Below are 121,896 nucleotides of genomic sequence, written 5' to 3'. Positions count from 1 at the left end.
AGGTAGAAAAATCGATTTAACTTCCCTTTATTACCTTTGATATGAAACTTTTTGTATTTATGTTTATATATTTTTAATCATATTTATTTTCATCCTAATTTCTATTTATCTTATCTACTCATAAAAATGTAATTAGCTTATGCTATTATCTTACTACTGTCTATAACCTACTGATTATTCACTATCATATTTTCTAATGTTCCTAAGGCCTTATATCTGAGTAATAAATATATATACATATAAAAATGTATGTTATTTAATATATGATAAAAGCACATTTTGCTGTCATTCAGAAACTATAATTAGGCCATAGTTTTAAAACTTAAATTGCATATGTCAGGGTTGACTGAAAAACTGAGAAATTCTGTATCCCATGAATAAAGTCAAAAATAAATAATTTTACTTATATATTTTAATAGATCTGAAAAACAGTTTTGTTGAATCACAGTTTTGGTTAATTTTACTATAAAAGGTCAGTTATTTTTATTTTTTATTTTTTTTGAGGAAGATAGCCCTGAGCTAACTGCTGCCAATCCTCCTCTTTTTGCTGAGGAAGACTGGCCCTGATCTAACATCCATGCCCATCTTCCTCTACTTCATATGTGGGATGCCTACCACAGTAGGGCAGGCCACGTGGTGCCATGTCAGCACCCAGGATCTGAACCAGCGAACCCCAGGGCACCAAAGTGGAATGTGGGCACTTAACTGCTGTGCCACCGGGATGACCTCATAGGTCAGTTATTTTTAAAACAAAAAAGTAAAGCATATTGTCACAATATAATATAGTCTAATATTTAAATAGTCATGATCTCCATGTTTCTCTCAGAAGAAGTCTACTGAGAACTTATCTGTAATGTGAATTATTCATTTTATTTTTGTTAAACACTTTCAGAAACTTTGTTGAAGGTTGGTTCTTGAATTATTGTACCGTACTTACTGACTTAGTAAGAACCAAAATGTTAAGATTTGTGCTAAGACACAAGGTTAATTCATTTGACAAATATTGATTAGGGGCATACAATCTACCAGGAATTATTCAGATACTGGAATATTGAGGGTTCTGGTAAGTGTAAGTGATAGAAGCCAAGATAACTAAGAGTGTGCTGTGAACTAATCTTCCCCTCTTTCTTAAGAACCCAAAACAGACAGGTAGATAATGTCACAGAAAGTTTTATTGAAGCAAGTCTCCTCCATATCCTACTCTGAACTCATAACAACTCCTAGAAGAGGCAGGCTACCCTTTGAGGGTGGAGAAAAGATATTGTCAAACACAACTTTAAAGAAACATGCTCAGGACATTCAAATGGTCAACAGGTGCATGAAAAGACGTTTGTCATCACTAATCATCAGGGAAATGCAAATCAAAACCACAATGAGATATCACCACACCTGTTAGAATGGCTATCATCAAGAAGAGAAGAGATAACAACTGTTGGTGAAGATATGGAGAAAAGGGAACACTTGTACTCTGTTGATAGGAATGTCAATTGGTTCATTCACTAAGGAAAACAATAAAGAGATTCCTCAAAAAATTAAGAAATAGAACTAAAAGATTATCCATCAATCCTACTTCTGAATATATACCCAAAGGAGAGGAAAATAGGATATCATAAATATATATGCACTCCCATGTTTATTGCACCATTATTTGCAATAGCTGAAATATGGAATCACTGTAAGCACCCATCAATGGATGAATGGATAAAGAAGAAGTGATACACACACACACACACACACACACACACAATGCATTATTATTCTGCTATGAAAAAGAAGGAAATCCTTCCATTTGAGACAACATTGAAAGACTTTGAGTACATTATACTAAGAGAGAGAACACACACAGAGAAAGATAAACCCTATATGATATCACTTATATGTGGAATCTAAAAAAGCTAAACTTGTAAAAACAAAGAGGAAAATAGTGGATACCAGGGCCTTGGTTGTGGGGGAATATGAGAGAAGTTGTTTAAGGGTACAAATTTGCAACTAGTAGTAAATACGTCCTAGAGATCTAATGAAAAGTACAGTGACTATAGACAATAATATTGCCTTATAATATTCAAACTTAAGAGATTAGATCTTAATTATTCCAAACACATATTAGACATGATAATTATGTGATGTGATAGAGGTGCTAATTATCACTACAAATGCAATAATATCACAATATATAAACATACCAAATCAACATGTTGTAGAATTTAATTTAACACTTGTATATCAAATATATTTTGATTTAAATTTTGTTTTTATTTTGAAAACAGACACAAGCTGAATATCAAAAAACAAAAGGATAAGAAATTAATGGTGAGTTGCCCCCAATTGTAATTGTAAAATAAAAGTAAATGAAATGCAATGACATCATCATCATGGCAGAGTAAGTTATTCTCTTTGTCTTTCCTTAAGTTACAATCCATTGGAATACCATAGACCAACAGAAGATCCCCTACACAGCATCACAGGAAAAATAACAGATCCACACCTATATACAACTGAAGGCAGGTGGCCTGGACCCACAGGAGGCAATGGAACCAGAGTAGCAACACCCTCCTCCTCCCTTGGTATCAGTAATCCAGGGAACGGACCCCAGGATGGAAAGTGTAGGATCTCAAATACAATAAGAAGCAGATCAAAACCAAAGTAATCAAAGCTATACCCAATTAAGAATGGTAGTACTATCACAAGTGCCCCAGCAGAGACTTAACTCACCAAATACTGTGAATAACTACAGTAACATGGTACAAGAGAATGAGAAGGAAAACTCTCCAGAAACCAAATTTGAAGTCACAGAAGAATATAATCTAACTGAAAGAGAATTCACAATAGCTCTTCCACAGTAAATCAATGAGTTACAAGAAAACTCAGAAATATCGTTCAATGAGCTCAGGATTAAAAAAACAAACAAAAAACAAACAAATGTTGGAGATGAAGAACACAATTATGAGATTAAAAATAAGTAAGAAAGCATTAAAGATAGAGCAGAACATATGGAGGGGAGAATTAGTGACCTCAAAGATAGAAACTTAGAATTGATTCAGGTGGAGGAAGAGAGAGAATGAAGATTTTAAAAAGTGAAGAAATTCTTCAAGAAATATCTGACTCAATTAGGAAAAGTAACATAAGGATAATAGATATCCCAGGAGGAGAAGAGAGGGGAAAAGGAGAAGAGAGCTTATTCAAAAGAACAGTAGCTGAGATCTTCACAAACCTGAGGAAGTAACTGGACTTACAATTACTTGAAACCAATAGAACTCCTAATTACATCAAGGCAAAAAGATCTTAGCCAAGGCATATAATACCAAAGCTGTCAAAATTCAATGACAAAGAAAAAATATTAAGGGCCACAAGACAGACGAAAATAACCTACAAAGGAATATTTATCAGGCTTTCAGCAAATTTACAAGTAGAAATCCTACAGGCTAGGAAAGAGTGGAATGATATATAATACTGAAATACTGAAAAATACTGAAAGACAAAAACTATCTGCCAAGAATACTCTATCCAGCAAAATTATCCTTCAGATATGATAGGAAAATAAAAATTTCCCAAACAAGATCTGAGGGAGTTCATCATCACTAGGCCTATTGTAGAAGAAATGATGAAAGGGACCCTCCTACCTGAAACGAAAAGGAAAAATTATACAAAGCTTTGTGAAAAGAGATAAATAGAGAGAAAGAATCAAAATATTGCAGTTCTATATCAGAATAGGTTTGTATAAACAATTATAACACAAAAAATAAAGGGAAAGAAAGCATCAAAAAACAACTATTGATACTTCAATTTGGTCACAAACTCACAACACAGAAAAGAATAACTCATGACAAAAAAAAAACATAGGAAGGTAAGAGGAAAAGGGCTGAATCTGCATAGGCTAATAGAGATAAGAGGCTATCAGAAAAAGTACTAGCTCAATTATGAGATCTTTTATACAAATCTCATGGTAACCACAAAACAAAAAATCAGAGTCACAATTCAGAAATAAAGAGGAAACTGAGAAAAACATCACAGAAAAGCACCAAACTGAAACGGCAGAGAGAAATACAAGTAAAAAGAAACAACTTAAACATAAAACAACCAGAAAACAAAAACAAAAGATAAAATGACAGCAGTAAGCCCTCATAAAGCAATAATCCTTCTAAATGAAAATGAATTGATTCACCAATGAAAAAATGCAGAGTGGCTGGATGGATTACAAAAGAAGACCCAACAATATGGTGTCTCCAGGAAACACATCTCAGCTCTAAAGACAAACATAGACTCAGTGTGAAGGGATGGAAGATGATACGCCAAACAAATGGCAAGCAAAATAAAGTGGACAGAGTCATTCTTATATCAGACAAAACAAACATCAAGACAAAAAATATAACAAAAGACAAAGATTGGGATAATATAATGATAAAAGGGACATTCCACCAAGAATACATAACACTTATTAACATAAATGCACTTAACGAAGGAGCACCAAAGTACATAAAGCAACTGCTAACAGTCTGAAAGGGAGAACTTGACAGCAACACAGTAATGGTAGAGGATCTTAACACTCCACTTATTTCATTGGATAGGTCATCCAGACAGAAAGTCAACAAGGAAACAATGGCCTCAAATGAAACTCTAGGTCATATGGACTTAATAGATTTATATAGAACATCCCATTCAAAAACAGCAGAATACACATTTTTCTCAAGTGCATATGGAATATTCTCAAAGATAGACCATATGTTGGAAAACAAAGCAAGCCTCAGTGACTTTAAGAAGAATTAAATTGTATCAAAAGACTTTTCTGACGACAATGCTATGAAATTAGAAATCAAGTACAAAAAAGGCCAGAAGTCACAAATATGTGGAAACAAGCAACATGCTACTGAATAACTGTTGAATCAATGAAGAAATCAAAAAATACCTCAGGAGAAATGACAGTAAAACACAGTGTACCAAACCTTATGGGATGCTGTGAAAGCAATACTAAGAGGGAAGTTTACATAACTACAAGCTTATTTCAAGAAACATGAAAAATATAAAATAAATAATTTCAAACTATACCTAAAAGAACTAGGAAACGAACAAATGAAACCCAAAGTCAGTAGAAGGAAGGAAATAATAAAAATCAGAGCAGAAATAAATGAAATAGAGACTAAAAAATCAATAGAAAGGATCAATGAAACTAAGATCTGGTTCTTGGAAAAGTTAAACAGAATTAATAAACCCTTATCCAGACTCAGTAAGGAAAATAGACAGAAGGCTCAAATAAATAAAATCAGAAATAAAAGTGGAGAAATTCCAATGGACACCACAGAAATACAGATTATAAGAGAATACTATGAAAAGCTGTATGCCCACAAAACTGGGTAATCTAGAAGAAAGGAATATATTCTTAGAAACATGCAGCCTCCTAAAACTGAATAAAGAAGAAATAGAGAATCTGAATAGAGCAATCACAAATAAAGAGATTGAAACAGTAATAAAAAATCTCCCAAGGAACAAAAGTCCAAGACAAGGAAGTTTTACTGGTGAATTCTACCAAACATTGAAACAAGATTTAATACCTATCCTCAAACTCTTCCAAAAACTTGAAGAAGACAGGCTGTATCCTAGCTCATTTTATGAGGCCAAAATTATTCTGATTCCAAAATCAGACAAGGAAAACGAAAAAGGGAACATTACAGGCCAATATTGCTGATGAACATAGATGCAAATCTCCTGAACAAATGTTAGCAAATCAAATACAACAATACATTGGAAGGATCATACACCACTATCAAGTGAGATTTATTCCAGGGACACAGGGATGGGTCAACATCTGAAAATCAATTAATGTGATACACCATATAAACAAAGAAGAACAAGAATCACATGATCATCTCAGTAGATGCAGAGATAGCATTTGACAAGATTCAAAATACATTTATAATAAAAAAAAACTATGAATAAAATGGGTATAGAAGGAAAATAACTCAACATACTAAAGGCCATATATGACATACCCATAGCTAGCACCATAGTTAATGGTGAAAAACTCAAAGCTATTTCTCAGAGGACAGTAACAGGAAAAGGATGTGCACTCTTGCCACTCATTCAACATATTAATGGAAGTTTTGGCCAGAGCAATTAGGTAAGAAAAAATAATAAAAAACGTCCAAATTGGAGAGCAAGGTGCAAAACTGTCATTATTTGCTGATGACATAAATCAATATATAGAAAATCCTAGCAAATCCACCAAGAATCTATAAAAAACAATCAACAAATACAATAAAGTTGCAGGGCAAAACATCAACATAGAAAAATCAGTCACATTTCAATATGCTAACAGTGAACTGTCAGAAAGAAAAATCAAGACTACAATAGCAATAAAATATCTAGGAATAAATTTAACCCAGGAAGTAAAAGACCAATACGCTGAAAACTATAAGACATTATTGAAAGAAATCAAAGAAGATATAAAGAAATGGAAAGATATTCCATGTACTTTCAGTGGAAGAGTAAACATAGTAAAAATATCCATATTACCTAAAGCAATCTACAAATTCATTGCAATTCCAATCAGAAACCCAATGACACTCCTCATGGGAATAGAGTAAATAATCCTAAAATCTATATTGAACAAGAAAGGACCCTAAATAGCCAATGCAATCGTAAGAAAAAAGAACAAAGTCAGAAGTATCACACTCACTGAATTCAAAATGTATTGCAAAGCTAGTAATCAAAAGAGCATGGTATTGGCACAAAAACAGATACACAGATCAATGGAAGAGAATTGAGGGCCCAGAAATAAAACCACACAACTATGGACAGCTAATCTTCAACAAAGGAGTAAAGAATGTGCAATGGAGAACATAAAGTCTCTTCAATGAATTGCATTGGAAAAGCTGGACAACAAAATGCAAAGGAATGTAAGCAGGCCATCATATTACACCATATCCAAACATTAACTCAAAATGGATTAAAGGCTTCAATACAAGACCTAAAACCATAAAAGTCCTAGAGGAAAATATAGGCAGTAAGCTCTTTGAAATCGGTATTAGCAGTGCCTTTTTGAATACCATGTCTACTCAGGCAAAGGAGACAAAAGCAAGAATAAACAGATGGGACTGATCAGACTGAAAAACTGCATTGCAAAGAAATTACCAACAAAAGGAAAATATAACTCACCAACTGGGAGAAAATATTTGCAAATCATGTATGAGACAAGAGGGTAATATGCAAAATATATAAAAGAACGCATACAACTCAACAACAAAAATACAAACAAGCTAATCAAATAATGTGCAGAGGATATGAACGGACATTTTTTTCAAAGAGGATATATGGATGACCAACAGGTATATGAAATGATGTTCAATATCACTAATCATAAGGGAAATGCAAATCAAAACTACAATAAGATATCACCTTACTCCTGTCAGACTATCTATAATTACCAAGACAAAAATAACAAATGTTGGAGAGGATGTGGAGAAAAGGGAACCTCATACATTGCGAGTGGAAATGCAAACTGGTACAGTCATTATGGAAAACAGTATAGAGATTTCTCAAATAATTAAAAATAGAAATACCATATGATCCAACTAGTCCAATCCCGGGTATATATCCAAAGAACATAAGAACACTAATTCAAAAAGATATATGCACCCATATGTTCATTGCAGCATTATACACAAAAGCCAAGACATAGAAGCAACCTAAGTGCCCATGAGTGGATGAATGGATAAAGAAGATGCAGCATATATACACAATGGAACACTACTCAGCTATTAAAGAAGATGAAATTTTACCATTTGCGACAAGATGGATGGACCTTGACTATATCATGTAAGCAAAAAGTCAGACAGAGAAAGTCAAATATCATAAGGTTTCACTCATAAGTGGAAGATGCAAGCAGTAACAACAATAAACAAACACAGGGAAATACAGATTAGATCAGCTGTTACCAAAGGGGATGGGTTGTGGGGCAAGGGGTGAAAAGAGTAAAAGGGCACATGAGTACAATGACAAATGGTAACTATTCTTTGGGGGGTGAACATGATGTAGTCTACATATAATTTGAAATGTAATGATGTATACCTGAAATTGATATAATGTTCTAAATCAGCATTACCTCAAAAAAAATATAAATAACAAGCCAAAAATAAGAATTCAATGAAACTCTAAGAATAATATGTAAATGTAATGACATGTTTTGTACCAGTTTGTTCAAGTCAGAGCAATCTCGAAAGTCAACATTCAGTGTTGCTACACATCTTTTTTTTAACCTGACCACAACTTTCTCTCCTACTTCACACAGCAAAAACTGTTCAGAGTTGAGAACCTTGCTTGTACCACCATCTATCTCCTTTCCTGGCCCTTGAAGTTTGCTGGAAATATCAGCATTAGAGTAACACAAACCATTCTACTTCATCTATAATATCACCCCAAAAAACCATAAATCTCTAAGACATAAAATGTTGAACAAAATGATAGGAAAGAAAGTATATCAATTTTCCATATTTGCTCTTTGTCTTTGCAATACTGAATATTCAGTAATTCTGTTATTATGACGAGCTGTCACATGTATTCTCACACCAAATAGTTTCAGATGTTTGAGATATGAAAAATGATTTGGTAGTGTGATCCCATTGGCTATGTGAACCAAGGGTAAATTTTCCAGATTGGATGGGGGAGAAAAAGGGAGAGTTGAGTCCCACAATATCAGAAATTGCTATTGGCTGTGACATGGATTTTGAATATCATCTCCCATCAGAAATCCCCACTGGACACTATGTGCAAAAAATTAACTCATCAGATTCATAAATAAACGGCATTGAAGGGACAAGATCCTTCCATTCCTTTTATGATTCAAATCACCTCCTCCTTCCTTAGACTATAGGTGGTATAGACTAGGATGTAATCAAAAATTTATTAGATGATTAGCATTGAAAGAGGCCTTAGACAAACACTAGCTAGGTAAGATTGGTCTTTGCAGTAGGCACAACCAGACCAATTGCACAGGATTGTTTCTGTCCAAAGTCACATCCTTGCTCTTTGTTCCTTCCTATTCTGGTCAGAAACACAAAACAAACATTGGTCACTTCTGTGTCTTAGTCATGCTGCTGCATCAAAATATTTGAGTGACAAAGTTTCTATATCCAAGAGGACCTCTGTCTGTTACCTTTCCTTTCATGTCAGAGTCCTGCAATTGGGCAGGGTTCAATCTCAGAAACTAAAGGAAGCAACAAGTTTTTAAACCTGATGTTTCATAAATGATGGAAAGATTGATATATAAATAAATGATCAATCTACTCCTCATGTAAGCTGATGTTCATGAACTTCTAGGACTTAAAGATATTGTGTTTGCATGGCATTGAGTCACCTATTGGTCCATTTTGGCATATTATTTGTGTCAAATTAAGTCTTCTTTTTCCAAAGGCAGTATGAATTTTGTTATAGTGCATTCTTGTGCATATTATTGTGGGTTAAGGTGATTCTGATAGGATAAATATGTCAAAAATCTCATAATCTGTGACCTCAGCAACCTCTTCAAGGCGTCTTTGATTTCTTTGTTCCTCAGACTATAAATCAAGGGATTCAACATGGGAATCACCACAGTGTAGAAGACTGATGCAAATCTGTCAAAGCTGGAGGAACCGCCAGAGCTGGAACTCAAGTAGACGAAGATACTTGAGGAATAGAAGAGGGTCACTGCTGTCAGGTGAGAAGCACAGGTGTTGAAAGCCTTGGACCTGCCTTTAGCTGAAGTGATCTTCATAATGGAGATGACAATACAGCCATAAGATATCATGATAATTGAGACATTTATTATCCCAAAGATCACTATTAATACCGCAGTCATGAGTTGTACAAAGAAAGTGTCAGTGCAGGACAGGACTAACAGTTGTGGCATGTCACAGAAGAAGTGGTTGATGACATTAGGCCCACAGAATTGGACCTGAAGCATGGCACACAATTGGGATATAGAACCAGAGAATCCTGCCATATAGGACCCAAGCACCATTTGAACACACAGAGTGGGTGACATGATGGATGAATAGAGAAGTGGGTTACAAATGGCAGCATATCGATCATAAGCCATGGCTGTCATGAGACAAGACTCACTCAGTCCCATGGTTGAAAAGATGAAGTATTGAACAGCACAACCCACAAGGGTGATGGTTTGCTGCTCCTGGAAAAAGTTGGAGAGCATCTTGGGGACTGTGGAGGTCACGTAGCAGATATCAATGAAGGACAGATTATGGAGGAAGAAGTACATGGGTGTGTGGAGATGGAAATCCATCCTTATTAAGATGATGAGACACAGGTTCCAAATCAGAGTCATAATGTACACCAACAGGAATACAACGAAGAGCACTGCTCTGATTCTGGGGAAATCTGAGAATCCCAAGAGGAGGAAATGGGTGATAGCTGTAATATTTCCTCCTTGAGTCATTGGCTTGGTGCTCCTAAAATGAGAAAAGAGTCAAAAGAATGCATTACTGACTCACGTGAAATGACAACATTATAATTCTCACATCTGCCATTTTCTTCCCTTCACTGAGCACTGAAAAATGGAAAACGCTTTACCGTCCTAGAAGAAAGACTACAGTTTCCATCTAATTGTCAAATAGGACCTTCTCAGTGTTTCACGTTCCCAATTACCTGATGAGGTCTCAGAAAAATTAAAAGACATATTTTAAAAATATTAAATATTTATTAAATTAAATATTTAATATAGGACCCCAGAACCATCTGAACACACAGAGTGGGTGACATGATGGATGAATAGAGAAGTGGGTTACAAATGGCAGCATATCAATCATAAACCATGGCTGTCATGAAACAAGACTCACTCAGTCCCACATTTGGAAGGGTGAAGTATTGAACAGCACAACCCACAAGGGTGATAGTTTGCTACTCCTGGAAGAAGTTGGAGAGTATCTTGGGGGCTGTGAAGGTCACGTAGCAGATATCAATGAAGGACACATTATGGAGGAAGAAGTACATGGGTATGTGGAGATGAAATATTAAATATCTTAAAAATTTTCTAAAAAGCAATAGAAGCTCTATGATTATATGAGAGAGATCATTGTAAAACTGTAAGAATTTATAGGAATTTTGAAAATTCAATACATAACTGCTGCTTAATAATAGTGAGGTAAAACTGTCATCATTCCAGAATAAACTTGAAATAGCTCTTCTCTCCAAGATCTCATCTAGGTAGATTTTTAAAATTTTCTTCTTTTACACATAAGAAAAATTACACTGTTTATAATAACTTCTCAAACTTTTTACAAATATATTTAACACAACACCTTCAACATGGCCTGGAAAATTATATCATAATTTATAATCCTGATATTTTCTTGGGGGATAGCATGTATGCCCAATAAAGTTATGAAGTAAGTCCTCTTAGGGAAGTCTTCATATGAACTATTCCTAAGGGAGGCTGGTACAAATATTAGCCCCAACTACTGTATCAATTGTAGGATATTTTGCATCTTAGGAAACAGCATAGTACTGTGGTTAAGGGTTCAGACTTTAGAGTTTTTATTCTGAATGACGTCATCAAGATGGCAAAATAGGTCATTCACTTTGTCACTCTTGCCAGAAAAAACTAGCAACTACTCGTAACAACACATCATTTTGAAAATCCTAGAACACGGGGATGAGGCTGAAATATCCCCATGGGCCACAGAGAATGAGAAGAATCCTGTTAGAAAGTTAGAGGAACAGCTACACTCTGACTCCATGGTCCCTCCCCCTGCCAGCACTGATACCAAAGCCAGATAAGGACATTAGAAGAAAAGAAAACTGCAGGTCAATGTCCTTGACCTGTTGAATACAGATTCTAAATTTTCAAAAAAAAATCCTAACAAACAGAATTCAGCAGCATACTAAAAGGATCATACTCCACTATCAAGTAGGATTCATTCTGAGGATGCACAGATGGTTTAGTATACAAAAATTAACAAAAGTGATAGTCACGTTAATAAAATGAAATATAAAAATCATATAATTCTCCATAGATGCACAAAAAGCATTTGACAAAATTCAACATACATTCCTGATAAAAATTCTCAATAAATTAGGCATAAAAGGAACTAAATTGAACTTCATAAAGGCCATATTTAACAAAGTGACATCTAACATCATACTCAATGGTAAATGGTTGTAAGATTTTTTTCTAAGACCAGGAAGAAGACAAAGATGGCCATTCTCTTCATTCCTAAAACATGACAATAAGTCCTAGCCAACACAATAAAGTCAAAATAATAATAATAGTAAAGCCTCATAAATGGAAATAAAAGATTGAAATTGTGTCTATTTGCAGATGACATGATTTTACGTATAGAAAATCCTAAAATCTTCACTAAAAACTGTTAGATCTAATCAAATAATTCACTAAAGTCCTGGGATACAAAATAAGCATTCTATATACTAACACAAATTGTCTGAAAAAGACATAAAAAACCAATCCCATTTACAATAGCATCAAAAACAATAAGATGTGTAGAAAAAAATTAAACAGGAAGGTGAAAGATCTCTTCACTGAATACTATAAGTCACTGACCAAAGAAATTGAAAAAGGTGCAAGTAAATTGAAAAGTATCCCATGTACATGGATTGGAAGAATTAATATTATTAAAAAGTCTATGCTACACAAATCTGCCAATAGACTCAATGCAATCTCTATCAAAATTCCAATGGCATTTTTCACAGAAATAGAACAAACAATCCTAAAATCCCTGTAGAACCACAAAAGACTTTGTATAGACAAAGCAATCCTGAGAAAGAAGAATAAAGCTGGCAAATGTTTCAAACTATGTTACAAAGCCATAGAAATAAAAACAGTATGCCACTGGCATAGAAACAGACACAAAGACCAATGGAACAGGATCAAGACCCCAGAAATAAAACTGTGTGTATATGGTCAACTAACATTTGACAAGAGAGCCTAAAATACTCAATGGAAAAAAACAGTTTCTTCAATAAACGATGATGGGAAAATTGGATATTCACATGCAAAAGAATGAAACTAGACCCTGATCTTACATCACTCACAAAAATAAACTCAAAATGAATGAAGACTTAAGTGTAAGACCTGTAATCATAAGACTCCTTGAGGAAAACATAGGGAAAAAACTTCTGAACATGGATTGGAAATGATGTTTTGGATATCACACCTAAAGCACAAGCGAAATTAAATAATTAAATAAATAAATACATAAGATGGATTATATCAAACTAACAGGCTTCTGCACAGCAAAGAAAATGATAAGCAAAATGAAAAGGTAACCAACAGAATAGCAGAAAATATTAGCACATCACATCTCTGATAAGGAGTTAATATCTAAAATATATAGGAACACATACAACTCCGTAGCAAGAAAATACATAATCCAATTCAAATTTTTCATAGGACCTGAATAGATATTTTTCCAAAGAAGACATATAAAATGCCAACAGGTACATAAATATGTGCTCAACATCATAATCATCAGGGAATTGCAAATCAAAATCGCAGTGAGATACCAACTCACAACTGTTAGAATGGCTATAATCAAAAAGGAGACAACAACTCCTGGCCAGAATGTGGAGAAAAGGGAAACGTGCACTGCTATGAGAATTTAAATTGGTATAGTGACTATGGAAAACAGTATAGAGTTTTTTCAAAAAATTAAAAATAGACCTACCATATGATCCAGCAATTCCATATCTTGGAGATATATATATATATATATACAAAGGAAATGGTATCACTGCCCCTAAAACAAACCTGATCCCAATGTTCATTGCAGGATTATTTATTATAGCCAGAGTATTGAAACAATCTAAGCAACCACCAACAGATAAATGGATAAAAAGTCAAATATATTTATAAATATAAATAACACATGTATAAATAACATAAATAATAGGATGTATCATAAAGGAATATTGTTCAGGCATAAAAAAGAAGGATATCCTGGAATTTGTGACAATATGGATAGACCATCAGGATATTATGCTAAGTAAGATCAATCAGACAGAGAAAGGCAAGCACATTATGGTCTCACTGTATGTGGAATCTAAAACGAAACAAACTCATAGAAACAAAGATCAGATTTGTGGTGGCCAGAGGCAAGGAGTGGAAGGTAGGGGAATTGGGTGAAGGTGGTCAGAAAGTAAAACATTTCCAGTTATAAGGTAAATAAGATCTGTGAATATAATGTACAGCATGATGAGTATAGTTAACAATACTGTATCATATATTTAAAAGTTGCTAAGAGACTAGATCTCAAAAGTTCTCATCACAAGGAAGAATACTGTAATTATGTGAGGTGATGAAGATTAATCTTACTGTGGTAATCATTTTATTATATATATATATAGTAAATTATGTTGTACACCTTGAACTTATACAATGTTGTATATCAACCGTATGTCAATACAAATGGAAAAAAATAATTTTAGTTTTGATACTCTCTCATGCTCTGAACTTACCCTGGTGGTTTTAACACACTAGAAATGATTTACTCATAACAAAGTGAGGACAAGAGCCCCTTAACTGTAAGGTTAATGGGAGGGTTTTATGAGGAAATTCATGACACTGCTCAGCACACAATCCAGGACACATTAATTGTTCAATAGATGTTGGCTATTACTATCATTGATTACTTACAGATAACTATGAATGACAGCTGTACCTGTAAAAAGGAATGCCAGGGGTGCTAGAATTTATGGGTTAACTTGGGGAAATTCCTGAGACATCATCAGCTCTGTAGACAGCTAGGCATCATTACTTCTGGGCAGGTGTAGATTCAGACCTAGCATCCAGACAAATCAAACCACCTGAAGTCGTAAAGACACAAATCACAGAAATGATCTTCTGTTTAGTTTGCTTCAGTTCATGCACACTTGAGTCAACAGATAACCAGCATCAAGCTATGATGAGCATTGATGTCGAGAAAGAGTCAAAGCAACTGTTTCAATTCCCAAATACAACAAAAGTATATTTCATATGTTTGTTGATACATTCAGTGTGTTATAGCTCACTAATAGATTCATAGCAGATAACAACAACTGGCTATGTTCCATATCCAAAGTGATCTTCCTTGAGTTGAAAGAGTAAATCAATATTAATGACCAAGAAAATTTTGAAAAAAGATTAATAATTAAAAAGACTTGGAGATTCAGACTTTAAAAAATAATATAAACATTAACAATTCCTTATTCTTGTAAAAATAGACATGTCAAAAGAAGAAATAGAATTTAACAAGTAAATTTTAACATTGGTAAGAATTTAACATACGATATAGGTAGTATTTTAAACTGATAGAAAAAGGATAATCTCTGCCCGAAGTGATCGCTTAAACCTGGCTCACTATCAGTAAAAAGCATTAGAGGGATTAATAGATATGCATTTATATAATCTTAGGATGGGAAAGAAATTTCTAAACTATAACATGAAGCCAGAAACTATGAGAAAAAATATGATATAACAATTTAAACTTGGCTATGGGTGAAAAACCTACTTATATAAATACAATTGATAAACTGTAAATTTGGGATAATAGAATCATCTATAATATAATGAGACAATATCTATAAAGTTTAACACATTGTAGATATCAAGCAGTTAATTTTGCACATTCCACTTTGGTGGCCTGGGGTTTGCTGGTTTGGTTCCCAGGTGCAGACATGGGACCACTCATCAAGCCATGCTGAGGCAGCTGCCCCACATATAAAGTACAGGAAGATGGGGACGGATGTTAGCTCAGGGCCAGTCTTTCTCAGCAAAAAAGAGGTGGATTGGCAGCAGATGTTAGCTCAGGGCTAATCTTCCTCAAAAAAAATAAAATAAAAATTTTAGAAAAGGCAGTGGACTGTATAAAGTTGGGAAACACAGACAAGCATATTTTATCTTAGTTAATCCTGAAATTCAGCAAGCTATTATTTTGATTCAGTGCTCAATTATTAATATCTACAATGTGTTAGCCTTTATACATATTGTCTCATTATATTATAGATGATTCTATTATTTACAGGTGAAAACCAGAAATTAACAGCGTTTGAGATCATACACTTAGGAAATTGAGAACCAGTACTCAACATCCATGCCTGACAGTTTAGTTTAGAAATTATTCTTTTCACTGTATACCATAGAATTTGGGTAAGGTGAAAGAAAACCTGAAGAAGAGATATAAGTGCAGGGTGTGGAAGTGAGAAAGAGGGGAGAGTTGAAGAATGAATGAGATTGAGGACCATAACCCATGCTTCATGTACTTCCTCTTCCTACTAGAGGAATCACACAGCAATTGAGATAGCATAGAATTCACTGTTTTCTATAAATCTTGCTCTCTGACCTTGACCCAGATCCTCCAGGAAGACAAGCTTCTTGCCAAAGGTTGAAATTGCTTATTTCTTTTCCAAAGGAATTTTACAACTGGACCCTATTACACTCCAAGATGTGTGATTTTGGCCATGAAATTGGCTGTCCACTCAGAGCCAAAGAGATGCGCATATCTGGAGTCCTCTTAAATATGTTATTAGGACAGAGGTGAAAGGAGAAAAGACAATTACAGGGAGAAAACTCTCCATGCACTTGCTCTCTTGAGACATAGAGTTCTTTTCCTGATAATTTCATGTCCCACTTTCTCATGTCCCTTCTGATTCAATTCCCCACTTCCCCATGGTCCTATTATGATCTCATGATTATAGCTTTTCTTTTAATACAGTTGGAGTCACTGAAGTTGGAAAGCACCTAGAGATCATCTAGTCCAATACCGTGAATTTCCTGGTGAGGATCTGAAGCCAGTGGAGCTAAGAGATTTCCCCAAGATGACACATCTGGTTGATGATACAGCCTGATAACAATAAATTAGATATGTAGACACTTACTTGTTTACAGAGTACTTTCATTTTACGTACACTTTCTCAAATAGCTGACCTAAATCAATCATCACAGCAGCAATGTGAGGCAGATAGGGCTGATTTCCTATGCACAAGTGAGGAAAACAAGTCAATAAGGAATACAGTAGAACTTATTTATTACAAAATCATAACTTATCATGGTTACAACCATGGGCATTGATATCAGCCAATCTGGTTTGAATGCCAGTTTTCCACTAGCTGATTGTGTGAACTTCAGCAAATTAAGCTCTTCAAGCCTCAGAATTTTCACCTATAAAATAAGGCTGATAGTAGTAGCTCCTTGATAGAGTAGTTTGTCATACAGAGAATCAAATTAGTTAAATGCTTATAAAGCACTGAGACTGTGTAGCACACAGTATGCCTTCTATTAATAGGTTTAATTTTGTGTTCTAAATTGGAGTTCTTTTCCACATATTATGCTGCATTACTGGGAAGAAGGCATCAAGATTGAGGTGTAGGTGGACTCTAAACTCCCCCCCTCCCATGGACACAACAAATTTACAACTACTCTTGGAACAATTACCTCTTGGAGATCACTGAAAAGTGAATAAAAAGAAGACTGGCAACAAGGGACAGTGCTGGCAGAGCTAGAAGAGGTAGAAATTCCTTACTGGAGAGAAAAAAAGCCACCTTCAAGCTATGACACTTCTCAGCTGGGAGGGAATGATCCTAAGGTACGAAGCCATTTCTGGAGGATTGGGCTGTCTGAGTAGGGGAAGATTACTGCCATAAGCAACTTTTAGATTCAACACAAATGAGATAGGTGTCATAATTTTTGGCTTTGCTGGCTATTAACTACAATAAGGAATACCCCCCAAAAGCTATCAGACATAAGGGGAACAAAAGCCTACTCTTAAAGAGCCCATGTGAAAATTTACCCATTTGGGAAAGCAACCTAAAATCACCAGAAAGAAAAGTGTACAGTCCTTTGGTGAAAAGAGAATCACTTGATAGGCTCTGGGTGGATCTCGCTGAGAAGTGAGACATCCACAGGGACTGAGACATTGGCAGTGGGCATTATTATGATCTAGTACAGGCAAGCTGACACAGAAGCTGCCAAATGCCATTGGAATTCTTCCTCTGGCCTGCCAGCACAGGGGTCTGTGCCCCCCCCCCAGAGCACTGATTTAATCCAGTTCAGCCAGGACAGACAGCGTGCCCTTGGGACTGGCACCATCTAACAGCAAACCCTTGGACAACTTGTGGTTCCACAGATGTGGGGTGCTTGGAACCTCTGCTGCCAGGTGAGTGGGTCTATCTCTGTGGGGCAGGGCATGCATGAGGAGCAGGTCTGCATTGGCAGAGTGTGTGGAGCCTCTGCAGTGATGCAACTGTGTCCACTTAAGTGGGTGGGGGCATGCGCACATGGCAAGACTGTGTTGATGATGTATGTGGCCCTGTGGGTGGTGGGTTTTGTCAGCTGCAGCAGACTTGTGCTTATCAAACAACCACATAGGGGATCGGCCCCATCTTCCAAAGCCTGAATAAATTGGATGCTCCCATGCCTGGGGCTGGCCCAACTCAGCTGCAATCCTGAGAGAGCTGGCAATAGCCTTGCAAGTCATAGGCCCATAGCTGTTGTCAGTCCCTCAGTCTAGCAACCAGCCACACAAGGGGAACTACTCACTTAACAGAAAAAGTGCAATAGGGACATGATATGAGACCTTTCAATCAACTGTTCTGGGGCTCCCCACACTTGATAAACTGACTAAGGTGACCATAGCAGCAACATGAAACTGAACCTTACAACCAGCCAGCCAGGGGGACAGCCTAGCCTCCCCAGGCACCTGCAGCAAGAGCAACCCTGCCACAACAGAACACATGTAGCCCCCACAGGGGACACTCCTGAAACATTTGGAACTAGTCACAAGAGGGAAAAAGACTGATGGACCTCAAGGCATCTCTTAAATAAAGCCGCCTGTCTAAGATTGGGAGATGTAGGTGACCTACCTAATACACAGATATAAGCACAGAGAAAGAAGCAAAATGAGGAGACAAAGGAATATGTTCCAAATAAGGGAAAAGGACAAAACCCAGAAAAAGAGCTAAATGAAACAGACATAAACAATCTACCTGACAAAGAGTACAAACTAATAGTCATAAGGGTGCTCACTGATCTTGGGAGAAGAAGGGATGAACTCAGTGAGAACTTCAACAAAGAATTGGAAAATATAAAAAATAATCAATCAGATGTGAAGAATACAATACTGGAAATGAAAAATTCATTAGAGGGACTCAATAGCAGAGTAGGTGATACATAAGAATAGATCAATGAGCTGGGTGAAAGAGTAGAGAAAATCACTCGAGCTGAACATAAAAGAAAAAAAGAATTAAAAAGAACTAGGACAGTCTAAGGGACCTCTGGGACAACATCAAGCACACTAATATCCATATTATATTTGTCCCAGAAGGAGAAGAGAAAGAAAAAGTGGGAGAAAATCTATTTGAAAAAATTATAGCTGAAAACTTTCCTAACCTAAGGAAAGAAATAGACATCCAGGTACAGGAAGCACAGAGAACACCAAACAAGGTAAACTGAAAGAGGTCCACACCAAGGCACATTATAATTAAAATGTTAAGAATTAAAGATAAAGAGACAGTCCTAAAAGCTGCAAGAGAAAGACAACAAGTTACATACAAAGGAAACCACATAAGACTATTGGCTTACTTCTCAGCAGAAATTTTACAGGAGTCAAATCACTTGTAATGGCAAATATACAATAGAGATAGCAGATCAATGAAAAGGACATAAGACAAAAGTACTACAGTTATCTATTTCCATGATGAGGGTAACAGATACACATGCAAAAAGAAAAGAGATTAGGATGTCAAAAACATAAAATATGGGAAGAGAGGAAGAAAAGAGTAGCATTTTCAGCAAGAGGTCAAACTAAAGGGTTCATCAACTTAATATAGATTGCTATTTACATAGGTTACTGTATGTGAACCTCATCATAATCACAAACCAGAAACCTATAATAAATACACAAAAAAGAGAGAAAGGAACTGAAACATAATGCTCAAGAAAGACATTGAACCACAGGGGAAGATTCAAGAGAAGAAGAAAGGAACAGAGACAAACAATTAAAACATTCAGAAAAAAAGTTAGAAAATGGCAATAAGTACACTCTTATCAATAGATACATTAAATATTCATAAGCTAAATGTTCTAATAAAAAGGCATAAGGTGGCCAACTGAACAAAAAAAAGAAGATCTATATATATGCTACACACAAGAGACACACTTCAGACCTAAAGACACTCACAAGCTGAAAGTGAAAGGATGGAAAAAGAATCTCCATGCAATGACAATGAAAAGAAGGCTGTGGTAGAAATATTTGTATCAGAAAAAAATGGACTGTAAAACAAAACTCTTAACAAGAGGCAAAGAAGGGCACTGCATAATCACAAAAGGAACAATCCAATAAGATGATATAACACTTCTAATTATCTATTCACCCAACATCGAAACACCTAAATACATAAAGCCATTATTAACAGACATAAAAGGAGAAATAGGCAATAACATAATAATAGCAAGGGACTGTAACACTCCACTTAACACTCCACCAATGGGTATATCATCCAAACAGAAGATCAATAAGGAAACATTAGCCTTAAATGACATGTTAGACCAGATGGACTTAGTAGATATATATAGAACATTCCAAACAAAAGCTGCAGAATACACATTCTTCTCAAATGCACATGAAACATTCTCCTGGGTAGATCACATATTAAGCCACAAAACAAGTCTCAATAAATTTAAGAAGACCGAAATTACACAAAGCATCTTCTCTGGCCACAATTGTATGAAACTAGAAATCAACTACAGAATGCAAATCGGAAGAGCCACAAATATGTGGAGATTAAACAAAAGGTTACTGAACAATGATTAGGTCAATGAAGAAATCAAAGGAGAGATCAAAAAATACCTGGAGAGAAATGAAAATGAAAATAGGACATGCCAAAATTCATGGGATACAGCAAAAGTGGTTCTAACAGGGAAGTTTACAACAATACAGGCCTACCTCAACAAACAAGAAGAATCTCAAATAAACAATCTAACAGTATACTTAAAGGAACTGCAAAAAGAAGAATGAACCAAGCCCCAAATCAGCAGAAGAAAGGAAAGAATGAAAATCACAGCAGAAACAAATCAAATAGAGACAACAAAAACAATAGAAAAAACTGATGTAACCAAGAGCTGTTTCTTTGAAAAGATAAATAAAATGGACAAAACTTTAGAAAGACTCAACAAGATAAAAAAGACAGAAGGCTCAAATAAAAAAAATCAGAAGTAAAAGAGGAGAAATTGCAATGGACACCTCAGAAATACAAAAGATTATAAGAGAATACTATGAAAAGCTATATGCCAATAAATTGGATAATCTAGAAGAAATGGACAAATTCTCAGAATCATACAACCTTCCAAAATGTAATCAAGAAAAAATAGAAATTTGAATAGACTAATCACCAGTAAGGAGATCAAAACAGTAATCAAAAACCTCCCCAAAAACAAAAGACCAAGACTATATGGCTTCCCTAGTGAATTTGACCACTCAATGAAGATTTAATACCTAGTCTTCTCAAACTCTTCCAAAAAAGTCAAGAGGAATGAAAGCTTCCTAACTCATTCTGGAAGCCAATATTATCCTGATAACAAAACAAGACAAGGACAACACGGAAAAGCAAAATTACAGGCCAGTATCACTGATGAATATTGATGCAAAAATATTCAATAAAATGCCAGCAAATTGAATACAATTCATCAAAAAGACCAAGTGGGATTTATTCCAGGGATGCAGGGATGGTTCAACCTCCACAAATCAATCAATGTGATACACCATATAGACAAAAGGAAGAATAAAAACCATATGATTATCTCAATAGGTACAGAGAAAGGATTTGACAAGATACAGCATCTATTTATGATAAAAATTCTAAATAAAATGGGTATAGAAGGAAAGTATCTCAACATCATAAAGGCCATATATGAAAATCTCACAGCTAATATAATTCTCAATGCAGAAAAACTGAAAACTATTCCTCTAAGAACAGGAACCAGAGAAGGATGCCCACTTTTGCCACTTTCATTTAACATAGCAGTTGAAGTTCTAGCCAGTGCAATCAGGCAAGAAACAGAAATAAAATGGATGCAAATTGGAAAGAAAGAAGTGAAACTGTCACTATTTTCACATGACATTATTTTATATATAGAAAACCCTAAATAATTGCACAAAAAACTTTAGAAACAATAAATGAATACACTAAAGTTGCAGAATACAAAATCAACATACAAAAATCAGTTGGGTTTCTATACATTAACAACCAAGTAGCATAAAGAGAAATTAAGAATGCAATCCCATTTACAAGTGCAACAAAAAGAATAAAATACCTAGGAATAAACTTAACCAAAGAGGTGAAAGACTTGTAGACTGAAAACTATAAAATATTGTTGAAAGAAATAGGACACAAAGAAATGGAAAGATATTCCATGCTCTTGGATTGGAAGAATTAATGTAGTTAAAATGTCTATACTTCCTAAAGCAGTATACAGATCAATGCAATTCCTATCAAAGTTCCAAAGACATTTTAAACAGAAAAAGAACAAAGAATCCTGAAATTTATATGGAACAAAAAAGACTCCAAACAGCCAGAGGAATCCTGAGAAAAAGGAAAAAACCTGGAAGTATCACACTCTCTGTTTTCAAAATATGCTACAAAGCTATAGTAACCAAAACAGCATGGTACTGGCACAAAAACAGACACACACATCAATGCAACAGAATCGAGAACTCAGAAATAAACCCACACGTCTACGGGCTGGCCCCTATGAGCAGCTAATTTTTCACAAGGGGACCAAAAACATACAATGGAGAAAGGAAAGTCTCTTCAATAAGTGGTGTTTGGAAAACTGGACAGCCACATGCAAAAGAATGAAAATAGACCACTATCTTACACCATACACAAAAATTAACTCTAAATGGATTAAAGATTTGAATGTAAGATCTGGAACCATTAAACTTCTAGAATAAAAGATAGGCAATACACTCTTTGACATTGGTCTTAGCAGCATATTTTCAAGTACCATGTCTTACCAGGCAAGGGAAACAATAAACAGATGGGACTACATCAAACTAAAAAGCTTCTGCACAGCAGAAGAAATCATCAACAAGATGAAAAGACAACCTAATAATTGGGAGAATATGTTTGCAAGCCATATATCTGATAAGGGGTTAATATCCAAAATATATAAAGAACTCATGCATCTCAACAACAAAAAAATCCAACAACCCAATTAAAAAATGGGCAAAAAATCTGAACAGACATTTCTGCAAATAAGTTATACAGATAGCCAACAGGCACATGAAAAGATATTCAACATCACTAATTATCAGGGAAATACAAATCAAAACTACAACAAGGTATCACCTCATACCTGTCAGAATGGCTATATTTAACAAGACAGGAAATAGCAAGTGTTGGAGAGGATTTGGAGAAAAGGAAACTCTCAAACATTGCTGGTGAGAGTGCAAACTGGTGCAGCCACTATGGAAAAAAGTATGTAGATTCCTCAAAAAATCATGATCTCGTAATTACAGCTTTTCTTTTATAAAACTTGGAGTCATTTGAACAGCAATGGACCTAGAGATCATCTAGTCCAATAACATCAACTTCCAGGTGACTACCCAAAGCCAGTGAAGCTAAGAGATTTGCCCAATATGACACACCTGGGTGCTAATATGGCATGATAGCAATAAATTAGATATGTGGACCCTTCCCTGTTTACAAACCACTTCTATTTTAGATACATACATTTCCTCAACCACCTGACCTGAATCAATTATCACAGCAATCCTATGAGGTCAACATGGCATGATTCCATGTGCATAAGTGAGGAAATTGAAGCAATAAGAATCCAATAAAACTAATTTATGGCACAGCCACGTATCATTGTAGTTAATACCATGGGCATTGGTATTAGCCAGTATGGGTAGAATTCCAGGTTTCCAAATGCTGTTTGTGTGAACTTGAGCAAATTAAACTCTTTAAATCTCTTTGTTATCACCTTTAAAGTGGTGTCGACAGTAGTAGTTGTTTCACAGATAGATTTTCATACAGTGAATCGAATTATATAATGATTACAAAGCTCTTATAAGAGTGTGAAGTACAGAGAATGCCTTCTATTAACAGTAGATTTAATTTATGTGTTCTGAATTGGAGTTCTTTCCAACATATTATGCTGCATTACTAATCCTTTATTAAAAATATCTACTTAAGTTGATTCCTGAAAACTTTTTTTTTCTTGTTTTTTGTATTTTTTTTAAGATGGAAACATCTACCCTGCCATTACTAGGGATACAGCAATGCTTTAGGAAGGTCCCAATCACGGTTTGATCTACTTCAGGCAATTTTAATTTTAGAGAGAAAGGCATGGATGTGGCAATGAGTTAATTTGATTTAACACTTTCTATTTGGTTTGGAGTCATATGTTCCCCCTGATAAAAAACTGTATAGAATCTGCATACCACTGGCAAGCAATGGTAGTCATGTCTCTGGTCAGTAATAACCCATCTGTGTTCCACAAATCATGCTTTGTGAAACTCAAGATGGATTGTTGCTATGCTGGGAAGAATATAGCAGACGTCAATATGCCTAAAGGTTCTACCTGTAAAACGGGGACAATTTCTCATCTGCTAGCTTTTCATTGTAATTGAGCCAAATCACACCTATGCAATGTAACTATATGAAGTATAAAATGCTGTATAAACACTAATGTAATATGTAAGTAAATTAGTCCATAAACTCTTGCCTGAAAAATATCTCTTTTCAAATTTTCCTGAAATTCTCCTGGTTGTGCTCTGGCTTTCCATGGTACCCCCCGACATTAGCTGGCTCTGCTGCACCCTGGTAAAACTTAAGGCCTTGTAATCCCTGGGACTTTCAGATCTATGGGCTTCCGACGCTGCCTCCCAAGACACATCACACCAGCCTTAATTTCTGAGGTCTCTTGGAAGCTACCATGGAGCATGTCCCAGGCCACCTATGCCCAGAAATTGATGACTTTGATTTCTTTCCAGCCTCTGAGAATCTCCCCAAATCTTAACCTCAAAAGTGTGCCTTCTTTCTACCATTATGTTTTCCCATCTCTTTTTCACAATTCACTACACAAGGAGTCTCGAGGAGTAAGTTGGAGGAAATAACAATGTTATTTTTAAATATGCCACACCAGTCTTTCCCCTCTCCTTGCCTCTTGTCTCCTCCCCTCCCATCTCCTTTCCTCTACTTCCTTTCTCATTCTCATTATCTCTTTCTGTCTTTGTACTTTTGTTTCTATCTCTCTCTTTTTGTGTCTCTCCCTGTCACACACTCTTTCTCTTTCTCTCACTTTCTCTATTCATGAATAAGACGATAAAGTATACATTAGTAAATTATTTTCAATTTAACATATTTAATTTTGCACATCATTTTATTTTTATTCAAATATATATGAATGCTTAATATTTGAAAATAAATAAAAGACATTTTAAAAATCCTAGAGAAAAGAAGCACCTATGTGTCTTTTTATGTTCTTGGCATTTCTCTACACATACTATCTATCAAAACCTGTATTCACAAAACAGAGAGTTTTATCTAAGTGAGTCTAATCATGGAAAAAGGCTTTGTAAACTGAATTCAGTGTTTATGATGTTGCCTCAAACAGATCACATGGTCATAGTAGCTAAACATAATGGCACCAGGAATCAAGAAAACCAGATTTTAATTTCTGCTTTTTACATAGATATTCTTGTGACATACAAAAGGTCACTTAAATATTCTAAACCCTGTCTTCATTATAGGGGAAATAATACCTGCACAAATATTGTTCCTAGTGAAGTAAATTTTTTGTCCTCTTTGCCATCCTCTTGACAGCCGCTTTGATCTCCTTGCTACTCAGACTATAGATAAGAGGATTTGACATGGGGATAAGGGTAGGATAGAATACTCACAGTACCTTGTCCTGCTTTTCAGAGTGTCTAGGGCTAGGATGCAGGTACACAGAGAAGCCTGTGCCGTAGGAGACTGTTACACCTGCCAGATGGGAGGCAAAGGTATTGAAGGCCTTGGCAATAGATTTTATGGAGGATATTTTCAGGATGGAAGCTGCAATGGGTGGAAACCATGGATTAAGAGGATAAAGAGAAAAGAACCAAGGGCAGTAAAACAACTAGCAGAATATCAGTCTTTTGGATGATGAAAGGATTGGAGTGAGGCAAGGAAATAATTTGAGCTCTATCACAGAAGAAATGTGGAATTTTATTGAGTCCACAGTAGTAGATATGAAAGCTAGGGACTGTTTGAACTAAGCTACTAGGGAAAGCACTGCCATAGGCCCCAGGAACCATCTTCTGACAAAGGCCAGAATCTATGATAGCTGAGTACTGCAGAGGCCTACTGATAGCAACATATCTGTCATAGGTCATCATGGTTAAGGAGAAGGACTCAGTGAGACATATCCAGCACCCAGTAAAATACTGGGTGGCACAAACAATGAAGGAAATCATTTTTTCACCCTTTAAGACGTCTCAAAGCATCCTTGGTTTGGTGGAAGAAGAATAGCAGATATCTATAAATGACAGGAAACCGAGAATAAAGTACATAGATGTGCGCAGGTGGGAGTCCATCCTGATTAGGATGATGAGACCCAGGTTCCAGAGGAGGGTCACAAGGTAGATCCCCAAGAAGACTGGAAAGAGGGTAAGCTGCAGGCCTTTTTCATCTGAGAGTCCCAGGAGAACAAGCAGCCACAGAGGTGTGATTTCTCTTTCCTTCCGTCTTCCTACTTGGTGACATTTGCTAAGGAAATGGATTCATTCTCAAAAAACAAAAATCTATACTCTTCATTTCTTCGCAGTCATGCATCTGACTAAATATACATCTTAAGTCGTCAAAGTTGATTTAATCTGTGTCTTCTACCTAGAATCACCAACCTTAACTGAAAAATGTTCTTGCATAAATACTACCATTCTCTTTGGGGAAAAAAGAGAGTAAATGGACATCATTAGTACCTCGTCTCCTAAAGTCTTAATTTCATGTTTTCCCATTCCAATTTTACAAATATATGAGAATTTGAAATTGACTAAATTAGGAAAATGCTGTCATCTCTCTATAGAGTGAAACAGAATGATTCTGATACAGCACAGCTCTGAAATTAATTCGGTGCTTGAATAAGTCCATGCTGAACCTTATAGTTAAATGAGGATGGTGAAGCAAGTTCTTTTATAATCCCCTTGGGAACTAGTATTCAATTAATCTGTAACCAGGGAAGTTGGACAATTCTGTAACTTCCTTTCTACCTTCATAAAGTCAGGACAGATTTGAGAATAATGTAATGAGTTGGTGGTAAGAGTCACACACCAAGAAGTAGCTTGGAAATCCATGTGACTTAAATTGATGACTCTAGGAAGGCCCCTGAGAAGTTAGATAAGACCAGGTTGTAGGAGACAATATGCCCCCATCCATACAGGTACAGATTTTTCTTTCCTCAACTCAGAGATATTTATGAGTTAAACTGCTTGTGACAGTGATTCTTGATCTTATTTTGGCAAGTGATAATTTCAAAAATGATGGAAATTCTGGAACCCCTACCCAGCAAACTGCAATGACTTACCACCTTCGCATATGGTTTTACTGGATTCTCAATCAAACACAAGTCTATTCGTGGTTCCCAGGTTGAAGACTTCTCCTACAAAGTAGAGTGGCTTGATCTCATAAAGGAGTTAGGATGCTTAGGCAATGAATACGGACATTAGGAAAATGAGGCAAAATTTCTGAAAGTCTTTCTCTTTTTCTTCTTTGGAGCCAGTCCAGAGAAGGCAAGGACTAAGACTTCATGCCAAATGCTAAATAACCAAAAGAATATTTTTGCATCAGGCACTATGTGCCCTCTTTAAGACGCAACAGCTGTTGTCTCTCCAGATAATTATTAGAACATCTAGCAACACAGCACATTTTAATTCAGATGAATTCAATATAGAGATAAACCCATGGGAGGCTGTGAAAGGTCAAAAATAGATGTTAAATATTTCCTGGAAGTTGTGTACATGGGTGAAATTAGAAGTCTTCGAGGTTTCCCGGGAGAAAGGCTGTGACATTAACAGAATAAGCTATGTCTATGAACTATAAATATTTGTCAGCATTAGACATCTGGGAATATCTTCCTTCTCCACAATTATTTCCCAGCCTCCTAGTTCCAAAAATTAATGAAAGAGAAAATGCCCATAGAAGCATAAAGTTATTTCCTGAGGGGTAACATAGAAGGGTTTATTTCTCAAAATCACATCAATCATTGCTTCATGGTGCACTGTTTTGAGAAAAAAATTTGAAGGAAAGAAGAGATTATATAGAAAAGAAAATCAAGATGTTTTCCTTCAGCATGGAAGGAGAAATGATAGCAGAATATGTAATTACCAACCCATACATAGTTGTGGTTCTTTCCACAGGGATAATGAGTGGAGGGAGAATTTCATGAGAATACAGCAGAAAATTGCATTCTTCTTCATCATCACCATCACCATCTTAACCAACAGTCATAACAAAAAGGTTATTAGGGTAGCTACAATACATACTGTTCTTCTACTTCTACTCATGGACACATTCACAGCTTCCTCTAATGTCCATTCATTCAATATGGTAACCTTAAGCCTCACATGCTGTCTCCTAAACACAGATAATACTCAGAAAACTGCCTCTATATTTGTATTATATCCTTCAGGAAACTCAATTAGATGTGTGCCGAAACTTCTTCCTCTACTTTCCACATTACTGAAACATCTATTATTTATATTTCTCTGCTGTATTTTGTTTAATTTTTACAGATCTCTCTTCCAGTAAATTCATTCTATCATAAGTTGTGCAAATTGCCTGTTTAAGTGATCCATTCAACTTCAAAATTCAACCATAATATTTTGTTTTCTCTCTAGAGGTACCATTTTCTTCGTTGCCCAAATGGTCAGCTTTTTTTTTTTTTTAAAGATTGGCGCCTGAGGTAACATCTGTTGCCAATCTTATTTTTTTTATTTTTTTTCTTCTTCTTCTCCCCAAAGCCCCCCAGTACATAGCTGAATATTCCAGTTGTGAGTACCTCTGGTTGTGCCAGGTGGGATGCTGCCTCAGCATGGCCTGATGAGCAGTGCCATGTCTGCGTCCAGGATCCAAACCAGTGAAACCCCAGGCCACCGAAGCACAGCACATGAACTTAGCCACTTGGACATGAGGCCGGCCCCCAAATCGTCAGCTTTGATAGCTTCTTATTCTTTCATCATACTTTCCATAATATCTTTTATTTAAACGTTTGAAATGTACTTATTTAAATTATTTTCTAATAATAGAAATACATAGTTTTGCATGCCTCATTCTATAGTTGGATGTCATTGCTGACTCTACCTCAGGTGCCCTGCTTATTTGTATGTTTAGTGATTTTTATATCTTAGGTTCACTTTTCTTTGAAATTTATCTGTGGGAATCATTGATGCTTGGATTTAAAATGTATTCCTTTAGATATGATTTATGTTACTTCTGTCAAATACTTTGAAGTATTTTGACTTGTTATTTTGGGGGTAACAATCATTATAATATCTAGACAGCATATTTCCGTAAGTAGATAGATGAGATTAAAATGATCAAATAAAAGGAGTGGCACCAGCATTTTAGCAGAGAAAGACATTCCCTGTTTTTGTAACAACGAATTGTAACAGTGAATTGGGTATCCATCCACAAACAAAAGTACCTTTGTGAATTATGGTATCCAGCATCATACACCAAGGGACACAGGAGGAATCTTGCCAACCTATGCATACAGTAATAGGCAGACAGACCTCAGTATAGGCTACAGAGCCAGCAGGATCCAGAGAGATATTCCTAACCTATCTTGGCCACAGTCAAGTAAAGCCTGAAGAGTGCTGACTTTGGCAGACAACCATGAATGAGAGAGACTTTGTGGAAGCCTAGCTAACTGAATTTATATGTTCTTTTTGTACTCTGCAATTTTACAGGTGAAAACAGAATTTAACAGAGTTCAAAAACACATCTTTAAGAAATTGCAGAACTAGAACTCAACGTCTGCCCTTCATCCCACAGTAATTACTGACATTTTAGATTAGAGATTATTCTTTTCACTGAAGGTCAGAGAATTTGAGTGAGGATAAAGAGAATCTGAGGAAGAGCCCTAAGTGGAGGGAATGGAAGTGAGAAAGAGGGAAGAGTTAAAGAGTGGTAAATACTGAAGACCATAAACTTTGCTCCACTTAGGGCCTATTGGAAGAATCACATGGATATTGAGAAAGCACAGACCACTGTTTTCTATAAATCTTGCCCTATCCTTTGCTCAGACCCTTCAGGGATAAATACTTCTTGCCAAAGATTGAAATTTCTTAATTCTTTTTCAGAGGATTTTTCCAAGTCTTCCTTTTACACTCCAAGAAGGATGCTTTTGGCCATGAAGTTGTCTGTCCACTCACACCCAGACAGATACCCACAACTGAGGATCCTCTTAAATGTGTTGTTAAGGCAGAGGTGGAAGGATAAAGGACAATTAGAGGAAGAAAATTCTCCAGGTTCTGTAGTCATTGTTGTCATGGAGTATTTTCCCTGCTAATTTCACACCCGACTTTACCATGTCCTTTCTTATTCAATTTCCCACTTCCCCATGGTCCCATTATAATCTCATGATTATATCTTTTCCTTTTATAAACTTGGAGTCATTTGAGCTGGAAAGGAGCTAGAGATTATTTTTAAGACGAGGAACTTGAAGCCAGTGGGGCTAAAATAATTGTCAAAGATGACAAAGCTGACTGGTAATATAGCTTGATAACAACAAATTAGATATGTGGGCACTTCCCTGTTTACAAAGCACTTTCACTTTAGATAAATACATACATACATCTTCTTAAATCCCTGATCTGAATCAATCATCACATGCCTCCCTGTGAGGCAGCTATGGTCTGATTTCCTATGTGGCTAGGGCCGCAGGCTCTCATTGCCAGTGCTGGTGTGTGTGCTGGTGGTGTCCTCTGAAACCTCTATTCAGGGCATCCCACTTCTGCCTGGGATATTCACACCTTTGATGTTGCCCCCACTGCTGGAAATACTAGCAATAAAATAATTTCAAAAAATTATTTTCAATTTTCACATGTAAAATTTTAATGACTATTTTATTCTATCCTTGCTGAAATATAAATAAATGCATATCAATTAAAAATAAACTTTAAAAAATAGAATAAGTGAAGAAAGAATCATCTGTGTGGCTTCCAAGATTCTTGTCATTTCCCTACGTATAACATCCATCAGAACCTCTGTTCTCAAAACGTAGAGTTTTATCTACCTGAGTGTAATCAAAGACACAGGGTTTTTAAACTAAATTCAATGGTGATGACACTGTTTTAGACAGATAACTTGGTTGTGGCAGCTAAACATTACGACACCAGGAATCAAGGATGCAGGTTTTAACCCCTGCTCTCTACCTAGCTATCTTATGACCTACAAAAGGCCACTTGCATCTTCTTACCTTGTCTTCCTTAAGAGGAAATAACAGCTGCACAAATATTATTCCTAGTCAGGTAAATATGTTAGCCACTTTAACACTCTCTGAGGGCCTCTTTGTCCTCCTTGTTCCTCAGATTATTGATAAGAAGATTTAACATGGGGATAAAGATAACACAGAACACTGACAGCACCTTGTCCTTCTTGTTGTAGTGGCCAGAGTTTGGAAGTAGATATACAGAGAGGCTTGTGTCTTAGAATAGTCTCATAACTGCCAGGTGGGAGGCATGGGTATTGAAGGTCATGGCATTACCTTTGACAGAAGATATTTTCAGGATGGAAGCTACTATAAAAACCTACAATAAGATGATAACTAGGAAATAAAAACCTAACAAAAACACATATCAGAAAAAGAATCAAGTGGCCGAGGAAGGAATTGGAACAAGACAAGGTAATAATCTGGGCTGTGTCACAGAAGAAATCTAGAATGATAGTGGACCCACAGTATTAGAGAAGAAAGCAAGTGACTGTTTGAAGTAAACTATCAAGGAAACCACTCCCATAGGCCCCAGCAACCATCTTCTGACAGAAGTAAGGAGCGATGATGGCTGAGTACTGCAGAGGCCTACTTATAGCAACATATCTGTCATAGCTCATCATGGTTAAGGAGAAGGACTCAGTGAGACATATCCAGCACCCAGTAAAATACTGGGTGGCACAAACAATGAAGGAAATCATTTTTTCACCCTTTAAGACGTCTCAAAGCATCCTTGGTTTGGTGGAAGAAGAATAGCAGATATCTATAAATGACAGGAAACCGAGAATAAAGTATATAGATGTGCGCAGGTGGGAGTCCATCCTGATTAGGATGATGAGACCCAGGTTCCAGAGGAGGGTCACAAGGTAGATCCCCAAGAAGACTGGAAAGAGGGTAATCAATGTTTCTCATGTACAATCAGCAACCTTAACTGAAAAAATCCTCTATGATTAATATTGCCATTCTCTTTGGAAACAGAATGAGCAATAGGCATCATTAGTACATTATCCCCTAAAATATCTTAATTTCCTGTTTTCCCATTCCAGAGTTTACACATATATGAGAATTGGAAATAGACTACATTAGGAAAATAGTGCCATTTCTCAATATGGTGAAAAAGAATGATTCTTCTAAGGTTTGGCTCTGATATAAATTCAGTGCTTGAGGAAGTCCCCAAATCATGCTGGACCTCATATGCAAGATGAGATTGGTGAAGTAGGTACTCTTTGAAATCTCCTTGGGAACTAATATTCCATTAATCTCTAATGAGGGAAGGTGGACAATTCTGTAACTCTCTTTCTACTTTCATAAACCCTGGATAAATATAGGAGCAATGTAATGGGATCATGGGAAGAGTTACACACCCAGAGCAGCTTGGAAATGGATATGACTTACCCAAGTTAATGACACTAGGAAGGCTCCTGAGAAGTTAGAAAAGACAGGGTTGTAATAACCATTATGCTCTCTTCGTTAAAAGGGAAGATTCTTTTTTTTTTGAGGAAGATTAGCCCTGAGCTAACTACCGCCAATCCTCCTCTTTTTGCTGAAGAAAACTGGCCCTTAGCTAACACCCATGCCCATCTTCCTCTATACATGGGACGCCTACCACAGCATGGCTTTTGCCAAGTGGTGCCATGTCCACACCCGGGATTGAGCTGGCGAACGCCGGGCCACCGAGGAGCAGAACGTGTGAACTTAACCACTGCGCCACCAGGCTGGCCCCAGGTGCAGATTCTTATTTCCTCAAATCAGATATTCTTACGAGTTAAATTTTCTAGGACAATGATCCTTGATCTTATTTGTGTCAATGATACTTTAGAAATCTTTTGGAAACTCTGGACCTTCTACCAAGGAAACTGGAACCACTTACCGCCTTTCTATATGGTTTTATCGGATTCTCAATCACTGTCAATTCTATTCATAGTTCCTAGGCTAAAGAATTCTCCTATAAAGTGGAGTGACTTGAAATCAAGTAAGGGTTAGGATGTTTAGGCAATGCACATGGAGATTAGAAAGCTGAGGCAAGATTTCTGGAAGTTCTTTCTCTTTTTATCACTGGAGCTAGTCTAGGGAAGGAAAACACTAAGTATTCAGGACAAATCATAAATAACCAAAATAATATTTTGCATCTGGCACTGTATGACATCTGTAAGATACTAAAGCTGTCACCTCTTCAGGTGGTCATTAGATCATCTCCCAACACAAAAACATTTTGTTCAGATGAACTCAAATAAGAAAGTAAATCATGAAATGCTATGAAAGGTAGAAACTAAATGCCAAATGTAGTCTAGGAGTTGTCTATATGAATAAAAGTGAAGTCTTGGAGATTTCCCAGAGAAAGGCTGTGACATTACTGAAATAAACTGTGTCTATGAACTACAAATATTTGTCAGCATTAGCCCTCCAGAGTGTCTTCCTTTTCCTCAACCATTTCTAGCCTCCTAGGTCCAAAAGAAAGAATAAAAATGGAAAATCCCTTTAGAAGCATAAAGCTATAGCCAGAGAAGTAGGTAGAAGGGTGCAATTCCCAAAATCATATCTAGACTACTCAGCCAGGTAATACATGCTGAACAGCAAGGGGTATTGAAGGGTCATAGTTCCTGCTGTCTGCACTCAGGATTTCAGCAGAAAGTTTACTCGTATGCCTCTAGGAGTACTAAAACCACACCTCTCCACACTCTGAAGCTGGATCCTTGGTACTTGTCTGAGGGCACAGTGAGAGTAAATCTGGTAAACTGAGTGCTCTGAGCAAAACAGACCAGGATCTGTGGGCAAGGGAGAAATCACAAACATGAGCTGTAGTGCCGCATTCTGGAAAAAGGAAAAGACATTTTAGCTAGCAGATCTGGTTTCTGGTAAGAACCAGAGAAAATGCAATAGCTTACGAATACTGCCAGAAGAGAGAGCAAGAAGAGTTGAGTATGTGTACCCACATAAAGGCAGAGACATTCCCAGCTATAACCCTACTAACAATAGTATACTCCATCTAAAGGGAACTAGTAAAGGTTTAAGGAGATGTCTGTCTCTTCAAATGCTGAAGCAGCAATACAAACCTGTAAGAAACATCAAATATTAAGAAAACATTCCTCACCTAAAAATAACAAGAATTCTCCAAGAACCAAGTTGAAAGGCAAAGAATTATGTGATCTAGCCGATAAAGAGTTTAAAACAGCCATTTCAAAAACACTTAATGAACTACAAGAAAAGTCAGAAAAAAAATTCAATGAGATCAGGGAAAAAAGAACACAACGAGATATTTACCAAAGAGATAGAAATTATAGAAAAGAACCAAATAGAAATTCCAGAGCTAAAGAATTCAATGAATGAAATGAACAATGCAATAGAGAGCATCCTCAGTAGAGTAGAGCCAATGGAAGACAGATGAGTGAGCTAGAGGACAGGAAGTTTGAAATAACCCAGTGAGAGCCAACCAAAGAAAAAAGAATGAAAAAGAACAAAGATAACCTACATTATCTATGGGTTAATTGAAGCTCAGAAGGAAAATAGATGGAGAAGGGGGAACAAAATGTATTTGTTTTGAGGAAGATTAGCCCTGAGCTAACTGCTGTCAATCCTCCTCTTTTTGCTGAGGAAGCCTGGCCCTGAGCTAACATCCACACCCATCTTCCTCTACTTTATATGTGGGACGCCTACCACAGCGTGGCTTGCCAAGTGGTGCCATGTCCGCACCGGGGATCCAAACTGGCCAACCCCGGGCTGCCGAAGTGGAATGTGGGCACTTAACTGCTGCGCTACTGGTCCAGCCCTGCAAAATGTATTTAATGAATAATCCTGAGAACTTCCAAAACCTGAGGAGATATTTAAACATCCAACTTCATAAAGCTAACAGATCATCCTATTATATCATGCCAAAGCACCTTCTCCATACACTTTATATTAAAAATGTCAAAAACAAAGAAAATGAGAATACTAGAAATAATCAAGGTCAAAAGATTATATCCTACAAATGAATCCCCTTTAAGCTTTCAGCAATTTTCTCAGCAGACATTCTACAAGCCAGGAGAGAGTGAATGACATGTTCATTGTTGAAGGATAAAATGGCCAGCCAAGAATACTCTCTCTCACAAAGTTGTACTTCAAATATGAAAGAGAAATAAAGACTTTCCTAGAAACACAAAAGCTGAGGTTGTTCATCACCACAAGACCTGCCTGGCAGGAAATACTAAAAGGAGTTATTTAAGCTGAAAGAAAAAGACACTAATCAGGGACATGAAAACATACGAAAGTATAGAAAAGAGTGATAAAGGTAAATATACAGTTACATATAACAACCCCTAATTCTGTAATAGCATGGTGTGTTAATCACTTCACTATAGTATAAAAGTGAAAAGTGAAGAGTATTAAAAATAATTATAGCTACTATAATTTGTTCAAGAATATACAATATACAATATAAAGGTAAAAAATTACATAAAAATATAAAAGATGAGAGTAAAACAGTACAGTTTTTTTTATGAGGATGATTCACCCTGAGCTAACATCTGTTGCCAATCTTCCTCTTTTGTTGTTTGAGGAAGATTAGCCCTAAGGTAATATCTATGCCAATATTCCTACATTCTGCCCGACATTCAGGGCACTGAGGCAGAGCATGATGAACTTAACCACTATACCAGGGTGCTGGCCCCAAAAGGGGACAGCTTTTGTAGACAATTGAAGTTAAGCTGGTATCAGCATAAAATGGACTGTTTCTCTATGAGATGTTTATGCAAACCTCATGGTAACCACAAAGCAAAAATTGAGAGTAGATTCAAAAAGTGGAAGAAAGAGGAAACAGAGCATACCACCTCAAAAAATCACCATTGTACAAATGTAGGCAGAAACAGATGAAAAAAGAAAGAAGGGAATTAAAAGACAACCAGAAAGCAGTGAATAAGATGGCATTAGAAAGTTCTCGTGAATGAGTAATCACTGTAAATGTAAATGGATTGAATTCAGCAACAAAAGGCAGAGGACTGGGGATGCATAGAAAAACAAGACCCAACTATATGCCACCTACAAGAGTGAACATAAGTTCAAAGTAAAGGAATGGAAAAGATATTCCATGCAAGTAGAAACAAGAACAAAGCAGACATTTTATATCAGACAAAATAGACATTAAGCAAAATATGGAAATAGGAGACAAAGAAGTTCATTATATAATGATAATGGGGTCAATTCATAAGAAGATATAATAAGTGTAAATATAAAAACACCAAAAATCAGAGCACATAAATATATTAAGCAAATACTCACAGATCTGAAGGGAGAAATAGGTAACAATACAATAACCGTAAGGACTTTAATAGTCCACTTTCAGCAATGGATATATCATCCAGACAGAAAATTAACAAGGAAATGTTGGACTTGAAACATACATTAGACCAAATGGACCTAACAGACATTTATGGAACACTGCCTTCAATAGCAGTAGAATACACATTCTCCTCAAGAGTAAACAAAAATTTCCAGGATAGATTATACAACAGGACACAGAAGATTCTTACAAAATTTAAGATCAAAATAATACAAAGTACCTGTTTTGACAAAATAGGTGAAACTAGAAATCCACAAGAGGAAAGCTGGAAAACCCAAAAATATGTGGAAACTAAACAACACACTCCTGAACAACAAATGAGTCAAATCAGAAATCAAAGGAGAAAAGAACAAATTAAGCTCAAAATGAGTAGAAGGAAGGAAATAACAAAGATCAGAGCAGAAATAAATGAAATGGAGAGCAGAAAAACAATAGAAAAAAATCGACAAAGAGCTGGGTTTTTTGAAAAGATAAACAAAACTGACAAACCTTCAGCTAGACTAAGAATAAAAGTTAGAAGACTCAACTAAATGAAACCAGAAATGAAAGAGGAGACATCACAAGTGATAGTACAGAAATATATAAGATCATAAGAGACTACTATGAGGGATAATATGCCAACAAATTGAATAATCTAGGAGAAATGAATGATTTACTCAAAATACACGTCCTATTAAGACTGAATCAGGGGCAGATGTCATCAAGATGGCGGCATAGGCAGACTCTGAACTCATCTCCTCCCATGGACAGAACCAGGTTACAATCATTTTTGGAAAAATTACCCTGGATAGAAAACTGAAAACTGGATAAAAAGAACCCTCACAACAAGGGACAGTCCTGACTAAGGCAGAAGGGGCAGAAATTCCTGCTGGAGAGGAAAAAAGCCACCTTCAGAAGCAGCAGAGTTTCTCATCCAGCCAGGCAGAAGCCACCCTAAGGTAGGCAGCCCTCCCTGGAAGAGTGATGTCTGGAGCAGGGGCCTGATACTGCTATAAGCATCCTTCAGACTCAGCACAACTGAGATGAGGGTCTTACTATCTGGCTTTGCCAGATATTAACTGCCGCAGGGAATACCCCCAGAAAAGCTATTGGATGAAAGCTGAAAAGACCCAGGTCTTAAAGGGCCCATGCACAAACTCACTCTTCTCAGCAACCTAAAATCACCAGAGAGAAGGGTGACAGACCTTTGGTGAAAAGAGACTCACCTGGTGGGCTCTGGAGGCATCTCAGTGAGAGGAGAAATCTCTCCAGATACTGAGACATTAGTGGTGGCCATTGTTGTCACCTATAAGTATCAGAGATACTTAAGAGTTAAATTATCTAAGGCCATGATCCATGATATTCTTTGGGTCAGTGATACTTTTGAAATCTCTTGTAAACTTTGGGACCTCTTCCCAGCAAAATGCAACCGCTTTCCACCTTCACGAATGGCTTATTGGATTCTTAATCACCCGCAATTCTATTCATGGTTCCTAGATTCAAGATTTATCCTACAAAATAGAGTGACTTGAACTCATGTAAGTGTTAAGACGCTTAGGCAATGGACATGGGGATTATGAAACTGAGGCTGCATTTCTGGAAGTTCTCTCTCTTTTTCTCATTGGGGCCAGTCCAAGGAAGACAATCACTAAATCTTCAAGACAAAGGGTAAATAACCAAAGCAATATTTTTGCATCAGGCATTGTGTCTCCTCTTCTAGATGCAATAGCTGTCATCTCTTCAAATGGTTGTTACAACATCTCCCAACACAAACACTTTTTCATTCAGATGAACTCAAACTAAAAAAAATATCCTTGGAAGCCATGAAAGTAGAAAATAAGTGTGAAAATTAACCTGGGAATTGTGTATGGGTAAAACTAAAAGTCTTAGAAATTTCCCTGGAGAAAGGCTGTGACATTAATGGAATAATCCCTGTCTATGAACTACAAAAGATTTGTCACCATTAGCCATGGAGAATATCTTCCTTCTCCCCAGCCATTTCCCAGCCTCCTAGTTTCAAAAATATATGAAAGAGAAAATCCCCATAGAAGCGTAAGGATATAGCCTGAGAAGGAATGTAGAAATTCCCAGAAATTCCCAAAATCAGATCAGTCATTGCTTCATAGTGCACTCTTTTGAGAATAACTCTGAAGGAATGAAGAGATGAATTAGAAAAGAATATTAAGCTGTTTGCCATCAACATGGAAGGAGAACTAGTCACAGACAGACTACGTATTTATCATCCCACACTTTGATGTGGTTCTGTCTACAATGAGACTGAATGGAGGGAGAATTTGGTGAGAACAGAGCAGGAAATTCCATTCTTTATCATCACTGCCATCATCATTATAATAAACAATCATGGCAACGAAAAGATTTATTGAGTAGCTACAATATATACTGAATTCTACTCATGGAAATATCCCCAGGTTTCTTTAACGTCTATTTGTTTGGTATGGTAACCTTAAGCATGCTGTGATGTCTGCTAAACACAGAGAGTACTCTAAAAATTGCCTCTATATGTCTATTATATGCCCATGGAATTCCAGTTAGATGTATGTTGAATCTTCTAGCTCTACCCTCTACATCACTGAAACATGCATTATTTGTGTTTATCTACTTTGTTTTGTTTAATTTTTCAGATCCTTCTTGCAGTAAATCAGAAGTTGTGCTAATTGGGTGTTTAACTCACACATTGAATTTCAAATTTCAAATAATATTTTGTTTTGTCTCTAATATTCTTTTTGTTCTTTTCCCAAATATTCAGTTTTGATAGTCTCAATGTTTTTCATAATTTCTATAGTATCTTTTACTTAAACATATTCAACATGCTTGTTGAAATTATTATTATTTAATGATGTAAATGCATAGTTTTGCAAGTCTGACTCTCTAATTTAATGTTATTGCTTACTCTTACTCGAGGTGCCCTGTTTGTGTGTTTAGTGATTATTTTTATCTTAAGTTCATGTTTCTTTAAAAGTTATCTATGGGAACCACTGACACTTGAGTTTAAAATTTGTTTCTTCAGTAATGATTTATATTATATTGTGAGATGCCTTGGGGGCGGAACCAGCCCACAATCCCTTTAAACAAAAATTTTGATTTTTTTTAAGTGTCAAAATAGTGAAAATATTTAGGCTGCATATTTACAGATGCAGATATATAAAAATAAAAACTACCAGAGGAATGAATTACATCAGTGCCATTGTGATGAAAGACAGTCCTCCTTTTTGTTCCCCTTTTGTAACAGTGAATTGAACATCCATCCATGAACAAAAGAGCTTTTGTGGTATCTAGCATGATATGCCAAGGGATGTGGAAGGAATCTCACCCCACCGGTGCATCCAATAATAGGCAGACACACCCTAGCATGGGCTACAGAGCCAGCAGGAGACAGAAAAATAGCCCCAACCCGTCTTGGTCAGAGTCCTGTAAAGCATGCAGAGGGCTGACTTGAGCAGACACCCATGAAGGAGAGAGACTTTGTGGAAGTCCAGTCTTCCTGAGAAGGTATTCCAGTGTACTGCTGGAGTAGAAAAATAGGTGTGAGATTGGTCACAGTGGAGACAGTGAAAGGAGCTTTCCTAGCACCAACCACTTCAAGGTACACTGCAGAAGTTGAAGCATTCAGCAGTGGCAAACTCTTCTGGTGAGGAAAAAGATCAGTGAGTTAGTACCCACCTACCCCAGGGGTGCTGGAGGCAGCTAGAAAATCCATTTCTCTCTAGAAGTACAGAGATTACTGTGGTGAGTAGACCATGACTAGAAAAAGAAGGGAGATCAGGAAAGAGGCAGTTGAGAATATTAAAGGGGCACACAGGCTCAGGATTTCAGGAGGAAGTCCATCCATGAGCATTGAGGAGTAGCTCACCAGAGAATCTCCCCACCAGGTCCACCAGAGCCCTCAACCTCCCAGTGCTAAACAAACACCTCTTACCCCTCTGCAACTGGCTCCTTATGCACATTCCTGAGTGTAGCAATAAGAGCAAATCTGGTAAACTGAGTCTCAGAAAAACAGACCTGGTCTGTGGACAAGGCAGAAACACAAATGTGAGCTCTAGTGCCACCTTCTGTAAAATGGAAACAAAGGGTTCCAGGAGCCAGCATGGTGAGTGACATAAACCAGAGGAGACACAATAGCTTAAGAAGGCACAGCAAAGGAAACCATCAACAAAATGAAAAGACAACCTAACAACTGGGAGAAGATATTTGCAAACCATATATCTGATAAGGGGTTAATATCCAAAGTATACAAAGAACTCATACAGCTCAACTGCAAAAAGACCAACAGCCCAATTAAAAAACAGGCAAAAGATCTGAACAGAGATTTCTCAAAAGAAGATATACGGATGGCCAACAGGCATATGAAAAGATGCTCAACATCGTTAGCTATCAGGGAAATGCAAATCAAAACTACAATGAGGTGTCACCTCACTCCAGTCAGAATGGCTATAACTAACAAGACAGGAAACAACAAATGTTGGAGAGGGCGTGGAGAGAAGGGAACCCTAGTACGCTGCTGGTGGGAGCACAAACTTGTGCAACCACTATGGAGAGCAGTATGGAGTTTCCTCAGAAAATTAAGAATAGATCTACCATATGATCTAGCTGTCCCACTGCTGGGTATTTATCCGAAGAACTTGAAAACACAAAGGCATAAAGATACCTTCACCCCTATGTTCACTGCAGCATTACTCACAATAGCCAAGACTTGGAAGCAACTTATGTGCCCATCAAGGGACAAATGGATAACGAAGATGTGGTATTTATACACAATGGAATACTACTCAGCCATAAGAAATGATGAAATACGGCCATTTGTGACAACATGGATGGGACTTGAGGGGATTATGCTGAGTGAAATTAGTCAGAGGGAGAAAGTCAAATAACATATGATCTCACTCATAAGTAGAAGATAAGAACAACGACAAACAAACACATAGAAGTGGAGACAGGAGTGGTGGTTACCAGAGAGGAAAAGGGGGGAGGGCAAAAGGGGTGATGAGGCTCACATGTGAGGGGATGGACTATAATTAGCTTTTGGGTGGCGAACATGATGTAATCTACGCAGAATTTGAAATATATTATGATGTACATCTGAAAGCTATATAATGTTATAATCCAATGTTACTGCAATTAAAAAAATAGATATGAAAAATTTTAGATACTTAATTTAAAAAGTAGACAGTACTTTCTTTAAAAAAGCCATGTTGAAAAGTGTATTAAAAAAATCACTATTTATCTGAAAAAAATAAAAGAATTCAGCCACAAGAGGGAGCAAGCAGAGTGGAGCATGTGTACCCATACAAAGGCAGAGAAAACTCCAGACCCCTTACTTAAACTACTCATGAAACTTAACTCGAAGTGAATTAAAGATTTAAACATAGACATAAAACCATAAAACTCTTAGAATGAAACCTAGAGGAAAAACTTGTTGACATTGACCTTGGCAATGAGTTTTTGGATATGACATCAAAAGCACAAGTAACATCAGCAAAAATCAACAAGCGGGACTACATCAAGCTAAAATGCTTCTACACAGCAAAAGAAATAATCAAAAAAAATTAAAGGCAACCTACAGAATGGGAGAAAATATTTGCCATCCATACATAGGATAAGGGTTTATAATCCCATGTATTTAAAGAACTCACACAACTCAGTAACAAATATCAAAAATTTGATGTAAAGAAATGGGCAGTAGAACTAACTAGACATTTTTCCAAAGAAGACATTCAATGTCCAAAAGGAACACAAAAATATACTCAATATCACTAATCATTAGGGGAATGCAAATCAAAATCACAATGAGATATCTTCTCACACCTGTTAGAATGGCTATCATCAAGAAGACAAGAGAGAACAAGTTTGGCAAGGATATGGAGATAAAGGATCCCTCATTCACTATCATGGGATTACAAATTACTTCAGCCACTATGGAAAAATGTAAGAAGTTTCCTCAAAAAAATAACAATAGAATAACAATATTGTCCAGCAATTCCACTTCTGGCTATTTGTCCAAATGAAATGAAAAAAGGATATCAAAAAGATATTGCACTCCTATGTTTCTTGCAACATTATTCACAATGGCCAAGATATGGAAACAGCCAAAATATCTGTCAATGAATGAATGGATAAAGACGATGTTATACACACATACACACACGGTGGAATATCAGTGAGTCACGAGAAAGAAGAAAATCCTGCCATTTGCAGCAACATGGATGGATCTTGAGGGCATTACATTAAGTGAGATAAGTCAGATAGAGTAAGACAAGGCTGTAAAATATCACTTATATGCAGGTTCTAAAACAGTCAAGTTCATAAAAACAGCAAACAAAATGGTGCTTATCAGAGACTGGGGATGCAGCAATTGGAGATATTTTGTTTAACGGTACAAACTTGCAACTCCCAGATAAATCCTACAGATCTAATGCCAAGCATAGTGATTATAGACTACAATACTCTGTTATAAACTTCAATATTCATAAGAATAGATCTATTTCCATTATTGAGGTAACATTGGTTTATAAAATTATATAAATTGCAAATGTACATCACTATATTTCAAAATCTGTACAGGCTGGATCTTAATTGTTCCAACCACAAAAAAAGAAATCTACCTATGTGATATGACAGAAGTGTTAGCTAATGCTAGCATGGTAAGCATATTGCAATATGTAAAAGTTTCAAATCAACACGCTGACTCTCTTAAACTTACACACTGTGATATGTGAATTTTATCTCAATAAAAATAAATTTTACAAAAAGAATTATCAGGGAAGGCTTTTTTACTTTTTTTTTAAGAGTGGCAGCTGAGGTAACAGCTGTTGCCAATCTTCTTTTTTTTTTTCTTCTCCCAAAGACCCTCAGAATATAGTTTTATATTCTAGTTGTGAGTGCCTCTGGTTGTGTTGTGTGGGATGCTGCCCCAGCATGGCCTGACGAGTAGTGCCATGTCCGCGCATGTGATCTGAACCTGCAAAACTCCGGGTCGTCAGAAGTGCAGCGCACAAACTTAACCACTCAGCCACAGGGTCAGCCCCAAGGCTTTTTTACTTTTTGTCTTTCTTTCACGATAAAGCTGAGAGAGATGTGCATATCACTATCTCATTTTGAGTGTAGGTTTTTCCTAGTTTGACAACTGAGAATGTTACCCTTTGAGAGTCCATGTTTTCAGCGGCAGTGGGGGAATGAGTTGTTGTCTCTAAGTGAATCTCACACATTGTCTTTTTCTCCTACCCTTCATACATTGGCTTATTAAAACCCAGGACTGAGCATACCAGAGATTAATAGATACTCATGGGAAAATAATGGCCCCATCTTACTGCCCTCTGAAGTTTGTGTTTTTCTTGTCATTTGAGTACGTTGATAAATTTATTTGCTTTCTCACTGGCTTCTGCATGAAAAAGCATATTTTATCTACTGTTAGTAATTTCTTTGAACATATGATCCACCATATTACCAGAAACACTTTTACAAAGAATACTTCTATGAAGTTTTGGTTACTCTAGCTTATCACTGGCCATTTGTTTTTCTAAAACCCCAAGCTACTTGATTTGCTTTTTTTTTTTTTTTGGCTTCTAAAGTGATTGCATTTGCCTGAAAATTAAGGTGTGGTATTAGTTAGCTAATATTTATTGAGTGTGTACTATGTTCCAAGAGCTATTCTGAATACTTTCACGTTTTATCATATTTTAATTTTCAACAACTTTATGAGGTATGTATTCTTACTAGTCCCATTTTTCAGATGAAGAGACTGTGGGTCAGAGTACTAAATAGCTGAAGGTCACACAACTCACAAAGGGCAGAACTGGGATTCAAACCCAGGCAATATAGATCCAAAGCCACATCTTAAATATCTGCACTGAACTGCACATCAACATGTGTTCATTGCTGCATTAATCTTATTTCTAAACACTGTAAAGCACTATCTTTGTGTTTTGTATGATGTAAATCATCCAATAAGGAGCCTACAGCCCAGGAAGACAGGTGATAAATGGACCCATAGAGACATAATGTAAAACAAGAGATGATGTGTGGCATGAGAAAGATGGAGATAAATTCTTGTGGGTGATCACCAACTGGATGTGGTAAGAAGTCAGAGACCAGGGAAGGCCCATACATATTCTTTGACATACCTCTCTTCTTTAAGATATTTCATCAATAATCCTTCCTAATATTTACACAGTTGACTTTGGAAAAATTCAACATATTTATAGGACAGGAAACAAAATATGCAGAGCTTTATTTATCAGGAAATATGGACAGGGTCAGTCTCAGAAGACCAAGTATTACAGTTTTTCTTGACGGGTGGTCCTCCAATTCCTCAAGACCCAAAATGTTCATCAAAGATGCATTGAAATCACTCAATTTGGGAGTCTTCTGTAGACTGCTCAAATGTGACTTTTATATGGAACAAACCAAGTAGCATAGGCCCCTCAAAAATTACCCACAACTTTTCCTTTGGGTCTGTGTTTTCTCCTTTTAAACATTAATCAAAGGTGTCAGAGGTTTTCCAGCTCCCCATTTTGTACCAAAGTATATTGACACAGCCTACATATTTAGATCTCCCTCTACAGAATGCTTTTCAGGCTAAATGAGTTGCGATGGAAGAGGGACTCATAAAACTTAGACTTCAAGGACAATGATATTGAGCTATTTGTAAAACTATGAAATTTTTCCTGGGTCCCAGGCCCTCACATTCCTCAGAGCAGAGCCCCTAATGACTCACCTAAGAGTTCTGTAAAGCTTTACTCTCCTCTGTTCTAACTCTTTCTTCTTTGTGGTTTACCCAAGTATTCAGAAATAGCCAAAAAATATTTCAGCTTCCAGCTTCTGAGAGTATCCCACTCTATCAGAATTCTGAGATGAGTTCATGATTTTTATTAGTAATGTTTTGCTCACTCAGCCTCCCTCAGAAATGATCTAGCTGTGGGAGAAGAGGACCTTGAAAGCTTATGAGGCTTCTTTCACATCTAAGAGAGGACTTTGGAGCACAGATCCCAACAATGAAGGAGCAATTAAAATCATGCAAGCTGTAAATAACCTCCGTCCTGGGTGATAGAGGGGAGACCAACTCTCTTAATTGGTCCCTTGTTTATTTTCCAAGTTCTTCCTTCGGCATGCTCATCTTTTGAGACATTTTTATGTCAAGGAAAGCTCCATTCACCCTGGAAGGATAATGGGGATAATTTAAAAAACACTTCCAACCTTGTTCTCTATAAAATAAATTATGTCATCAAAGCATATGGACAATCATCAGAAACCTCTATCTGGGAAAGACACCAAGAAGTGGTGAATCTCCAACAATGCTGAGTCAGACCCTGCAATAGAGGGAATCTCAGCTCTCTACCTTCTTATTTTGGACCAGTTTTTTGTTTTCTTTTACTTTTGTTTTGTTTTGGTTTTTTACCTTTAGATGGGACCCAAGCATGGGTCACATTCAGGAAGACCTTCCAGAAGTTTGGAGTAGGGAAGAAGAAACAGAAATTGATCTCTTCTTCTCTTCCATGGCTCCATCTTCTTATTTTAAAGGAAGAAATAAGTAGAAGAGAGAAAATGAGAGGAGACAACAATTGTATGAAGAATGGTAGAGACAAGGAGGAAAAGAGGAAGAACTGGGCAAAGAGCATAAGGAACTTTAAAAGAGAAATAACATTCAGTCTTCCCAAAACATGCACCAAAAAGGAACTCTTGCATCTCCCTCCACCCTACTTTGCTATCATCTCTCACCAAATGTACAAGAAGCAATTCTTTATTTGGGGTGTTTTTTAAAAAATTTATTTTATTGGGGTCACATTGGTTGATAACATTATATAAACTTCATTTTTACATCATTGTATTTTGATTTCTGTATAGACTACATTTTCTTCCCCACCAGAAGGCTAGCTCACCATATTTATGTGCCCCTTTACCCCTTTCTCTCTTCCCCTCTGTTAACCACCTATCTGTTCTCCATATCTATGTGTTTGTTTGGTTATCTTCCACATATGAGTGAAGTCATACAGAAATTGCCTTTCTATTTCTGACTTATTTCACTTAGCATAATACCCTCAAGATGTACCCATGTTGTCAGACATGGCACAATATCATCTTTTTATGACTGAGTAGTATTCCATTATTTATATATCTCTATGTGTGTGTGTATATATATATATGTACACACACACCACATCTTCTTTATACATTCATTCACTGAGAGAAGCAATTCTTGTTTTGCACCCAAGACACTAAACCCTTGTCCTCTGGTCCTCAAGGTCTGAGTTTTCCTTCTCCATATGCTACATGGAAAGAATAACTTAGAGGAGATAGAAGAGGCCATGCTATGGAGAATGTCAAGCAGTCAGTGACAATATGTTAGAAAATAAGGTCTGTTCATGCTTCTAATATGTCTTTAGTATCTTGTCAAATCCCCATCCAACCTTCCTTTTTAAATTTTTCACTTAGCTGTATGTAACAGCTAATAGAAAATATTTTTGTAATAATATTTAGCTTTTTACTTAATATTTCCTTCCTCCTATCTCTGACCATTCCTCTCTTTCAGTCAGGCAAGTTGTTATGTTCTCAAGCCTCAGAGAAAGGATGTGACAGCAAAAAGAATTTGAAACAGAGATCATGTGCCCAAAAACATGAGTGAGTCTCCAGAATGGCTTTGAGATACCACAACTATCAAATAAGTTTAGACACACCAAGAACAGAAGAGCCATACCAAAAGATGGTTAGGGCCTGTTTTGGCAGACAGAAACTTCAGAAAATGTTTTCACGGAGGTCCAGGGAGACAGCCACTGGGCACTTAGGGCTTGAGCTCTACAGAATTTCCTGTGCCAGAGTATAGGATGGGAATAACAGAACAATTCCCATTCGACTAAGACCGTTCATGAGTAGCAGAGTCACCAGACCTAACAGTCTTTAGGATGTGGATAAATGGAATTCAGCAGTAACCCAATTATGATTTGACATCTTGGGATCTGTTGAGGCAATAGATATCTCAGGAGATGCTGCTGTGGAGAGAGATCAAGAGCCCAATAGCTCCTTTGCCCTGACATCATTCAGTCCTCTAGAACTTAGACACAAATGTAGGGAAAAGACAGAAGGACTCACAAATTGACTAAGTTTCTTCCCAGTGAAGAAATAGAGAGCGCAAAGTAGAAATTGTGTTATGGAAAGTTAATGAAAATAGTGTTTCCTGAATACCTGAATTTGTAGATTGATTGTCAAAATCTTGTGCCTGCAGTGTTAAGTGTTACTTTCTGGCATGTGTATTTTAATGAGCCAACTGGCTATATCTCACTGTATTTAACTATTCTTTTCATGTAGCATAGAAGTTGTTTCCAAGTTTTCAATGAAAGTTTTTGAATATATTTACTCTGAAGCATTTCTAACAGCTGAGGGTGATAGGCAGCCTTGAAGATCGTCTCCTATGACCCTGGCCTTCTGGTCTTCATGGGCTTGTGCAGAACCCTCCTACATTTAATAGGCCTAACCCATGTAAGAAGTATATTACCCTCCTTCCATCAAACAGCACCAAATTGCCAGCAATGCAAGGCATCTATTTTAGAAGTAGATCCTCCCACCTTGATCTAGCTTCAGAGGACTCCAGCCCTGACCAACTACTTGAGTGCAACCTCATCAGACCTCTTAAGCCAGAACCACACAGCCAAGTTGCACTTGAATTTCTGACCCACAAAAACTATAAAAGGTAATAAATATCTATTTTTGTTTGAAGCCACAAAGTTTTGTACCAATTTATTGTACAAAAATAGGCAAGTAATATACAAATAATAGAGAACACATTCAAAAAATCACATTTTTGTTATTCTTGGTATATATTACAAAATGATTTTCAGTAGGAATCTTTCATCTTTTATGACAGAAAAAGTATGAAACTGGTCAAACAATCAAGTGAATCTGTTAGCTCATAGAACAGAAGTAATCAGAGAAAATTTGATCCAGTGGCTGAAACAATATTATAAATGTCCAGTTTTTTCTTTTTTGTTTAATATGCTGTGGAGACTAATTGTTCTATCCTATGGATAATTTCTCTTATGGTAGAAAAATTGTATAAATTCTAGAGATCACAGTCTTACTTCACACCATCTAAAAGAAGAGAGTATCTCTTCTGGTAGCTTCCACAGAAGAGAAAAAGATTTTCTTTCCCAGAAGCCCCAGAAAACATCTTCTTGCATCTTTCTTGCATTAATTTGTTCATATCCCTCACTTCTACCCTAAGCTAGTTGCAATAGCTATTGGATATTTTCTAATTGTCTTAAACCAATCTGGGTTCAACCCTGAAACCCAGAGTTGGGACGAATCTACTGAAACAATGATGTTTAACAACAGAAAAATCATCCTCTCCATATATATATATATTTCAGTATATTTCTCAGAGAAAGAATGATTATGAATGTTAGAGAGCAACAAATAAGCCACCACTTTTTGTAATTTAACTATTAGTGTAATAAATTATACATAGTTATAAACAGTTCCATACATATATGCAATATACGTGTAACAAATGCTTATAATGGAAATATATTTATAATGGAAATTTTTGTATTTTGTATAAAAGTATATTTATAAAAATTTGAAATCTGTATGATTTCACCTGGAAGTGGAAGATAAAAACCATAACAACCAACAAAATCATAGAAATAGATATTACAGTGGTGATTACCAGAGGTGATGGGATATGGGGGGAGGGTGAAAAAAGTAAAGGGCACATGTGTATAGTGATAGATGGTAATTAGTCTTTGCGTGGGGAACATGATGTTTTTTACATAGAAATCAAAATATCATGGTGTACACCTAAAATTGATATAATGATGTAGATCAATGTTACCTCAATAAAAAAAAATAGAAGCAAAATAAAAAAGAATCCAATGACTCTTCAAGGATAATATGTAAATGTAATTATATCTTTTTTACATTAGTTTATTCAAGTCTGAGAAATCTGGTAAATCAACAGTCAGTGTTGTTAGGCATCTTGATCTATTTTTTAACTATACCACAAGGACCACAACTTTATGTCTTACTTCAGACAGTGAAAACTGGTCAGAGTTGAGAACCCTGCCTATCCCACTATCTATTATCACTCCTGGCCCTTGAGGTTTCCCAGAAAATACGAGCATTAAAGTCACTCAAACTGTTCTACTCCATCCATTATATCACCCCAAACAATCGCCAATCTCTAGGACTTAAAATGTTGAACACAAACAGTAGGAAGGAATGTAGACAAGTTTTCCATATTTCCTCTTTGTCCCTGCAATACTGAATATTCAGTAACTCTATTATTATAATGAACTCTCACACAAGTCTTCTTACCTAACATGTTCAGATGCTTTAAATATCAGAAATGATTTGGTAGTGTGATCCCATTGTCTATGTTAACCAAGGACAAACTTTCTAGATTGAATGGAGGATAGAAAGAGAGGTTTGCATTTCATAATATCAGAAACTGCTATTGGCTGTGACATGGATTTTTAATATCATTTCCCAGCAGAAATTCCAACTGGACACTAGATGCAAGAAACTAATTCATCAGAATCATAAACAAACGGCACTGAGTGGAACAGATGCTTCATTGATTCCTTTTATCATTTAAATCACCTCATTCCTTAGACCAAAGCTGGTGGAGACTAGGATGTAACTAAAAACTTATTAGATGATTACCTTTGAAAGAGACCTTAGACAAATGTTAGCTATCTCAGACTGGTCTTCCATGAGGCACAACCAGGCCAACTCTATAGCTTTGTTTCTCTCTAAAGGCACACCCCCTCTCTCTGTTCATTCCCATTCTGTTCAGAAACACAGACCATACATTGGTCACCACCATGTTTAGATAATGCTGCATCAAAATATTTGGGAGACAAAGTTAGTACACCCCCAGGAGCCTCTGTCAATTATCTTGCCTTCAATGCCAGAGGCCTGCAATTGGACAGAGGTCAATCTCAGTAGCAAAAAGAAGCAACAAGTTTTTAAACTTTAATGTTTCACAAATACTTTCAGAAAAAATAATAAATGATGAGGTCACTCCTCATGTAAGATGAAAGTAATGAACCTCCAGGACCTAAAGTTATAGTGTTTGTGTGGCATTGAGTCACCTATTGTTCTATTTCCTCATATTATCTGTGTTAAATTAAGCCTTCTTTGCCCAAAGGCAGTATGAGTTTTGTTATAGTGCAGTAGTGTGCATACTTTTGTGGATTAAAGTGATTCTGACAAGACAAATTGGTCAGAAATCTTATACTCCGTGACTTCAGGAATACTCTCTCTTCTCTTGCAAACCTCTTCAAGGCGACTTTGATTTCCTTGTTTCTCAGACTATGAATCAAGTATTCAACGTGCGAATCACCACAGAGTAGAAGACTGATGCAAATCTATCAAAGCTGGGGGAGCTACTAGAGCTGGAACTCAAATAGAAAAAGATATTTGAGGGCTAGAAGAGGGTCACTGCTGTAAGGTGAGAAGCATAGGTGTTGAAAGTTTTGGACAGTACTGTAGCTGAAGTGTTCTTCATAATGTAGATGACAATATAGCCATAGGATATCATAATAGCTAAGGCATTTATTATCCCAAAGATCATTGCTAATATAGCAGTCATGAGTTGTACAAAGAAATTGTTAGTGCAAGACAGGACTAACACTTGGGGCATGTCACAGAAGACGTAGTTGGTGACATTAGGCTCACAGAAGTGGAGCTGAAGCATGACACACAATTGGGATATAGAACCAGAGAGTCCATCCATATAGGACCTCAGTACCATCCAAACACAGAGGGTGGGTGAGTAGACGATTGAATAGAAAAGTGGTCTACAAAAGCAGCATATTGGTCATAAGCCATAGCTGTCATGAGACAAGACTCACTTAGTCCCATGGTTGAGAAGGCAGAGTCATGAATAACACAACCCACAAAGGTGATAGTTTGCTGCTCCTGGAAGAAGTTAGAGAGCATCTTGGGAACTGTGGAGGTCACATATAGATATCATTAAGGGCAGAATACTGAAGAAGAAGTACATGGGTGTGTGGAGGTGGGAGTCCATCCTTACTAAGAGGATGAGGCACAGGTATCACATTAGACTCATAACCTAGGTCAACAGGAATACAACAGAGAACGCTACTATGATTTCAGGGAAATCCAAGAATCTCAAGAGGATGAAAGGGTTGATATCTGTAATATTTCCTCCACAAACCATTGACTTGGTGTTTCTAAAATCAGAAAATAGACAATATTCAGGTAAATTAGTAGCTTTACAATTTTCATTAGTGCCATTTTTTTCCCTCCATTCATCAGTGGAAAGGGGGAAATACTTCACCGTGCTGATGGAAAGACCCCAGTTTTTCATATTGAATATCAAAAAGTACCTGACTTGTGCTACAGGTTCTCAATTATTTCATGAGGTCATGAAAATTAAAAATGATATTTGAAGATTTACTGATAACTATTCCAAAGGGAAGCTATTACAACTAACTATTGACCCCAATTCTTTTCTCAATTTTAGGATATTTTGTGTCTTAGTAAACAGAAAAGTACTGTGATTAAGGGTTCAGACCTTAGAGTTTTCATTCCGAGTGACATCATCAAGACAGCAAAATAAGTTGTTCTTGACTTCAGTCAGCTTTACCAGAACAACTGGTAACTATTCATAGAAAAGATATCGTGGTGAAAATCCTAAATGTGCTTATGAAGCTGAAGCATCCCCATGGACCATGTAAAATGAGAAGGACCACACTAGAACAGTAGAGGAGTAGCAGCACTCTGACCCTATTGCCCTGCCCCCTGCTCACACAGTGCCAAAACAAAAGGACTCCCCTTGTCCTATGGTTTCTTCCAAAAATGAAACAACCTAGAAGAAATAGGTAAATTACTAGAAACATACAACATAGAAAACTGAATCATGAAGAAATAGAAAACCTGAAGAAACCAATAACAAGTAAGGAGATCAAATCAGTAATTGAAGCCTCCCAACAAAGAAAAGCCCAGGACCAGATGGTTGCATGGGAATTCTACCAAATATTTAGAGAAGAATTAACACTGATCCTTCTCAAACTCTTCCAAAAAGTTCAAGGGGAAGAAGCATTTCCAAACTCATTTTATAAGTCCAGCATTGATACCAAAGCCAGATAAGGACACTACAAGAAAAGAAAACTATAGGTCAATATCCCTGATGAATACAGATTTTAAAAATTTCGTCAAAATACTAACAAGTAAATTACTCAGCTCATCAGCAGATGAAAAGGATCATACACCATGGTCAAGTACGGTTCTTTCCTAGAATGTAAGAATAGTTCAATATACAAAAATTAACAAATGTAATACATCATATTAATAGAATGAAATATAAAAATCATATAATCCTCAATAAATGAACAAAGATCATTTGACAAAATTCAACACCATTCGTGATAAAAACTCTCAATAAATTAGGTATAGAAGGAGCTAACCTCAACATACTAAAGCTCATATATAACAAGCTGATACCCAATAACATACTCAATGGTGAATAGTTGAAAGTTTTTTTGAAAGATCAAGAAGAAGACAAAGATGACCATTCTCCTCATTCCCATTCAAAATAGTAATAGACCCCAGCCACTGCAATCAAGTCAAAGAAAAATAATATAAGGCATCAAAGTTGTGGAAGAAAAGACTTGAAATTGTGTCTATTTGCAGATGACATGATTTTATTTGTAGAGAACTCTAAAAATGTCACCAAAAAACTGTTAGACCTAATCGATGAAATTAGTAAAGTTTCAGGATACAAAATAAGCATTCTATATACTTACACAAATTCTAGGAAAATGAAATAAAGAAAATCCCATTTACAATAGTATCAAAAACAGCAAAATACTTAGTGGTAGATTTAACCAAGAAGGTGAAAGGTCTCTTCACTGAACACTATAAGACATCAACGAAAGAAATTGAAAAAAAATACAAGTAAATGGAAAGGTATCCCATGTTCATGGACTAGAAGAATTAATATTGGTGAAATGCCCATACTATCAAAAGCCATCATATATCCAATGCAATTTCTATCAAGATTGCAATGATATTTTTCACAGAGATAGAAGAAACAATCCTAAAATTTGTATGGAACCACAAAAGAACTTGAATAGACAAAGCAATCCTGAGAAAGAAGAATAAAGCTGGCCAAGAGATATTACCTTTCCTGATTTCAAACTACATTACAAAACTAGAGTAATCAAAATCATATGATACTGGCATAGAAACTGATACATAGACCAATGGAACAGAATCAAGAGCCCAGAAATAAAATTGTGCATATATGGTCAACTAACATTTGACAGGAGATCCTAAAATACTCAATAGAAAAAACACAGTCACTTCAATAAATGGTGCTGGGAAAATTGGATATTCACCTGTAAAAGAATGAAACTGGATCCCATTCCCACCACCACCCCCCCACCAAAAAAAAAAAAAACTCAAAATGAATTAAAGACTTAAATGTGAGACTTGTAACCATAACACCCCTAGAATAAAACATAGGGAAAAAATGAACATGGATTGGGTATGATTTTTTGGACATCACATCTAAACCACAAGCCAAAAAAATCAAAAGTAAACAAGAGAGATTATATCAAACTAAAAAGCTTCTGCATGGCAAAAGAAGTGCTAAACAAAATGAAAAAGCATCCTACATAATGAGAGAAATTATTTGTAAATCACCTATCTGACAGGGTCTTAATATCCAAAATATATAAGGAACCCATACAACTCGATAACAAGAAAATAAATAATCCAATTAAAATTTTGGCATGGAATCTAATTAGATATTTTTCCAAAGAAGACATCCAAAATACCAACACATACATGAAAATGTGCTTAACATCACTAATCATCAGGGAATTGCAAATCAAACTCAATAAGATATCAACTCACACCTGTTAGAGTGGCTATCATCAAAAAGACAAGAGATAATAACTGCAGGTGAGAATGTGGAGAAAACAGAACCATGTGTACTGTTGTGAGAATGTAAATTGGTGTGGTTACTATGGAAACCATAGTTTCCTAAAAAAATTTAAAACAGACCTGTCATATAACCCAGCAATTCCATACCTGGGTATATATCCAAAGGAAATGTAATCACCAAAATATATGTGCACTCTCATGTTCATTGCAGTATTATTTATAATAGGCAAGACATTGAAACAATCTAAGTGTCCATTGACGAATGAAGAAATCATACTATAAATATATAAATAATATGAATGACAAGTATACGTATAAATATGTATAAATAACATAAATTATATGTTTAACAATGGGATATTATTCAGGCTTTAAAAAAAGAAGGAAATCCTGGCATTCGTGATAATCTGGACAGACCTTGAGGACATTATGTTAAGTTAGGTCAGTCAGACAGAAAAAGACAAATACTGCATGATCTCTCTGTATACGGAATCTAAAAAAGCCCAACTCAGAAACAAGGATCAGATTTGTGGTTGTCACAGGCAGGGGCCAGAAAGTGGAGGAAATAGGTGAAGATGGTCAAAATGTAAAATTTTCCAGTTATAAGATAAATTCTGGTAGTGTAATGTACAGCATGATGACTATAGTTAACGATATTCTATTGTATATTTGAAAGTCAGTAAGAAAGTAGATCTCAAAAGTTTTCGTCACAAAGAAGAATACTGTAATGGTGTGAGATGATGGATGTTAACTAATCTTATTGGAGTAACCATTTGACAATATGTACATATATAAAATCATTACGTTGTACACCTTAAACTTATACAATGTTATATGTCTATTATATCTCAATAAAGCTGAAGAAAAGAGTTTCAGTTCTGATGTTCTCTCACTCTATGAACCTGTCTCAGTGGCTTATACACACTAGGTTCGATTTACTCCTAACAGATTTAGGGCACCAAGAGCCCCTTAAACAGAAGGTTAATGGGAGGGTTATATGAGGAGATCCATGCCAACACTCAGCACAGTCTGGTACACATTAATTGTTTAATAGATTTTGGATATTATTATCAGTGATTGCTTACAGATAACCACAAATAACAGCTGTACTCATGAATAGGAATGCCATGGGTACTAGAGTTTTATTGATTAATTTGGGGAAACTTCTGAGACATCATCAGCCCTGCAGACAGTCAGGCATCATTACCTCTGGGCAGCTGTAGCTTCAGACCTAGTGTCCAGGCAAGTCAAACCACCTGGAGTCATATAGACAGAAACCACATAAAAGATTTTCTATGCAGTTTGCTTGAATTCAGGTACACTTGGATCAATTGACAGCCAGCATCAAGCTATGATGAGACTTGATGTCAAGAAAGAGTCAAAGTAGCTATTTCAATTCCCTAAAACAACGAAGATATATTTCATATATTTGTTGATACGCTCAGCAAGTTAGAGCTCACTAAGAGATTCAGAACAGATAACACCTATTGGCTATGTTCCATACCCAAACTGATCTTCCTTGAGAGGAAAGAGTAAATCAATGATAATGGCCAATAAAATTGTGAAAAAGATTAATAATTAGAAAGATTTGGACTTTCAGATGTTCAAAAGCATTATAAACATTGATAATTGATTATTCTTGTAAAAATAGACATGTGTCAAAAGAACAAATACAATTTAAAAAATAAATTTAAATACTGATAAGAATTAAATAGATGATAAATTTAGTATTTTCAACTGATAGAAAAGAATAAACTCTTCCCTAAAGGGTCTATGAGACCTAGCTTACTATAAATAAAAGGCGTCAGAGGAATCAATACATACACAGGTGCATAATCTTGGGATGGGAATGCAATTTCTGAAATGTAACATCAAGTAAGAGACCATAAGAGACAAAATATGATGTAGCAATTTAAACTTGATTATGGCTGAAAACCCGCTTATATAAAACACTTTTGAAATACGATTGATGAACTGGGAAACCTAGTCACAAAATGTATGAATGCCAATGTGGCAATGCCTTTAATATAAAAAGCATAAATCAATAAGGGATAGGCACTCATGTATACTGCTGATGTTTGCAAAACATGGTTCTACCTTTCTAGAGGAAAACGATTACTTTATATAATCAATCTCTCTCTCTCACAGACACACACACACATACACACAAACACACACACACACATGTGAACCAATTACAATTGACAAATGTAATAAGTGGTATGATTTTGATTTTCTTCTTTATTTTTATCTGTATTTTTATTTTCTACAACTCCTATATTTATAATAAAAAGTTATTAAGATATAGAAATCCTTAATAGTTAGCACAGTGAGAGAGAAAGAGGGAGAGAGAAAGGGAGAAGGAAAATAATGGAGAGAGAATGAAAGAGGGAGAATGACAGAGAGAATAGATTGTCAGACTTTCCTTACATTTACTCACTGGCTGTGTGATCCTAAGCAAGTTATTAACCTTTCTGTGTCTCAGTGGAGTCATCTATAAATGGGGCTAATAATATTTACCACTTCATCTGGTTGTTTCAGGAACTGAATGACACAAAGGATTTAAAATAGTAAGGGCTCAATAAATGTTAGCAATTATCATTCCTTTCTGTGAAAGAAAAATAAGGCAGAACTAATACTATAGCATCAAGGAGCTCTTCATAAAATTCTTTGCTAAATTAGATGCTCTCTAAGCTAAGATTCAAGAATATCGGTTATATGATTACATTTATCTCTATCTTGTATTATTCCGTTATCTTCCAGTCAGCAGGATTGTAAACACGTGGTGCTATTTTTCATGTTCCACCACCACCAGGTCCTCTTGAATTGATGATACTCTATTATAACAGTATATGGGCTAGTGAAGATGTTTTCCTATTTAGTGATAAGCATCTCATATACTAACATTTATATAACTCAGTAAATATATGCTGAAGATGTTCGTGAACGGTTCTTTCACCCAGCTTTGGAGGAGAAACTGAAAATATATGATTTTCGTTTCATTTCAATTATGGTTTTATGAATGTTGAAATCTTTCTGTTTACTCTTAGAGTGCTGTCTATATAATTCATCACGTTTTATCCAAGATGAATTCAATTCAATGAAAATATTTTGAAAATATAAATTCACGCACAACATCCCTGAAACAACAAAATAATTGATCAATTCAATGAAAATGAATCAAGCTTTTGATCAATTGGTTGCACTAAAATTCACTTTTTTGTTACATTCTGTTAACAGAGTCAGCCGTAACTAAATGTATTCCATGTACCTCATCATTCCCAGAAAAAATGTGATGAGTCGTGGATTGTTTAACTTGTTCATGAGAAAAGTTATCCTAAAAATGTATGTTTTTAAAATTTGATAAGCCAGGAGAAAAACAAAATAAAATCTGAATATACTTACTCTCTTTGATTATTTTTTTGCATGTGTTTGCCATCTCCCAAGACAGTTTGTAGAGGAAAAGATAACTGAGGTAAATATTGGTTGGCGATATTGCTGTGGAGATACAGTTAATCAAGACCTTTTCCAATCTGATCTTCTAAGGACATGGCCATTTGCAAGTTTGTGCAGGGTAGAAAATCAGGTTAAGAAATCAATCAGGTTGAGGAAGCCAGGAATGTTGCTGAATGAATAACAGCATAGTAAAAGAAGGATAAAAGGAACAGTTAGATCAACACTGCCTGTGCTTGCAGCGAGGCATCTCTGATTTCTGTGTCACCCATGCTCCGGACCACCAGAGTTTTCAAAGATGACAATGCACAACTATTTGGATTATTTCAAAAGATCAATAGATTTGTACATGAGTACTTTATTATATAATTATGAAATGACCAGCTTGGCTTTGCTGCTCAGAAATAATGAATAAAAGGTGTATACTGAAATGGAAATCAAATTAATTATTATTATATGAAAGCAGAATTCTCAAGGGAAAATTAAATTAAGAGAGTCATGGAATGGCTGAAGTTGGGAAGCACAGGCAAGTCGGTTTTACCTTAGTTAATTCCCCTGAAATTCAACAAATTATTATTTTTGATTCAGAGCACAATTATTAATTTCTACAATCTATTAGGCTTTATAGGTTTTGTCTCATTAGACTCTAGATGATTCTATTATCCCCAATTTACAAAATAAAAACAGAAATTAACAGACTTCAAGATCATATACTTAAGAAATTGAGAACTAGAATTAGACATCTATGCCTCACCACAGAGTAATACCTGAAATTTCAGTTTAGAAAATATTCTTTTCACTGAAGTTCAAAGAATTTGAGTAAGGGGAAACAGAACCTAAGGAAGACCCCTAAGCGAAGGGTGTAGAAGTGAGAGAGAGGGAAAAGTTAAAGTCTAGGAGAGACTGAGAACCATAACCCTTGTGCTGTGTAGGTCCTAAAGGAAGAGTAACACAGATATAGAGACACACAGAATCCACTGTTCTCTATAAATCTTCCCTTATGAGCTTGGCCTAGATCCCACATGAAGACAGAGTTCTTGCTAAAGATTGAAATTGCTTATTTCTTTTCCAAAGGAATTTTTCAGGTGGGCCCTTGCACTCCAAGATGTGCACTTTTGGCCATGTGATTGGCTTTCCACTCACCCCCAGAGAGATGCCCACAACTAGAGATCCTCTTAAATGAGTTATTAGGTCAGAGGTGAAAGGAGAAAAGACAATCAGGGAGAAAACTCTCCAGGTACTTGCTCTCTGGAGTCATGGTTGTCATGGAGTTTTTTCCATGCTAATTTCACACCCTACTTTGCCATGTCCCTTCTGATTCAATTCCTCACTTCATCACTGTCCTATTATGGTCTCACGATTATAGTTTTTCTTTTAATGAACTTGGAGTCATTTGAGCTGGAAAGGACCTAGAAACCATCTAGTCAAATGTCATCAATTTCCAGGTGAGGACCTGAAGCCAGTGGAGCTAAGAGATTTGCCCAAGATGACACAGCTGGTTGGCAATATAGACTGACAACAATAAATTAGATGTGTGGGCACTTACCAGTTTACAAAGTACTTTCATTTCAGATATGTACATACATACATTTTCTCAAATACCTGACCTGAGTCAGTAATCAAAGCAGCCCTTTGAAGCAGACATGGCATGATTTCCTAAACATAAGTGAGGAAATCAAGGAAATAGGGAAGAAATAAAACTAATTTGTGACAGGGGGATGAGTTACCATGGTTACAACCATGGGCATTGGTATCAGCCAGTCTGGGATGAATACCAGCTTTCCACTTGTAGGTTGTATGAACTTGAGCAAATTAACCTCTCCAAACCTCAGTACTATCACCTATAAAATGGAGCTGATAATAGTAGATACATCTCAGAGTAAATTTTCATAGAAAGAATCAAATTAGTTAACAGTTATCCAGCACTTACCACAGTATGTAGTACAAACGATGACTTCTATTATCAGAAGGTGTAATTCATGTTTTCTGAATTGGAGTTCTTTCCAACATATTATGCTGCATTACTAATCCTTCATTAAAAATATCTACTTAAGATAATCCCCATAAACTTTTGTGTTTTGTTTTTGAAAAATGGAGCTCACCTATCCTGCAATTACTAGGAATACAGAGATATTTTCAGAAGGTCTCCTTCTTGGTTTGACCTAGTTCAGCTAATCTTACTTTTAGGGAGAAAAGGATGGATGGGGAAATAAATTATTTCTTTGATTTAACATTCACTAATTCATTAGCAGTTACATATTCCCTCAGATAAGAACTATACTAATTTAATCTTTTAAACTGAATAGATTCTTAAGATAGTTTAAAGATATAACACCAAAAGTATAGAATTTGGGTTCCAAGGCTAAGCATTGGAAGACGTGCTTCTGGTCTATAGGAACCACTTATAATCCACACATGAAAATTTGCGAGACTCACCATGGATTGTTGCTACCCTGGGAAGAATGTGGCAGACCTCAATATGCCCAAAGTTTCAATCTGTGAAATGGGAATAACTTCTCATCTGCCAACTCACATGGCAATAGAAATAAATCACATCTGTACAATGTAACCATATGAAGTATAAAGTGTTGTGTAAATACTAATGTAATATGTATGACATATAGTACACAAACTTGTCTGAAAAAATATCTATTTAAATTTTCTTTAAATTCTCTTGATTGGAATCTGAGTCTCTAAGTCAGCTGGCTTTGCTGCTCCCTGATCAAACTTAAGGCCCTGGAATCCCTGGGAGGTTCATATCTCTGGGACTTTGACGCTGTCTCCCAAGACACATCACAACAGCCTTAATTTCTGAAGTCTTGCTTTGACTCTGGGAAGCAACCATGGAGCATGCTTCAGGTGAACTATGTCCATAAATTGATAACTTTGACTTCTTTCTAGCCTCTGAGAATCTCCCCAACTCTTGACCATAAAAGGGCCCTTTCTTCCTACCATTCCTCTTTCCCACCTCTTTTTCACAAGCCACTACACAAGAAGTTCTCCAGGAATAAGATGGAGGGGATAGAAACATTATTTGGGAATATGCCAGACCAGTCTTTCTCCCTCTCCTCTCCTCCCTTCTCCTTCCCTCTGTTTCCTTTCTCACTATCATTCTCTCTCTCTCTCCTTCTTTTTCTTTCTCTCTCTCTGTCCATGAATAAGATGATAAAGTGTGCATTTGTAAATTATTTTTAATTTTCACATATTTAATTTTATACATTATTTTATATTATATTTATTGAAATATACAAATGCTTAATGGTTGAAAATAAACAAAAGACATTAAAAATCGTAGAGGAAAAAACAGTCTATGTGGCTTCCTAGGGTCTTGACATTTCTGTACATAAAATATCTATTAGATTCTCTGTTCTCAAAACGTAGGGTTTTATGTACCTGGGTCTAATCATAGAATCAGGTTTATAAAGTAATTTCAATGTTGGTGACACTGTCTCGAACAGATCACCTGGTGGTGGTAGCTAAGAATAATGACAGGAGGAATCAAAGAGCAATGCTTTCACTTCTTCTTTCTACCTAGAAAGAAGACCTGTGACCTACAAAAAGTCAAATACATATTCTAAACTTTGTCTTCATTATAGGAGAAATAGCACCTGCATAAATATTGCTCTTAGTGAGATAAATGTGTTGTCCTCTTTATCACCCTTTTGAGGGCCTCTTTAATTTCCTTGTTCCTCAAACTATAGATAAGAGGATTTAACATGGGGATAAGGATAACATAGAACACTGAAAGCACCTTGTTCTGATTCTTGGAGTGGCTAGAGCTAGGATTCAGGTACATAAAGAGGCCTGTACCATAGAAGATTGTCACAACTGCCAGGTGGGAGGCACAAGTATTGAATGCCTTGGCACTACCTTTGGCAGAGGATAGTTTCAGAATAGAAACTGCAATAAAACCATAAGATAAGAGGATAAAAAGAAAAGACCCGAATCCAGTAAAAAATGCTACCAGAAAAATAATCATGTGGATGATAAAGGGATTGGTGCAAGACAAGGAAATAATCTGGATTATGTCACAGAAGAAATTTAGAATGATATTGGGCCCACAAAAGTGGAGATGAAAACTAGGGACTGTTTGAACTAAACTACTAAGGAAACCACTCCCATAGGCCCCAGCAACCATCTTCTGACAGAGGCCAGGAGCCATGATGGCTGGGTACTGCAGAGGCCTACCAATAGCAACATATCTGTCATAGGCCATGGCAGCCAAGAGACAGCACTCAGCCTGACCCATCCAGCACCCAACAAAATATTGGGTGGCACAGGCAGTGAAGGAAATTGTTTTTTCATCTTTTAAGAAGTCTGAAAGCATCCTTGGGCTGGTAGAAGAAGAATAGCAGATGTCTAAAAATGACAGGAAACTGAGAAAGAAGTACATAGGTGTGTGCAGGTGGGAGTCCACCCTGATTAGGATGATAAGACCCAGATTCCAGACTAGGGTCATAAGGTAGATCCCTAGAAAGATTGGGAAGAGGACAAGCTGCCACTCTTTTCCATCTGAGAGTCCCAGGAGAACAAACATGGACGCAGAAGTGTAATTTCTATCCCCTTCCATGGACATGCTTGGTGCCATCTGCTGAGAAAATGATTAGAAATGGAAATAAATTCATTCTCAAAAAATAAAAACAAACATTTCTTTCTGTTCACACAGCTGACTAAATGTCAATCTTAAATCCTCAAAGTTGAGTTAATATAGTCTTAAATGTGAAATTACAAGCCTTAACTGAAAAATTCCCTTGGATATTGTCATTTTCTTAGGGGACAAAAGGGAGTAAATGGACATTATTTTTACATTATCCTCTAAAATCTTAATTTCATGTCTTAACATTCCAGAGTTTACAAATATATGAGAATTGGAACTAGACCAAATTATAAAAACTGTCATCTCTCAACATGGGGAAACAAAGATTCTGCTCGGTTGGATCCACTATTTATCAGTCCTTTCAGAAGACCCTGAACCATGCTGGGTGTCATCTGTCAAATAAGGATGCTGGAGTAGGTGCTCTGTAAAATCTCCTTTGGAACCAACGTTCTATTAATCTGCCATCAGGGAGGGTGGACGATTTCGTAACTGCCTTTCTACTTTTATAAAGCCTTCAGAGACATGAAAGTAACGTAATTAAATGATGGAATGAGTCACACACCAAGATATAGATTGGAAATGGGTGTGACTTAACCAACCTAATGACTCTAGGAAGGCTCCTGAGAAGTTAGATAAGACAAGGTTGAAAGAGCCATTATGTTCCTTTCCTTACAGTTGCAGCATTTTCCTTTCCTCAAATCAGGGATATTATAAGTTAAGTTATCTAAGACAGTGATTCTTGATGTTCTTTCCATCAATGATACTTTTGAAAATCTGTTGGAAACTCTAGAACCTCTACCCAGCAAACTGCAACCACTTGTCACCTTTGCATATGGTTCTATTAGATTCTTAAATCATCCTGGAGTTTATTCATGGTTCCTAGCTTCAAGACTTCTCCTACAAAGTAGAGTGACTTGAACTCAAGTAAAGGTTAAGATGTTTAGTTAATGGACATTCTTATTATCAAACTAAGGCAGAATTTCTGGAGATTCTTTCTGTTTTCCTCTTTGGAGCTAGTCCAGAGAAAGAAGGCACTAAGTCTTCAGTCCAAACAGTAAATAAGCCAAAGATTATTTCTGCATCAGATACTATATGCCCTCATCAAGATGAAATAGCTGTTATCTCTCCAGATGGTCATTAGAACATCTCCCAACAAAGCTATTTAAATTAATATGACTCAAACTAGAAAGAAAATCATGGGAAGGTATGAAAGGTAGAAAATGTATGTCAGAGATGGCCTGGGAGTTGTATATGGGTAAAAGTAGATGTCTTGGAAATTTCCCTGGAGAAAGGCTGTGACCTTAATGGAATAACCTATGTCTATCAACTACAAATATTTGTCAGCATTAGACTTCCTGAATGTCTTCCTTTTCTACAATCATTTCCAAGCCTTCTAGTTCCAAAAATGAATGCAAATAGAAAATCCCCATAGACGCATAAGGCTACAGTCTGAGAAGTAAAGTAGAAGCATTCATTTCTCAAAATCAGATCAGTCATTGCTCCGTGTTGCACTGCTTTGAAGAGTATTCTGAAGAAATGAAGTTATTAATTAGAAAAGAAATACAAGACTTGCCATCAATATGGAAGGAGAAATGGTAGCAGACATGCTGCACAGTCATGCACCATGTAACAACATTTTGATCAATGAAAGATCACAGATACAACATTGATCCCATAATATTAGTGCCATATAACATAGGTGTGCTGTAGGCATAACATGTATGTTTGTCTAGGTACACTCTATGATGTTTAGACAAAGACAAAATAGCCTAACAAGGCATGTATAAATGTATCCTTGTAATTAAGTGATGCATGAATGTATTAACATTCCCAGACTTGAATGTAGTTCTGTCCATAGTGAAACTGAATGGAGGGAGAATTTTGTGACAACAGAGCAGAAAATTACATTCTTCATCACTGTTACCATCATCATCATAACTAACAATCAGGACAGCAAAAAGATTTATTGTGGAGCTACAACTTATACTGTTCTTCCTCTACTCATGGACATATTCACAGCTTCCTGTAATGCCTAGTTGTTCAATATGGTAACCTTAAGCCTCATGTGCTGTCTACCAAACACAATACTCTTAAAATTGCCCATATATTTTTATTATATGCCTCTGGAACCCTAATTAAATGTATGTCACTGAATCTTCTTGCTCTATCCTCCACATCACTAAAACATCCGTTATTTGTATTTCTCTATTGTCTTCTGTATAATTTTTACAGACCTCTTTTCCAACAAATTTATACTAACATAAATTGTGTTAATTGGCTGTTTAACTTATCCACTTAATTTCAAATTTCCATCATAATATTTTATTTTCTCTCTGGAGTTCCCATTTAGTTCTTTTCCCAAATGGTCACCTTTGACAGCCTCTTATTCTTTCATCATACTCTCCAAGCATCTGGTATTTAAACATATTAAACATATTTACTTCTCATTAATAACTAATGATTTAAATATATAGTTTTGCAAATCTGATTCTATAGTTAGATGTCATAGCTGACTCTTAGTCAAGATGCCTTGTATATTTCTGTGCTTAGTGAATTTTTTTAACTTAAGTTCATGTTTTTTAAAAATTTGTCTGTGGGAATCTTTGATGCTTGTGTTTAAAATATGATCTTTCAGAAATGATTTATATTATTTCTGGAAGATACCTTGAGGGCAACACCAACACAGAATCCCTTTAAACAAGAATTTTGACTTTGTGTCTTTTGGTGTCAGAACAGTGAAAGATTCAGGCTGCATATCTATGTAAGTCAAAGTATGAGACTAAAAATTATCAGGGGAAGGAGGAATGTTAGCATCTTAGCAGTAAAAGACAGTCTTCCTTTTTGTCCCACTTTTGTAACAGTGAGTTGGACGTTCATCCATGAACAAAAACACCTTGTGGGAGTTGTGGCATCCAGGACCAAAAACCAAGGGAGCCAGGAGGAATCTTGCCCACCTGTGTATCTGGTAACAGGCAGACAGACATTAGAATGGGCTACAGGGCCAGCAGGAGACAGTGAACCTAACCCAAGCCACCTGGGTTATGATTGGTTAAGCCTGGAAAGTGCTGACTTTGGCTGACACCCATGAAAGAGAGAGACTTTATGGAAGCCTAGCCTTCCTGAGAGGGGACTATAGCACATTATTGGAGGAGAAAAAAAATATGAGTTGGTCACAGCGGAGAAGGTGAGAGGAGCATTCCCAGCACCACCTGTTCAAGGCAACAACGTACAGACTGAAGATTTCAGCAGTGGTGAACTATCCCCAGGGAAAAAGAGCCACAAGTGAGTGCCCAGCTACCATTGTAGTGCTGGAAGCATCTGGAGAAACCTAAGTCTTCCCAGAAGTACCTAGTGTACTGAGACAGGTAGTCAGTGATTGGAGGAAGAGGGAAGAGCAGGAAAGAAACAGTTGAGAATATTAAAGAGCTTTAAAGTGGCATAGTTTCTTCCTCCTGACTCAGGATTTCAACAGAAAGTCCACCCATGAGGCTCCAGGAGTACCTCACTCAAGAATCTCCCCACCAGGTCTGTGGGAACCCCTAAGTTGCCAGTGCTAAACACACTTCTCCCCACTCTGCAACTGACTTCTTTTGTATATTTCCAAGGGCAGCAGCAACAACAAATCTGGTAAACTGAGTGATCTAGGAAAAATAAACTTGAGTATGTGGGCAAGGGAAAAAAGACATACATGAACTGTAGTGCCAGCTTCTAGAAAACAAAAAAGAGTCTTCCAGTAGCCAAATTGGCGATTGGTAACAACCAGGGAAGACACAATAGCTTAAGAATTCTGCCACAAGTGAGAGCAATAAGAGTGGAGCACATTTACCCATATAAAGGCAGAGAAAACCTCAGATATAACACCACCAATAACAGGATACCCCATCTGAAGGCAACTAGCAAAGATTTGAAGAGGTGTTTTCTATTTCAAGTGCAAAAGCAGCAACCAGAAGCTATAAGAAACATGAAATATCAAGGGAACATGTCATCATGTAAAGTTAACAAAAATCGCCAACAACAGAATTTTAGAAGCACAGAATTTTGTGACTAAGCGAATAAAGAATTCAAAATAGCTTTTCGAAGAATCTCAGTGAAAGAAAATAAAAGGCAAAAGAAGATAATAAGATAAGGAAATAAAGACACAAAATGAGATATATAACAAGGAAATAAAAATTATAAAAAAGAACAAACAGAAATTCTGGAGATGAATAATTCAATGAATGAAATGAACAATACAATAGAGAGCATCTTCAGTAGAGTAGAGAACATGGAAGACAGGAAAGTGAGCTAGAGGGCAAGACGTTTGAATTAACGCAGTCAAAGCCAAGGAAACAAAACAGAAGGAAAAAGAGCAAAGAAAGCCTACGTGATCTATGGGATTTCATCAAAACAAAATTAGAAGAATTGAGGTTCAAAAGGAACAAAGAGGGAGAAGGGGGCAGAAAATTAATTTAGGGAATAATACTACAGACTTCCAAAACCTGGAGAGACTTAGGTACACTCACAATCGCAGATCACCCTATGTTCTCATTTCAAAAGACGTTCTCCAAGACAAATCAAAATAAAACTGTTAAAGATCAAAGACAAAGAGAGAATCCTAAAAGCAACAAGGGAAGAAAAGATTGTACCTTCAAGGGAATCTCATTAGCTATCAGCAGTTTTCTCAGCAGACATCCTATAGGCCAGGACAGAGGGGAACGGTATATTCAGTGTTGAAAGAAAAACTGCCAGCCAAGAATACTCTATCCCACAAAGTTATCCTTCAGATACGATGGAGAAATAAAGACTTTCTCATAAAACAAAAGCTGAGATTATTCACCACCACTAATCCTGCCTTAAAAAAGTTTTTCACATTGGAATAAAAAGACACCAACCAGCAACATGAAAACATACAAAAGCACATAGCATAGCATAAAGGTAGGTATATAGGCAGGCACAAAAAACTCTAATTCTGTAATAGGATGGTGTGTTAACCACTTAATTCTAGTATAAAGTTTAAAAATGATGAGTATTAAAATGTTTATAGCTAGAATAATTTGTTAAAGAATACTAGATGTAAAAAAAGGTAAATAACAACATAAAAATATAAAAGATAGGAGTAAAGGGGTACAGCTTTTGTAGAAAATTTAAGTTGCTATCAGTTTAAAATGCAGTGTTTTCTTTATAAGATGTTTATGTAACGCACATGGTAATCACAAAGAAAAGGCCTAGAGTAGATTCACAAAAAGACAAGAGGAAACACAGCATACCACCAAAGATACAAAGTCAGGCACACGCAAGGAAAAAAGAGACAATGGAAATACAAAACAATCAGAAAACAATGAATAAGATGGCATTAGTAAGTGCTTATATATCAAAAGTAACTCTACATGTAAATGGATTGAATTCACCAATCAAAAGACAGAGTCCTGGATAGATAAAAACAAGACCCAACTATATGCTGCCCACAAGAGATTCACTACAGCTTTAAGGACAGCCACAGGCTCAAAGTGAAGGACTGGAAAAAGATATTTCATGCAAGTGGAAACCAAAAGAAAGCAGGAACAGCTATCTATATCAGACAAAATAAATTTTAAGCCAAATATGGAAACAAAGAAGGTAACTATATAACAGTAAAGGGGCCAATTCATCAAGAAAACATAATAAATGTAAATATACATGCATCCCAAATCAGAGCACCTAAGTATATTAAGCAAATACTAACAGATCTGAAGAAGGAAATAGAGAGCAGCACAATAATAGTGGGAGAACTTAGTATTCCACTTTCAGCGGTGGATAGATCATCCAGGCAAAAAATCAACACAGAAATGTTAGACTTGCATCGTATTAGACCAAATGGACTTAACAGACATTTATACAACATTTCATCTAATAGCAGCAGAATATATATTCTCCTTAAGTGCACATGGAACATTTCCAGGATAGATCATATGACAGGATACAAACATATTTTAAAATTCTTAAGCCTGAAATCATACCAAGTATCTTTTCTGACCACATTGGTATGAAACTAGAAATCAACTTAGGGAAAGCTGGAAATTTTACAAATATTTTCGTGTACAGAAAATATACAAAAAAAAACCCCTGAACAACCAATAAGTCAAATAAGAAATCAAAAGAGAAATCAACAAATATCTTAAAACAAATAAAAATAGAAATATAACACACCAAAACCAATACCATCATAAAAAAAATCAGTTCTGAGAAGGAAGTTTATAGCAATAAATTCATATATTAAGACTATAGAAGAATCTCAATAAAAACCTAACATTACAACTCAAGGAATGAGAAAAAAAAGAACAAACTAAGACCAAAGTGAGTAGAAGGAAGGAAACAAGAATGATCAGAATGAAAATAAATGAATTAGAGACCAAAAAACAATAAGAATAATCAATGAAGTTAAGAGGTAGTTTTCAAAAAATAAACTATTCTGACAAATCTTTAGATAGGCTAAGAAAAAAAAGTATACTGAAATAAAATCAGAAATGAAAGGGGAGACATTACAAGTGATATTACAAAACTACATAAGATCATAAGAGACTACTATGAACAACTATATGCCAATAAATTGGATAATCTATAAGAAATGGATAACTTCCTAGAAATATGCAAGTTATCAAGATTGAATCAAGAAGAAATAGAAAATCTGAACAGAAAAAGATGAGTAAGGAGATGAAATCAGCAATCAAAAACCTCTTGATACAGAAACCCTCAGAACAAGATGGCTTCTCTGGCAAATTCTGCCAAATTAATGCCAATCCTTCTTGAACACTTTCAAAAAATTGAACAGGAAGGAATAGTTCCCATCACATTTTAGGAGGCCGCTATTACACTCACACCAAAGCTATGACCAAGTGGGATTTATCCTTGGAGAGGAAGAAGGTTCAAGATGTCCAATTTAATAAATGTGATACACCACATTTAGAGAATGAAAGATAAAAATCATATGATCATCTCAATAGATGCAGAAAAAGCATTGGACAAAATATCGCATCCTTTCATGATTAAAACCCTCAAAAATTAGATATACAAGGAACATACCTCAACATAATGAAGGCCATATAAAACAAACCCACAGCTAACATTATGCTCAATGGTGAACAACAAAGTTTTTCCTCTGTTAGGAACAAGACAATGGTGCTCGCTCCCACTACTCTTATTCAATTTAGTACTAAAAGTCTTAAATAGAGTAAACAGGCTAGATAAAGAAATATAAGACATCCAAATTGAGAAGGAAGAATTAAAATTGTCGTTATCTTCAGAGGATATAAACTTGGATGTAGAAAATCCTAAAGACTCAACCAAAAAAGGGTTGGAAGTAATCAACCAATGCAGTAAATTTGCGGGATATAAAATCACTGTTCAGAACTCAGTTGTGCTCCACGAGCACGAAATATCATTCCATTTGCTTCTATCATCCTTGAATTATTTCAACACTGTGTTATCGTTTTCTGTGTACAAGTCTTTCACTTCCTTGGTTAAATTTATTTCTACGTATTTTATTGTTATTGTTACTATTTTAAATGAAATTATATTTTTTATTTCTCTTTCTGCTAGTTCATTGTTAGTGTATAAAAAAGCAACTGATTTTTGTACATTGATTTTGTACACTAAATTTTACTCTACTCATTGATTATTTCTAATTGTCTTTTCATGAATTTTAGGTTTTCTTATACATATAATTGTGTCAACTGCAAATAGTGATGTGTTAACTGCTTTCTTTACGATTTGGATACATTTTGTTTCATTTTCTTAACTGCTCTGGTTAGAACTTCTAATACTATTTTGAATAAGAGTGGTGAGAGCAGCATACTTGACAAACGTTTTGATATTAGCTAATTTCTCTGAAATTGAGAAAATTGTTATTTTTGATTCAGTGCTGTACTATTATCTTCTACAGTGTCTTAGGCTTTATAGATATGGTCTCACTACATTAAAGATAATCCTATTATCCCCATTTTACAAGTGAAAAACAGAAGTCAACAGAGTTCAAGACCACATAATTAAGAAATTGCAGAAGTAGAACTCAACATCCGCCTCTCACTCCAGAGTAATACCTGATATTTCAGTTTAGAGATTCCTCTTTTCACTGAAGGTCAGAGAATTTGGGTGAGGAGAAAGAGAACACAAAGAAGAACCCCTAAGTGGAGGGTGTGGAAGTGAGGGAGAGGGAAGAGTTAAAGAATGGCAGATAACATAAATCTCATGAAACTTATGAGAACCATAAATCTTACTCTGCCTAGGTCTTACTGGAAGAATCACATGGATGTTGAGATAGGACAGAATCCACTGTTTTCTTTAAGTCTTGCCCTCTCACTTTGACCTACATCCCCCAGGATAAAGAGTTCTTGCCAAAGTTGAAATTTCTTATTTCTTTTCAAAAGAATTATTTAGGTAGGCCACACTGCACTCCAAGATGGGGACTTTTGGCCATGAAATTGGCTGTCTACTTACAGCCAAAGAAATGCCCACCACTGGGGATCCTCTCATATGTGTTCTTAGGGCAGAGGTGAAAGGAAAAAAGACAGTTACAGGGAGAAAACTCTCCAGATACTTGCTCTCCGGACTCATGAATGTCATGGAGTTTTTTCCATGCTAGTTTCATGCCCCAATTTGCCACGTCCCTTATGATTCAATTCCACACTTCCCCATGGTCCTATTATTAGCTCATGATTATAGCTTTCCTTTTAATGAACATGGAGACATTTGAGCTGGAAAGGACCTAGAGAGCATCCAGTGGAATACCATCATTTTCAAGGTGATTACCTGAGGCCAGTGGAGTTAATAGATTTGCCAAAGATGACACAGGTGACTGACAATACAACTTGATAACAAAAATTAGATGTTTGGACACTTCCCTGTTTACAAACCACTTTCATTTTAGATACATATATTTTCTCAACTCCCTGACTTGAATCAATAACAGCAGCCATGTGAGGCAGACATGGCATGATTTGCTACACGTAGGTGAGGAAATTGAAGCAATAAGGAATACGATAAAAGTAACTCAAGACAGAGTCACAGATCATCATGGTTAATACCATGGGCATTGGTATTAGCTAATCTGGGTTGAATTCCACCTTTCTATTTCTTGGTTATGTGACCTTGAGCAAATTAACCTCTTCAAGCCTCACTATTGTCACCTGTAAAATGGGCTCATAGTATCAGCTATTCATAGAGTAGCTCTTCATAGAATCAAATTAGATAATGCTTATAAGGCAGTTATCAGAGAGTGAAGCACACAGCATGCCTTCTATTAAAATAGGTATAATATATTTACACTGAATTGGAGTTCTTTCTGACATATTATGCTGTATTACTAATCCTTCATTAAAAATATCCACTTCGATCATTCTCACAAACTTTTGCTTTTTGTTTTTTTGTGTTTTTTTTAAAATGGAACTCATCTACCCTGCCATTATTAGGGATACATAGATGTTTTAGGAAGTTCCCACTCATGGTTTGATGTCCTTCAGGTAACCTTACTTTTAGGGAGAAAGGTATTGATGGGTTAATGACTTAATTATTTGATTTAAAACTCGATAATTGGTTAGTAGTTATTTATTCACTCTGATAAGAACTTTAAAAATTTAATGTTTTAACCTGAATAGATTCTTAAGATAGATTTAAATATGTAACACCAAAAGTGTAGAAGTTGGGCGCAGGGACAAGCAATGAAGGACGTTTCCTGTCAGTAAGAACCATTTATGTTCCACACATGATACTTTGTGAACTCAAAGATGGATTGTTGCTACCCTGGAAGGAACGTGGCAGAACAAAATATGCCCAAAGGTTCTATCTGTGACATGGAGATAATTTCTCACCTGCGAACCGCACATGATAGTAGAAAAAAATCACATCTATACAATGTAACTAATTAAGTGTAAAGAGTTGTGTAAATAATAATGTAACATGTACGAAGTTTAGCCTACAACCTCTTGTCTGAAGAAAAATCTCTCTTTAAAATTTTCTTTAAATTCTCTTAGTTGGACTCTCCAAGGCTGGTGGCTCTGCTTCTCCCTGGTCATACTGAAGGCCCTGGAGTTCCTGTGAAGCTCCCATCTCTGGGACTCAGGCTCTGCCTCCCTAGACATACCATAACAGCCTTCGTTTCTTAGTCTTGCATCATCTTTGGAAGCTACCATGAAGCTTGCTCTAGGCTACCTATGACCAGAAATTGATGCCTTTGACTTCTTTCTAGCCTCTGAGACTCTCCCCAACTCTTGACCTTAAAATTGCCCCTTCTGGGAGCCAGCCCAGTGGCATAATGCTTAAGTTCTGTGCATTCTACATTGCAGCCCAGGTTCACGTGTTTGGATCCTGGGCATGGGCATACCGCTCATCAGCTGTTCTGAGGCGGCAGCCCACACACAAAATAGAGAAAGACTGGCACAGATGTTAGCTCAGGACTAATCTTCCTCAAGCAAAAAATGAAGAAGGCTGGTAATGAATGTTAGATCAGGGTGAATCTTCTTCAGAAAAAAAAAAAAAGCCCCTTCTTTCTACCATTCCTTTCTCCCAACTGTTTTTCACAATTTACTTCACAAGAAATTTCGAAGAGTAATATAAATGGAACAAGATTATTTGGAAATAAAGCCAGACCAATCCTTCTCCCTCTCCTCTCCTTTTGTCTACTCTCCTGCCTTAACCTTCCAGCCTCTCTCTTTCCCTCTCTTCCCTTTCTCTCTCCTCTCTTTCTCTCTGTGTATGTGTCCCTCTCTGTTTCTTTCTCTCTTTCCAGCTTTCTCTTTCTGTATCCCTCTCTCTAATGCTGACTTTCTCTCTCTCTGTTTAGAATTAAGATGATAAAGTATTCACTTTAAATTATTTTTAACTTTCACACATAAAAATTGATACATTATTTTATTTTCTTTTTATAGAAATATAAATAATGCTGAAAAATTGAAAATAAATAAAAGCAATCATAAAAACTGTAGAGGAAAGAATCATGTGCATGACTTCCTAGGGTCTTGTCATTTGTCTGCAATAGTGATAACAGCTATTGGAAGCTGTGTTCTCAAAAGAAAGCTTTTCATCTACTTGGGTCTAACAAACTGATTTCCATGTTGATGACATTGCCTCAGACAGATCACTTGCTGGTGGAAGCTAAATATAATGGCAACCGAAATCAAGGAGTCAGGTTTTCACTTCTCTATACTTAGTCTTGTGACCTACAAAAGTTTACTTGAATGTTCTTACCACTGTTTTCCTTATTAGGGTAACACCTGCTCAAATATGTTCTTACTGAAGTAAATGTTTTGCCCTCTTTATCACCCTCTTGAGGGCCTCTTTGATCTCCTTGTTCCTCAGACTATAGATAAGAGGGTTTAACATGGGGATAAGGATAACATAGAACACTGACAGAACCTTGTCTTGTTTCTCAGAGTGACCAGAGTTAGGATGCATGTACACTGAGAGGCCTGTTCCGTAGAAGATTGTCACAACTACCAAGTGGGAGGCACAGGTATTGAAGGCCTTGGCACTACCTTTTACGGAGGATATTTTCAGGATGGAAGCTGCAATGAAACTATAGGACAAGAGAATAACAAGAAAAGAACCGAACCCAATAAAAAAAGCCACCAGAAAAAGAATCATTTGGCTGATGAAGGGATTGGAGCAAGACAAGGATATGATGTGGGTTATGTCACAGAAGAAATTTGGAATGATATTGGGCCCACAGTAGTAGAGATGAAAGCAAGGGATTGTTTCCGCTAAGCTACTAAGGAAACCACTCCCACAGGCCCCAGCAACCATCTTCTGACAGAGGCCAGGAGCCATGACCGCTGAGTACTGCAGAGGCCTACCAATAGCAACATATCTGTCATAGGCCATGGCAGCCAAGAGACAGCACTCCGTCAGACACATCCAGGATGCAACAAAATACTGGGTGGCACAGGCAATGAATGAAATCATTTTTTCATCTTTTAGGAAGTCTGAAAGCATCCTTGGGCTGGTGGAAGAAGAATAGCAGATGTCTATAAATGACAGGAAACTGAGAAAGAAGTACATAGGTGTGTGCAGGTGGGAGTCCATCCTGATTAGGATGATGAGACCCAGGTTCCAGAGGAGGGTCACAAGGTAGATCCCTAGGAAGACTGGGAAGAAGATAAGTTGCAGCTCTTTTTCATCTGAGAGTCCCAGGAGAACAAACATGGCCACAGAAGTGTGATTTCTATTTTCTTCCATGGTCCTGCTTGTTGAGATCTGCTGAGAAAAAATTGAAAGAAGGAAATGGATTCATTTTCAAAAAACTCAAAAAAATTGTTTTCATTTCTTCCCAGTCACACAGCTCACTAAATATACATCTTAAATCATCAGTGTTGAATTAATCTGTGTCTTTTATGTATATTCACCAAACTTAACTAAAAGTTTTCTTGCATAAATAGTCATTTTCTTTGGGGGCAAAACACAGTAAATGAACGTGATTAGTACATTATCTCCTAAAATGTCTTAATTTCATGTTTTTCCCTTACAATTTTACAAATATATGAGAATTAGAAATAGAGTAAGGTAGGAAAATGCTGCCAGATCTCTATATTGTGAAACAGAAGGAGTATGATAAGTCCTGGCTCTGAATTTAATTCAGTGCTTGAAAAAGTCCCTGAATCATGCTGGACCTTATAGTTAAGTGATGACAAAGTAGGGGCTCTTTAAAATCTCCTTGGGAACTAATATTCAATTAATGTAATCAGGAAGGTGGACAATTCTGTAACTGCCTTTCTGCTCTCATAATGCCTCAAGAGACATAAGAATAATGCAATGATATGGTGGGAAGAGTCACATACCAAGAGGCAGTTTGGAAATGGATGTGACTTACACTTCTTAATGACGCTAAGAAGGCTCAGAGAAGTTAGATAAGACAAGGTTGTAAGGGTCATTATGCACCCATCATTGCAGATGAAGATTTTTATTTCCTCAAATCAGAGATACTTATAAGTTAAACTGTCTAGGATAGTGATTCTTGATCTTCTTCGGGTCAGTGATACTTATGAAAATGTTGGAAACTTTAGACACAGTATCCAGGACACTGCAACTACTTACCACCTTTACATGTGGTTTTATTGGATTCTCAATCACACTCCAGTCTATTCATCATTCCCAGGTAAAAGACTTCTACAAATAAAAGTGACTTGATCTCATGTAAGAGTTGAGATGTTTAGGCAATGGATATGGAGATTAGGAAGCAGACGCAGGATTTCTGGAAGTTCTTTCTCTTTTTCTTATTGGAGCCAGTCCAGGGAAGGCAAGCACTAAGTCTTCAGGCCAAATGATAAACAGCCAAAAAAATATTTTTGCCTCAGGCACTGTATACCCTCTTCAAGATGCAATAGCAGTCATCTCTTCAGATAATTATTAGAACATCTCCCAACACATACACATTTTTATTCAGATGAACTCTAACTAGAAGGAAAATAATGGGAAGCTGTGAAAGGTAGAAAATAGATATCAAATATTGCCTCGGAGTTGTGTACATGGATAAAATTAGAAGTCTTGGAGATTTCACTGGAGAAAGGCTGTGACATTAATGGAATAAGCTATGTCTGTGAACTATAAACATGTGTCAACATTAGCCATCCATAATGTCTTCCTTCTCCAAAAACATTTCCTAACCTCCTAGTTCCAAAAATTATTGAAAAGAAAAAAAAATCCCCATAGAAGCATAAGGCTGTAGACTGAGAAGTAATGTAGAAGTATGAATTTCCTAAGATCAAATCAGTCATTGTTTCATGGTGCACTGTTTTGAGAAAAATTCTGAAGGAATGAAGAGATTAATTAGAAAAGAAAATCAAGATATTTTCCATCAACATAGAAGAAGAAATGGGAGCAGATAGACTATATATTTACCAACCTAGACATAGATGTGGTTCTGTCCACAGAGAGACTGAATGGAGGGAGAGTTTTGTGAGGACAGAGCAAAAAATTGTGTTCTTCATCATCATCACCATCACCATCTTAGCCAACAGTCATGACGACAAAAAGATTTATTGAGCAGTTACAATATGTGCTGTTCTTCTCCTTCTACTCATGGATAAATTCATAGCTTCCTGTAATGTCTACTCATTCAATATGGTAACCTTAAGCCTCATGTGCTGTCTACTAAACGCAGATAGTACAATGAAAATTGCCTCCATATTTGTATTATATTCCTCTGGAACCCCAATTAGAGGTGTGTTGAAACTTCTTCCTCTACCTCCCACATCACTGAAACATTCATTATTTGTATGTCTCTACTGTGTTCTGTTTAATTTTTACAGATCTATCTTCCAGTAAGTTCATTCTATTATAAGTTGTGCGAATTGCCTAAGTCATCCATTGAACTTCAAATTTCAATCATAATATTTTATTTTCTCTCTAACGGATCTATTTTCTTCATTACTCAAATGGTCAGCTTTGATAGTCTCACTCTTTCATCACATTTTCCATAGCATCCTTTATTTAAACATTTCTAATTTACTTATTAAAATTATTATTTTCTAATAATAGAAATACATGGTTTTGCATGCATCATTCTATAGTTGGATGTTATTGCTGACTTTAGTTAAGGTGACCTGTTCATTTGTATCTTTAGTAATTTTTATATCTTTTTTTTCCCTATGGATTGGCACCTGAGCTAACATCTGTTGCCAAGCTTCCTTTTTTTCTTCGTCTTCTTCTTCTCCCCACAGCACCCCCAGTACACAGCTGTATATTCTAGTTTTGAGCACCTCTGGTTGTGCTATGTGGGGCACTGCCTTAGCATTGCTTGATGAGTAGTGCCATGACTGTGCCCAGGATCAGAACCAGTGAAACCCTGGGCAGCTGAAGTGGAGAGCATGAACTTAACCACTTGGCCATGGGGCCGGCCCCTGGCATCTTAAGTACATGTTTCTTTAAAATTTATCTGTGGGAATTCATAATGCTTGAGTTTAAAATCTGTTGTTCCAAAAATGATTTATGTCACTTGCCAGATGCTTTGAAGGCAACACCAACCCAGAATCCCTTTAAACAAAAAATTTTGACTTGGTGTTTTTGAGGTCATAATCATGATGATATTTACATGGCGTATTTCTCTAAGTAGATGGATGAGAGTAAAATGATCCAAGAAAGGAGTGACATCAGCATTTTAGCAGAGAAAGACATTCTCTGATTTTGTTTTGCTTTTGTAACAATGAATTGGATGTCCATCCACAAACAAAAGCACCTTTGTGAGTTGGAGTATCCAGCACCATGCACCAAGAGGCACAGGAGGACTCTCACCCACCTGAAAATCCAATACTAAGCAGACAGACCTCAGAATCAGCAGGACTCAGCAAAATTGCCCCAACCTATCTTGGCCACAGTCAGGTAAAGCCTGGAGAGTGCTGAAGACTTGGGCAGACAACCATGAATGAGACAGACTTTGTCTCTCAGCAACGAAGCCCAGCCCTGCGAAGAAGGGATTCCAGCACCATAATGGAGCAGAAAAAACACGTGAGTTTGGTCACAGTGAAGACAATGAAAGGAGCTGTGCCAGCACCACCCCTCTCAAGGCACACTGTGCAAGATAAACTTTAGCAGTGGTGAACACTTCCACAGGGAAAAATAGCAGTGAGGGAGTACCCAGCTACCCCAGTAGTGCTAGTCGCAGCTGGAGAAACCCATTTCTCTCCAGAAGTACCTAGACTACTGGGAATGGTAGTACATGACAGGAGGGAGAAGGAAGATCAGGAAAGAAGCAGGTAAGAATATTAAAGGGCAATAATGTTACACAGTTTGTGCTGATTGCATTCAGGATTTCAGCAGAAAGTTTAAACATGAGCCTCCAGGAGTACCTTATGCAGGATCTCCTGACTGGATCCATCACAAATCCCAACCTCCCAGTGCTAAACCCACACTTCTCCCTACTCTACAACTGGCTTTTGTGCACATTTCCATGGGTAGCAGTGAGAGTAAATCTGGTAAACTGATTGCTCTCAGAAAAATAGACTTGAGTCTGTGCGTAAGAGAGAAACCAAAAACATCAGCTGTAGCGTCACATTCTGGAAAACAAAAAAGAGACTTCAGATAGCCAGCCTGGTGAGTAATAAGAACAGAAAAGACACATTAGCTTAAGAATTTTGTTACGAGAGAGAGGAAGAAGGGTGGGGCAGATTTACCCATACAAAGGAGAGAAAACCTCATATATAACACTACCAATGACAGTATACCCTATCTGAAGTTAACTAGCAAGCTTTAAGGAGATGTCTGCTGCCTCAAATGCTTAAGCAGCAGTGCAAACTTACAAAAAACATGAAATATAAAGAAAACATGCCATCACTAAAGTTAACAATGATTCTCCAAGAATCAAGCTCCAAGGCACAGAATTTTGAGACCTATTTGATAAAGATTTTAAATAGCTCTTTTGAAAAAATTCAATGAACTGTAAGAAAACTCAGAAAACCAATTTATTGAGATCAGAAAAAAATGAACAAAATGAGATACTTACCAAAGGGTTAGCAATTATAAAAAGGAACACAACAGTAATTCTGCAGCTGAAGAATTCAGTGAATAAAATGAAAAATGCAATAGTGAGCATTTGTGGTAGAGTGGAGCAAATGGAAGACAGATAAGTTATGCTAGAGGACCGAAAATTTGAAATAACCCAGTCAGGGCAGAGGAAAAAAAAAGAATGAAAAAGTGCAAAGAAAGCCTACATGATCTATGAGATTCAATCAAAACAAAATTAGGATAATTGGGGTTGAGAAAGAGAAAAGAAACAGAAGGGGGTAGAAAATTAATTAAATAATTCCAAAAACCTCTAAAACATGGGGAGACACTAGGCATCCAGTTCATGAAGCTAACAGGTTAACCTATTATCTCACGTCAAAAGACCTTCATCAAGACACTTTGTAATAAAACTGTGAAAAATCAAACATAGAGAATCCTAAAAACAATAAGAGAAAAAAATTGTAACCTACAAAGGAACCCCCATTAAGCTATCAGTAGTTTACTCAGCAGACACCCTATTGGCCAGGAGAGAGTGGAATGACATATTCAGAGTTGAAAGAAAAAATTGCCAGCCAAAAATACTCTATCCAGCAAAGTTATACTTAAGATATGAAAGAGAAAAAAAGACTTCCCCAGAAACAAAAAAGCTGAGATTGTTCATCACTATTGCACCTGTCTTGCAAAAAAACGCTGAAAGGATTTTTTCAAGGTGAAATAAAAAAGACATTAATCAGTGTCACAAAAACATATGAAAGTATACAAAACAATGATAACATAAATATATAGCCAGATTATAAAACTCTAATTCTGTAAAAGGATGGTATGTTGACCACTTCACTATAGTATAAAGCTTAAAAGTGTATTAAAAATAATTATAACTACTATAATTTTTAAAGAATACTCAATATAAAAGGAGGTAAACAATGGTATTAAATAATATAAAAGGGGCTCCCTGGTGGCACAGCAGTTAAGTTCGCACGTTCTGCTTCTTGGCGGCCCGGGGTTCGCCAGTTCGGATCCCAGGTGTGGACATGGCACTGCTTGTCAAGCCATGCTGTGGTAGACGTCCCACATATAAAGTAGAGGAAGATGGGCACGGATGTTAGCTCAGGGCCAGGTGTCCTCAGCAAAAAGAGGAGGACTGGCAGTAGTTAGCTTAGGGCTAATCTTCCTCAAAAAAAAGAGAGAAAAAAAGGGGGGGATTAAAATGGTACAGCTTTTGTAGACAATCGAAGTTAAGTTGCCATCAACTTAAAATGGACTGCTTTCTCTATGAGATTTTTATATAAGCCTCATGGTAACCACAAAGCAAAAACCTAGAGTACATTCACAAAAGACAAAGAAAGAAGTAACAGCATACAACCACGAAAAATCACTAATGTACAAACGTAGGCAGAAACAGGGGAAAAATAAACAGTGGAAATATAAAACATCCAGAAAGCAATTAATAATAGGACATTAGTAAGTCCTTACATATCAATAGTCTATCTAAATGTAAATGGATTGAATTCACCAATCAAAAGGCAGACTACTGGATAGATAAAAGAATAAGACTCAGGGTCAGCCCTGTGGCCGAGTGGTCAAGTTTGCGCACCCTGCTATGGCGGCCCAGGGGTTCACTGGTTCGGATCCTGGGTGTGGACATGGGACCGCTCATCAGGCCATGTTGAGGCGGTGTCCCACATGCCGCAACTAGAAGGACCTGTAACTAAGATATACAACTATGTACTGGGGGGATTTTGGGAGATAAAGCAGAAAACAACAACAACAACAACAAAGAATAAGATTCAACTATATGCTGCCAACAAGAGAAACACTACAGCTTTAAGACACACATAGGCTCAAAGTGAAGGGATGTAAAAAGATATTCCACACAAGGGGAAACCAAAAGAAAGCAGAAATAGCTATATTTATATCAGACAAAATAGACAAAGGCAAATATAGAAACAAGAGACAAAGAAGGTCATTATATAATGATAAAGGGGTCAATTCATCAAGAATACATAAAAAACATAAATCTATATTCACCCAAAAGAGAGCACATAAATATATTAAGCAAATACAAATCTAAAGGGAGAAATAGACAACAACACAATAATAGTAGAGGGCTTTAGTACTCCACTTTCAAGAATAGATAGATCATCCAGACAGAAAATCAAAAAAGAAATGTTTGAGGTGAGCCCTGGTGGTTGTTTGGTGTGCTCTGCTTTGGTGGCCTGGCTATGGTTCCCAGGCATGGACAGACCTACACACCACTCCATCTGTCAGTGGCCATCTGTTGTGACAGCCCATATACAAAAAAACAGGAAGATTGGCAACAGATTTAGCTCAGGGCGATTCTTCCTCAGCAAAAACCGGGAAACATTGGACTTGAATCACATTAGAACAAATGGACTTAGACATTTATGGAACACATTATTCAATAGCAGCAGAACACACATTCTCCTGAAGTGCACACAGAATATCTCTAGGGTAGATCATATGACAGGACACAAAACACGTGGTGGCAAATTTAAGATTGAAATCATACCACGTATCTTTTCTGAAAAGATTGGTGTGAAACTAGAAATTCACAAGAAGAAACCTGGAAAATCTACAAATATGTGAAAACTAAACACGCTTCTGAACAACAAATGGGTCAAATGAGAAATCAACAGAGAAATCAAAAGAGAAATCAAAAATATCTTGAAATAAATGAAAATGGAAACATAACCCACCAAAACCAGTGGGATGCTACAAAAGCAGTTCTGACAGCGAAGTTTATAGCAATAAATGCATGGGTTAAGAAAATAGAAGACTCTCAATAACAACCCAAATTTACACCTCAAGGAAATAGAAAATAAGAAAAAAATAAGCCTAAAGTAAGTATAAGCAAATAAATTACAAAAATTAGAGTGGAAATATGAAATAGAGACTATAAAAACAATAGAAAAAAATCAACAAAGTTAAGAGCTGGCTTTCAAAAAGATGAACAAAGTTGACAAACCCTTAGTGAGACTAAGAAAAAAAGACAGAATACTCAAATATGTACAATCAGAAATGAAAGAAGTGACATTACATGTGATATTACAGAAATATATAAGATCATGAGACTACTATGAACAATTATATGCCAACAAATTGAATAGCCTAGAAAAAATAAGTAATTTCCTAGAAAGATACATCCTACTAAGACTGAATCAGGAAAAAGTAGAAAATCTGAATACAACAATAGTGATTAAGAAAATTGAATCAGTAATGAAAAACCTAATACTGACAACCCCAGAACCAGACGACTTCTCTGGCAAATTCTACCAAATATTTAAAGTAGAATTAGTTCCAATCCTTCTCAAACTCTTCCAAAAAGTTGAACCAGAAGAAAAGCTTCCAATCATATTTTATGACGCCAGCATAACTCTGATACCAAAGCCAGATAAGGACACCACAAGAAAAGAAAACTATGGACCAATATCCATCATGAATATAGATGCAAAAATTCCCAATGAAATATTAGTAAACTGAATTCAACAACATAGTAAAAGGATTACACCACTTGACCAACTGGGATTTATCCCTGGGATGGAAGGATGCTTCAACATGCACAAATTAGTAAATGTGATACACCATATTAATAGAATGAAAGATTAAATTCATATTATCATTTCAATAGATGAAAAGAAAGTATAGGACAAAATAGAACATTCCTTTCATGATTGAAACCCCAAAAAATAGGATGTGGAAGGAACATACCTCAACATAATAAAGGCCACATAAACAAATCCATGGCTAACATTATATTCAATGGTGAATAACTGAAAGCTTTCCTCTAACATCAGAAACAAGACAAGGATACTCACTCTCACCACCCTCATTCAACGTAGAACTGATAGTCTTAACTAACACTATGAAGCAATATAAGGAAATAGTAGACATCCAAATTGGGAAGGAAGAAGTAAAATTGTCATTATTTGCAGAGTGCGTGAACTTATATATAGAAAAATCCTAAAGACTCAACCAAAACACTGTTGGAAGTAATCAATGAATTCAATAAAGTTGTAGGATATAAAATCAACATTCAGAAATCAGTTGTTATCCATGAGCATGTAATAGCTTTCCATTTCTTTGTGGCTTCATCAATTTCTTTCAAAAATATCTTACAGTTTTCACTGTGCAGGTCTTCCACTTCCTCAGTTAAATTTATTTCTAGGTATGTTTTTGTTTTGTTGCAATTGTAAATGAGATTTTATTTTTGATTTTTCTCTCTGCAAGTTTATTGTTAGTGTATAGAAATGCAACTGAATTTTTATGTTGCTTTTGTACTCTTCAACTTCGCTGTACTCGTTTTTCATTTCTAATACTTTTTTGATGGATTCTTTAGGGTCTTCTGTTGTAAAATCATGTCACTGCAAACGGTGACAGTTTTACTCTTTCCTTTCCAATTTGGATACCTTTTATTTCCTTTTCTTCCTTAATTGCTCTGGTTAAAACTTCCAACATTATATTGGATAAAAGTGCCTAGAGTGAGCATCCTTAGAAAAGCATGTTTTGATCTTAGTTAAATCCCCCGAAATTGAGCAAATTATTATTTTTTATTCAGTGCTCAATTATTAACTTCTACAGTGTGTTTGGCTTTATAGACATTGTCTCATTAGATGCTAGATAATCCTATTATCCAAAATTTTGCAGGTGAAAACAGAATTTAACAGTGGGATAACATCATTAAGAAATTGCAGAACTAGGACTCAAGATCCACCCCTCACCCCAGAGTAATACTGACATTTTAGATTAGAGATGATTATTTCCACTGAAGTTTAGAGAATTTGAGTAAAGAGAAAGGATCTGAGGAAGGGTGTAGAAGTAAGAGAGGGAGGAGCTAAAAATGAGAGCGACTGAGGACCACAAACCTTGTTCCACTTAGATCTCATTGGAAGAATTACATGGATATTGAGAGAGCACAGACCACTGTTTTCTATAAAGCAAACCCTCTCACCTTCCTCCAGACCCTCCAGGAAGAAACAGTTCTTGCCAAAGGTTGAAATTGCTTAGCTCTTTTTCAAAGGAATTTTCCAAGTGTTCTTATTGCACTCCAAGATGGATGCTTTTGGCCATGAAATTGGCTGTCTGCTCACAGCCAGACAGATGGCCACAACTAGGGATCCTCTTAAATGTGTTACTCGGGCAGAGATGAAAGGAGAAAGAACAATTAGAGGGAGAAAATTCTCCAGATACTTGTTCTCTGGTGTCATGGTTGTCGTGGAGTTTTTTCCCTGATAATTTCATGCCTCAATTTACCATGTCCCTTCTGATTCAATTCCCCACTTCCCTATGATCCTATTACTACCGCATAATTATAGCTTTTCTTATAACAAACTTAGAGTCATTTGAGCTGGAAAAGACCTAGAGATCTTCTAGTTCAATACCATCGTTTTCAAGTGAGGAACTTGAAGCCAGAGGAGCTAAGAGATGTGCCAAAGATGACACAGCTTGCTGGTAATATAGCTTGATAACAATAAATTAGACTTGTGGACACTTCGATGTTTACAAAGCACCTTCATTTTAGATATATGCATACACGCATTTTCTCAACTGCCTGATCAGAATCAATAATCACAGCAGCCCTGTGAGGCACACATGGCATGATTTCCTACGGGGCAGGGCCACAGCCTCTGGGTTCTGGCACTGGCATGTGTGCCAGTGATCTGCTCTGAAACCTTGGATGAGGGTAACCTGTCCCTGCCAGGAAAATTCGCACCTGGATGTTGCCCCAGTGCAAGAATGACCGGCAATATACTAATTTCCAAAAAAATTTGTCTTTAATTTTTACATACCAAATTTTACAGATTATTTTATTTTACTGAAATACAAATAAATGCTTCACAATTAAAAGTAAATAAAAGAAATAAAGAAAATCAATGAGGAAAAAACTATCTGTGAGGCTTCCTAGGTTCTTGTCATTTCTCTACATATAGTATTTATCAGAACCTAAATTCTCAAAACATAGGGTTTTAGATATCTTGGTCTCATCAAGGACAAAGGCCATTTAAAGTGAATTCAGTGTTGGTGACACTGCCCCAAAAGATCACTTGGTGGTGACAGCTAAACATAATGGCACCAGGAATCAAGGAGCCAGGTTTTCACTTCTCTCTACCTAGTGATCTGTGACCTACAAAAAGTCACATACATATTCTGTTCCTTGTCATCCCTACAGGGAAAAGAACTCCTGCACAAATATTGTTCATACTGAGGTAAAAGTGTTAGCCTTTTTACCACCCTCTTAAGCACCTGTTTGATTTCCTTGTTCCTCATACTATAAATAAGAGGGTTTAACACAGGGATAAAGATAACATAGAACACTGACAGCATCTTGTCCAGCTTCTAGAAGTGGCTAGAGCTTGGAAGTAGGTACACGGAGAGGCTTGTGCCATAATAGATTGTCACAGCTGCCAGGTGGGAGGCACAGGCTTTGAAGGCCCTGGCTCTGCCTCTGATAGAAGATATTTTCAGGATGAAAGCTGCGATGAATCCATACGATAAGATGATAAGTAGGAGAGACTTGAACCCAATGAAAATACATACCAGAAATAGAATCATTTAGCTTATGAAGGGTTTGGAGCAAGACAAGTTAATAATCTGGAGTGTGTCACAGAAGAAATTTGGAATAATATTGGGCCCACAGTAGTAGAGAAGAATTCAAGTAATTGTTTGAAATAGCTACCAAGGACATGACTCCCATAGACCCCAGCAGCTATCTTCCCACAGACACCAGGAGCCATGATGGCTGGGTACTGCAGAGGCCTACCAATAGCAACATATGTTATAGGCCACAGCAGCCAAGAGGCAGTACTCAGTCTTTTCCACCCAGGACCCAGCAAAATACTGGGTGGTACAGGCAGTGAATGAAATTGTTTTTCCAACCTTTAAGAAGTTTGTTTTTTTTTGTTGTTTTTTTGATAATTTGTTTATCTCTATTTGTGGTCATCGCTTTCCCACTTAAATAAGTCCCTTTAGCATTTCTTGTAGAACTGGTTTCTTGGTGATAAACTCCTTTAATTTATGCTTGTCTGGGAAGCTCTTTATCTCTCCTTCCATTCTGAATGACAACCTTGATGGATAGAGTATTTTTGGCTGTAGATTTTTTCCTTTTAGCAATTTAAATACATCGTGCCCTTCTCTTCTCGCCTGTAGGGTCTCGGCTGAGAAGTCTGCAGACAGCCTTATGGGCTTTCCTTTGTATGTCACTTGTGGCCTTTCTCTTGCTGCTTTTAGGATTCTCTCTTTATCTTTAATTTTGGACATTTAAAAGAACTTGAAAACACAAAGGCATGAAGAGACATGAACCCCTATGTTCATTGCAGCATTATACACAATAGCCAAGACTTGGAAGTGACCTAGGTGCCCATCAAGGGGCAAAAGGATAAAGAATATGTGGTATTTATACACAATGGGGTACTACTCAGCCATAAGAAATGATGAAATCTGGCCATTTGTGATAACATGGATGGTCCTTGAGGGCACTATGCTGAGTGAAATTAGTCAGAGGGAGAAAGTCAAATACCGTATGATCTCACTCATAAGTAGAAGATAAAAACAATGACAAACACATAGCAATGGAGATTAGATTGGTAGCTACCATGGGGAAGGGGGGGAGGGCAAAAGGGGTGACTAAGCTCAGATGTGAGGGGATGGACTATAATTAATTTCTGGGTGGTGAACATGATGTAATCTACACAGAATTCAAAATATATTACTATGTACATCCGAAAGCTATATAATGTTATAATCCAATGTTACTGCAATTAAAAAAAAAGAAGTCTGAAAACATCCTTGGGTAGGTGGAAGAATAGCAAATGTCTATAAGTGACAGGAAACTGAGAAAATGTACATAGGTGCCTGCAGGTGTGAGTCCATCTTGATTAGGATGATGACACCCAGATTCCAGATTAGGGTCACAAGATAGATACCTAGAAAGATTGGGAAGAGGACAAGCTGCACCTCTTTTTCATCTTAGAGTCCCAGAAGAACAAACATGACCACAGATGAGTGATTTCTATCTGCTTACATGGACCTGCTTGATATCATCTGCTGAGAAAAAGATGAGATAAGGAAATGTTTTCATCCTCAAAAAACACAAAGAAATACTCTTCATTTTTCCAGGAAAGCAGGTGACTAGATATACAACCTTGAATCATAAGGTTGAGCTAACCTTGTGTAATCTCTGCATATATCCATGTATAATCACCAACCTTAATAGAAAACTTCTTTTGGATAAATACTATCATTCTCTCTTTGGGCTCAAAAGAGAGTAATGGATATCATTTGTACATTGTCTCCTAAAATGTCTGAATTTCATGTTTTTCCATTTCATATTTAAGTAGTATATGAAAATTGGAAATAGCCTAAATTAAGAAAATACTGTCATCACTCTATATGGTGAAACAGAATGATTCTGCTCAGGAATCACTCTAATATTAACTCAATGCCTCAGGAAGCCCCTGAATCATCCTGGGCCTCATATGTCAAAGGAGGATGATGGAGTAGATGCTCTTTAAAATTTCCTCGGGAATTAATATTCAAATAATCTATAATTAGGGAAGGTGGACAATTCCATAACTGTCTTTCTGCTTTCATAACTCTTGGAGAGATATAAGAATAGTGCAATGGGTTGGTGGGTATAGACACAAACCAAGAAGCACGTTGGAAATGGATGTGACTTAACCAACTTTTGACTCTAGGAAGGCTTCTGAGAAGTTAGACAAGACAACGTTGTAAGAGCCATTATGCTCCCTTTCTTGCAAGTGCCAATTTTTCTTTCTGTGAATCAGAGATATTCATGAGTCAAACTGTCTAGGACAATGATTCTTGATATTCTTTGGGTCATGGATACTTTTGAAAATCTATTGGAAACTCTTGACCCTCTACCCTGCAAACAGCCACCACTTCCACCGTCGCATGTGGTTTTATTAGATTCTCAGTCACCCTGGATTCTATTCACAGTTCCTAGGTTCATGGCTTCTCCTACATAGTAAAATGACTTGAACTCAAGTAGGAGTTTGGATGTTTAGGCAATGGACATGGGGATTAAGAGACTCAGGCGGGATTTCTGGAAGTTCTTTCTGTTTTCTCATTGAAGCCAGTCTAGGGAAGGTAAACACTAAGTGTTCAGGCCAAATGGTAAATAACAAAACCAATATTTTTCATTGGGCACTGTTTGCCCCCTTCGAGATGCTATAGCTGGCATCTCTCCAGATGGTCATTAGAACACCTCCCACCACAAACACATTTTTGTTCAGATGAACTCAAACTACAAAGAAAATCATGGGAAGCTGTGAAAGCTAGAAAATAGATGTCAAATGTAGTGTGAGAGTTGTGTATACAGGTAAATGTAGAAGTCTTGGAGATTTCCCTTAAAACGGGCTGTGGAATTAATGAAATAACTTATGTCTATGTCTATGCACTATAAATATTTGTCAGCATTAGCCGACAAGAATATTTTCCTTATTTCTAACCATTTCCCAGTCTCCTAGTTCCAAAAATGAGTGCAAAGAGAAAATTCCCATAGAAGCATAAGGTAAGTCTGAGTAATAAGTTAAAAGGGATCATTTCCCAAAATCTGATCACTCATTGCTTCATGGAGCACTGTTTTGAGAAGAATTCTGAAGTAAGGAAGAGATTCATTAGAAAATAAATTCAAGATGTCTGCCATCAGTACAGAAGGAGAGCTGGTAGCAGACAGACTATGCATTCACCATCTCAGACCTAGGTGTGGCTCTCCGCAATGAGACTGAGTGGAGGCATAATCTTGTGAGAACAGTGAAGAAAATTGCATTCTTCCTCATCATAACCAAAAATCAAGACAACGAAAAGATTTATTGAGCAGCTTCGGTGTATACTGTTATTCTCCCTCTACTTGTGGACATATTCACCGCTTCCTCTAATGTCCATTCATTCAATATGGTAACCATAAGCCTTGTGTGCTATGTACTAAACAACGATAGCATTCTGAAAATTGCCTCTATATTTCTGTTCTATGTCTCTGGAATACCAATTAGATGTATTCTTGCTCTGCTCTCCACATCAGTGAAACATTCATTATTTTTGTTTCTCTACTGCATTCAGTTTAATTTTTAATAGATGTCTCTTCTAGTAAATTCATTCTATCATAAGTTGTGCTAATTGGCTGTTTAATTCATCCATTAATTTCAAATTTCAATTATAATATTTGATTTTCTCTCAAGAGTTTCCATTTTGTTCCTTTCCCAAAGAGTCAGTTTGGTTAGTCCTTTATTGTTTCATCATACTTTCCATAGCATCCTTTATTTAAACATATTCAACATACTTATTTAAATTATTATTATCTATAATTCAAATACATAGTTTTGCAAGTCTGATTCCATAGTTTAATGATATCGCTGCCTCTTATTCAAGCGCCCTGTTTATTTGTGTGCCCAGTGATATTTTTCATCTTAAGTTCGTGTTTCTTTAAAAGTTATCTCTAGGAATCTATGATTCTTATGTTTAAAATGTATTGCTTCAGAAATGATTCATATGACATCTGTCCAACACTTTGGGGGTGACACCAACTCAGAATCTCCTTTGATAAAAATGTTGACTTGGTGTTTTTTGAAGTCACAATAATGACAATATGTAGGCTGCAAATCCACATAAGTAGATGGATGAGATTAAAATTTATGAGGGGAAGGAGTGGCAATAGTAATCCAACACTTGTTATTTATTGTCCTGTTATTGTCCTTCTTTTTGTTCCATTTTTGTAACAATGAATTTGACATCCATCCACCAACAAATGCCTTTGTGGAAGTTGTAATATCTAGCACTAAATGCCACGGGTCCAGGAGGAATCTCACCCACCTGTGCATCCAGTAATAGGCAGACAGATCTTTGTATGGGATGCAGAACCAGAAGGAGCCAATGAACCTTCCTAAAACCATCTTGATTATGGCCACATAATGCCTGGAGAGTGTGATGACAACCATGAATGAGAGAGACTTTGTTGAAGCCCAGTCTTCCTGAAATGGAAAGCCAGTTCACAACTGGAGCAGAAAAAAAGTGTGAGCTGGTCACAGTGGAGACACTAAAAGGAGCTTCCCCAGCACCACCCTCTTCAAGATAACACTGCATAGGTTGAACTACTCAGCAGTGGCAAACACTCCTGCACAGGGAAAGAGCCGTGAATGAGCACCCAGCTACCCTGGCAGTGCAAGACACAGATGAGGAAATCCTTTCTCTCTAGGGTTATGTAGACTACTGACCAGGTAGACCATGAGTGTAGGGAGAAGGGAAATCAGGTAAGAGATAGAGAGAAATACCAAAGGGAGTTAAAGGGGCACAGGGGCTCAGGATTTCAGTAGGAAGCCCACTCATGAGCCTCTAGGAGTATCTCACCAGAGCATCTCCCCTCCAGATCCATGCGAACCAACAAGCTCCCATTGTTAAATCCACACCTCCTCCTCATCTGCAGCTGGCTCCTTGTGTACATTCCTGAATGTAGCAGTGAGAGAAAATCTGGTAAACTGAGTGCTCTCAGAAAAAAAGGAAACAGCCTATGGAAAAGGGAGAAACCACAAACGTGAGCAGTAGTGCCACCTTCTGGAAAACAAAAAAGAGATTTCCAGAAGCCAGCCTGGTGAGTGACAAAAACCAGAGAACACAGAATAGTTTAGGATTTCAGCCACAAGAGGGAGCAAGAAGAGTGCAGCAGATCTACCCACAAAAGCAGAGAAAACTCCAGACCCGTTACTTACACTGCTCACAAAACTTAACCCAAAATGAGTTAAAGATTTAAACATAAGAACTAAACTCATAAAACTCTTAGAAGGAAAAATAGAGGCAAAGCTCCTTGACACTGATCTTGGCAATGATTTTTTTGATATGACACCACAAGCACAAGCAACAGAAACAAAAATCAACAAGCGGGAATACATTAAAGTAAAAAGCTTCTATACAGCAAAAAACAATTAAAAAAATGAAAAGAAGCCTACAGAATGGGAGAAAATAGTTCCAATCCATTCATCAGATAAGAAGTTATGATCTAATGTATTTAATGAACACTTGCAACTTCATAACAAATATCAAGGAACCTGATTTAAAAATGGGCAGTGGAACTAAATGGACATTTTTTCTAAAGAAGACATTCAATGGCCAAAAGGAACCTAAAAAGATGCTCAATGTAGTTAATCATCAAGGAAATGCAAATCAAAACCACAATGAGATATCATCTCACACCTCTCAGAATGTTTATTATCAAGAAGAGAAGAGAGAAACTGTTGGCAAGGATGTGGAGATATGGGAACCCTCATACGCTGTCATGGGAATGTAAAAGGTTCAGCCACTATGGAAAAAAGTATTAAGTTTCCTAAAAAAATTAAAAATAGAACTACCATTTGATCCAGCAATTCCTCCTCTGGATATATATCCAAAGAAAATGAAAAAATATATATCAAAAAGATATCCTCATGCCCATGCTTATTGCAGCATTATTCACAATAGCAAAGATATGGAAACAACCTAAGAGTCTGTCAATACTTGAATGGATAAAGTAGACGCTATACACACACACACACACACACACACACACACACTGGCATATCACTGAGTCATGAGAAAGAATGAAATCCTGCCATTTGCCGCAACATGGACAGACCTGAGGGTGTTACACTAAGTGAGATAAGTCAGATACAGTATGAGAAAACTGGATGATATCACTTACATGTGGGTTCTAAAAAAGCCAAACTCATAAAAACAGCAAACAGAATGGTGGTTACCAGAGACTGGCGGGTGGTGGAATTGGAGATATGTTATTTAAGGGTACAAACTTGTAACTACCAGATAAATCCTAGAGATCTAATGCACAGCATTGTGATTATAGACAACAATGTTCTATTATAAACTTCAAAGTTCCTAAGAGACTAGATATCTTTTATTTATTGAAGCAATATTGGTTTATAATAGTATATCAATTTCAGTTATACAGCATTATATTTCAAAATCTGAATAAGCCAGAACTTAATTGTTCTCACCACAAAAAAAGAAATCTACTTATGTGACATGATAGAGGTGTTAGCTAATGCTAGGGTAGCAAGCATACTGCAAAATGTAAATGTATCAAATCAATACAATGAACACCTGAAACTTACACAATATAAGGTCAATTTACACCAATAAAAATAAATTTAAGGGGCCGGCCCCATGGCCTAGTTGTTAAGTTTGGCGCACTCTGCTTCGGCGGCCGGGGTTCAGTTCCTGGGCATGGATCTATACCTCTCATTGGCTGCCAAGTATGCCACATACAAAATAGAGGAAAACTGGTGCAGATGTTAGCTCAGGGTGAATCTTCCTCAAGCAAAAAGAGGAATATTGGCAATGGATTTTAGTTCAGGGCAAATCTTCCTTAGGAAAAAAAAAATTATCAGGAAAGACTTTTTTTTTACTGCTTGTCTTTCTCTCAAACTAAAGCTGAGAAAGGTGTGTGGATAATTGTCTCATTTTGTGAAGTAGTTTTTTTTTCTGGTGTGCCCTCTGAGAACGTCACCCATTGACAGTCCCTGTTTTCAGTGGCCTTAGAGAGAAGGGGTACCGTCTCTAAGACAATCTCCTACCCCACATAGATTTGCTCATTAAAACCCAGGACTGAGCCTACCAGAGATTTGTAGGTCCATCCTGGCAAAATGATGGATCCAGCCCAATACCCTCTTTGGTTTGTGCTTTTCATGTCATTTCTGTACTTTTCTCACTGGCTCAGCAATGAAAAAAGTGTTTTAGTTTTTATCTAGTATTATTGGTTTCTTTGACCATATAGCCCAAGATATTACTAGAAACACCTTTACAAACAATATTTCTAAGACGTTATTGGGTATTCTGGCTTCACACTGGCCATTTTTTCCAAAACCCCAAGCTACTTGATTTACTTAATTGTCTTTGCTTCTAATATGATTGAATTTTCCTGAAAATCAAGGCATCTTATTAGGTAGCTAATATTTATTCAGTGTGTACTATGTTCCAGGTGTTATTCTGCATGCTTTTATGTTTCATCTTATTTTAACTTTTAACAACTTCATGAGATATGTACTCTTATCATTCCCATTTTTCAGATAAGGAGACTTGGATCAGAGGAGGAAATAAGGTCACACAAACCATGAAGGGAAGAACTGAGATTCAAATCCAGGCAGTCTAGCTCCAGAGCCGTATCTTAAGTATCTCCACTGAACCGCTCACTAAAACGTGTTCACTGCTACATTAATCTTATTTCTAAAAAACTATAGAGTGAAGAGTACTATACTTGGTATTTTGGATGATGTAAATTATCCAATAACGAGCCTAGAGGCCTGGAAGAGAGAGAGAAATGAGCCCATAGAAATATAATACAAAACGAGAGATGATATGTGGTATGAGAAAGGCAGAGATAAATTCTTATGGGTGATCACCAGCTGGATGTAGGCAGGAAGTTAGAGATTAGGGAAGACCTCTTCATATTTTTTGCAATAAAAGATCACAAAAGATCTCTAAACTGGCAGAGACCATGTCAGACACATTATTGTACAAATGGACAGGGCAATGACAGTGTAATTGAACATGCTGTAAATAACATGATCACCACATCTTTTGACATACTCTTTCAGGAATTGAGCAGAAAGGAGGTAATGCTGATTGCTTGCCAAATAAGTGAGACAAAATGAAGAGAATTCATCTTTTAGGAGGAAGAAATAAGGAGATATTAAAGTGTTTTGCAATATATGCTGTTGTAACTGAGGGAAGGGAAATCTCAGTGTTTGGATGGTGACCACTGCAAAGCTTTTGCCCGCTGATGCCTAAGAGACAAAATTACCCCAGAAGATCCTACTGTACACAGAGAAATATGCTAAACCAGTGATACTGTCTCTAATCCCCGAGCACCTTTAATTGTCACATGGTTTTACTCAATCACCCTAGAGTCTATCATTTCTAATTCAACCTTGTTTTTAGCTGCTTCTTATTTATCAAGGACTCCTAAGCTTTCTTCTTTTGTTTTGGATAAAGTTTATCTGGGCTCCCTTCCTTTGGTTTTTTCAGATGTCATTCTTGGCATCAGATACTCTCCCTTCCCATACTTATCTCCATTTGATCCTGCTTAGAAAGTGAAAAAAAAAGAAAGAAATGGAAAAAGTAAATGAAAAAGTAACCCTTTTGGCATGCCCCTCTTCTTTATGATATTTATGTATAAGCCTTCCTTATATTTTCTTAGATGACTTTGGAAAAGTTCAGTGTAATTATAGGGCAAGGAACGAAATCTGAAGAGATATGTTTATTAGGAAGAATATGGACAGGATCACTCTCAGAAGACCAAGTATTACAATTATTCTTGACTGGTGGCCCCTCACTTCCTCAAGACCTGGCATGTTCAACAAAGTTACATGGGAACCACTCAACTCAGGAGCCTTCTGTAGACTGCTCATACATGACTTTCTAAATGGATCAAATAAGATAGTATAGGCCCCTCAAAAATTATCCACAACTTTTCCTCTGGGCCTGTGTTTTCTCCTTTTAAACACTAAAAAAGTTCTCAAAGCTTTTCCAGTTCCCCATTTTATGCCAAAGTGCACAACAAGACACATAAGAGATCCACGCATATATATCTGAAGGTGGGTGGAATGGACCCCCAGGGTGCAGTGGAACTAGGGGAGCAGCCCCCTCCACCTCCTCCAACAGCATTTATCCAGGGTGTAGATCCTCACACCAGTGTATGTGCCTGCAAGCAGTTGCTGCAAGAGCAGAAAAGCAGGTGCCATAGATCACTACTGTCATGTGAGTGGAAACAGTAGGTGCCATGACTTACATAATTCTGGGCAGACACAACGGAAACAGAAACAGCAGGCACTGGAGCTCAGGTAACTGTGAATGGTCATGGCAGGAGCAAGACCAATAGGTGTCCCTGCCTGTCCCCAAGTGGATCTGCCCCACGTGTCTGTAAGTGGTCACTGGGGGACAGAGAAAACAGGGGCAGCTTGCTCCCTGCCTGTCTCTCAGCAGATCCCTCCCCCTCTACCTGCATTGGACAGGTCTTTCCAACATTGGGAGCAGTATACAAAACTCATATTTTCCCAGGTAGGGCGGGGGACCCTAACCTCAGTTTGCAAAACAAACCAACTAGCTCTAGAAACCAGAGGCTGCACAAGCAACAACCTCTCCCTGCTTAGCCCCTCCAAACCCCCAGTGGTGGCAGGTGGAACCTGTGACCAGAGGCTTCAGGAAATACAATGGAACTAGTTACCCAGCCCCCAGTGGCAGAACCCCCAATATCAATTCCACCACCAGCAGGGGCTGCATATAGTCTTCAAGTACCAGAGGCCCCAGAAGTGACAGTGACACTCATGAACCCAGCACCCAGGCATTGGTGCAAACAGTAACTCTAGACAACCTTGGAGCAGCAGTGTAGATGGTATATAATGCAGCAGTATCCTCTCCCATGGAGAGCCCAAGGAGAAGCAGTGGAGAAGCATGACACCCAGGAGACCCCAGAAGCAGCAGAAGTGTATGAAGCCTGGTGACCCCACTGGTGACACCTGAGACTGCAGTGACATCATAAGCAGCAAGTCACTAGCAACCTTAGAGGCTAAAGTAGCACAAGGAGGGCACTGACTACACCACCAGCAGAGGTAGTAGAGGGTGGAAAGTAAAGGGTATCAAATACAAACAAAAGCAACTCAGAACCAAAGTAACCAAACCCATACCCAATAGGAAATGTGGTTACTACCACAAATGTGCCAGCAAAGAATCAGTTAACATGAAGAACTAAGTAACACGGAAGAAGAGAAAGAGAATAACAACCCTCTAGAAATCAAACTTGAAGTTACAGGAGATTACAATCCCAGTAACAAAGTACAAAGTCAACAGAAGGAGGGAAGAAAGAAAAATTAGAGCAGAAATAGATGAAATAGAGATTAAAAAAACGTAGAAAGAATCAATAAAACTAAGAACTGGTTCTTTAAGAAGATAAACAAAATTGACAAGCCCTCAGCCAGACTCATTAAGGAAAAGAGAGAAGTCTCAAATAAATAAAATTAGAAATGAAAGAGAGGAAATTACAATGGATATTACAGAAATGGAAAGGATTATAGGAGAATACTATGAAAAACTATATGTCAACAAATTGGATAATCTAGAAGAAATGAATAAATTCTTAGACTCATACAACCTCCCAAAACTGGATCAATAAGAAATAGAGAATCTGAATAGAGTAATCACAAGTAAAGACATTGAAACAGTAATCAAAAACCTCTCAAAAAGAAAAAGTCCAGGATCAGATGGCTTCTCCGGAGAATTCTACCAAATATTCAAAGATTTAATACCTACCATTCTCAAACAATTCCAATTATTTGAAGAAGATGGAGCACTTCCCAACTCATTCTATGAGGCCAACATTACCCTGATACCAAAACCAGACAAGGACAACACAAAGAAGGAAAATTACAGGCCAATATCACTGATGAACGTAGATTCTAAAATCCTCCACAAAATATTGCCAGACCAAATACAGCAATATGTGAAAAGAGTCATACACCAGGATCAAGTGGGATTTATACCAGGGACGCAGGGATGATTCAACATCTGCAAATCAATCACACCATATTAACAAAAAGAGGAATAAAAGTCACATGATAATCTCAATAAATGCAAAGAAAGCGTTTGACAAGATCCAACATCCATTTACAATACAAATTCTCAATAAAATGGGTATAGAAGGAAAGTACCTCAACACAATAAAGGTCTTATGTGACAAACCCACAGCCAACATCAAACTTAATGGTTAAAAACTGAAAGCCATCCCTTAAGAAGAGGAACAAGACAAGGGTGCCCACTCTCACCACTCCTTTGCAACATAGAACTGGAGGTTTGGGCCAGAGCAATTAGGCAAGAAAAAGAAATAAAAGGTATCCAAATAGGAAAAGAAGGAGAGAAACTCTCTCTGTTTGCGGATGGCGTGATCCCATTATAGAAAACCTAACGAATCCACCTGAAAACTATTAGAAATAGGGAACAACTACAGCACAGTTGCAGGGTACAAAATCAACTTATAAAAATCAGTTTCATTTCTCTACATTAATGAACTAGCAGAATAAGAACTCAAAAATACAATACCTTTTACGACCACAACAAAAGAATAAAATATCTTGGAATAAATTTAACCAAGGAGGTGAAAGAGCTATATGCCAAACATTCTAAGACATTATTAAAAGAAATCAAAGAAAATATAAAAAAATTGAAAGATATTCCATGCTCTTGGAGTGGAAGAATAGACGTAGTTAAAATGTCCATATTACCTAAACCAACCTACAGATTCAATGGAATCTCAATCTGAACCCAATGACATTATTCACAAAAACAGAAGAAAGAATCTTAAAATTTATATGAAACAACAAAAGACCCTGAATAACTAAAGCAATCCTGAGAAAAATGAAAAAAGCTGAAAAATCACACTCCCTGAATTCAAAATATACTATAAAGCTGTAGTAATCAAAACAGCATGGTTATGGCACAAAAATAGACACTCAGATCAATGAAACTGAATTGAGAGCCTAGAAATTAAACCACATAGCTATGTATAGCTAATCTTTGAAAATGGAGCCAAGAACATACAATGGAGAAAAGAAAGTCTCTTCAATAAATACTGTAGAGAAAACTGGATAGCCATGTGCAAAAGAATGAAAGTAGATCTTCTTACACCCTACAGAAAAATTAACACAAAATGGGTTAAAGCCTTGAATATAAGACCTGAAACCATAAAACTCTTTGAATAAAACATAGGCAGTACACCCTTTGACACTGGTCTTAGCAGTATCTTCTTGAATATCATGTCTTCTCAGTCAAGGGAAACAAAAGAAAACATAAACGAATGGGACTACTTCAAACCAAAAAACTCATGCAAAGCCAAGGAAACCATCAACAAAAGGAAAAAAATCCACCTACCAGCTGGCGAAAAGATTTATAGATCATATATCCACCAAGAGGTTAATTTCCAAAATATAAAAAGAACTCATACAATTCAACAACAAAAAATGAACAACCCAATCAAATAATAGGCAGAAGACAGGAAAAAATTTTCCAAAGAAGATAAGCATACGGCCAACAGGCACTTGAAAAGGTATTCAACATCAATAATTTTTAGAGAAATGCAAGTCAAAACTTCGCTGAGATATCACCTCACACCTGTCACAATGGCCGCAATTAACAGAATAATAAATAACAAGTGTTGGAGAGGATGTGGCGAAAAGGGAACCCTCATACACTGTCAATGGGAATGCAAACTGCTACAGCAACTATGAAAAACAGTATTGAGATTTCTCAAAAAAATTAAAAATAGAAATACCATATGATCCAGCTATTCCACTACTGGGTATTTATCCAGAGAATACAAAATCAGCAATTCAAAGAGATTTATGCATCCCTTTGTGCACCACAGCATTATTCACAGTAGCCAAGACGTAGAAGAACTCAAGTGCCCATCAATGGATGAATGGATAAAAAAGATGTGGTATATACACACAATGGAATCCTACTCACCCATAAAAAAAAAAAATGAAATCCTGCTATTTGTGACAACATGGGTGGACCTTGAAGGTATTATGTAAGTTAAGTATGTCCAACAGAGAAAGCCAAATATCACATGATTTCATTCATAAGTAGAAGATAAAAACAATAACGGCAACCAAAAATACAGAGAGAGATTAGATTTGTGGGTATCAGAGGGGATATGATGGAGGGAAATAGTGAAAAGAGTAAAAGGGCGTGTATATGGTGACAGATTGTAATTAATCTTTGGGTGGTGAACATTATGTAATTTACACAGAAACCGAAATATAGTCATGTACCTCTGAAACTGTTATAATGTTATTAATCAATGTTACCTCAATAAAAAATAAAGAAGCAAAAAGAAAAGAGGGATCCAATGAATCTCCAAGGATAATATGTAAATGTAAAGACACTGTTTGATATTAGTTTGTTTGGTCTGAGTAATCTCACAAATCAATAGTCAGTGTTGCTATACATTTTGTTCTTTTTTTTAACCAGCACACAAGGACTGCACTTTATGTCCTACTTCAGACAGGAGAAACTGGCCAGACTTGAGAACCCTGCCTCTTCCACTATCTATTTCCTTTCCTGGCCCTTGAGGTTTCCTGGAAAATATGAACATTAAAGTAATTCAAACCATTCTATTCCATCTATTATATCACCCCAAACAACCATAAATCTCTAAGACATAAAATTTGTTCTTGTGTTCAACATGAACAATAAGAAATAATGTATACCAGCTTTTCATATTTGTTCTTTGTTCCTGCAGTATTGAATATTCAATAACTCTATTATTACAATGAACTCTCACAGAAATCTTCTCACAGAAAAGATGTTCAGATGCTTGAAATATCAGAAATGATTGGGCAATGCCATCCCATTGGCTATGTGAACCAAGGGTAAAATTTTCCAGATTTAATGGGGGAGACAAAGAGATGTTTGAGTCCCATAGTATCAGAAGTTGCTATTGGCTGTGACGTGGATTTTGAATATCATCTCCAATCAGAAATCCCCACTGGACAATAGATGCAAGAAATTAACTCATCAGACCCATAAATAAATGGCACTGAAGGGAGACAATACTTCATTCCATTCTTTATATGATTTGAATCACCTCTTCCCTCCTTAGGCTACAACTATGGAGACTAGGATGTGACTAAAAATTTATTAGACGATTAGCATTGAAGAGACCTTAGATAGACATTAGCTGTCTCAGATTGGTCTTCCCAGGAGACACAATCAGGCCAATAGTATAGCTTTGTTTCTGTCCAAAGGCACATTGCCACTCTGTGTTCATTCCCACGCTGGTCAGAAACACAAAAGAAGCATTTGTCACCATGAGGTCTGGATAATGCTACCTCAAAATATTTGGCAGACAAGGTTTGTATACTCCTGGGGACCTCTGTCAATTCTCTCTCCTTTAAGGGCAGAAGCTTGCAAGTGGACAGAGCTTAATCTCAGAAGCAAAAAGAAGCAAAATGTTTCTAAACCCTGATGTTTCACAAATACTTGCAGATAGATTAATAAATGACAAGTCCACTCCTCATGTAGGGTGAAAGTAATGAACCTCCAGGACTTACAGATATTGTGTCTGTGTGGCATTGAGTAAGCTATTGGCTCATTTTGGCATATTATCTGGGTCAAACAAGCCTTCTTTGCCCAAAGATAGTATGAATTTTGTTATAGTGTTTTAGTGTGTATATTGTTGTGGGTGAAAGTGATTCTGACAAGACAAATTGGTCAGAAATCTCATAATCTGTGACCTCAGCAATACTCTAACTTATTTTGCAACATCTTCAAGGCACCTTTGATTTCCTTGTTCCTCAGACTGTAAATCAAGAGATTCAATATGGGAATCACCACAGTGTAGAAGACTGATGTGAAACTGTCAAAGCTGGAGGAACTGCCAGAACTGGAACTCAAGTAGACAAATATACCTGAGGTACACAAGAGGGTCACTGCTGTCAAGTGAGAAACACAGGGGTTGAAACCTTTGAACCTGCCTTTAGCTAAAGTGATAATATAGCCATAGGATATCATAACTAAGACGTTATCCCAAAGATCATTGTAAACATAGCAATCATGAGTTCTACAGAGAAAGTGTCAGAGCAGAAGAGGACTAACAGTTGGGGCATGTCACAGAACAAGTGGTTGATGACGTCAGGCCCACAGAAGTAGGATTGAAGCATGACACATAATTTGGATATAGAACCAGAGAGTCCAACCATATAGGACACAAGCACTATCTGAACACAGAGGGTTGGTGATATGATGGATGACTAGAGAAGTAGGTTACAAATGCCAATATATCAGTCATAAAACACGGCTGTCATGAGACAAGACTCACTCAGTCCCATGGTTGAGACAAAGTCCAAAATAATCAATGAGAGAAAGATAACTGAGGAAGAAGTGCATGGATGTGTATGTGGGTAATCTATCCTTATTAAGATGAGGAGGCACGGGTTCCAAGTCAGAGTCATAATGTAGATCAACGGCAATACAACAAAGAGCTCTGGAGAAATACGAGAATCTCAAGAGGATGAAATGGGTGATATCTGTAATATTTCCTCCCCAAACCATTGGCTTTGTGCTCCTAAAATCAGAAAAGAGACAAAAGAATGGATTGCAGACACAGGTGAAACAATAGCATTACAATTCTCATAGATGCCATTTCTTTTCATTCATTGAGCACTGAAAAAGGGAAAACACTTTATTGTCCTGGTGGAAAGACCCCAGTTTTCTTCTCCAATTGTCAAGAAATACCTTCTCAGTGTTTCAGGTTCTCAACTACTTCATGAGGTCTCATGAAAATTAGAAGAGATCTGGGGCTGGCCTGGTGGCATAGTGGTTAAGCTTTCACTCTCCACTTCAACTGCTTGGAGTTCGCTAGTTCAGATCTCAGGCAAGAACCTGTGCACTGCTTATTAAGCAATACTGTGGCAGGTGTCCCACAGATAAAGTAGAGGAAGACGGCCACTGATGTTAGCACAAGGCCAATCTTTCTCAAAAATAAATAAATAAATAAAAGATATTTAAAAAATTGATAGACAACTTTTGTCTATCAACTTTTTAAAAAGCAATAGAAATTCAGTGAATTATTTATGATAGATATCATTGACTAAAATCAATTTTTAAAAGACTTTTAATAATTAAAAATATAATTGTGGCTTTATAATAGTAAAGCATAAGTGGCATCATTCCAGAATAAACTTGTAATAGCTCTTCTTTCCCAGACAGTCATCTAGATAGATTTTAAAAAATTTCTTCTTTCACCTATAAGAAAAATTACCCTGTTTATAATAACTTCTCAAACTGTTTTACAAATATATTTAATATAATATCTCCAAAATGGCCTGGAAAATTGTATCATAATTTATAATCCTGATATTTTCTTGGTGTACAGCATGTATGCTAATAAAGTTATGAAATGTCTTCTTAGGGAAGTCTTCATAGGAGCCATTCTTAAAAGGAGGAAAGTAAAACTCACAATTACAATCAAATATTGTCTCAAATGTAGGATATTTTTCAACTTAGGAAATAGCATAGTACTGTGGTTAGGGTTCAGACTTTAGAGTTTCTGTTCTGAGTGGCATCATCAAGATGGCAAAATAGGTCATTCCTGACTTTGGTAACCCTCGTAAGAACAATTACCAACTATTCACAGACAGGACATCATTGCAAAAATCCTAAAACATGAGGATGAGGCTGAAGCACCTCCACTAACCACAGAGAACAAGAAGAACCACATTAAAAGGGTAAAGGAGAAGCTGTACTCTGACTCCATTGCCCCTCACCCTGCTGGCACAGTGCCACACCAAGAATACTCTCTTGTCCTATGGTTTCTTCAGCAAGCTAAACAACCTAGAAGACATAGATAAATTACAAGAAACATACAACCTAGAAAAACTGAATCAGGAAGAAACAAAATCTGAACAGACAGATAACAATTAAGGAGATTGAATCATTAATCAACAGCCTCCCAACAAAGAAAAACCCAGGACCAGATGGTTTTATGGCGAATTCTGTCAAATATTTAAAGAAGAATTAAGACCAATCTTTCTCAAACTCTTCCAAAAAACTGAAGATGAAGAACCACTTCTAAATGCACTTATAAGACCAGCACTGACACCAAAGCCAGATAAGGACACTGCAAGAAAAGAAAACTACAGGCCAATATTCCTGATGAATACAGATTTTAAAATTCACAAAAAATACTAAATGATAAAAACTCTCAATAAATTAGGTATACAAGGAACTAAACGCAACATAATTAAGGCCCTATCAACAAGCCGACATCTAACATCATACTAAATGGTGAATGATCAAAAGCTTTTTTCTAAGATCAGGAAGAAGACAAAGTTGGCCATTCTCAAGATTCCTATTCAAGATAGTACTTGGTCAGAGCCAGTGCAACTGGGTCAAAAAATAATAATAAAAGTCATCAGAATTGGAAATAAAGAATTGAAATTGTGTCTATAAGCAGATGACATGATTTTACCTATAGAAAATCATAAAAACTTCACCGAAAAACTGTTAGATCTAATCCATCAATTTAGTAAAGTTGCAGGATACAAATTAACACAAATTGTCTGAAAAAGAAATAAAGAAGATAATCTCATTCACAACAGCATCAAAAAACATAAAATATTTAGCAATAAATTTAACCAAGAAGGTTAAAGTTCTCTTCACCGAACACTATAAGACATTGACAAAAGAAATTGAAAAAGACACAAGTAAATGGAAAGGTATCCCATGTTCATGGATTTGAAGAATTAATATTATTAAAATGTCCATACCAACCAAAGCCATCGGTATATTCAATGCAGTCTCTACCAAGATTCCAGTGACATTTTTCGCAGAAATAGAACAAACAATCCTAAAATTTTTATGGAAATACAAAAGGCCCTGAACAGACAAAGCAATCCTGAGAAAGAAGAATAAAGCTGTCAAAGAGGCATTACGCTTCCTGTTTTCAAACTATATTACAAAGCCATAGTAATCAAAGCAGTATGGTACTAGCATAGAAACAGACACTTAGACCAATGGAACAGAATCAAGAGCCCAGAAATAAAACTGTGCGTATACGATCAACTAACATTTGACAAGAGAGTGTGAAATACTCAATGGAAAAAATACAGTCTCGTCAATAAACAGGGTTGGGAAAATTGGATATTTACATGCAAACAGTGAAACTATACACCAGTCTTACACCGCTCACAAAAATAAACTCAAAAAGAATTAAAGACTTAAATGTAAGACCAGTAACCATAAAACTCCCAGAAGAAAACATAGAGAAAATTCTTCTGATCATGTATTGGAAAAGACTTTCTTCAATATTAAACCTAAAGCACAAGCAAAAAATGAAAAATAATCAAGGAGGATTATATCAAAATAAAAAACATCTGCACACAAAAGAAACGATAAGCTAATGAAAAGGTAATCTACAGAATGGGAGAAAATATTTGTAAATCACATATCTCATAGGGGGTTAATATCCACAATACATAAGGAACTCATACAATTCAACAGCAAATAAATAGTCCAATTAAAATTTTGGTATAGGAACTGAATAGATATTTTTATGAAGAAGACATCCAAACTAACAACAGGTACATGAAAATGTGTTCAGCATCACTAATCATCAGGGAATTGAAATCAAAACCACAATAATATATCAACTCACATCTGTTAGAGTGGCTATCATCAAAAAAGACAAGAGATAAAACTACAGGCAAGAATGTGGAGAAAAAGGAACCATATGAACTGCTGTGAGAATGTAAACTAGTATAGTTACTGTGGAAAATAATGTGGATTTTCCTCAAAAAATTAAAAACAAACCTATCATATGATCCAGCAATTCCATCCTGGGTATATATCCAACAGAAATGAAATCACTGTCCAAAAAGATACCTGAACTCCCATGTTCAATGCAGTATTATTTATAATAGCCAGGACGTGGATACACTCTAAGTGTCCATCAACAGATGAATGGACAAAGAAATCATATAATAAATGTATAAGTAATATAAACAACATGTGTATGTATAATTATGTATAAGTAACATAAATAATATGTATAATAAGAGAATATTATTCAGGCATAAAAAAGAAGGAAATCCTGGCATTTGCAACAATCTGGATAGACATTGAAGGAATTGTGCTGAGATTAATCAGACAGAGAAGGACAAATACCGTATGATCTCTTTGAATGTGGAGTATAAAAAAAAATAACCTCATAGAAGCAAAGATAAGATTTGTGGTTGCCAGATGCAGAGGGTAGAAAGTGGGGGAACTGGGTGAATGTGGCCTAAAGGTACCTATCTCCAGTTATAAGACAAATAATTTCTGGCAATATAACATACAGCAAGATGACTTGGTTAACAATATTGTATTGTATATTTGAAAGTGCTAAGAGAATAGATCACAAAAGTTCTCATCACAGGGAAGAATACTGTGACTATGTGGGGTGATGGGTGTTAACTAATCTTGTGGTAATCATTTTACGATATTTACATATATCAAATCATTGTGTTGTACACCTTAAACTTATGCAACGTTATATATCAATTACATCTCACTAAAACTGGAAAAAAATTTTAGTTCTGATACTCTCTCACTCTATGAACTGGTCCTAGTCACTTAAACACACTAGGTATGATTTACTTTTAACAACGTGAGGACGACAAGAGCCTCTAAACTATAAGGTTAATGGGAGGCTTTTATTAGGAAATTCGTGCCAATGTTCAGCACATAATCTGGTACACCTTAATTTTTCAATAGATGTTGGCTATTATTATCATTGACTGCTTACAGATAACCATGAATGATGGCTATATCCGTGAATAGGAATGCCAGGTGCGATAGAGTTTTATGGATTAATTTGGGGAAATTTCTGAGACATTCAGATTCAGACCTAGCGCGCAGGCAAGTCAAACCACCTGGAGCCATACAGACACAAACCACATAAATGATTTCTACTTAGTTTGCTTTGATTCATGTACACTTGGGTCAGTTGACAACTACCATCAAGCTATGATGAGCTTTGATGTCGAGAAAGATTTTTGTTTCATTTACGCTATGGTTTTATGAGTGTCAAAATTTTTCTGTTTACTCTTAAATAGGCTGTTGCTAATATAATTTATCAGCTATTTATCCCAGATGCATTACATTCAATGAAAACATTTTGAAGGTATAAACTCTCATGCACAACATCCCTGAAACAACAACATAATTGATCAATTCGGTGAAAATAAGTCAAACTTTTGATCAAATAATTGTACTAAAATTCTTCACTTTCTTACTAACATTCTGGTAACAAAGGCAGCCATGACTAAATGTATTCTATGTAACTCATCATTCACAGAAAACTGTGAGGAGTTGTGGATTGTTTCACTTGTTCATGAGAAAATTGATCCTAAAAGTGTATGATTTTATAATTTGGTAAGCTAGAGGAAAAGAAAAAAACATTCTGAACATACTCACTCTCTCTGGTTAATTTTTTGCATGTGTTCACCATCTGCCATGGCAGTTTGTAGAAGAAAAGATGGTTGATGTAAATTTTGGTTGGAGATATTACTGTGGGGATACAGCTAACCAAAACTCCTTCTAAATATGATCTACTAAGGACATGACAATTTGCAATTTTGTGCAGGATACAAAATCAGGTTAAGAAAGCCAGGAATGTTGCTGAATGACGAACAATATAGTAAAGAAGGATAAAAGAAACAGTCCCACCAACACTACCTGTTCATCTGGTGGGTCATCTCTAATATCTGGGTCACCAGTGCTAGTGTCTCCAGACCCATAGGGTCTTCAAAGATGACAATGGATGGTTATTTGGAGTATTTCAAAAGACGAATAGAATTGTACGTGAAAACTCTGTCATATCATCATGAAATGACCAGCTTGGCTTTTGCTGCTACTCAGAAATTATGAATCAAAGTTATATACTGAAATAGAAACCAAATTAATAATTATACAAAAGCATAATCCCCAAGGGAAAATTAAATTAAAAAGATTCATGGAATAGATAAAGTTGGGAAACAGACAAATATGTTTTACCTTAGTTAAGTCCCCTGTAATTCACAATTTAATATTTTGATTGAGTGCTCAATTATTAATGTCTGTAGTGTGTAGGCTTTATAGACATTATCTCATTGGATTCTAGATGATTCTATTGTCCCCAATTTATAAGCAACAAACAGAAATTAACAGATTTCAAGATCATATACTTAAGAATTTGAGAACTGGGACTGAACATCCACTCCTCACCAGAGTAATACCTAATATTTTTGTTTTGAAGTTATTATTTTAATTGAGGGTCAGGGAAATTGGGTAAGGAAAAAGAGAACCTGAGGAAGGGCCCTAAGTGGAGGGTGCATAAATGAGGGAGAGGGAAGAATTGAAGAATGAGAGAGACTGAGGACCACAACACTTGCTCCACAAATGTCCTACTGGAATTATTACACGGCTATTGAAATAGCACAGAATTCACTGTTTTCAGTAAATCTTGTCCTCTCATCTTGACATAGATCCCCCAGAAAGACAGAGTTCTTGCCAAAGGGTGAAGTCACTTATTTATTACCCATAGGAATTTTCCAGGCGGACCAGATTGCATTCAAAGATGAGTGATTTGGGCCATGAAATTGGCTGTCCACTCAGAGCCAAAGAGATGCCCACCACTGGGGTTCCTCTTAATGTGTTGTTAGGTGAGAGATGAAAGGAGAAGACAATTATAGGGAGAAAACCCTCCAGATACCTGCTCTCTGGAGTTATGGTGATCACGGAGTTTTTTCTGTGCTAATTTCATGCCCCACTTTGCCATGTCCCTTCAGATTCAATTCAGCACTTCCCCATGGTCCTCTTATGGTCTCAAGATTGACGTAGCTTTTTTTTTTTTTAACAACCTGGAGTCATTTGAGTAGGAAAGGACGTAGTGATAACATAGTCTAATATCATCAATTTCCAGGTGAGGATTTGAAGCCAATTTATCTAAAGGATTTGTCCAAGATGACACAACTGGCTGGCAATAGAGCCTAATAATAAGTTAGGTATGTGGACACTTCCTTGTTTACAAAACTCTTTGATTTCAGATAGATGCATACATACATATTCTCAAATATTTGACCTGAATCAATCATCTTAGCAGGTCCATGAGGCAGATATGGCATGATTTCCTATGCATAGGTGAGGAAATAAAGGCAATAAGGAATATGATAAAACTAATTCGTATCAGAGTCACGACTTATTGTGATTAATGCCTTGGGCACTGTTATCAGCCAATCTGGGTGGAATTCCAGGTTTCCACTTACTGGTTGAGCAAATTAACCTCTCGAAGCCACAGCCTTATCACCTATTAAATGGGGCTGATCATAGTTGCTACTTCTTAGAGTAGCTTTTTATCAAATTAGATAATGCTTATAAATCACTTATCAGAATGTGAAGTACACAGCATGTCTTCTATTAAGAATAGGCTTAATTTATGTGTTCTGAATTGGAATTCCTATCAACATATTATGCTGCATTATTAAGCGTTCATTAAGAATATCTATTTAAGATCATTCCCACAAACTTGTTTGTCTTTTTTTGTTTAGATGGAACTCATCTACCTTGCCATTACTAGGGATACAGAGATGTTTTTGGAATGTCTCATTCTTTGTTTCATCTACTTCAGCTATCATTAATTCTAGAGAGAGGAGTGGGTGGGGCAATGAGTTAATTATTTAACTCTTGCTAATAGGTTAGTAGTCATATATCCCCCTGGTAAGAACTGTAATAATTTAATCTTTTAAATTGAACAGGCTCTTAAGATGGTTTTAAAAATACAACATCAAAGTGTAGAATTTGGGTGCCATGGATAAGCAATGGAGGACATCATTATGTCACTAAGAACCATTTGTGCTCCACACATGACACTTCATGAGATTCAAGATAGATTGTTGCTACACTGAGAAGAATGTGGCAGACCACAATATGCCCAAAGGTTCTATCTGTAAAAGGGGAATAATTCCTCATCAGCCAACTGCACGTGGTAATAGAAAAGAATCACTTCTATGCAATGTAACCGTATGAAGTTGAAAGTATTGTATAAATACTAATATAATATGTATGAAGATTAGTACTTAAACTCTTTCCTGAAAAAAATATTTCTTCTTAAATTTTCTTTAAGTTCTCTTGGTTGGACTCTGAGTTTCCATGGTACCCTCAAGTCTGGTGTCTCTGCTGCTCCCTGGTCAAACTTAAGGCCTGGGAATCTCTGAGAGGCTCAGAGCACTGGGACTTAGACCCTGTCGCCCACACTCACGATGAAAGCCTTCATTTCTGAGGTCTTATATGGTCTCTGGGAAGCTACCTTGGAGTATGCTCCAGGCCACCTATGCCCAGAAGTTGATGACTTTGACTTCTTTCTAGTCTCTGAGAATCTCCCCAATTCTTGACGTGAAAAGTGCCCCTTCTATCTACCATTCCTTTCTCCAATTTTTTTTTTCATAATTCACTTCACAAGCACACTCAAGGAGTAGGCTAGAGGGAATAAGATTATTTGAGAATAAAGCTAGATTATCTTTCTCCTTCTTCTCTCCTCTCATCTCTTCTCTCTCTTTCTCTCTCTGACTTTTTCTCTCTTTCCATTTCTCTTTTTTCTGTGTCCCTTCCTCTCACACCCTCTGCCTTTGGGATGAAATTATAAAAGCATTCATTTTAAAATTACTCTTAATTTTCACATCTTTAATTTTATACATGATTTTGTTTTATTGTAATCAAAATATAAATAAATACCTAGTTAAAAATAAATAAGAGACATTTTAAGAATTGTAGAGGAAAGACCTATTTGAGTGGCTTCCTAGGTCTTCTCATTTATCTACATATAATATCAATCAGAACTTCTAATCTCGAAACACTGTTTTACCTGCCTAGGTCTAATCTTGGAAAAAGACCTTTTAAACTGAATTCAATGTTGCTGACACTGCATTAGGCAGATCACTTGGCGGTGGCAGCTAAACATAATGGCATCAAGACACGAGAAGCCAAGTTTTTACTTCTTCTCTCTACCTAGCTTTCTTGTAACCTATAAAAGGTCACTTGCATATTTTTACCCTTGTCTTCCTTATGGAGGAAATAATATTTGCTCAAATATTATTCTTACTGAGATAAATATGTTGCCTTCTTTACTACCCTCATCAAGGCCTCTTTGATCTCCTTGTTCCTCAGACTATAGATAAGAGGGTTTAACATTGGGATGAGGATAACATAGAATACTGACAGAACCTTGTTCTGCTTTGTGGAGTAGCTAGAGCTGGGATGCAGGTACACAGAGAACCCCATGCCATAGAAGATTGTCACAACAGCCAGGTGGGAGGAACAGGTATTGAAGGCCTTGGCACTACCTTTTATGGAGGATATTTTCAGGATGGAAGTTGCAATAAAACCATAGGATAAGAGGATGACAAGGAAGGAACTGAATCCAACAAAAATAGATTCCAGAAAAAGAATCATTTGGCTCATGAAGGGATTGGAGCAAGACAAGGAAATAATCTGGGTTATGTCACAGAAGAAATTTGGAATGATATTGGGCCCAAAAAAGTAGAGATGAAAGCAAGAAACTGAATTAAGCTACCAAGGAAACCACTCCCATAGGTCCCAGCAACCATCTTCTGACAGAAGTCAGGATCCATGATGGCTGGGTACTGCAGAGGCCTACCAATAGCAACATATCTGTCATAGGCCATTATGGCCAACAGGCAGCACTCAGCCTGAGCCATCCAGCACCCAACAAAATACTGGGTGGCACAAGCAATGAACGAAATTGTTTTTTCATCTTTTAAGAAGTCTGAAAGCATCCTTGGGCTGATGGAAGAAGAATAGCAGATGTCTATAAATGACAGGAAACTGAGAAAAAAGTACATAGGTGTGTGCAGGTGGGAGTCCATCCTGATTAGGATGATAAGACCCATGTTCCAGATGAGAGTCACAAGGTAGATCCCTAGGAAGATTGGAAAGAGGACAAGTTGCAGCTCTTTTTCATCTGACAGTCCCAGGAGAACAAACATGGCCACAGAAGTATGATTTCTATCCTCTTTCATGGACCTGCTCGGTGACAGCTGCTGAGAAAACGATGAGAGAAGGAAATGTTTTCATTCTCAAAAAACAAAAGAAGACACTATTTTTTTCCAGTGATGCTACTGACTGTGTATACATCTTCAATCATGAATGTCAAGTTAATCTGTGTTTCATGTATAATCATGAAACTTAACTAAAAACTTCTCTTAGTTAAATATTGTCATTCTCTTTGGGGACAAAAGACAGTAAACAGGCACCATTAGTACATTATCTATTAAAATGTCTTGATTTCATGTTTTTCTGTTCCAGATTTTAAAAATATAGGAGGGGTCAGCCCGGTGGTGCAGTGGTTAAGTTCGCACATTCATCTTCAGCGGCCCAGGGTTCGCCGGTTCAGATCCCAGGTGTGGACACGGCAGCGTTTGGCAAAAGCCATGCGGTGGTAGGCATCCCACGTATAAAGTGGAGGAAGATAGGCATGGATGTTAGCTCAGGGCCAGTCTTCCTCAGCAAAAAAAGGAGGATTGGCAGTAGTTAGCTCAGGGCTAATCTTCCTCAAAAAAAATAGGAGACTTAGACATATAGTAAACTAGAAAAACACTGTCATCTCTCTATATGGTGAAACAGAACGATTCTGCCAAGGCATGGCTCTGACATTTATTCGGTGATTGAAGAAGCCACTGAATCCTGTGAGCCTCATATGTCAAATAAGGATGATGAAATACATGCTCTTTAAAATCTCCTTGAGAACTAATGTTCGATTAATCTGTAGTCAGGGAGTGTGGACATTTCTATAGCTGTCTTTCTGCATTCATACAGCCTTGAAAGATATAAGAATAATGCAATGGGATGGTGGGACGAGTCACACACCAAGAAGCAGCTTGGAAATGGATGTGACTTACTCTTATTAACGATGCTAAGAAAGATACTGAGAAATTAGGTAAGAAAGATTGAAAGAGCCATTATGCTCCTTTCCTCAGAGGTGTATTTTTTCTTTCCTCAGTATAGAAATACTTATGAGTTAAATTATCTAGGACAGTGATTTCTGATCTTCTTTGAGTCAGTGATACTTTTGAAACTCTTTTGGAAATTCTGGACCATCTACCAAGCAAACTGCAGCTACTTACCGCCTTTGCACATGGTTTTGTTAGATTCTCAGTCACCCTCCATTCTATTCATGGTTCCTAGGTTAAAGACTTCTACAAAATAAACTGACTTTAACTCATGTAAAGGTTAGGATGCTTAGGCAGTGGATATGGGGATTAGGAAACTGAGGCAGGATTTCTGGAAGTTCTTCCTCCTTTTCTCTTTGAAGCCAGTCCAGGGAAAGTAAGCAGTAAGTCCTCAGGCCAAATGGTAAATAACCAAAATAATGTTTTTCCCTTAGGTTCTGAATACCCTCTTCAAGATGCTATAGTTGTCATCTCTCCAGATGGTCATAGAACAACTACCAACACAAACACATTTTTATTTAGATGAACTCAAACTAGAAAGAAAATAATAGAAAGCTGTGAAAGGTAGAAAATAGATGCCAAATACAGCCTAAGAGTTGTATATGGTTAAAAGTAGAAGTCTTGGAGATTTCCCTGGAAGTAGGCTGTGACATTAATGGAATAAACTGCGTTTGTGAACTACAAATATTTGTCAGTATTAGCTACCCAGAGTGTCTTTCTTTTCCCCAACTATTTCTCAGCCTCCTAATTCCAAAAATGAATGAAAAGAGAAAATACCCATAGAAGCATAAGACTATAGCCTGAGAAGTAAGGTGGACAGTTTCATTCCCCCAAATCAGAACAATCATTGCTTCATAGTCCCTTGAACATGTTTTGAAAACAGTTGATTTATGCACTGTTTTGAAAATAATTCTGAAGGAATGAAGTTATTAATTAGAGAAGAAATTTAAGATTAGTAGTCAATACGGAAGGAGAAATGGTAACAGACAGATATGTGTAATTCATCCCAGACTTAGATGTGGTTATGTCCACAGTAAGACTGAATGGGGAGAGAATTTTGCGAGAACAGAGGAGACAATCACATTCTTCATTATCGTTACCATCATGATCATGACCAATAATCATGACAACAAAAAGATTTATTGAGCAACTGAAATATATACTGTTCTTCTTGCAATCACGGAGACATTCACAGCTTCCTCTAATGTTCATTCAATCAATATGGTAGCCTAAGTCTCGTGTGCTCCTACTAAACAAAGCTAATACTCTTAACATTGTCTCTATATTTCTATTAATATTTCTATTATATGCCTCTGGAACCCCAGTTAGCTGTATCTTGAATCTTCTTGCTCTACTTTCCACATCACTGAAACATCCATTGTTTGGATTCCTCTACTGTGCTCTGTTTAATTTTTAAAGATCTCTATTCCAGTAAATTAGTTCTCTCATAAATTGTGCTTGTGGGTTGTTTAACTCCTCCATTGAATTTCAAATTTCAATCATAACATTTTGTTTTCTCTCTAAAGGTTTCACATTGTTCTTTATCCACATGGTCAGCTTGGAAAGTCTCAAATTGTTTTATCTTACTTTCAATAATATCCTTTATTTAAACTTTTAAAACGTACTTATTGAAATAATTATTAGCTAATAATATAAATACATAGTTTTCCAAATTGCACTCCATAGTTTGATATTGTTTCTTACTCTTGCTCAAGTGCCTTGTTTAATTGCGTGATGAGTAATTTTTTTTATCTTAAACAATGTTCCCTTAAAATTTATCTGTGGGAAACATTGATGCTTCAGTTTAAAATGTGTTCCCTCAGAAATGATTTACATTACTTCTGTCAGATACCTTAGGGACAACACCAAGCCAGAATTCCTTTAAACAAAAATTTTGACTTGATGTTTTTTGATGTTATAATATTCACATCAAATAGACTGCATATCTATATAAGTAGATAGATAAGATTAAAAATTATCAGGGAAAGGAGTGATATCAGCATCTTAGCACTGAAAAGACATTCCTCCTTTTTCTCCTGCTTTAGTAACAATGAATTAGAAGTCATCCACAAACAAAAGTACCTTTGTGGGAGTTGTAGTATCCAGCACCAAATGCCAAGAGACCAGGAGGAATCTGCCCACCTGTGAACCAGTAACAGGCAAACAGACTTCAGTATGGGCTACAAAGCCAGCAGGATCAGTGTGAGCCTGCCCCAACCCATCTTGGTCAGGGTTGAGCAAAGGCTAGAGATGATTTGAGCAGCCACCCATGAATGAGAGAGACTTTGCAGAAGGTCGCACTTCCTGAGAGAGGATTCCAGCACACAATTGGAGCTGAAGAAAAATACGAATTTGTTTACAGTGAAGACAGTGAAAGGAGATTTCTCAGCACCACCTTTCCCAAGGCAACACTGCAGAAGTTAAACAATTCGTCGTGGCAAACTCTCCTGCAGGGGAAAAAGAACAGTCACTGAGTACCCAGGATACCACAGTTGTGCTAGATGCATTCAGAAACCTCTTTATCCCTAGAAGTACCTAGACTACTGAACAAGTAATCCATGACTGGAGAGAGAGAGGAGATCAGGAAAGGGATCAAAAAAACATATATCAAAGGTATTAATGAAGTATAGTTCCCTATTTCAGCAGGAAGTCCACCAAGGAGCCACTAAGAGTACCACAACAGAAGATCTCCTGACCAGATGCACGAGAAACCCCAGCCTCCCAGTCTTAAACCCACACCTCTCCCCACCCTGCCACTAGCTTCTTGTGCATATTCTTGAGAGCAGCAGTGAGAGCAAATCTCGTAAACTGAGTTCTCTCAGAAAGAGAGATCAGGGTCTCTGGGCAAGGGAGAAACCACAAACAGGAGCTCTAGAGCCACATTCTGGAAAACTAAATAGAGGTTTCCAATAGTGAGACTGGTTAGGTGGTAAGAACCAGAGAAAATACAATAGCTTAAGAATTCTACAACAAGAGGGAACGAGAAGAGTGGAACATGTGTACCCATACAAAGGCAGAGGAAAACTCACCTATAAAATCACAAAAGATGGCATACCCCATCTGAGGCAATTAGTAAAGATTTAAGGAGATGTCTGCTACTTCAAATACTAAAGCAGCAATACAAACCTACAAGAAACATGAATTATCAAGAAAATATGCCATCACCTAAAGAGAACAATAATTCTCAAAGTACAAAGCTGAAAGGCACAGAATTTTGCAACCTGGCTGATAAAGATTTTTAAAACAGCTGTTTAAAACAACCACAAGAAAACTCGGAAAAACAATTGAATGACATAAGGGAGGAAAAATGAGCAAAATGAGATATTCACCAAAGAGATAAAAATTATAAAAAGGAACCAAACAGGAATTCAGGATCTGAGGCGTTCAATGAATGAAATGAAAAATGCAATAGAGAGCATCTGCAGTAGAGTAGAGCAGATGAAAAATGAAAAAGTGAGCTACAGGACAGGGAGTTTGAAATAACCCAGTCAGTGCTGAGCAAAGAAAAAAGAATGAGAAATAACAAAGAAAGCCTACGTAATCTATGGGATTCCATCAAAACCAAATTAGAATAATAGACGTTAAAAATTAGAAAAGACAGAGAAGGTGGCAAAAATTTTATTTAAATAAATAATCCTGAGAACTTCCAAAACCTGGGAGAGATTTAAACATCTAAGTTCAGAAAGCTAACAGATAACTCCATTATCTCATGAAAAAAGAGCTTCTCCAAGACACATTATAATAATGCTATCAAAAATCAAAGATAAAGAGAGAATCCTTAAAAAAAAAAGGAGAGAGAGATTATAACCTAAATATGAATCTTCACTAAGCTATCAGCAGTTTTCAAGCACACATCCTACAGGTCAGGAGAGAGTAGAATGACACAGTCAGTACTGAAAGAAAAACTGAAAGCCAAGAATACTCTATCCCACAAAGTTACACTTCAGATACGAGTATGACTAAAGACTTTCCTAGAAACACAAAAGCTGAGGCTGTTCATCACCACTAGACCTGCCTTGGAAAAAATGCTGTAAGAAGTTTTTTCAGCTGAAACGAAAAGACATTAGTCAGTGACATTAAAACATCTGAAAGTATACAACACAGCAATAAAGGGAAATACACTATCAGGCTTAAAAAGATTCTTATTCTGTACTTGGGTGGTGTGTAAACCACTTAACTATACTTTAAAATGTTAAAAGTGAAGAGTGTTAAAATAATTGTAGCTACTATGATTTGTTAAACAATACATGTGAAAAGAAATAATGGCATACACAACATAAAAGGGGAGAATAGACAGGTACGGCTTTTGTAGACTAAGTTAAGTTACTATAAGCTAAAAATGGACTGCCCTCCCTATGAGATGTTTAAATATAAGACTTATGATAAGCACAAAGCAAAAACTTGGATTAGATTCACAAAACACAAAGAAAGAGAAAATAGAGCATACGACCCAAGAAAATCACCAATGTACTATGGTACACAGAAACAGAGGGGAAAAGAAACAACTAAAATAAAAACCAACCAGAAAACTATGAATAAGATTGCATTAGTAAGTCCTCAAATATCAATAATCACTCCAAATGTAAATGGATTGAATTCACCAATCAACAGGCAGAGTGCTGGATGGATTAAAAAGCAAGACCCAACTATATGCTGCCTACAAGAGACTCACTACAGCTTTAAGACACACATAGGCTCACAGTGAAGGGATGGAAAAGACACTTTATGCAAGGAGAAAGCAAAATGAAGCAGAAATAGCTACATTCATATCAGACAAAAACACTTTAAGCCAAACACAGAAACAAGGACAAAAAAGATCACTATATAACAATACAGAGGTCAAGTCATCAAGATGATAAATGTAAATATATATGCATTCAAAATCAGAGCAATAAAGTATATTAATCAAATATGAACAGACCTGAAAAGAGATTTAGACACCATACAATAATTATAGGGATTTTAATACCCATCTTTTAGCAATGGGTAGTTCATCCAGACAGAAAATCAACAAAGGAAATGTTGGACTTAAAACACACATTAGATGAAATGGACCTAAGACATTTATAGAACATTCCATCCAATAGCAGCAGAATACATGCACTCCTCAAGTTCACACAGAATATTTCCAGAATACATCATATGATAGAACACAAAACATGTCTTACAAAGTTTAAGATTGAAATCATACCAAGTATCTCTTCTGACAACATTGATATGAAACTAGAAATAAAGAAGAAGAAAGCTGCAAAATGTATACATATGTGTAAACTAAACAACACACTCCTGAACAACCATTGAGTCAAATGAGAAATCAAACAGGAAATCAAAAAACATCTTGAAACTAACTGAAATGGAAACATAATACACCACAACCAATGGGATGCTACAAAAGCATTTCTGAGAGGGAATTTTATAGTGATAAATGCATATATTAAGCATATAGAAGAATCTCTAATAACAACCTAACGTTATGTCTCAGGGACTAAAAAAGAACAAACTAAGCCCAAAGTGAGTAGAAGGAAGGAAATAACAAAGGTCAGAGTGGAAGTAAATAAGTTACATACCAAAAAAACAATAGAATCAATCAATGAAGTTAAGAGCTAGTTTTCCATATGACAAAAAGAATTGACAAATCCTTAGACTAAGAAATAAAGTCAAAAGTCTCAAAATCAGAAACGAAATAGGAGACATTACAAGCAATACTGCAGAAATACGTAAGATTATAAGGAACTACTATGAACAATCATATGCCAACAAATTGAATAATCTAGAAGAAATGGAGAACTTCCTAGAAATATACAAGCTATCAAGAATGAATCAGGAAGACACAGAAAATTTGAATAGAACAAAGACAAATAAGGAGATTGAATCAGTAAACAAAAACCTCCTAACACAGAAACCCACAGAAGCAGATATCTTCCCTGGCAAATTATACCAAATATTTACAGAATAATTAGTGCCAATCCTTCTCAAACACTTTCAAAAACAGGAAGGAATACTTCTAATGGAATTTTAGGAGGTCAATATCACCCTGACACCAAAGCCAGATAAGGACACCACAGGAAAAAAAAAAAAAAAAAACTATAGGCCAATATCCATCCTAAATATAGATGCAAATATAGTCAGGAAATATTAGCAAATCAAATTCAACCACACAGGAAAAGGATTATATACTATGACCAACTGGGATTTATCCATGGGATGGAAGGATAGTTCAACATGCACAAATCAATAAATGTGACACACCACATTACTAGAATGAAAGATAAAAATCACATGGTCATCTCATAGATGCAGAAAAAGCATAGGATAAAATACAACATCCTTTCATGATTAAAACCCCAAAAAACTGGAAATAGAAAGACAATACCTTAACATAACAAATGCCATCAAAAACAAACCCACAGCTAATGTTATACTCAATGTGAAAAACAAACTTTTTCCTCTAACATCAGGAACAAGACAAGGGTGCTCACTCTCACCACTCTCATTCAACATAGTACTGACAGTCTTAACCAGAACAAAAAGGCTAGATAAAGAAATATGAGAAGAGGTTAAGAATGAGAGATAACATAAACCTCATAAAACTTATGAGGACCATAAATCTTACTCCATGTTGGTCTTACTGGAAGAATCACATGGATATTGGGATAACACAGAATCCACTGTTTTCTATAAATCTTGCCCTCTCACCTTGACCTAGATCCCTCAGGATAACAAGAGTTCTTGCCAAAGTTGAAATTCCTTATTCTTTTCAAAAGAATTATTCAGGTGTGCCCTATTGCACTCCAGGATGGGCGCTTTTGGCCATGACATTGGTTGTCCACTCACAGCCAAAGAGATGCCCACAACTGGAGATCCTCTTAAATGTATTATTAAGGCAGAAGTGAGAGGAGAAAAGACAATTATAGGGAGAAAACTCTCCAGGTACCTGCCTTCTGGTGTCATGGTTGTCATCAAGATGATTTCCCTGCTAATTTCACATCCCACTTTGCCATGTCCCTTCTGAGTCAATTCCCCACTTCCCCATGGTCCTATTATGACCTCGTAATTATAGCTTTTCTTTTAATGAACTTAGATTTCTTTGAGCTGGAAGGGACCGAGAGAGCACCTAGTTTAATACCATCATTTTCAAGGTGAGGATTGAAGCCAGAGGTGCTAAGACATTTACCAAAGATGACACAACTGGCTAACAATACAGCTTAAAAACAATAAATTAGATATTTGGACACTTCCCTGTTCACAAATTGATTCCATTTTAAATATGCACACTTTCTCAACTCCCTGACCTGAATCAATTATCACAGCAGCCCTGGGTGGCTGACACAGCATGATTTCCTATGCATAAGTGAGGATATAGGAGCAACAAGGAATACAATGAAACTAATTCATGACAGAGTCACAGATCATTGAGGTTAATACCATGGGCACTGGTATCAGCTAATTGGGTTGAATTCCAGCTTTCCACATCCTTGCTGTGTGTTCCTGAGCAAATTAACCTCTTCAAACCTCACTATTATCACCTTAAAAATGGGGCTTATAGTATGAGCTACTTGATGGAGCAGTTCTTCATAAAATCAAATTATACAATGCTTATGAAGCACTTATCAGAGCGTGAAGTAAACAGCATGCCTTCCCTTTAAGTAGGTGCAATTTAGGGGCTGGCATGGTGCTGCAGTGGTTAAGTTCATGTGCTCCTCTTTGGCAGCCTGGGGTTTGCAGACCCAGAACCTGGGTGCAGACACACACACAGTTTATCAAGCCATGCTGTGGCAGGCATCCCACATATAAAGTAGAGGAAGATGGACACAGATGTTAGCTCAGGGCCAATCCTCCTCAGGGAAAAAGAGGAAGATTAGAGGAGGATGTTAGCTCAGGGCTAATCTTCACCAAAAAAAAAAAAAAAGTAGGTGAAATTTATGTGTTCTGAATTGGAGTTCTTTCCAATATATTATGCTGCATTACTAATTCTTCATTAAAAATATCTACTGGGGCTGGCCCTGTTTTGCAGCGGTTAAGTTCGCACATTCCACTTCGGCAGCCTGGGGTTCGCCAGTTCGGATCCCGGGTGTGGACATATGCACCACTTGGCAAGCCATGCTGTGGCAGGCATCCCACGTATAAAGTAGGGGAAGATGGGCATGAATTTAGTTCAGGGCCAGTCTTCCTCGGCAAAAAAGAGGAGGATAGGCAGCAGATGTTAGCTCAGGGCTAATCTTCCTCACAAAAGAAAAAAATATCTACTTAAGATCATTCCCACGATCTTTTGGTTTTAGTGTTTTGGTTTTTGGTTTTTTAATGGAGCTCATCTACCCTGCCATTACTAGGGATACAGAGATGTTTTAGAAAGGTCCCCATTCATGTTGGATCTACTTCAGCTAATCTTACTTCTAAGGAGAAAGGGATGGATGGGATAATGAGTTAATTATTTGATTTAACTCTTACCAATTGGTTAATAGTTATGTATTCACTCTGATAAAAACTGTGTTGTGAATATTTTCAACGAACAGATTTGTAAGATAGTTTTAAATATATAACACCTAAGGTATAGAAATTGGGCACCATGGCAAAGCAATAAATGACATGTTTCTGATCAGTAAAAACAATTTATGTTCCACATCTGATACTTAGTGAGCTTCAAGATGGATTCTTGCTACCCTGGGAAGAACAAGGCAGACCACAATATACCCAAAAGTTCTATCTGTAAAATGGGGATAATTTCCCACTTGCCAAGTGCACATAATAATAGAACAAAAATCACATCTATGCAATGTAACTAGTGAAGTGTAATATGTTGTGTATACACTACTGTAGTATGTATGAAGCTTAGTCTATAAACTCTTGTCTGAAAAATATCTCTTTTTAAAATTTTCTTTAAATTCTCTTGGTTAGACTTTGAGTCTCCATGGTACCCTCATACAGGCTGTCTCTACTGCTCGCTGATCATACTTAAGGACTTGGAATTCCTAGGGGGCTCACATCTCTGGGACTCAGACTGTGAGTCCCTAGACATAACATGACAGCCTTCGTTTCTGAGTCTTTCGCTGTCCCTGGGAAGCTACCATGGAGCATGCTTCAGGCCACCTGTGCCCAGAAATTGATGACTTTGACTTCTTTCTAGCCTCTGAGAATCTCCCCAACTCTTAACCTGAAAAGTGCCCCTCCTTTCTACTATTCCTTTCTCCCATCTGTTTTTCACAACTCACTTCATAAGGAGTTTCAAGGAGTAAGATGGAGGGAACAAAGTTATTGTGGAATAAAGACAGATCAATCTTTTCCCCTCTCCTCTTCTTTTGTCTCCTCTCCTCCCTTCCCCTTCCCTTCTCTCTGTTCACTTTTTCACTCTCTCTTTCTTTTCCCTCTGTGTGTGTGTCTCTCTCTCTATTTCTCTTTCTACCTATCTCTTTCTGTGTTCCTCTTTCTCACACTGACTTTCTCGCTCTGTGTTTGGAACTCAGATGATAAGGTATTCTTTTTTAAATTATTGTTAACTTATACATATGTGATTTTATAAGTAATTTTATTTCTATTTAAATATAAAAAGTGCTTAACAACCAAAAATAAATAAAGGACATTTTAAAAATTGTAGAGGAAAGAACCATGCATGACTTCCTAGGTCTTGTCATTTATCTACATATAATATCTATCAGAACCTCTGTTGTCCAAACATCAGATTTTATCTACCTGAGCCTAGTTATGTAAATAAGCCTTTTAAATGCAGTTCAATGCAGATGACACTGCCTCAGACAGATCACTTGGTGGTGGCAGCTAAACATAATGGCACCAGGAACCCAGAAGCCAGGTTGTCACATCTTCTCTCTACTTAGCTATTCTTGTGACATACAAAATGTTATTTACATATTCTTATCCCTCTTTTCCTTATAGGGAAAATAACACCTGCACAAATATTGTTCTTACTGAAGTAAATGTGTGGTCCTCTTTATCACCCTCTGGAAGGCCTCTTTGATCTCCTTGTTCCTCAGACTATAGATAAGAGGGTTTAACATGGGGATGAGGGTAACACAGAACACTGACAGCACCTTGTTCTGCTTCTTGGAGTGGGTAGAACTAGGATGCATGTACACCGAGAGGCCTGTGCCATAGAAGATTGCTTCTACTAACAGGTGAGAGGCACAGGTATTGAAGGCCTTGGCACTACCTTTGATAGAGGATATTTTCAGGATGGAAGCTG

At 36.7% G+C, this 121,896-nt stretch overlaps 4 protein-coding genes and 6 pseudogenes across 4 annotated transcripts in view; all 10 read right to left on the bottom strand.

Moving 5' to 3' along the window:
* Window positions 1–9,439: 9,439 nt before the first annotated feature.
* On the bottom strand, window positions 9,440–10,420 carry LOC139044301 (olfactory receptor 5AN1-like). The gene has a single exon (XM_070503730.1). The coding sequence runs from the start codon at window positions 10,418–10,420 to the stop codon at window positions 9,440–9,442; it is 981 nt and encodes a 326-aa protein (XP_070359831.1).
* Window positions 10,421–25,873: 15,453 nt separating this feature from the next.
* LOC139044300 (olfactory receptor 5A2-like) lies at window positions 25,874–26,721 on the bottom strand (annotated as a pseudogene).
* Window positions 26,722–31,502: 4,781 nt separating this feature from the next.
* On the bottom strand, window positions 31,503–38,034 carry LOC106846476 (olfactory receptor 5A2-like; annotated as a pseudogene).
* Window positions 38,035–50,866: 12,832 nt separating this feature from the next.
* Window positions 50,867–51,927, bottom strand: LOC123277928 (olfactory receptor 5AN1-like; annotated as a pseudogene).
* A 9,810-nt stretch (window positions 51,928–61,737) lies between these two features.
* On the bottom strand, window positions 61,738–62,700 carry LOC123277927 (olfactory receptor 5A1-like). The gene has a single exon (XM_044749968.2). The coding sequence runs from the start codon at window positions 62,698–62,700 to the stop codon at window positions 61,738–61,740; it is 963 nt and encodes a 320-aa protein (XP_044605903.2).
* An 11,247-nt stretch (window positions 62,701–73,947) lies between these two features.
* LOC123278120 (olfactory receptor 5A1-like) lies at window positions 73,948–74,904 on the bottom strand. Its single transcript, XM_044750523.2, has one exon. It carries the CDS (start codon window positions 74,890–74,892, stop codon window positions 73,948–73,950), a length of 945 nt encoding a protein of 314 aa, XP_044606458.2. The 5' UTR covers window positions 74,893–74,904.
* Window positions 74,905–85,506: 10,602 nt separating this feature from the next.
* On the bottom strand, window positions 85,507–90,625 carry LOC106846472 (olfactory receptor 5AN6-like; annotated as a pseudogene).
* A 9,830-nt stretch (window positions 90,626–100,455) lies between these two features.
* On the bottom strand, window positions 100,456–101,271 carry LOC123277924 (olfactory receptor 5AN1-like; annotated as a pseudogene).
* Window positions 101,272–109,830: 8,559 nt separating this feature from the next.
* On the bottom strand, window positions 109,831–112,813 carry LOC106829328 (olfactory receptor 5A1-like; annotated as a pseudogene).
* An 8,805-nt stretch (window positions 112,814–121,618) lies between these two features.
* The window catches only part of LOC139044328 (olfactory receptor 5A1-like), a 2,824-nt gene continuing 2,546 nt past the window's right edge, over window positions 121,619–121,896 (bottom strand). The window contains exon 2 of the mRNA XM_070503765.1: window positions 121,619–121,896. This exon is cut by the window's right edge and continues 688 nt beyond it. Within this exon, the coding sequence (XP_070359866.1) occupies window positions 121,619–121,896 (278 nt within the window).

This window comes from Equus asinus, unplaced genomic scaffold (genome assembly GCF_041296235.1).
Source record: "Equus asinus isolate D_3611 breed Donkey unplaced genomic scaffold, EquAss-T2T_v2 contig_800, whole genome shotgun sequence".
NCBI classification, from domain to species: domain Eukaryota; kingdom Metazoa; phylum Chordata; class Mammalia; order Perissodactyla; family Equidae; genus Equus; species Equus asinus.
The sequence above is the reverse complement of the archived record's forward strand: the minus strand, read 5'-3'. Positions and strand labels throughout refer to the sequence as shown.

What these genes read in the sequence shown, in the direction of transcription:
- LOC139044301 (XM_070503730.1), bottom strand. Translation starts at nt 10,420, where the DNA reads ATGACTCAAGGAGGAAATATTACAGCTATCACCCATTTCCTCCTCTTG.
- LOC123277927 (XM_044749968.2), bottom strand. Translation starts at nt 62,700, where the DNA reads ATGGCACCAAGCATGTCCATGGAAGGGGATAGAAATTACACTTCTGCG.
- LOC123278120 (XM_044750523.2), bottom strand. Translation starts at nt 74,892, where the DNA reads ATGGAAGAAAATAGAAATCACACTTCTGTGGCCATGTTTGTTCTCCTG.